Source organism: Pezoporus wallicus, unplaced genomic scaffold, assembly GCF_028554395.1.
Source record: "Pezoporus wallicus isolate ANWC-B61680 ecotype Strahan unplaced genomic scaffold, APGP_CSIRO_Pwel_v1 contig_3952, whole genome shotgun sequence".
In the NCBI taxonomy this organism is placed as follows: domain Eukaryota; kingdom Metazoa; phylum Chordata; class Aves; order Psittaciformes; family Psittacidae; genus Pezoporus; species Pezoporus wallicus.
In genome coordinates this window covers 5,372,972-5,517,150 of record NW_026635034.1, presented here as the reverse complement: position 1 = coordinate 5,517,150, position 144,179 = coordinate 5,372,972, and the positions used below count along the sequence as shown (strand labels likewise).

Below are 144,179 nucleotides of genomic sequence, written 5' to 3'. Positions count from 1 at the left end.
TGCCGCAGGAGACGTGAAAAGTCCTCTCAGTTCACTTTTCATGTGCTAGATGGTTTTTTCTTGTTCTTGTTGCATTTTTTTTAATCCTACCTGTTAAGATAGCAAAGAATGACATAAGTTATCTGGCTCAGCAGCCAAGTGTGTGGTCCAAATTATTTTCACAGAATGCCTGACAAAGTCTGCTTGCCTGCCTGCCTCAATCATTTTTCTGAACTAATTAGAAAAGTCTGCCAAGCATTGTTGGGCTAAGGCAATAATTATTCTCAAACAAATGCTTCAATTTTGCACAAGTTAGGAAGTGTCTCTGTTTTAAATGACTATATGCCAAGATGCCAGAGTAGTCAGACCAGTTTCGTTTATCAATATGTCTAGAAGCCCCAGAGGACTTAAAGAGAGAAAACCTGTGAAAGCAAATGACATGCTTTTACATGGTGCTCTTTTAGGAAATAATGCTGTAGTACATCTTTTAGTATATGCTAGTTTTTAATGAGAAGTAGCAGGTCTATTTTCCTTTTGGAAATGTTTGGTTTTTTTTTTCCTTATGATATTCCTGAGTGTGTTGATCCTCAGATTCTCTTGGTTTTGGCACCGAATTAAAGGAAGGTTTGTTATTAGTCATGCAAGACTGGCCTATCTAATCCTTTCTCACGTTTTATAGTCTGCTCATCATCACCCTGTTTCAGCATTGAAGAAGGCAATCTCTGATTGCAACTATGTTGGAAACTCTTTCCTTGTAAAATTTACTTAAACTTGGCAATTGGAAGAAACTTGAACAGTTTAAAGGAAGTTTACAGCTTGTTTTCCAAGCAATGGTGCTGTACCTGGACCTAAACACCATGTTTCCCTGCTCGGAGTCAGCTTCCAGAATAGTCTCATCTCACCTCTGATCCTGAAATGTCTAAGTCACACTGATTTACTTGAGACAGAGTTCACAGTCTGATTGCTTTGGCGTGTCACTAGTGAGATTTGTGCCTCTGATCAGCTATGTCTTTGCTGGTGTGTTACACTTTTGCCCTGTGTCTCTGCCACTGTTTGCCTTCATTCCAAAAGTTTCTCTGTAAGAAGCAGACAGATTGCCATGTTCAGGACTCTCTTTGGCTTCTGTTGGGTCTGCCCATGCATAACCAACAAAAACCAGTTTCCTAGAACAGCTTTCCTCTCTTTCTTTGAAGTAGGGAGCTGTGTGTTCTTAGAGAAAAATGTTCTTATTATATTTCAAAGGTGAAAAGAGAAATTCAACAACTTATTTTACAGGGATAATTGGAGTGATTTTTTTATGAACCAGCAGAGATTGTTCTGTAGATGTGTTTTAGCTCAAAATTGTTGAATTATTATTATTTTTTTTCTATCAAAAATGAAGGAAAAATTAAAGAATTAAACCACCAGAATGACAGCAGAGCTTGGAACATTTCAATACTTGATTAGTTTTCAGCAGCCACCTGTGCCATGGAAGAAAACGTGCTTAAATATTACTGTATTTGTATCTCCTTGAGCAGTTACTCATACTAGGATAAATGTGCAGGCATAATGTGTGTTTGAGTAATGGTTTGTGTGTGTTTTCTTTTAAACCTCTCCCCTTCCTTCTTTCATGGGAAAATATGGAACCTGGTGCCTGGATACTTTATATCATTAATTGTTTATTGCCCTTATCTGCACCCGCTGGCGTAATTACAATCTGTCTGCATACAGTGCACTGTGCGCTTTTTCCCCCATAAATGTTGATAGATTATTTGAAAGGAGGGGATAGACTACATGGAAAAAATCAGCTTAATCTGAAAAGAGCTGACTGTGGACAGTGCTGGCAGCTTCTGGATAGAGCTGCGTTGCAGGGGTATGCACAGACAGATGATCTCAAGCAACGACATTGCAAATGGAAAAATTCCTGGTTCTCAAGTATGATGTAAGGCAAAAAAGATGAATGAGCTGTGAATCCCAGGGTGTTCCTCAAAGTTAAATCCACAGACATCTCCCATGCAGCAAAAAAGATTTTAAGATAATGATGCTACATGTTTTGAAAGACTTTTCCTATTTTGTCCTTCTCCTTTAGTCCCTGTACTTATCATAAGTCTTTTTCTTTTCATTGAAAATGCCCTAAACGACTGAATTCTTTTTGGTGTGTAAATTCGAAATGTGTGCATGGTCTTCAGAGAATTTTAAGTTCAGCTTCATGTTTTTGTGCTGCATAAACCTTTTACATTGAGGCTCTTTAGTTTTAGGACCAATAAGTTTCTTTAACAGAAAAACTATACTTTCTATCCAAGAATATTTCCTAGTTTGTATATCTATACATGTGAGTTTGCAGAAGTGCGATGGAAATCCAGTGGGAGTAGCATTCCATTGTAAGTACATGAGTGTTACATTGGTTTAAATCAAGCAAATTTTAGGATATAAACCCTCTTGCTCTTCTTTCCCTTGATTTATTGCTGCAGTTATACTTGGAATCAATAAATACTTAATTGTACTTTATTTTTTTAATTTTCTTTTATTGGAAGAATTTCTTTGGAATGATTTGTCTGATTTTTTTTTTTTTTTCCATGTAGAATGTTAAAATGTGTACAGTTGGAATAATTTGGAGGAGGTTTCCAAGTCTGTAATTTTTTCTTCAAATGAAGGTTGTTGAATTGCTCTCTCAGCAGCTTGCTAGTTTCCCCCATTTGCACTGTTTATGTAACCATAAACAAATTTCAACTGTGAACTGATTTAATATGGTTCATAATTTATACATGACCTTTCTTTTTTTTTTTTCTTCCTTAATGCAAACTAAAAGATGTCCTGATTGGAAGTAAGAGGCTGGGCCCTTGGTTTGTGTTATTCTAAACAGGAAAGGTATCAGCAGTGTCTAAGAAACCAGTAAATTGTTCTTTCCATGGTGCTTGGGAGGGTGATGAAGTGTCCTCTCAAGAGTCCCACTCTTCAGTTGCTTTTCAGCACATCAGTAAGGTCTGTGTATCGCATAATTTCTGCATGAGAGAAGAGCATTCTCTTACATAGATTAGCCATAAACTCAGCCTGAGGGGCATGGAGTACCATGAATGTGAGATTTAAGTTGTCAGGTACAAGATTACACATAATGCTAATCACACTGCTCGTGATTGGAAAAAAGGGGAGACACAGAGGAGACTGATTGTTCCAGAGGGAGACACTAGCATGGCACAAGTAGCAGGGATAATTCTGCCTGTTCTCTGATATATTGGTGTTCAACCAATATAAGCATTCAGCCTAAAAGGTGGTAAAGTTTATAGCTCGTCACACTGTGTCATAATGCTGTGTAACCCAGTAGGGCACAGCTCTGAAAAGTGTTTTCCTGAAAATATTGTCAGTATATTTTGTCATTTTGTGATTGATTGAAATGCAAACATAAGCTGTGTGTTTTAAGACAGCAGTTTTGTCTTACAAAATTATAGTGTGGAATCTAAATTTGCTGCTTGCTTTAGGTGCTTCATTCCACTCCATCAACAGGCCTTGCTTTTTCTTTAGTGGAAATGTCTCAGTGCCCAGCCTACAAATATGAGTCAGTATCATGCACAGGGTTTTAACTGAAAATGGATTTAGTTGCAATATATAATTGAGCGGCGGAGTAAGAGAGTTTTTAAATTATGGAGTTGATTTTTAAAAGTTGACACAGGCATTAAATGTTCTATATTTGGAGCTCCTGCTTTAGTGGCTAAAATGGGCATTTATAGATAGAAATAGTGATCTGAATTCCCCTTGTGGGTTTGGCAGATAGGTTTGAAAGTTGTTTCATTTTTGTGTGCAATTTTCTTTTGGCAAGGATGTGTGCAGGGGGTGGTGGAGAGGTCAATTTGTCTATGTTTATAGGTGCTGACAAGTTTTCTGAGATTTATTTTTAATTCAGCTTGTTTAAAAATTACATGGCAGTGTTTTTTAAAATACTCTGCTGCCAGAGGCTTTTCGTGTTAACTTGTATGTGTATGCCATCACTTTTGAAACTGTCTTTATCGATGAGTAGTGTGCTAAAGTTAGACAATAGGTAGTTAAATCTGAGCTTTCAAAAGTTCAGTCACCACACCACTGTTTTATAAAGTTATGCATTCTGTGGTTTTATGTGTTGTAAGAGTGAGCTTACACTTTCAAAAATTTATGGGCTTCAGGTATTACAAAAAGAGCTGTTTCAGGTTAGGCAAAATCAGTGTAAAAGCTCTGGTTGTTTCCAAATAAGATTAAATTTACATGTTTTTTAAAAATTACAAAATAAATTAATTTAAATCTGAGCTGCAGAAGTAACCTATTGAGGCTGTGATTGGTTCCCATGCCTTCAAGCCATGTGAACTATACCAAGTGTGGCATTATGTGCTGTGCAGGTCCTTGGGGAGCAGAAGGAGTGAAGCGACAGAATTGAAGCCTCCCTGCACTCTGGCTGCTCATTTCTCAGCCGCTGTTTGGGGGTCTCAGTGTCTTCTGTCTCATGGAGTGGTAAGTTTTTCTCAAGCATAATGTTGATAAAGCAAATAGCTGCAGTAATGTTTTACCAGCCAGATCTTCTCTTAGCTATAGTCCATTGATACCTAACTGATACAGAAATCAGTAAGTATCAGGGAGAGACAGTGCCTGTGCAGAGCAGCCTTGCTGCTTCCACAAAGGCACTCCCTTATTCAGCATAGCAGTTTCCAATAGTCTGTGGGCCAAGCATGGTAACTTCAGTGTCTCTGCCGTGCAAATACCCTTTTATAATGAAATTAATTAAGTTAGATAATTTTGATGTAAAATAACTTGGGATGTGAAGCAATTAATATTTCTGTAGATATAATTATTTTTAACAGTCTGTAGATATAATTATTTTTAACAGTCTGTACTTCAGTAGCTTTAGCCTCAAATCTTTGCTTGTACCTTTTCTTTCTGAAGCAGCACCTCTTCATCCAGAATTAAAATTATCACTTGACCATGAACTGATCTAAACCAAAACCTTAGTTAAGAATAGTGCCAACAGTAGTAAATGGTTACGCTGCAGGAATCATAGCCAGTTAAAAATTGGAATTTCTGAAAGTGGGGTTAGAGACTTAATCTTAAACAGCTCTGGAAAAATTGCAGCCCTGATCTCCACAGGGAAGGAGGGGAAACAATGATTCAGAAAACATGTGCTGCACTCCACTGTATAAATCTGGATTTCAAAAATAAACTTTTTTAGCATGCTTGAAAGTTGTTGCTGACTACTGCCAACTAGAAAATTTAATAAAGAGTTTAACTTTGTGCAGCCCAAGCCAGCTCTGCAAACACATGCTTTCCCGCTGAGATCAGAATGAATATCTAGTGCAGTGTGCAAGAGCCAGACTGTATGAGCAGGCCTGTCTACATGCATCCCTCATCTGACTTCAGTTATTGTTATGATGGGCACGGTTCCATGGCTGTAATCATTGCAAAGAGTGTGTGTCCAGAGCTCTGCTCCAAACTCTATCACGCTGCTTACATTTTCAGTTGTTTTAGTTATGCTCTTTCATCTGAAAGCTTAGTCTGTTTCGTAAATGGACACTTTTACCTTCCCAGTTATAAATCTTCTTATAGAAGATGTCTTGTGCTCTCCTTACATATATTCTAGTGTAGGATTTTATACTTCTTGTTATTTAGCCCTAGGCACTTTTGAAACGGCCTCATCATTAAAAGACAGCAAATTAATATATTGTGTATGATTTTCATTAGTTCTTTATGAGAAGCTTTTTCAAATCTAAATTTCGGTAGTTGAGTCAGTATAGATGAGGTGGATGTGGAAGGGAGTTGAAAATATATTTCTGTTTTCAGTCAAAAATCTAGTTTTTGTCTAGTGATGTGTGGTAATGAGAGATGACTGAATTTGTGAGAGCAGCACATCAGGCTGCATGTCAAAGTCTCTGTTTTCAGCCTACACTTTAGTTTTTCTCCCAGGAGGGGCTTGGTATATGGAGAAATTAGTTTGCTTGGCTTGTTTTGGGAAGAGTGAGACTTATGTAATGCTGAGCAGCACTAATGCAAAGACCTATCAAGCCATGTCCAAATGTGTTTAGCCAGTTATGCTGTGATTGCGGGAAGTCCATAAATAAAGGAAGGAACCATTTATACCACAGCCACATGAGCAGCCATTTTATAAAATACCATCTCTGGCACTATTCCTTCACAGAAACACCCTTTTCCAAAGTGGCAAACAGGAAGAATATGTTTTGTTTGTCAAAAGCTAAACAGACTAAAGTATTGCCAACCTGTCAAGAAAAGTTGAGGGAAAAGAAAGCATCTTCCCAAGATTTGGATATAATGGGACATGGGGACTCAGGAAATAGCAAGGAGGAAGAGAATTCTTTTGGCTTTGAAAAACTGAGTGAGAAAGAATATCTTAAAATAGAGAGGTTATCAGTGATGGTATAGGACAGGAAGAAAGACCCATGAAATAGCATACTTCGCAACTTAGAGTAGCTCTGGCAAGTCTTCAGATCATCCAGACAGGAATGAAAGGGATTATGATTTTGCTTCTATTATTACTTATTTACTTATCAGGGGAAGGGGTGAAGGGGAAAAAAACCCTCTTTATAAAAGGGCAACAAACCATTCCCTTTAGCTTCATGGTACCATTGCCCTCTTGTTCAGTGTGATGGCAAGAGTCCAAGAGGTGAGATAATATACAGATATTACTTAGGAAGAAGATGTGCTGAGAATTATAGTGTGAAGTATTCTTCTTCAGCCGTTAAAAGAAGAGTCACTTCAGGAAATACTTCTGTCTAGAGACAGTCTTGGCTTCTCTGCTCTTGCTAATGGGGACCATACATCTCCTCAATGCCCAGTGCAAGTTCTTCTCATTGCCTGCGTCTCTGAGTACAGGCACAGGGATACCTGTCCCAACGTATTGAGGCATTTCTGGCTTGATTGTAAAAAAAAATCACAGATTTGATTACCTCACACAAGCTTTACAACAAAGCACTGACCGATTTAGAGATGTCCTATAGTTGGCCTTTATTGTGAGCCTGTAGTGTTTTGTTTCTCTGCCATTTGGTCTCTATGTTCACCATTCTGACTAATGTAGAGAAAATCTGGAGTCACACTTTCATGTCTCTCTTCTGATCATATTTGTTATTCTAATATAAATGCCACTGTGGCAGTGGTTTAGTTAGCAAAGCAAATAATGGCTTTTCAAATGAGTGAAAAACTCTTTATGTCTGATGACACAGCAATGTTAATAAATGCATAATAGTCTTGGGTAGTGCTTTCCAGCAGTGTTGCCTTTCTTGCTCTTTAATATGCAACATGATGTTATGTGCTTGAACTAATTCTAGTAAACGCTTGCATCTGTCACAGGAACCACCGTTTTTGTTGCAGCAATCAGAGCAGTTCAAGAAGTGCTGAAAGAAATATCTTCATAGGATTGGTGTAGTGGGTAAGCTTGCATTGCAACTGCTTACTCCATGCATAAACTGAATAATTCAGCCTCTTTTCTATACACCTTTCAAGTAGAAATTTCCTTTGGCAAAAAGCAATAGTAGAATAAAAAATGAACTAAATGCGTTTGGGAAAGGAACATGGATAAACATTAAGAGATTTTTCTGAATTAAGGTTTAGGATGTATGGTAGTTATCTCTGAGTAAATCAAGTGTAGCGCATGGTAATGGCAAGATGATCTACAAATTAAATAAGTAGCAGATGGATAAGGGTAATCCTAGAGTAGCTAGGGAAAAAATTAATTGTCCGTCCTAATCCAAAATACAAGAAAAGTAAACATTCTCATATAGCATTTGCCTGGAAGCATTTTGGATGATCAATACAATTGATTTTAAGTTGTGTTGAATACTGTTTTTCTCCAAAATAGAGTGCTGCAGAGCTTAGCTTGATGACTCCTACTTTGGCCAGTTTAGGATTCTTTTTTTTTTTTTATTTTTAATCCTTTTCCTGTCATTCCCAGTTTACAGGGCAGGATATTTGTCTTATTTTCCTTTTTTCATTTTGTCTTAATTTTCCTATGGAGCCTCACCCTTATACAAGAACTAATACTGTAGATCCAAAAATAAAATTCTGCAGATAAACATACTCTCTGCCCTCCTGGATTATAGAGGTATGGGTGAAAGATCAGGCTCCCCAGAGAAAGTGAGTACTTTTGCTTCTTGGAGACATCAGCTGAAGTCTTATGTGTACATTAAAAGTTCATGGTTTAACCCCCTTTGGTTTATTTTGGTTTACAGTCATGATGAATAAATGAAATTGAAATGAAAATAAAAATGAAACAAGCACTAACCAGAGCGAATTGGTCTGTGCACGGTTGTATGTGAGAAAGTCTTGAGTTTTGGTTTTATTGTGTCAATTTGAAGCATGAGGCTGTTTCAAGGAGATGTTTGGCAATGTGTTCTGCTAACAACTAGGTAATTGGATTAAAGTAAAGCTAGAAGACTTAAGAAACCAAGAAAAGAAACTCAATTCAAATGTAAAGACTAAAAAACATTCAGAAAAAGAGAGCTTGTAGATGCTGTGCCTTTGCTGCTGCTTATTCCTGGAGCTCCAACTGTATGTTGCTAAAAACAAATACCTGCCATGAAGAAGCATTTTTTTATATGAACTAGACCATTTTTATAGAAGTTTATAGGGAAATAAGGAAACCTAATAGCTGAAGTTTCAATGATTTGGCAATTATTCACAAAAGAAACCTGGGAATTTTGCTTGGTAGAGACCACTGCAATTTTTGTCTGGTCTGTTTTCAGGTGTGCAAAACCTACCTAGCAAAAAGTGGGTTTAAAACTTTAGCTGTTGCTTGTAGGGTTTAGAGTATTGGCATGAAGGGAGTCTGGTTTGGATTCTTAACTGCTGTTCTGTTTTCATATAACCCTAGGTTATTTTGTCCTAGAAATGCAAAATCCCAGAGTCATCTCACTTAACTGAGATGTTTAATTTAGGATCATATGTGCCCTAGATTCTCAATATAGTCAATGAGATCTAAGCATCTCCAAAGGGTAGTTTGACCTCTGCATGAGCTGAAACTTTCCTGAGGGTAACTTTTCTTTGTCCATGTGGCTGTGAGAAGTGCTTATGGCTAGACTCACAATTTTCATGCCTAAATTATGCAGTTATGTTTAGGATTGTACCTGCACAAGCATGTTTTGCTTAGCTTTTCGTCTTTAAGCAAAATGCCCTGTGGTATTGTGATACACAAAACCTCACATTAGGCCAACTGAAAAGTGTGCAGAGAGTCTTTCTGAAGCTAAAATTCTAGCTTCAGCTGCTAAGCTAAGGCAGAGAGGAGGAGGATAAAGAAAAGCAGCAACGGATACTATGCAGCATGTAAGTCTGGGAAGTGCATGAAGGTTGGATGGAGGAGAGACACCATAAATCTTCCAGTTTTGCAGAGATATGAGTCTGGTAACTTGCTGTCTAGTGTTTGAGGTCAGAAGAAATTGGAGAAAATGAGAAAGATGTGGTGTTGGCAGAGCATAAGTGAAGGGATGATAGCATAGAGCTGTGCTGGACAAATGCATGAAGAACAGAGACACACTGTGACAGCTGAATTCTGGGGGGGTTGAGGCATGTTATAAAATGCATTAAAGATTTATGAATTATGTTCTCAATGTTTACCACATTTAGAATAAAATCAATGGTGCAACCTCATTTTGAATTCTTTGTGCAATTCCATCTTTCCCATCTCAAGAATATGATGGAAGTTGCAGAGGTACAAAAGAAATCAATGTGATGATGTGGTCAGAGGGATGCGGTAGCTTGTGTGCAAGGGAGGATTCAGTAACCTTAGGTCTCTCCAGGAGTGACATGAAGAAAGTGGAAAGATAGTATTTATTCATTATTTCTCACTTGACCAAAAATAAAACAACCTCCAAGTGAAATGATCAGGTAACACATAATAAAACCTATTGCTACAGGATGTTGGAGATGCCAAAATAAAATGGTTTATTAAAGTGATTAGATAGACTCGTGGAAAAATAGTTCCTGAAGAGCCATTAAAGATACTGATTTAGGGCCAGTCTCCAGCTCAGGAAGTTTCTAAACTGCAGGTTTGCTGAGAATTGGCAGAGCATACCCTATACTTGTCCTGTGTTCATACCCTTTCCTTAAGCATCTGTTTTGGTTGTTATCAAAGACAGGACACCAGGCTGAATGAATCTTTGGTATAACCTGCCGTGTAGCTTTCTTCTTGCCAAACCACACAATAAAGGTCTGCGCTAAGTATCTACACTGTAGACCAGATGCAATTTAATGCTGAGCATTCTAACTTCTTTCATTTACAGTATTATTGTATCATACGCATAAATACCAATCTATTGGGCTAAATATAATTATCCTTATTTATAGGTTTCACTGAAGGCTGTTCCACAAGCAACGAATAAGTGAAATACAATGGAACTGCTACTATTTTTTTAAAGTTATTAGTCACATCACTCAAAATAGTTTCTGTTCCAGTCTCCATTTGTCTGCTTTCCTTAGATTAGCAATATTTGCAGTCTCCCGCTGAAGAACTGCTGAGAGAGCCAGAAGTAAGTTGTAAGCACATTAGGGTGCTCTATGCATCTGTAGCTTTATCTGAGTTTACCCCAAGATTTTCATACCTGTGTGACAGTCACTAGCAGTCTAAGAAGTTTTTGTTTAAAGTCAACTTTTAGCATTCAGCATGCAAACTGATGTTTAGCTTAAAGTTTGCATGGTATTTCCTTTGCATGTTATTTGTTGGGGAGTATCGGCCCTTCTCATGTATGTTTAGTATACATGGGTTAGTAGTCCCACTGGTGTGAAGTAGTAAACTAGTCCTGTCAATAGCCTCTTCAATTTTTATTTCTAACGTGAATCCTTTTGGAGAATTGCTTATACAAATCTGGAGTAATACAAGTGTATTAAATGCATTAGTGACATTTAATGGGTTGTTTACAACCAATCAAATAAAATATGCAGAACTTTACATTCCTGTTAAGGGGGATGGGGATTCCAATGTCTTGAAAACACAAGAAATGAAATAAAAATATTTTATTTTCTTTAAAAGTGACAATTTTCTCTCCTGACTTCTTGGGCACTGTGTCACTCAGGAGTCTGTAAAGCATGAAAATCCTTGAGGAATCAAGGTAACATTCTATCATTGTTTTGCATAAGTGAATTCCATATTGAGCTGAAACACCCACAACGCCCAGCTTCCTGGTGTTAGGCCCAAAAGCTATAAGATCTATAAATATAGTACCATTTGCAGAATAGGGCAATCCTAGACTTTAACACCATGGAAACCCAAGGCTTTGCAGCATCCAGAGAGGTAGGCTGGCAGGAAATCAGGCATTCTTCCACTGTGTGTGCTTGTTGTTCAGTAGAGCTGTCTTGAAATAGAAGTTTCCATGGCATACTCTTATTTAAAAAAATTGGCACTTCCCAACAAAAACATGTTCTGTTAGAATTCCCCAACCAGCTCTAATTCAGACATCAAAGATGGATAATATGTTTCCTCATTCTGGGATTATTACCATTTCACTCTCTTCTCCTTTTCCTTCCATTTCCTTTTCTTTTTAACTTATTTCCTCTGAAAGTAGATGCTCTGAACTGATGCTACAGGAAGGTACTGGTTCTGATGTCTTTTGTGTGCTGCTTTGATCTGTTTTGTTACAGTCGAAATTGCAGTGATTGAAGAAATTCAGCTTTTTAAAGGTATCTCAGATGATGACCAAGAATAATTACTCTTGTTACATGTAGTTTCATAACTGACTGCAGAAGCTGCCTGTATTTGTGTTTCTCTCTTAGTCCTTTAATTCTGCTAACTTGGGGACAGCCACTTATACAAGCCCGCTTTGCAGGATCAAGAGTGTGCTTTAAGTGTGGACATTGGGATTTTTCTGCATTTTTTTGTTTTGCTTTAGGGTGTGCGTTGCCCTTCCCCCATCACCTCTGGAATTTTAGACGGGTCTTGCCTAGGTATTATTTAATACCCACATTTGGATTTGCTTTTGAAAAGCTTTGGAAGGCTGCCAAGCCACAGCACACACTTATTTTCTGAGCATGAAGGGAAACCTTACAGAGTTTTTAAAGCTGCCAAGTGTCAGAAAAATGGGGGGCATTTGGAACATCTGTGTAATACTACATATATGGTGATATGTGAAAGGCCGAGATATGAAAAAAAACAACCCAAACTCTCTTCATTTTTTGTATTCTAGAGATAGGTGCTGTGAAAAACATGGAGAGAGCAACTTCGGCCCAGAGAACGGAAGTGGGTTACAGCCCTGAGAAGGTAATTTTCAGGGGACAGGGAACATGAAGTTTGATCAAATGCCAAATTAATTTATTGCAAATTAGCTTGTGTAAATAGACATCATCAGAGACCTCCTAGTGTGTCACTAAAAAGGGAATATCAGTCATGTCTTACAGATGGAAGAACAGAAAGATTAAGTGACTTTCCTGTGGTGTAAGAAGAGAGTGCTGACAGAGCTAAGAGAAGAACTGAAGCTTCTGGAATCCCACTTTTTACTCTGTAGGACCATGTTGTCTCAATTACAGGAGTAAGAACACTAAGAAAACCAAGCCTGGGGTGCTCTTTGACTCCAACCTCATTGCATGCTATTCCTTCAAGAGAACTACTTCAAGGATTAGAGCAAAAGAATGTGCTTCTAAAAGCCATTCTGATGAAATCCCAAAAGTAGCAGCAGCAAGCAACCCTTTCTCACTTTCTAGTTTGATAACAAGCCTCACCAGTTGACAGTTTATTTTCTTCCCAACAATCAAGTCTTGACTGAAAGAGCACTTGATTCTTGAGTAGGCAATAACAAGCGTAGGCATGGAGTTGTTGCCACTTGTACTTTCATTTCAACAGAAAAGTAGAATACCAGATTTGCTGAAAATAAATTTAAATGTTTTCCTTAGCCTTCTTCTCCACATACATCTAATTTCTGCTTAGTTTTCTTAACTGGCATTCACAGGAGTTGACTAAGATTCCCTGTTAGTTTTTATGTCTCTATCTTTTGGCTTTTCACTTTAGGCTTATATAACAAAATAAAAGACTTCTCTTTTTTTCCAGCTTTTATAATGAAGTGAAAGTCTTGACTTTCTCTCCAGCTATGGAGGTGGTGAACAGAGGAGGTGAATCTGAAACAAAAGTGTTAAATCTAACAGGGAAGCTCATAGAACCTCACTATATGCAGCAGACTCAAATGAAAAGGGAGGTCAGTGAGCACCACATAAAACCATGCCCTCAGAAAATCTGGTTAAATGAGGGAATTCATTGCCTTGCTTGTGTCTGTAGTATCTAGAGGGTAGAAAATATATCAGTTATAGACTTGGCCTAAGTATCTGCTTGAAAGATAAAATAGGACTTCTGTGGGATATTTGTCTATTCCTATTTCATGTGGTCTTTACCCATTCCGAGAGCTAAACTGGAAACAAGACAAATACGTAGGTATGCTTGCAAGTTTGGAGTTCTGGGGACAGGAATTGTTGCTGTTTTGTACAGAGCCTGGGGCAGTGGAGTATTGGCTTTGGATCCTGAGTGGTTACTGTACAAAAGTATTTTGTGTATAAAAGAATAGGATTATGGAATTACTACTAAATGTTTCCAGGTAGTGTCATGCCCAGAATGATGTCTGGTGTATTCCCATTCATTGCAGTAAGATGCAGTTGTTGGCAGCTACCCCACAAAGCTTCCTTATTTAGAACTACCTTCATAGGTTGATTATTTTCCAAGTATTTTGAGGAACCTTCATTATGGATTAGTTTAAATCGCTTTAGCTCCATTAATTTCTTAATAAATTAATTTGCATCAGAGGTTGCTACTATCCCAGACGCCATAATTTCCATACTGCTCAAATACAGAACCGTTAAACACCATCCTGCATCAGAATAAAGCTTTTTTTTTTTCCCTTTCTGTTATCCTATATAACAGGTGGTAATATAACAAAATGATCTGCCATTCCCACAACTTCCTTGAATTCTACTTCTAAAAGTCTTCTTTGTATCATATTTTCTAGCATCTTTTGGGGTTTTGCCCTAAAAATCATTCTCTTCAGGCTTACACAGACATTGACTGGGAAATCTCTTTATCAGTGCTTTGAATTAAAAGTAGGGTGTTTTTTTTCCTAGAATCCATTTTAGTCTCCTGTACTGCTAGTTCTCAGTGTGAAAGAATCTATTTAACTGCCTGCTTTTTGGATGGCTTTTAATGTTGTTTTTAGATTTATACAAGCAGTATTTTGCCAATGAGCCTCTTCATCTTCACCACTAGAATGATTTTTAATGGACATCCAGTAGTTTCATACTAAGTAGTTTCTTTCAGCTTTATTCTCCCTAGGGAGGAATGCACTGAATGGCTGGAAATGTCAGCAGCTGCATTAGCCGAAGGGTTTAGCTGCTGCCACCTCCTAGATAAATCTTGCCCTTTTTCATTTCTGTGTTTCTTACTGTTTCCCTCAAAGTAAGAGCCAAAGAAACTTCCTGTCTGGCATAATACAGATTAGGAACTAAATTAGCAGCTATTATAGATAGGCATTTTGCTGTTGATTTCAGGATGAAATCCATTAAAACTGGCAGAAAAATTGGCTCCATTTCCATAGAGTCAACAAAATCAAATAGAAATATTAAGCTAAGTAAAAGGAAGGAATGTGTGCAGCTGCGTGAAGCGCAGTCCAACTCATCCATTGGAAAGCATAATGAGGATACAGGCTGCCCAACAGTGAAGGTACATATGGCGTGGGCACTGACACTCATCTTGTCTATTACTTGACATGCAGATGAGGTTTAACATGAAAGTAAGTTAGCCAGGATACTCATCCTTTCCTCCAGAGTGACTGATCATGGGCCTTGTAGGAGACTGGAAATAAATTAGGTAAACCTTTAGTATTATTCAGCCAGGCAGTTCCTATCTTGCCCTCATAAACTGATAAAGTTTGGCATTGCTGCTGCTGCTTAGCCATGTGTGTTGTCCAAAATTGCATGGATCCAAGTCTTCTCCCAGGCATAAGCATTGCTGGTATTAATTCTTATACTTGTCTTCATTCATATGCATGTTGTGGTGATTATGTATGTGGTGATTAACCACTGTGTGGTTGGAGAAATTCTCTGTGAAGTAGAACAGACCTTCTAGCATATCTTGCTTGTTAGCTGACTTCTTAGGAAAAATCCATGACCTTAAATATGCTTTCTTTCATCATGTTGTGCGTTCAATAAATTCATAATTCTAGTTGAATCCTTTGTCATGTTACTCAAAAATATCACAGGTTGTTCCTTAGGATATAGATCTCGATCTGTTCTTCATCCAAGTTTCTCAAAGAAAGGAGAGATTGTACTTTAGAGTGCTTGAATGACGTTAAACATACATGGCTGCTTGATTAGAACTGAGATCTTGTGTTCAAAGTTGTTGATATTTAATACTGGAGTCAGCATATCCCACAGCTGTGCAGTTATTTCCAGTGCCAGAAATCAGTTTTTTAGGAAAGAGATTGTATGTCTTGAGTCATCAGCACGGATTAGCCCCCAGAAATGTAACTTAGTGTAATAGATTATCAAACTTTATGCGTACTTTCAGAATGGGTATTTTTAAAGCTTCCTGGTAAAACTGTAATTTGAAATTTTATTTGTTGAACTGCTAAAACACAGTGGTCACCTAATTGCCAGGGTACATATGTTGTTAAAGAGAATGCATTATATGCAGTTTTGAGTAAGGTATTCAGTCTCACAAGTTTCTTCTGGTTAGAAGGAGAATTTGATGTTGGAGACAAATGTCTTACATGTAATCCTGTTTATTTAAAGAGATGTGCCAAGTACCTTTTCCTTGAGCATAGGAGGATCAAACAACAGGAGATTGTTTTCAGCTGGTACTCAGACTCGAAATCTCTCTAGGATTTTCTCAGTGCCGCATCCCTCATTTGCCCAGCCTGCATCTGTATTTTCTTTCTAAAAGAAAACTGCCTGTCTGGGGTGTTTCTGTTGTCCTTTTTCTCATACCCACACACCAGTCAAGTAATTTTTGCACAATTTAAGTTCCTGACCATTCTTTTATGTTTGTGGTTTGGCCTGTGACAAGCTGTGTATTAGGATCAAGGCTCTTTTGTTGTTTGGTTGGTTGGTTTTTAATTTTAAAAATATATCTGATGGAGTTTGAGTTTTGTGTTTTAAAAGGACAATGGTTACAATAGTATCTCCAGTATAATCTGTACTGTTATTCCTTTTCTTTAATGGAGATAAAAGTTGTTTGATATATGTGGACAAGCCATAAGGAAACAGCTCTCTTGTACAACAAAGTTCTAGAAGTGGAACAATCCCCATGCCCCATAATTTTTGTGAGTGCAAGGAAGATTGCAATGGGAATTGTTTGTTTGGTGTTTGGTTTTGAGTTTAGCATCTGTCTTCATCATTGTCTAAGAGTGAGTGGGTGTTTCTTAGCTTTGAGAAAACACTGCACTATTCGTCCCATCAGGCTGTGAACTCCTAAGCACAAAGGGGGAGGCAATGACTTTATGTCAAGGTCCAGAAGTAATCAGAGCCACAGAAATGTCCCTTGCACTCCTTCAGCCTTGCGTATGGGAATAGTAATTGATTGCTGATCGGTACCAGTAGGTGTGTCTAGGCTTCAAGGAGAGATGGGGAGCTGGGGCTTCCCCTCTTTCTCCTGAATCAGGGAGTAACTGGGTTACGTGTTACTCCGAGGAAGGGATGCCTTGGTCTCAGATTTGGTGTAAATCCAAGTAATTTGCTGTATTCATCCAGGTACAGCTTCTACAAATCATCTAGGTTAATTTTCCTTTTGTTAGTAACATTGTTGTTAAATAGTATTCCTCTGGTTTATACTGCCTGTGAATATGTATGGTCAATCTACTTCTGCTGCAGATTGAAATCCACAAACTGCACATAAAGCAGTTCTGCGGATGAGAGAAAGATGTATGCAGCACAAAGAAAAGCTATGGCTAGGGTTTTCTGCCAAAGCATTATAGAAAAACAGAAATTAAGTCTCGAATGCTCATTTCAGAGATTAATTTCTTAAACTTCCTCCTTTCAGCACTCAGGTTACAAAATAAACGAGACTGAATTTTAAAAAGGGAGATTATAATGATAGTAATAATAGTAACACTTTGTGTCTAGGTACTAATTCTGGTTGTACTTCATTATTTACAAATCCCAAGCGTATTTTAACATACTTTGTCCAAGCAGCACAGTGCTCTTCTGTCATGTTCCTTCCACAGACTATCTTTCCTTATCTAAATGTCGTCAGATTCTTTTATTTCTCTATGGGAAACCGTCAAATCGTTATGTAAATCCAGCAGGCAGGACAATTCTTTTCAGTGGCGCTCATGACTCTGAAGACAGGATCCCATCTTGCTTAGAGCAACCCTTGGGCAAACTAAAAGGCCACCCATTTGCAGCACCAGAATTGAAGTTTCAAATTGCTTTTCCTCGGCACTCTTCAGCAGAAATAGACAAAAGTGACACAGGGCTGAGTTTGGTGCTTCCATACATACTTATCCATAACTTACTTTTGGGATATCAGATTTGCAATAACCTGAAGCCATTAGGAATGGTTCATGAACTTTCAGGCATGCATACATAATTCATGTTAACTGAATGCATTTGTGTCACGCTTGTAAAATGGAAGCAGGTTGCAACTTATTAGTGGAATGAATGGAATTGCAGCTTTATAACGTGTTTTATATTTCTAAGTTAAAGCTAGATCATTAAAATATAAAATGGCTGATAATTACAATAAATATTCCTACAATGTTTCTACTATCCTGCTTGTACATAACCTTCCTTTCTTTCTCTTTAAAAACGTATATTCTATTTCAGATTGTTCAGTATATGCTGTGAAGATTTCAAATCTATGTGCTTGTGGGTAACTAATGTTTAAATGAAGGCTTGAAGTAAAATGTCAAGTTTTACCCAAGTTAAACTATTTTTAATGGAGATTAAACGAAAGGATTGAATCCACTTCCAAAAGGCTGTTGCTCTTAGCTAAATTTCTCCTACCTTATTAGACAGTTTTACCAGTGTTGTGTTACGGGAGTCCAGAGGCAGAAAAAAAAACCAAAATAAAACATCACTTTCTGATACTGTGTTGAGTAAGAAAAGAAAGGGAAACAGGTGGGGGGGGTTGCCTGAGAAATACCAATATTTCACAATCTAAATCCTAATAATTCCCAACCATGTTTTTTGATCTACATGAAATGATGGACCAGATCATGTGCAACATCATTAGATTCATAAAGCTGTTTGGTTTTGGGAAATACAGTAAGTGCCTTGGCACTACAAAGGATCACACAAAGGCTTTCTTAACGTTTTTTCCACAGTGTTTAAAAAATTCTTGCAGTTACATTTCTGACCTTCACTGCATCAAAATTAATTTTCCTGTATTCAAGAATTAATGTAGATCTCAGGGTTTTAATTTTTAGCAGACTAATAAGCAGGTGTGCAAGTTTAAATCTTATTACAGCCAGTGCAGGAAAAGGTGCACTGTAAAACTGACCATTCATAAAGGCCTTAGAGTCTGAGTGTCCTGTATGCCCACAATTTGAAATCTATTAAGTTTTAACTTTGTTTAATTTAAAAAAAATAAATCTACAGTAACCATTTCAGTTTTAATTTGGATTAGGTGGATTCAGAACATAATAATTCCCTAATCTGTAATTTTAAAAGTTCATTATCATCAGCAGCAGTTTGGCACTACTTTATTTTTGTGATTAAAGACCACATGGAGGAATGCAGTTTCAAAGCCACAGTTTTTGCACAGAAAGAGTTAACTGAAGTTAGAGTGATTGAAATAACTTCTATTGATTCTATGGTGTATTCTTTTATTGCTTTGCCTCAAAGTGAAACAATTCTAAATCTTAAGTCTCTAAGCATTGATATGGGATGCAATAATTTCTGCTCTTCTAATGTTCAAGTAATCATATTTACAGGACTTGATTCATGAAGTTTCTTTTATCTGTCCTCGCTATTTTAATGAGTTGAAATACCAATTGGCAACCAGCAGAAAAACCTGTGGATTTTTTAAGACCCACAAAGTCAGAAGGAGTCTTCCCTTTTCCTTATGTCAAATTACATCTTCCCTGTTTCTCTATAGAATGAAAATTTTAGCTAACAGTTTCTCCCTTACTCAGTCCAACTTCATCAAAGTTGACACCCAAAACTCCATAGTATATAGCTTGCCAACTGAGAATTGTTCTAAAACATCCTGTTGTAGTGGGTTTTCTTTTGTGTTTTGTTTTGTTTCTTTTTTATTTTTTTTGTTTGTTTGGTGTGTTTTGGGTTTGGTTTTTGGTTGGGGTTTTTTGTTTGTTTGGGTTTTTTTCTGACAGAAATCTATAAACTTACAAGTGGTTTTTAGTGTTTGCCTATCCCACATTCCCTTAGTCATCGCGCTTGTAGTAAGCGTGGGTAAAGCCCTTCCCAAAACTTCATTTGCGAAGCCAAGCCATCAGTCAATCAATGAAAGCAGCTGCCTGGATGCTACCTGGACATGGTGGACAGAAGACAGGAACATTTACAGAAGCGTTGAACTTTGAAAGTTGGCTCTGGCATACAGTGTAACTACTAATCATTGTAATAATCGACCCCAGTTTTTCTCAGATTGGTTAGTTACAATCCAGGATTGCAGGGCCATGAGTGTAATGTCTAGGTCACACTACCCAGAATGGTTAGAACTTTAATTTTCTTGCCTTAATCCTTTTGATGTATGTCATAAAAGTGTAGCCTGTAGTTGTCTAATTACATATGCACTGCGAGTGTAGTCTGTTTAAGTTCAGGTCTTAGCACCATGGATTCCAATTTAATTTATTCTTATATCTCATCTTTCACATAGAGGGTCTAAAAATGCTCAACAGTGAGAGACAGAATAATGAGATAATGCTTTACAGAACTGTGTAAAGTGACTTGCATATAGATAGCAAGCAAGGCAGAGGCTGGACTTGAGTGAGAGAAGACAGCTGTAAATTAAAAGCAGTAGTAGTATAAATACACAGCAATTCTGGTGGAAGTAATTTGAAGAGTGTATAGAAAAGTTTTCTGTTAATGTTAACTTCCAGTAAGAAGTAACAGTAGAAGAATAAAACTTTATGCTAAATAATATTTTGCTTTGCAGGAATTTGTATTATTGGATTGAACAGCACGTTTCTAAATTTGTTGCATATGGGAGAAATAATTTAAGGATAGAAAGGTAAGAACCTTATGCTAGCATCTGCCTGATGATAGTTCCTACTGAGGGGCTTTGAAGGGATAGAACAATCAAAATGTATAAAGGAAATGAAACAAGAAAGAGAACTTTAAGGATCATTTTAGATAAAATTAATCCTGGTCTGAGTAAGAGTCAGAATGACAAAGTGACTGTGTGGAAATAGTGGTAAACTTTCTGTCAGGGAATCGGGGGGGAAAAGTGGAATAAAAATATGGGAGTCTGGTGAGATGACAAGGTATCTTGAATTGGGTGTTAACTCCCAGATTGATTTACATGTCTTTCGTCCAGGACATGGGACTTTTCCCATTTATCCCAACCTGCAGTATCCAACACTGCAAAAGTAGAGTTCCCCATCATGGGGTTTTATCCTCGTTTTGTTCTGTTAAAATGCAGTCTTTCCTGGTAAGGTCTGAGTCTTGTAATCTTTAGTGAAGTACTAAAACTGAGTTCTTATTTGAAGAGAGTAGTAGCAGAATCAGGGATAAGATGCTATCTTTGAAATGCTCTATAGTAAAAGACAATATAGTATAGCTTCTCTTCCCCCACATTCCTGAACTACCTTAGTTGCATGCACACAGCTTATAATGTAGACCCAATCTGAGTTAAGGACTAAAAATCAATTTGCAATTATTGCATAAAATTGATGGACCATCTGAAACAAGCATAAAAGTTCAGGAAAAAAATGTAGTTGACGGTACAGAGTCTTAAGCAGTGAAGAATGGACAAGGTACAAAGCCTGAAAGAAGCTTCAAAAGCTTTAAATACAGTTTGTCCTTAGAACAGCATCAAAGGCTTATTGTTTGACAGGTTTAAGAAGGACAGATTAAATAATCAGTGCTGATGCAAAGATGACTTAGGAGAAGTCCAGTATCATACAGTAGTGATGATGATAATAGTAGTAATAATAATGCAAGTGGCTCAAAGCTGGGTTGGGGGAAAGATTTGGGCAGCGAATATCACCTCCACTGAATGTTCAGAGAAATGAAATGGTGATTATCTAGCCCAGAAGGGCATGTTGTGAGGAGAAAAAACAAGTAAAGTAAATGGGGAAAGAAATTAGGGATGGAGAAAGTGGGATGAGGAGAATGGTGTAATGGAGAGGAGATCTGCAATAGCAGATGGATGGAAAAGGAGTATGATCAAAATTGATGTAATTTTATCTCCACTTCATGTTTTTCAGTCAAAGCTACGTTCATTCTAGAAGGAAAAACTTAAGTCTTCCCTATCCAAATGCTTTTAGAGGTAGACCAAGACTTTTGACAAGATATAGTCCATCTATTATGAGCAATTTTAACAGTTCAGTACTTAAAAAACAGAGAGAATAATGTGCTATTTCTTCAAAAATTGATGATAGATTTGAGAATTCTGCCTATGTATAGCTATGTTAAGGGAGTGAACATTTTTGCTTTTATGGAAAAGCAAGTTGTCTCATTTCTGTTTTCTCTGTCTCTATCAGTGGAAAAGATGAGGAACCATCATAGGATTGTTTATGGATCTGCACAAAGCTGCATGCCAAAATTTGACAAGTCTTACAGTAATGCTGTCAAACTGTTGTGTGACATCAGGCATGCTCTGTTGGTGGCTCTTGTGATTGCTGACTTCTATTCACTATAGGTAGGTTGCAGCCTGAGGTGCTTCTGTTGCTTGTGCTTCATGAGATAGGGTCAATAACTGATTTTAGATAAAAAGAAGATGTTGACTAATATATTATCATGTGGTTCATGGTCAGAAGTACTTGGGGAAAAAAGGCATGGCAAAAAAAAGATGAATTTATCATAGTGGGAGAATACATAATATCTAAGGTATCAGGAAAAAGCAAATGGATCTCTGTTAACGAGGAGTTGAGTCCTGCTGCAGAAATTGTCAACTGGTTGGTTGGTCTTTGCTGGTCCTCACTCAGGTTGTGAAAGCATTTAGAAGGTAACCTCACTGATTTGCAGAGACATGAGCATCTGTGTAGAGCCTTCTGCAAATTTTTGCTATACATGTTAGTATGCAATAGTATAGAAATGAATTGCCACAGAAGTCATTTTATTCACAAATTACCTTTTATATAAATGAGCTGGCTGGAAATCTTAGACAATTGTGGGGTTTTTTTTTCCCAGTGATGAATTTTTCAGAGGACTATAAAATAACTATTTATTAAATATTGTAATATATTATTTACTAATAAAAATGTCAAACTGTTTAACATCATTACGCTAAAAAACCACAATGACCCTTAACATAAGTCCTGACATAAATGATTGTTGTTTACACAGACCTCCCAGCAGTCTACTAAATGCAGCTGCCAATCAGAGTATTATAGCTGTGTTGCTCGAGACATTCTTTTACTGGGCTGTAACACAGATTATCAGTGTAACAGTGCATAAATAAGTCCTGCTTCCTGCTTCTTTTTAGGATGCCAGTTATGTAAAAAAGCAGAAAATATTTGAAATAGTATCCTCTTGGATTGCCTCGGCAATCTTGCATCTTCCCTCTTCCTTCAATAACTTTGCCATAGTTGGTGTAAAATTGTAGGGTGCTGAGAATGGTTTGGGATTTAAAAGATTTCATCACCTTTAAATGACATTAAATGATTGAGCTTAGCTGAACACGTGCTTTCTGCTCTGTGGGGTAGTTAATAAAATATGAACTTAGCACACAGTCTAATATTGATTTCTCTGGGAAGACTGGATTGATATTAGATAATGAAGTTGCATATGGACAGCAAATGACTTAAAAGACCTCCTTAGCTTTTTGATATTCACGCTGCACTTTCAGCATGTTTTGAAAATATATATGAACATTTCCTGTCTAACCAAAAGGTCTGCACCTGATACTTTTTGGAAAGTTTGTCATGGTTTTCTTGGTGTCTCAGTGAAATGCTTTAGGTCAGTTTTTGCAGTTTAGGTGTTTGGTTAGAGAAAGTAGTCATATACTCCCTGATATTCAAGCAAGGAACCCCTCTATATATGCCTCAAAATAATGAAGTCCTTATCATCTTCCAGAGAGTTAAAGAATGCTCAGGCCGTCTTTTGAGGAAAGCAAAACCTTGATTTTTTGTTCAGTACATTGCCAGAATCTGAGCTGTACCTCTACCAAACCATGAACATAAACAGGGAATGCCAGAACTTTGGTTGATGTTAGGATTGGGAAAGGGAGGTCAAAAGAGCTATGCTAAATACCATAGTTAGCATAGTGGTGGGTCAGTCCTTCAGTATCCTGTGATACTGAAGTTATCTTAAGCTCTTCTGTATATTAAACCACAGATCTAGTGAAGTGACCAACTATAAAAAGTTTACCTTTATTAATAATACTATCTCCTTATCAAGATTTGTAAGTATGCTGTATGGATTAAAGGTCTGTACAGCTGAGAAGGGTGGATTTTCTTCTATTTCTGGAGACTTGTAGTTTTGCAGTAAGCCTCAGGCAGTATTAGGATAAAGTGGTTATAATAAAATAAATGGTTTACCAGTGGATAATGAAAGCCTAGAATAGTTACCAGTGGATAATGAAAGCCTAGCAATAGTAACAGGGTGGAAATGTAAGCAAGAGGTTGGAGATCTGTTCTGTGGCATGTGGAAAGTCTTAACAGTTAAGACTGAAATGAATGTTGGCATCAGAGGTAGCAATAGAATTTTGTAAATAGTGGGCTGAATATATTCCCTCGTTAGAGCCTGAGCATCCTTAGGAAGAAGCTACCATTGCTCAGTTTGAAACTATGGGCCTAATCCAGAAATAATTGAAAGAGGATACTTGGCTTGTGCTATATAGTAGTTAGACTAGACGATAGGAATAATCCCTCCTGGCTTCAAAAATATGATTATTAATTTCTCAAAGGATCTGCTTTGTCTTGTCGATAGCCATGATTGGAGTCTTCTGACATCAAATTCTACAAAAAAAAAAAATTAAAAACATTTGCAAATATGCAAATCACAACGCCTAAAAATGAAACAAACCAAAAATCCAGGCTGGTCTTCGTGGTTGGGAAGCCATTGTGAAAAAATAATTTCTCATCCAGAAAATCATTCCAGTGGAACCGCAGTTTTTCTTGTTAATATTCTGGTAGTAACCTCATCTGACTTTTTTTTTTAACTGTAATCGCATTGACTGTATGTTCATCACAGATCCTCAATGCACAAAATAACCTGGGTTTTCCTTGCCCAAACTCAGATGTAGTACACCCTCCAAGTTATAATTATATGTGTTGGAGCTTTGCTAAACTCACCTAGAAGAAGCAGGAGGCATTTGGTTATCTACAAGTTAGCTAGCACAAAGAAAACTTGATAATCTTTCCTCCAAATTGAATAAAATGCAGATATGTACGTAAATTTTTGATAACTTCATTAAAGACACAAGGCTTAAATGACAGTTTATCAAATTTGTTTCTTTATACATAAAGACTGAGGTTTTCAGAATATAACTCTACTGATTGAAAGCTGCCCTATTGAAATTGGTTTAAAGATCAGCAAAAGCCTATACATAGTGACTTGGACCATGGTGTATAACTTTCTGAATGCATAAAACCACCTTGTAGATCAAGATTAGAAAAGCATGCATTTCTAACTGCATGCTTCTATCTTATATGTTTTGCCAGAAGTTTGAACATTTTCCTATTTTTTCCTGAAAAATGAGTTATTTACTTACTACATCTTTAAAATAACCTAGTCTGTCTTTTCAGAGAGTGGGGTGGGGCTTATTTTTTTTGGAAAAAATATATTGATTTTCTTTTCTTTTGATAATTAAAAAATAATGTAAGTCATGCCATAAGTGATAAGTTAAAGAATCCACTCAGGATGTATTCATTTATAAGGAATAGTTGTGACAAAGCTTTCTTTTTGTTGAGGGTTTAATATAGGAAACTTTGAAGCTTTGGAAGTGGTTGCATATGCTATGAGGCATGCGCTAGTATTATCCTGGTTTGAACAACCTGAACTGCAGGTGTCTCCTGCTTAGGAAACTCAACCTTTTTATTATTTGCACTGCACAAACCACACAATTCCTTGCCTTACTGAAGTGTCAAGAGGAAATCTGGGCTGCGACTACCAGAAAGGAAGCTTGAACAGGAAGCTATGATTACCATTAATATTCTGGAAAAAATACTTTGGGATCTTTGACCTTGTGTGATTAAAGGTCTCTCTTTAGTAGATACTTCACCATATAACATCTCTGGCTCTTAATAAAGATGCTGGTGCTTTGGTTAGTACCAACTCCAAGGGAAGAGTGCCACCTACTGAACTACTGATTTTGTTTCCTGAGACATCTGTGTTTGCTAGTTTCTCTCCCAAAATAGTGGACAAATCCTGTCTTGCTTACTGTAAGAAATGTGTGAGAATTGAGGCCTTTACATGTCACGGCCATAAATAACGTGGAAAATATGGATGAGATTCCTGCAGCAATGCACTTGCTAAGAGATTTTTGGTTTTGTTTTTTGTTGTTTTAGTTCTTTGTGGGCATTGAAACTTGAATTTTAACATGCTAATTATAAGAGACTGCAATGAAAGTGAAGTGCCCATGTAGCATTACTTTTGTCTGACCCTGAGATGAACTATTCACTGCTATAAGTGCTAAAATATACTGCTAACAATTTCTTTGGAAATAAGCTAATAATTGATGTGATATTTCAGTCTTAGTCTCACAAAAATTAGAAATGTTTTTTAAAAGGAATTAAACCAATAAGACTCTTCATGCTTCCCACTAGATGCTCAAATGCATTTCATCAAAGTTTCTCATGCAAGAAAATTTCAATTATCCTTCCATAAATATGGATGAAATAGTTTATGGGATAAATGCATACTTTATTCTGATCATTTCAGCATGACTAAAATTGCAGATCTCTCTATGGTTTTTCTTTCTAAAATCTTTCTTTTGGCAAAGCAGAGGGAAAAATTCCGTCTTTCAACATGTGCATGTTCATTTCCAAAGGAAAACAGGACAATTTCAGTTTTGTACAAAACCTGATTCTGACAGAATGAGTATTTTGGATGCCTTTCAGATAGAACTCCAAACTTGTGTTCAGAGTTGGTAATTTGGCTTCTCGTGGATCACTTCCATTAGAGGATGATTATAGTAACTTCATGGAACCAACCCAAGTAACTCCAGAATATAAGGCTTTGTTTTATATGGCTCTGCTAGAAAAAGAGATACTGAGATTAAGAGTAAAATAGGAGCAATAAGGGTTCTTTCTGGTTGGAAAGAATACCTAAGAATTCTTTAAAGGTATTTGCTTAGATTTGAATCACAGTCCTTTTTGTGACCTTGTATAAACAAACTTGTGCATCTAACAACTTGAGGTCTTACCTTATGCAGCTGCTGGACCACTTAGGTTAATACATAGCTCCTGACACACTTCAGCAAAATCTTCTGCAGATAGTCCCTCAAAATTTGGCAGCAGACAAGGTAATAGGCATGAAAGGAGGTGGGGGAAGAACATACAGTAAAAAAAAGCCAATTGCAGAAGAAGCAAATCTATTTTACATTGGCAGAATTTAACTGTCACTGTGCAAAGTGGACAGTGCTGGTCTCTGTATGACAGAAAATTATCTCCAAGCAAAATCAGCAAGATCTTGAGTCACCATTTAGTTATCTCTATAGCGTAACAATACTGGGAACTCTTGACAGAAAATTCTCACTACTTCAGTAGTTATATGTCCCTTTTTATTGCGCAGCGTATTTAAGAGCCATCACAGTTTGCAATTGGTGTGCTTGAAGTAGAAATAAATGTTATTCTAGGTGGCAGTGGGTCTAGATACTCCACACATTGGGCAAAGCAGGCTATGACTCAGCCATAGCAGAACCTACCCATTTCTCTTCACTTTATTATTGCACTCATTCGAAGGAATTGTCTCATAGATCCACTCTTTTTTCCCAGGCAATCAGAGCCACTGCTGTAGGTTGTAGTATGAGCAGGGTGCAGAGGAGACCATGATGCAAATTAGCCCAAATGCTCACCCTGATCTTGGGAGTCCTGTGTAAACAGGGGTTTAGGTTCTAATCTAGCCCTGGTTTTAGCTTAACTACATCAGCACTGCTTCAGGCATCCTGAACTGGTCATTTTACTTTGGGAAAAGAGCAGCTGACATAACCATTTTAATTTTGTGATGAAGCAGAAAATTCAGTAGAATCAAGCTGTTATAATTTGCTTTTTATGCCTTTTTCTTTGCCCTCCCCCATAATTTCCATTCTTGGGTTCTCTTCAGGTGAGTTCTCCCACTCATGAAAGCTGACAGGTTTCAAAGGATGCTCAAATAGCTGGTTCTGATAACGAGAACGCGGTTACCTTGTCTGGCAGTGTTTGGCTCAAATTACACCAAATCTTATCCCTATCTTCCATAGGGATCAAGGGCTCAATTCTAGGAAACGTCAAGGCATCCGAACACTTGTTATTGAAGTGAGATTACTCATGGGCATAATGTGTTTAGTACCTGTCTGATTCATGCTTCAATAGGAGGCTTTTTGTGATATATAGGAAATTAACAAGAGGCTTGACTCTGCCACTTGTTAGGTGAAGTTTGCTAGTAATGCTCTTATCCATAGACAGTCTGTAGTTAGGATGTGATTCTATTTATAGAAGAAATTCTATAAATTCTGGAAAATTATAAATTTCTGAGGGAAAAACCTTATGCACGTTTTCTTTGCTTTATTTCCTGGTATTGTTTATTTGGAGATTTCTCTTTTCTGATTATCATAAATATGTAGGTTGCTAGAAGTGCTTTTAGATGTCATGCTTCTTGCTCTGTGCAAGAACAAACTGCTGCATTATTCTTTTTGCAGCAAATTGTTGCTGAGTATAGATAGTGCAGAGCATAGAATTTCATGTGTTTTCTTTGTTTCTTTGCAGAAAAATGAAGTGACAGGTGCTTAGCCTCATTTTTCATGCTAGCTTTGCCATGCCATTTTCACCAATAATGAAGGCAGCTGCCAGAGCTTGAGGAAATCAGGCGAAAAATTCAGCTGGCAGGTAGACCCAGTCACTTTAAGAAACGTAATCTTATGTTAGCAGATGGTAATTAAAAGGCAGAAGAAATAAAATTTTGTCTCAGTTTTCTGCACTGTTACATCAATTAAATCTGCAACAGAAATGCAGGCAGAAAAGATAATTTATTTTCATGTGGCTACACAGTGTGATTGTATGCAAATCTAATGATTTACTCTGCAAAGCCAATTGCAATTTTTTAAACCTAAGTAGAATAACTGATCATTTCCAGAGAGAGTGTGTATGCAGTAAATCTTTAGTCTTCAATATGCCTAATGCAATGAAAAGCATCTCCTCATTTTCTATTCACCGCTAAACCTCAAATGGGGTTCTGCTGTCTATGCGCTTCCAGCTTTAAGTAATACCAATTTTAATCCTAACAGTTCAGTAAATCTTAGTGTGGAGAACTAATCTAGCTCAGGCCTCAGCAGGGGTGCATGCTGTTAAAAAGGAATATCCAGAACACGCAAGATAGATTTGACCTGATAAGAGTTGTTGTAATCTTGCAGGAAAATGATGTTTCAAATCTGACAAGATTCCTAAGGATCGTCTGTTGTTCTTCCTACTTGTAGATGTCTAGCTCTGAGAAGAGAGCCTTATCATTCCTCATATGTTACGTCTTACAGATGCTAGGATCATGATCAACATGTGTAAATCAACTGAAGTGTGAAATAATTACATAACTAAGTCTCACATGGCAGTGGTGAAGCTGAAATGCTCATGTAGCTACGTCACTTTCTCTAGCTAGCTTGGATTTGCAGGGGGTTTATGAGTTATGCATAAATATTCACCTAATTTAAAAAAAATTTCACCCAATTTTGAATGCTACCATATACTCAAGCTTCAACTACATTTTAATAAATGCAGTTAATAATCTTTAAAATAGGTGGGGGTGGTTTATTTTAAAATTGATTGAATGACTAGTTGCTTATTTTTGTATTTCTGTAACTCCAAGCCAGATTGGTCTGTAATGCTGAAACCACGTCTGTCTTCTCTTGCATGAAGTCTATGTTAAATGCAATGAGAAATTCCTAAGATATGTTGCTTTAAAATGCAGTCCCCAGTTCTTCTGTCCCGTTGACTGATTGCTGATGATTCTGAGCATAATGGAAATTTTATCGCTGTAGCTCCCATTCTAGTGAGACTGGTACAGCAAGCAATGTTTTTTAAAATAGGCTTTCTTAAGTGTTCAGTTGAGCAGAAATGCAAACACAGTCCTTAAAGCTACAGTGATGAAAAGCACCACTTGAGATCAACTAGTTAACTCCAGTTGAGTCTGGTGACATTCCTGCTTATGTAAATATATAAAAATAGATTATCTTACAAAGATGTGGGATTTTTTAAGTTCTTATGAGTAACAATGAATATTAGTTTTGAATCTGAGTTCACATTTATTTCATATTTGCCCATGGAATATCTCCAAACTTGTGCACTTAAGAAAATCTGTAATATTTCAGTGAGGGATTTCACTTAAGCAGCTTTACTTGAGAGAGAAAAATGGGGTGGGGGTTTGGGGTGGCATCTAATTTGAGAGACAACCATACCTCTCTTTTGCCAGGCAGATTTTCATGAGTGGGATCACCAGACATAAGAAGTAGATGGGTGCCAGACTCTTCATTAATGCAGCGTAGTGCTGAGAAACCTGCAGGAGCAGGATAGCACAGAAAGCAAGTGTGAGGTCAGCTTTGGATCCAGATGAGACTGGTGGAGACTCGAAGTGCTTTTATCTCCATGCGTGGTCTCTGGGGTTGGATTTGGCTCTAGTTTTTATTTCAGGTGACAAAATTTGCTGCCTGGTCACTGGTGATGAGCACTGACACCCACACGCACAGCCTGTAAGGCAGTGGTGGAAGGGGAGCAGAGAGTGCCGTTCCTGTTACCCCCTTGGGGAACTAAACCCGCAGGGTGAGCAAGGAGTGAACTTCAGCTTCTCTGGGGCCCAGTGCTGGCATTTGTAGCCACATCAGGTAACAAATCACTTAGTACGTCACTGAGGGAGTTGCACTTGTAGGCAAGCAGAAAGCAGAGCAATGGAGTTTGACTAGTAGAAAAGCTCATGGTGTCTGGGCAGCAGCACCTTGCTGAGCTTGTGGCTGGGGATGTCCTCTACAATTCTCAACATGTTTCCTTTGCTCTTGCCACCATTCTGACACAGTGCTCTTGGTACCCAACTCGCCGAGCTCTTGTCCCTCAAGATTACTGCTATAGCCATGCGGTACTCTGAAACGTGTGTGTGTATCCATACAACTGCAAGTATGTTCCTCCCTAGGACCTCGCCCAGGACTGATTCTGGGACTTAGCTGAAAGCTGAGGGCATTTACCAAATCCTCCCAAATATCAGCTTTTAATTCCTAGTTTTTCTCATGTTTGCCTCACCACATTATTGAGTCTTAAACATTTTTGTGTAACAAAGATTACAAAGGAGCAAACAAATGGAGGCATTAGTAAGGTACAAGTATGAAAAAAATTCTCTGCCTGTTCTTTGTTAAATTGGGGTGCACTCAATAATGTTGTTTAGTATTTCTCCTTTTTTTCAGCAGCCTTACCATTGTACTCTGGCATCGAGCAAGGCAGTCCACCACTGTTAAGACTTTTCCTTTCTCTAGAGACTGACATTTAATCTCCAAGTTGCTCATCCACAGGTTTTAGATCTGGAAGTTGTGTTTGTACTTGGCTTTGCCATACACAGCAAGTCTGTAGCAGGCTATGAATTCCTGGGGTAGCTGGAGATGTTCATTATTTTCTGAGAAGCCAATGCTGCTGCTTTTGAAATTTATCTGTGTTCCCTGAGAAAGGATCTTTTTATATACCGAAAAGGATAAAAACCTTTCAGCTAAGGCCTTCCAGAAAATGAATGCTGTATTCCTCCTGCTGGGACTTTGTGTTGGAGGAGGAAACAGATGCTTCATTTGGTTTCTCCCCTCACATAGAAATCAATGAAGGTAATACAAGTCAAAATATAGAAAATGTGTGAAGCAAACTCAATGCGCTTTCTACTGGGCAGTCTTTAAAATACTTAAATGCCATTAGGAATTTTGTGGCCTCTAGTCTTGAAGTGGCCCATCTGGGAGACTTTGAGAGGCCCAATAGTCCTAAAATGCTTTCTTAACAAACTGGGCTTTCAGGGTGTGTCACGTCCTTCACAGAAATCACTGATAATAATAAATAAATATTGGCTTCAGTATTTAAGCCCTGTCCCTTTTGAATCTCCTGCACGGTTTCCTTCTCTGTTTTCAGAGTTAACAGAGATGTTGGGAGTGGTTTGAAAAATGACGGGGTGCTGGGACTAGGAAATACTCTGGTCTGAAAATACAATCAGAGGGGTTAAGTATGCTCTTAAAGAGGGAGGTGAAGGGGGAGAGTAAGAAAACAGCTTGGATTCAGTTTGACATGTTCTTTTATAATACTTGCCCTCGGTCAGCTCATGCAGCGATAGTAATTTCTCATCGCAATGTCAAGTACGTAAAGAAATGTGACAGCCTTCCCTGCTAACCCAGGCTGCCTGCTAGAAATTATCATTCATTATCATTCTTATTATAACTAACCAACTCCAAGTCTGATCCCACTCCAGAGGCACTGAAATGGCAAAAATCCCATTCACATCAACAGTATAGGCTCAGGCCCGAAGCTCACTTAGTTAAGGAAATCCAGTGGTGACTAGTGACTGTAGTTCTGTTGTTGTACCTGGGTTTTATGTTCTAGTTTTTAATGGAGTGTGTTAAATGAAGAACTGTAAAACAGAAGCTACTATGAGGAAAACAGTTTAATCTGATTTTAGAGTTTTGATATAATACGTTAACAGACGTAGCCGCTCAATCAGTAGAACAGATTTTCTTGGACAGAATTCTGCTCCAGTGGATCGACTTCCATAATTACCCTACTACCACAATTAAAAATTATCTAAATTCCATCCTTCTTTTTTGTTCAAGCTGATGAGAAACTGATAAGATGGAGTTTCAGTGCCTGTGACATGTTGTTACCACTTGGTAACCTCCAAATGCAGAATATTTCAAAATCAAATCTGTAAGTCTGCACATTACTTTGAGGAAATGTGTCAACAAAATGCTGTCAGCTCCTTGCCTCTTGACAAGCTGTACAGATTTCAGACTCCTATGAACTGTAGCTTGTCCATCAAATCAGCAGATGTCCTTTTTGGCGCTACTGGTAATGCAGTTAGGTTGGTTGGTGGCTTTTTTAAAAGGGAGGAAAGAGGTTCTGATTGTAACTAAGGCCTAAGATCTCATCTTAATGCAGTAGAGACGAACAAGTGAAGCTTCTTTCTGATGTATCTGGCAAGGAGAAGGAAGCCCTGAAACTCTGATGCTTTGCTCATTTGATTTCAGATAGGGATATGGAGTGCCCTGAATGACAAGAATGGCTAATTGGAAGCTGCTTCCCTCAGCCCTAGAAAAGGAAACAAATGCTTAGAGTACTTGTTCAGACTGAAAGATGTCACATGTCTTGGTGATTCTTACTGCTGTCACTGTACTATGTAATTTTCTACCATTTCAAGAGGGACAGCACTGAAATAGCACCTATTTTCCAGCCGGAGAAAATCCTCTGCTGGTGAGGTGCTTCTGGTTGCTATTATCTCCACTTGTGAATTGGCTTAGCTGCAGAGGTTCAGCTGTTTCTAGTTTTCATGGAAAGAGACACAAATTCAGCAGGTTTAATGTTTTACGTGCCAGCTTAATAGATTGTTAGATTGAAGCATCTTCTTGTGACTTGAGAGAAAGTAGAGTGCTTCTCTCAGTTAACTCTGCAGATTTACATGCCTTGCATGTGTCCTGGTGCTGTACCTACCCTAGTGCCTTCCTGCATCTATAAGCTGCTTTTATTCCATAAGGTTACTGTGCGTGTGCTTCTCGAAACCTGCAGAACTAAAGGCTATCTGTAGCCTATCAACTAAAGATTTGTAGAAAAGATAGCTTATTTTTTCCATCATATGGAATCTTAACTTTTGTAGTTTGAACTGGTTGAAGCACCTTTGAGCAGTCCCACTTTCAAGTGTGCTTGTTTAAAATGTATACGCTTTGACTCTATCTTTTGTTTGTAAATTAAATCCGATTTCTTTACATTCTGTCATAGCTGATGGTTTTATTTTTCCTGGCATAAAAGCTTTTTCCGTCTGCCCTTCAGTTAGTCAAAGGTAGAATTCTGTCCCTGAGAGAGAGATTAGTTTTTCTCACTGGAATTTCATACTGCAGGATGACAATCTTGTCTGGCACACAGTAAGCTCACCACTACCCACAGTATACATGAAATCATAATCAAAGACAGATGCCTTTGCCTGTTATAAATAATCAGTGCTGCTTGCATAGACCAGGAAAAATCCTTGTTTAGACTGGTCTTACTTTCTTTCTTGGACCTTTGTATTTCCCTTGGCCTTCCCTTTTTTCATCTTTTCTCTGTCTCTAATTCTAGGTATTTGCCTAAGGAAATAAAAGGAATGGGGAAAGTAGATTTTGGCACACTCTGAATTCTCAGTGGATTACCCTATGGAGTGAAATTAAATACACATGACATGTAAAAGGGAACAGCCTTTTAATTTATAGCAAAAATCCCAGTTCACAATAAATCCGTTCTTTCCTGTTTGTTCATGTGCATGATGAGAACATGTCATATGCTTCTGTGAAGCTGATATAAAAGCTCTTTGTTCTGTGTAGGGTTAATTATTTTGCATTGGTGAAAGGTTCTGTGTAAATATCAAATAGCAATTGTGGATACACATTTAAATTGGTGATTAAATTTACTTGCTTTTCAGTGAAACCCAGTACAGTACTGTCTGTTTTAATAGTTTCTTGTAAAGGCACAGTCCTTCCAATTACAAGTTGTCCTCAAGTAGTGGTGAGACTTCTGAGATTTCAAGAGCCTCTGAAAGCAAAGATGCTTTCAGATCTTTGCAGAAAAATTCTGTGCTGAAGGTTAGATGCCATTATTTTTAAGCCTGGGCAGTACACAAAACACATCTTTGCTGAGTTTTAGAAAAGGTTGTCAGCTGTAGTAACCACCCAGCAAAATGCTTCTTGCTTAAATTCTCTTCACTGTTCTTGACTAAACAGTGTGTGTTTAGTTTAGAATGTTTTACTGTAGTGTTTTGTATTCCTAGGCTTCCAAATTCTTGTGCTGTTTTCTGTTTTTCAGGAATGTGTAGAGCGACAAGGCAGAGATTATGAAAAGATCATGACCAAGAGGTTGCTGCTCCACAACCAACATAAAGAGTTCTAACGCTTTAAAAAATCGAAGCACTGATAGGTTCAAGTTTTTGCCATGTCCTTTGTTCTTAAAAGAGTATGGCAAAGGCCTGCCATTAAGAAATGAGGACATCATTTTGCTTTGCAAGGTAGGTCAAACAGTGTGCTTGGGTTTTATTCCATTAGATTATTTTTCCTCAAAAATATGCTTGCGAAGTGCACTGTGGTCTGATCCCAATAGGACTGAGTTTTGTAGCACAGCAAATCGTGGTCATTCATTGCCATTCTTCACTATTTATCAGTAAGGTCTTCTAATGTGGAAAGTAAGTTTAAAAATGTCTGGCTAAGAGAGGCCATTGTGTTGGAACAGGAGGATTTTGTTTCTAAAGTCCTGATGTTTTACCATAAAACCCACCACTGCCAATGGTTTGATAACATTCCAGGCTGGTCCTCTTCTAGAGAACCAGATTTTGTCCCCAAAGGTCAGCTTTGCTCATGGTAAAGTGGGGCCCTCCTTTTTTTTTTATTTCTTTTAAAGCATGTGGGCCAATTCCAGTATTACCATGGTAAAAAAAAGAGATTGCTATGGTTGCTTACCCATTAGTATTTATAGATTTCTCTTTTACCAAATGTTTTCCTCCTCCGCACAAGACCATAAATATATTATGGGATAAAGGAAGGTATAATCAGTTTGCCTTTGACACACAGACTTTCAAGCTTGTTGACATTAGTCACATTGATCATTTTACACACTAGAGGTTTTCTTAAGAGAAGCATCATCCAATTCAAGGAATTAATCCTCTCATCTGAACAAACACCCACCCCTGGCATTAAGGTGAATTATGGATACCTGTTGCCACAAAAAAACAACATAGCTCAGATGTGGTTAAACGGGTTCATAGTTTTTTGTGCCTGGCAGTGAGGCTTTGCCTGTCATTTTTGCCTGGTTTTCCACTTCCCTTGGAATCATTTAAGACTATAATAATACAAATATAATGAACTGAAATCCCTCAGCTTTAGCTGCCTTGGTAATTTTTGTTTTTTTTTTCTTCTGCTGTGAGAAGGATGTGACTTCATTCAGCTGCTTATATTTTCCTATCATTGAGTACGCAGATGGTTAACTGTGCAGGGCATGTGCAAGGAAAAGCACAAATCAGCCTATGTTTGCAGACTAGCTCTGTGTTTCACAGCATGTTCAACACTGACACCATTCTCTGATGATATGGTTCTAGGGCATGAAAAGCCTATGGAGCAAGCTACATGCTCAAACTATCACTGAAATTCCTGCTCTATCTGGAATGCCACAGAGTATTTTTGAAGCCTTTGTGTTATAAAGCAGCATGTTTCTTGATAGCTGATACTCTGTGTTTTAGATAAAGTCATGGTAGAACTGTCACACTGAAAAAATGCCCAGTGGATATGTACACCCATTTAATTATCCATTGAAGAAGTGAAGCACATATCGCTGGTGGTGTGAACGCTGCATATTGACTTTCCAGTTCTAATGGACAAAGCTTAATCATATGTCTAAGTTAGTAAGACCAAAACATAAACTGTTCTTCATTTTCCGGAAGAAGTTTCCTTGTTTTCCCTCTTTCCCTTTTGCTTTTTTTTGCACCCTGTTTTTGATTTCTCTGCCTCTGATAAAATTACAAGTTAGAAAGGAAGCCAGTTAAATCACTTTATTAGGGATTGCTGAATCATACTGTCTTTGGGTCACAGCTGCAAACAGAAGCATCCTGTCCAGAAGCGTGAATGTCACTAAAATGTTGCATAAAATCCATTCAGTTAAACTAATACAACTTGTTTTAATGTGTATTCTTGTAGAAGCAGTAAATCCATCTGATAAACACTTTAGGCCAAATCATGACATTACTAGATTGACCTAAATTGCTAAAGGAAGTTTTACTACAGTCTGCGCTTTTGTGATCAACCAGCACAAGCTACATTGCTGTGAGCTAGCTGTAAACACAGTCTGAACCTCCAGCCTTTTTTGAGGCTCTCTTCCATCAAAACCAGGCAGTCTAATGGCATTCTTTGTGGTTTGCTCTGTGCATAAATAAGACTGTTGCCACTGAAGCAATCCATTAGACTGATTTTGTGAGCACACAAAAGCTATAAGCACTTATTTTCTAGTTAGTAATTGTACATTTGACCTAATGCACTGTTTGCAATCCTTTCAATTAATGTCACTTGAAACTAAGTATAATTCCTCCTTCCCCTCACCCAATGCAGTATAACTGTAAACCAAAACCCATGGAACTTTGATTTCATCTTAAGACATTACACCATTGAGAAGCCTGGGTTAATGCTGCTAATCAGTAGCCAGCTTGTCTGCATAGAAACTGTAAGTGAAGAATAATAATTGGCTGTTTGTGCACAGGAGTGCAACACTGAGGACTTCAGTAGGGATACTGTAAATTAAAAGACATTACAAAAATATTGAGGTACCTATGGACGTTTCATTCTCAAGCATGAGTTAAGTTAGCCTCTAGGCTCATCAAAACTAGGATGTCTAGGACTACCTAAGCCCAGTTTAGTTTCTATGATGTGTACAAGTCCACATCACAAGGTCAATTTGAAGAAAGTGGTTTTGGGGGCAATAACAAGGTTAATAGACTGGAGCAAGGTCTTGGGTTGGCAATGCAGAAGAGACCTTCAGCTCTATTTTCTGAGAGGTGTTTGTGTGTATACTTGTATGTGTACATCTATGCTATGAAGCAGGTGTGGCTAAGTGGGAATGGCCAGAACCAGGGACAGAGACAGCATTACTTTGGTGAGGAACAAAGATGGAAGGCAACAGGGGATGAATCAGAAGCAAAGAGACTCAGAGCTGGATTTGGACCAGCCTTCTTTTGTAGTTTACTGGGGGAATTAAGTCTGTCCAGCACATTTAATTTTACATCATCTGTATCTTATTTTTTTGAAGTCTGCCTCTGTCATCCACTTTAGGTATTAAAATGGCCTTTCTTAGTTGTTCCTCGTCTTGGCAGTTTTCAGTGATGCTGCCAGGAAAGCTAAACCCTTCTTATTTAGTCTTCGAAAGCATAATCGGGGAGCTAAGAGGCCAGGATTAGTCTTGCTAATAAATGTGTACAAGAGAACTCCTTTGGGGATTTCTGGTTTTCTAACTATTTGCTTTAAAGGATTACGAGTTTTTACTGGACCCCAGTGAGACAGTTGGAGTTTGCCTCATCTTCCAGTATGTTGTGAAGGGGGAAAAGAATTACCCAAACAGTTTGCTTTCTGGCTTTCTGAATGGCTTTTGTTTTTTTCACTATTCTGGCAGTTGCCATTTTTTACTCTCCAAGGCCGGTACTGAGACACCCACCATCCCTTGAGGAACTGTGGTCAGTACTATCTGTTTCCTCCAGGGAACAACTGTGGGGATTAACTCTAAAATTAATGCAGGTTAAGGTCACCATCCCTTGGGCTAGCTGGCTGGCTGGCTTGCCTTGGAGAAAGAGGCAAGGTTCTCTAGGTAAACAAAAATCCCCATGTGTTAGTGAGCTTACATTTGCACATATTCAAAATCCTGATTTCAAGCTGCTTGAGGCTGTGTGAGAACAACATATCTCTATCTCAACGTATCTTTATCCAGTTTCAGCTAGTACACTGGAGAATGAGCAGACACGTGAGCAAGTCTGGAATTTCCACCCCCAGGAGGGAGAAACAAGCCCATCATTCAGCACATTACCCTTTAGACAAAACCAGGTGAATGGGTTCAGGCTGATCAGTCAATGACTTTGTGCTGGCTGCAGCCACTTATTACTCTAAGACTATTCATAAACTATGGTTTAAGCAGTAATGTTTTTCAAGTCATTGAAATAGTTAGGTGCTTAGATTAAAGTAACGGATTGCTATGGTAGTTCTGCATTGCATGTCTTGTGTACGTGGTATTTAGTCTTTGCTGGTGGAAGCCTCCATCTGTGCAAACATTATAACTGATACCCTTCTGAAAGACATTTGATGAAAGGCAGAAGAAAAATTAATGATTTGGTTGCACATATGGACATGTAATCCCTGGCCAGATGCATTCAGATATTTTTTTTTCATATAAGCAGCATGGTAGGTCTTTACATATCGGGTTACAGACCTCCACAATAAACATTGACAAGACCCCATTTTGAAGGTTGGTTGGTTTGGTTTTGTTTTTTTTGGTTTGGTTTGTTGGTCTTTTTTTGTATGTGCAGCATCCCTCTCCTCCTCTTGTGTCTCCTTTTTTGCCTTTTCAGTTCAGTAACAATCACTCCAGCAGAGGCCTTTTGGATTGCTTTAATAAAAGCAATCAAAAAGATCAAAGAACAAGACTCAGGGTGGTCTTTCCCTTTAAAGCAGTAGCTTTTAGGCCACGTCTATGCTACAGATGTTTGCTGGCAGGGCTGTGTCAAGCCAGGTTTGATAAGGATTTTGATCCCTGTCAGGCAGATTTGTGTGAGGAGAAGCCCTCAGAGCAGATGCAATTTTTCCAGCTATGCTTTGTGTATTTGCCTGGCAGGAGCGAGGAATAAACAGACCTGAATATGCTCAATGGTGCAAGTACAGTTTTATCAGTTTAAAAGGCATTTACATGTGGAGGACCTTGACCCTCCCACTGCAGTGGCACTGACCTGCCTGCAGCACATTGCTAGCGTGACCTCAGCCCACGTTTAGAAATTCTCACCCATGTAATTGTGATGCACAGGAAGCAAACAACAGTTCTAAAACTGATGCAGCTCTACTGGCAACGACCCTGAAAGAAATGTGGTAAAATAACTCCCTAGTGTTGAACCATCTTCTCTTTTAGCAACTGGTGTAGTCTAAACTCACAAACTCCGGCTGAGGCAGGAATATGTTTTATTTTTTTTTTCCAGTTGGAATGGGTTTATCCTCTATAGTTTAATTCAATCTCATTTGCTGTAAAACCTTTATATAAAAGCAAGACATTAGTTTCTCCTGCATAGCTGGGGTTTTAGTCATTAGAAATCCTACTGTGAAGATCAAGAGAGGAGATGAACCTCTAAAATATGACTGGCCTTGGAGGCCTTTCCATTTTTGGTGGAAATGCAGTGCTCCAATATTTGCTAGAATGGATCATAATTCCACTGTTCTAAGGAGTGTTTTGTCTTGGTAAAGACGAGAATGTCAGCAATTTAGGCAATTACAAAAAGGAGAATTCCTTTCAGTTTTAGAATGTTGTGTTTGCAGTGCTGAGGAGATGCATTTTGGGGAAAGCAGCCTTCAACTTAAGCCCTAAAACATTGAAGTGGAATGACAGACTGCAGAGACTCTATTTGACAGTGAAACTCGTCAGGATGTGCACCTATGGCTAGAACCAATATGTGAAACTGCACCTTCTGGAACAGATAAAGAAACATCTCTGATTTTTGCAATGAAACCTGCTCTAGGATTGCTTATTTTAAATGAAATTTAGGGCATGACATTGTTATCTCCTGCCAAAATCTAGGCTAAATTAGTTTTCCTTTGAATTCGTTTCTAGCTGTGTTTGTTTTTTCTTGTATAGTCACAAAAGATGGTTCAGAATGTTGATTACATGCTAACTTTAATGCTTATTACTGAGCTCCGCTATTGTGAAATCAGGTAAGTGCTCTTCAAATACAGGGCTTGTTTGTTTGGATTTTCAATAAGAGAACTTACCTTCACAGAAAAATGAGCACTTTTAAATGCTATTGCCTAATGCGTGCATCTTTTGAATTAATCTAGAATTTAGCTCTTTCTTGGTCTTTTTTTGCTTTTATTCTAAGTCAGGTTTTAAGGTTTACAATGTTGCTGTGTTTACTGGGCTTCCATTTTATTAGGGTTTTTCTTTAAAGAATGATTTGAAGGTGTGGGGTTTTTTCCTTATTTTATAGTTTAGGGTTTTTTTTTAAAGAGTATGATCTTCAAGCCTGCTTTTGCAACAACCTACTCGCATGGGAGACTGATCAAAAGCTCTCTGAAATCAATGGAAAATCTCCAGCAGGTTTCATGAGCTTTGGTTAAGGCCTTTTTTGAGAGCATGAGAATGAAGGCTTCTTTTGGTTTTTACTGTTGCATTCTTAAATCTGAATAAGTAGGAATTGGATTTATTATTCAAAGAAGTGGATCTACAATAACAAAGGACTTGTAGTTCTCTACTGTAAAGGATATAGTTTGGCAAGATCTACAGCAGGTAACTCTTAAAACGTGAAAAATGTTGACAACCGGAATTAACTGCAACCAAATGTACCCTTGGAACCAAAGCTGTAATTTATAATACAGTCAAGAATGAATTGCAGACTCCACAATTGATAAGCTAATGAGAAAAAGGTCTGCAATTAGTTATGAATCAAGTGGGTTAATACCCTCTAAATGAAATGTATGAAATTGCTAACATTTGGATGAAACTTCTTTGCCAAGTGTATTTATAAACCTCATACAAAATATGATATTTATAAAAAGAATAAAAGCTCCTTTCACTGTTCAAAGGCAGCACTGTGAGTGCTTGATTTCCTTTTGCTCTAGAAATCCAACTGAACTATTTCAACAAGTGTTATCCTGTGTATAAAAGAACTGAAGTAATCTTTTACCTTTAATTTGAGACCTTACAATGAAGCATAAGAGCTATAAATAGGTCTCCAAGGGTGATGGTACACCCATGACTTAATGGTCAAAACATCTAAACTGATGAGAGCTTGTGGCCAGGTGATTTCTCCTACTAGATGACAGGACCTTGAAGCGTTTTAATAGGCCATCTTGGCAATCTAACATCTTGTCACATTTACAGAAATAGTCTCAAAAAGGGTAGCCAGGGACTGAGGAGACGGGCTAATGCTGGCTCTTGAAAGCAGCTTATCATCTGCGTGGGTCTCCAACTTCAAACAACTCTGTGCCTTTATAACTTGCAAAATCAGGAGTGCTACTTACCTGGAATCCTTTTCATCTGGCAGTGATGATTTTTTTTCATATATATTTTATAACATTTCTGGTTTTTTATTAAAAAGGCAGAAGACAGTCATTTCCAAAGAGGAAATAATAGTACTAAACATGTGAATCTCTAATTTTTGTAAGATAAGTCTGTCTTATTACCTTCCTGCATACTTTTTACTGTCCTTTTTGGGGGGGGGAATGGAAATCAGAGGATTGTATTGTAATTATACGCAACATTAATGAGATTTTAACTGAACAATAACTGTTCTTGAATTGTAATACATTTGTTAATATTGGAGAATTTTGTTCAAGCAGGTGGACAAAATGCTCTAAAAGACATTGACAATAAAGGGAAATGTTAGGGCTTTATTACTTGGTTCCCCCTTTGTAACTTCACTGTAGAGACTGCTGTATTTAATTTTTATCATCACAGGATTTCAGAGATGTTTCTTGGCTTTCCAGGTAGTCTGAAGTTCCTAGGGTTGCTTGTTCACATTAAAAATAGGCCAGTCCTGCTTGTTTGTTGCAGAGAGAAGCAGGTTTTTTTTAGTACACAAACAAGGAAATCCAACTCTGCTCACCATGTTTCACCGTGGAAGGCCAAACCACAGTAGCCATGGGAGAGGTTGAGACATGATGTGTGAACAAGGTCCCTTTGTTTTCTTCATCTTTCAGGGTAGATTGAGGCTGCACTTTTCAAATTAGCTGAAAGAAAATATAAAAATATATAGAGAAAGAATCTGGAAGAGTGTGTGGAGGTCGGTGAGCACTGACCTGCTGAAAAAGGGTCTTTACTCTGAAAGGGGCAAATGTCTGGAGCAACCATTAGAGCAAGTACAGGAATAATGGCATTTATTAACGTTTTCTAGACTTTACGAATTTAGAAGTATGTTAATGCTTAATTTTTAATTTGCCACTACTTTATTAAGTTTTATTTTTTAAGAAAGCCCCTGAGGTCCTTTTTCTTTAATGATAAAATCCTAATAAATCAAGGTCTTTCTATTTGTGTTAAAATGCTAGTGTTCATGACGTAAACTACTGACTGCAAGTTTAAAACGCCAGAATATTTGATACAAAAATACACTAAGGCTTCAGTTTTCTATCTTGGGAAAGATACATAGTAAAAAATATAGCTAAGGCATATAGTATTGCATGACTCTAGAGCAAAGTGTCTGACAACTTATTTGATAGGAAATGATGGGGTGATATTTTACTACCTTCATAGCTTTGATAGCAGCTTCAGCTTACTGCTTTTTCTGCCTGACTTCAATGCAACTAGCCTCACATCTGAAATCAAGAGTTTTGTGCTAATATTTGAGTTGGTGCTTTTCCACCTCATGAATCTTGATGGCTAGGATATCTTTCTTTTGTCCCCTCCTTTTCATATTGTAATGGTTAAGATGCAGTGTCCCCATCTACCCAAGGCTTCAAACTCATATGAGTAGTCCCATGAGTAGTTGAAGGAAGCCTTTGAGTCTTGTCTGCTGTGTGGGTTTCATGAGGCTTACATGAAACATCTTCAATATGTGCTGTGGTTTTCTTTTCAGATAGCACATTGCTAAGCTCAGCTAGTTCTGTTGAGGCTAGAAGTATTAAATCACCACCAACATTGCAAGTTTTTAGGTGAGAGAAGCATGATCTGTCTCCACATGAATTATATCCCTGGCTTACAAAACACTTGTTACTTGGAACAAGAGTGGGATCTGTTTCCATTTCTTTGTTCTTTCTTGTGCCACATCTTTTCTCAGACTCTTCCAATAAAATCTTTGGGGTTTATAATGTATAATAAAATGTAGATATATTAATGTATTATAATATGTCCATTAATCTAAAGGTAGGAAAAAAGGGTAGGTATGGTAAAGAAAACTGTAGCTGTTCATGATTCTATCAAAGAAAACCCTTTTTGGAGTGGAAAATGTGTGTCATGGTGCTTGTGTGTTATTACAGTAACTAGAATTTCCTGTGTCATTTAACTCTTTCAGTTCATTTTATATACATCCAAGAAGTTGTCCTGCCATGTACTTTTTACCTCCAGACTTTCAGTGCTTCTGTCTTGGTCATTTTATATTTCTAGAGACTTCATTTTAATTTGAGTTGCTATTTCTTACTTGCAGTGACAGTGAGAAGCATTAGTCAGCCTTACCTGGAAGAGGAATTTATTATATAAATGTCCAAGTATACGCTGTTAAAAAAAAAAAAGAAAACAACACAGAAAAATAAGACATTCCCACATTTCACATTTATAGAATTAGCACTGCAGAGTTAAGACCGCTTCTATTTCAAACACATTCCACCTGCTCAGGAAGTTGCAGATAGATTAGAAATGTCTATGAAATCTGTCCACCAAGAAATTCTGTTACAGTAACATTAGCTGATTTCCATTCGACCTGAAGAGGCACAATCATTTTCTGTCTGCATTTTCCTCATTAGGTATTCAAATGAAATCTAAACACATGAAATCTGCATTGCTATGAATATATTTTTTCATTAAGCTACAGAAACTAATTGGCACTGAAATTAGATTTCACATACAATTCATATAGTTAAGTCTTTTGAAGAATCAAAAACATAAACCCCAACAAATAACCCCAATCAAACAAAACCTGCTAGCAGTTTTACACAGAGATATCTGCTGTTTTAGTAAAGAATGCTGCCTCTGCGACTCCCTTCTAGGCCACGCTTCATTTCTGTTGTCTTTCTATACAGTTAATAATTTGATTTCCAAAGTACAAATGCATTATGACAATAATCAGGTTTTAATTTAAATGCATTCCTTAGCGTATCAAGTCAAGCAGTTTTCCATCCATCCTTCAGTCCTTCCTTCCTGTGGCTTTTTTGGGGAAAGTGAGGGCAACATGACTGATTTTTTTTTTCTGTCTTTGTCATCGTTTATTCAACTAGGGACAGATTGCATATCTTTTACAGTCATTAGCATGATAAGTCTATTGGCATTGATTGGTCTTATGGTGTAAATGGGAGGAGAAAAGGGTCTCAGTATGCCTTTTACAATGAATTTGTAAGTGATGCAGCACAGATGAGTTCAGTGGGCTGGGAAAGGGAGACATCTTGAAAAATAATAAGCTAGAGGTAATTTCTATGTTACATACTGCTATTTCAAGAGTTAGCAGTGGTCAGGTGTTTAAAGTGAAAAAAAGGAATGAAAATACTTACCTTGGTATCACAAGTTTCTTGTTCGTTTTGATGACTAAAATTCTGAGGCATACTAAAGATTGGCCATTTTATAGCTGAACAGATGAGAAACTAGAGAAACAATCCAAGTAGCTTCTTGCTGGGTTATCTCTTTCCATACAGGCATGTTCTTCTATCTAAATTTCAAAGGTAATATTTTTCTTCTTCAAAAAGTTTGGGGAAGGGGCAGGGGAGAAGTCTAGAATATATACAGCACCTCTTCTGTCCCATCTCCTTCATTTCCAGCAAGGGAGGTGACTTCTGTGTTGTCAGTTGACATTAAGCAACAAGTAGTTCTCTGGACAGCAGTGAGATTTTCTTTCTAAGAAACATCTGCTGCATGAGCAAGGCACACAGTGGAGAGCATGTCATATGTGCTGCTTATATCCGGTGGGCTTAGTTAAAATAAATAGTGAGATAAGATTTCTTGCTTTGATTTCCAAGTCTGCTGTTACTTTGTTCCGTCACCTTGTTCAATTCAGTTCAGTTTACCCAGTTGTAAAATGTGTTCCATAATATTTACTTGATTTACTGTGATTAAATCTTCTGTTATTAGTTTGGGTCCCCTTTGTTCTAGTTATTGTGTACATTTATAAGAAATCAAAGTCTCTGCTTCAAGGAAGGTATTACCTTCATAAATAATGTAGGTGGTGGTAGTAAGAAATTCTAGAATGAATTAGGGGAAGTTGGGCAGCTGAGAACACAGCTAAATATTGTCATTTTTGCAGAGAACATTGGGAGGTGTTAGGTATTGAACCGACATCTAATAACTCATGAATAAATATTATCTGCCATTTCTTCAGGAGGGGCTAACTTAAATTTTTTGACAATTTGTTAAAGGATTTTCTGAAATCCTTGAGGGTTTATAAAAATAATTATATAAACCATATATGTGTTTTATGTGAACTGTAAAAAGTAAGCCATATAAAAACAATATCTGGTAGGAGCTTTTTTAAATGTGTATTTTATCAAACTGACAAATGGAGAACTTTCTATTATTTTAAATGAAAACAACAGCCAATTTTTCACGAATTTTAACATTAACTTTAGTGCTTTCCTCCATGCATGTCCTCACATAATTTCTGGACTTGGTTTTAGAAGCTATGTAGATTTATTTACATACTGTATCTGGAGTCAAATACTTCTGATTTAGCTTTTAAGTTAAAAATACATATGTTCATGACTCGTACTTGAGTCAGCCTAACAAAGCTGAGCTTTATTGGTCAGTTCTTGTGAGACAGCAGTATACCAGTGTTGTACATTGGTAGCTTGAAGTTAACTACTAGAAGGTATGCTGCATAGAGCACTCTCCTGGATTTTTAAAAACTATTCCAGTGTCCTGACACAACGTCTCTTTGGTATAAACTGCTGCCAACAGTAAATACCAATCATGTGTGCCCCCTCTTTTGTGAAATTACAGCCATTTTGAAATTATGCCAATTTATGATACAAGCAAAAGTACTGCTGGCTCTGGCTTGCTACTGTAACTGTAAAACATTAAAATGATTAATGAGAAATATGGAATTTAATCCTGCCTGGGATTCAAAGACCTAAGAGGGAAAGGAGGCAGGAATATGTATCATAGGCTGTAGGCCTGTTTGTTTTCTTGAAACTTGATTCTCTTCTGCCTGAAAACAGCTAGAAGTTGGGGAAGATCAACAGCATTTGACTGTGTGCCCTAGGAAGGAAAGGATTGCTCTGGGTGGTGCTAACGAGTGATAATTTGGATTTGGCACTGGTTTTCCTCCCCTCTCTTTTATCATCTGCTAAATTCACTTTACTTTGGCACTGTTTGGTGTGTGACCTTTTTATCTAACTTGTTTCTGGGGTTTGTTATTTATTTTCTTTCATTACCATCATCATCTAACCTGAGTACTTGCCACTACTTACACAAACTTCTCCAAAGGTAGGGATCATTATCCAAATCTAGGAGAAAAAGCTTGGCCAGCATTAAGAGCTAAATATCAGCGAGAGCATTAAATGTAGACTGCAGAGTTGGTCCAACACCAGCTTTTTTCCAGTTTTTGAATATAGTTAAGTGGTGGCTTGGAGAGTCCTCATGTCACAGGGAGACATGAGAGAACAGAAGGAAGGGAAGCCTGTTGAGAGCTTCACTTTACTGTTCATGTTTTCAAATTCCATTCAACACATAAAGTAAGAGGTATTATTACTTATCTTTATTAGCTCTCTATTATTATCCTAGCAAGATTCCACTCTAGGCATTAATTATAATTGCTCAATATATTTATTCTTTAACAATCCTCTCTCCCCTGTAGTTTGGAAATGCAGATGAATCTGAATGACACACAAGCAAAATCTGACTGCATTTATATGACAGGTGAAGTCATAAGAAGAAAACAATTATGTTACTTGTGGAGAAGACCATTCAAAAAAAGCCTTCAACACTGCTAGAAATACTCATGGCTTCATTCTGATCACATCTACATAACTTAATGCTTCTGTAGCTGGTACTTTTTGTTTTCTGATTGTGTTACAGTTGCGCAACAAAACTGAAAAGAGGAAAGTAACATTTGGGACGAATTTCACATCATTAAGTTGAAGTGTATCATTTCCTTAAAAAAGTTAACATGGCAAGAGATTTAAAATGTGTGTTAATTAATAGATACAAATTACTGTAATCACATCGAGATATAAATTACTGTAATCATGTCCACTTAAATCTTTCAGTGATTATAATGCCATCATTTCAGTGTCATGTTTCTAAAGATATTAATTCTTTGTTGAGAGTAGTTTTTGAATTGGTGTAACTGTATATCTGAAAGCCCATTGCTCCTGAGAGACACAGATTTCACTTTCAGTGGTGGAAAACATTCATAAAGGCAAATTGCTGTAGGTAGACATGAAAATCAGATAACTCTGAGTCCGTATTGACTTAACTACTGTAGTGCCATGCCATTGCTACCCCTTTCTTGAAAACAGTTGTGGTGAGTGCACATGGAAATGAGAATCCAAGGAGGCATCCGGTGCTAACATTGACATCTCCCAGCTTAAAAGAAAAAGGGGTGGGGGTGAAGTGAAAAATTTCCAGCAAAGATCTGATGTGTATAATACATAGAGAGCCCTGAGGCAGTGGGATTACAAGGGGTTTAAAATCACTGTTTTTTCCACTGCTGTAGGAGAGTCCTGGAATTTACCAGGGTACTCACGCAACATGAGGACCTCTGTAGAGAAACATACGCTACCGTGGTAATTTAGAGTGACTTGAGAAAATTGGTCTGACAGTGAAAAGGGCTGCTATTTTCTGCAAATTTGAGGGTGAACTGCTATAGTATTTAGCTCCTGCTTTTATCAAAATTAACGTGGACTTTTAAAATCCAAAACAAAGGAGCGGAGTCTGTTTTGTAACATTTTTGTGTGTCACTTTTCCTGGTGTGGGTAAGGGAAAAGAAGAAGCTGTGTTTTGTACTGGAAGTTTCTGTTCTGTAGTCAAAGAAGGGTGTTCACAAGATACAGATGTTTGCTGTGTCTGGGATTTTTTTGCCCATCTCTTTTGGGCAAATTTAAAAAAAAAAAGGTGTTAAAAAAATTATTACTTTCTAAGTCTAAATGATTTACACACTTCTGATTTGCTGTTCGTCAACTCCTCGATTGGCAGAATCTGACCGTCTATAATTTTAATACTTGTACTTTTTTCTGGACAATACATTCCTCAAATCTTTTCCTTGCTTCCTCTTAATGACTGACCCTGTTCATTGAGAAAAGAGTTAATAGCCTTTAATGGCGTAAATTTTGTGAACAACCATGTCCATGAGGAACCCTGTACACAAATAGTCCTGGTAAATTCAGCAGGATTCTTCATGTGGTAAAACTGTTCATACAAGTAAGTGTTTGAGAGCAAACAATCAGTATTCTTCTGCCACATTCCGTATATTCCTCCATGAAAGAAAGCCAGCGTATGAACATCAGAAGGCGTTTTTAATCTACTGTGTCCCAAATAAGGATTTAATCTAGACTAAACAACTGGTTTGAATATTTGCTGTTACTATTAATTACTGAGAACGTTTTGAATTTTATTATGTGTTTCCTAGCTTTTAGTTCTTCATTTGAATCATCCGTAGTGTTCCTACTTAGTGTGTTCATTTGGTATTTAATGTTTATAGTATCTATTTATTACAATTTTAAAACCTCTAGTTAGCTGCATTTTACTTAAAGTGAATTTATGACTCTAAAAAGGTTCTGGAATGAGTGTTTTATCAAGGAAGCAATAGTTCAAACTTTTGTCCTTCTAACAAAGCACTGCATATTTGCTTAATTATAAATGCATATTCAGAACACATACAATAGGCTTTAGCATGTTTATCGAAGACAAACTGCCTGTATAAAGCTGTCATTTTTGTCTGAAATGAGGTTACTTCAAAAGTCACAATTAGCACTGCAAGCACTGATGTTATCCAATTACACTTCTTATTTATTTTATTATAATTGGTGCGTTCTTGATACAGCTGTTTCATGGATACATGTTTTAATAAATTGATTCAACCACCTATTTTTCCGAACCAGTTAGTAAAACTGACCACAACAGACCTGTGAGTTTCTGGAAACAAGTCTGCAAATTTTCCCATAGTGTTTCTTGGGGGGTTGGGATTTGCTTTTTTCTCTACCTAGTGCATTGTCCTTGATCCTAATGGTAAAATGAAAACTAACTGCATTTAATTTAGGCTGCTTGTGAGTCAACTGTGCATCTGATCTACAGGTGCTGAGAAAGTTAACTGGTTCACCCTGTAATTAGGTCTTTGCAGCACCTTCTCCATACATTAATGGGCAGATGGATCCCTAGTTTTTTTCCTGTGGTCACCAATGCAACTGAGGGACCCATCCAAGTGACAGGTACTTACATTCATTTGGAATTTTTAATCATGGCTTAACACTTGTCAGCTTCAAAGCATACAGTGTTGGGAAATTAGTGTCACATCATGTGATACAGCGGTTGTGAGTCTGCAAAGAAAATGGATTGTTTAATTATTGTTTTTTTTTTTCCATAGCTAAGGTTAACTGTCTGGACAGCTGTGAGTCAAGCCTTCAAGACACGCTGCTTTATCTGATTGGTCTCAGTCTTGATCTGGCACATGAAAGGAAATGTGAGGAAGTTTCAAGCAGAGATCATTTTGCAAGTCCAAAGATGAGGGTAAGGTCAAGTTTACTTGCATTTTCACAGTATCTTGTTACACCCATAAAACAAAGTGCCATGCAGACAATATGAGGTTTAGTGTAGCAGTGGTTTTCAGCTTCAGAAGATTTACATTGCTGAAGTATTTTTCATGTTCTGTTTCCCAGCATCAAAGACAAACAGCACAGCAAAGAAAGAGCAGTTATAATTTTTTAAAGGTGACTTTTCCTTCCAGGGGACAAGCATATGGTGACTTCATCTGAGTTTTGATGTTTAACTTGCACATGTGCTGCCACTATCTCGTGGACCTGCAGGGTAACGTTAGCATTTAGTTAAGGAGTAAGTTGTCATGGTTCACGTTACATTAATTTAGCCCGTAATGTTACTGTAACTGCTTTCCTGCAGTAGGAAACTACCACTTCCTCCATGCATTCAGAACTCTGGAGATTACTGCAGGAATTTATCGGGTGGGAAAGTACAGCTTGCTTTCTTTCTGTCCTTTATGGCTATTGTGAGCTGTGTGTGAAACTTAAGAATTTTAGCCTGCAGGGTGGAAGGAGCATTCTTTTCCCCCATAAGGCTCACCAAAATAATTTCCTGAGCTATGGATGAGCATTCCCTTACAAAGCTGGCCCTACCAACTGCCTTCCCTCTGGAGAAACTGTTCTAGTCTTGAGGCTGGCTCCTCAGATTGTAAAAATTGTCCTAATTCCACCAAGGTCTTTGTGAGATTTCCTAACTACTCATTTTCCTGGAAGGTTTTAGATCTGAAATGTGTGCATTGTCATGCTGCAATGCTTTATGGCTTTACGTAATCACTTTTTCTTTCAGGAAGATTGTTGGTTAGCTGTACATTTCAGTAAAACCGCAATTTAAGATTTTGTTAGCTGTTGTAACATGCAGTAAATTCTGTGGTTAAAGGAAGAGGCATGTTGAGCAAGACTTCTCACTCTCCAGTTCAATTGTATAAAATGCTATTTTGTGTGTGCTGTGCACGAGGAACAGGCCTGTGCGCTAGTCACTGTTGCAGTGGACACATATTTCTCAACATCTACCACAGAGAAGCAGAAGCTGAGAGGTTTTTTTTCCTCCAAAAATACAAATGCAGAAGAGATAAGGAGCAGAGGTTGTCATTGGTACCTCTGAGCAACTCCCATAGGGTCACTGGGTATCAGCATTTTTGTTCTTTGCATGTTCAGCTATGTGGAGACCTTGCACATGCAGTCATGGCCAATGCTTAATATGACACAAACCATGGGAAAGCACTTTGTTTCCTTAAGTTTTTTTTCACACTTCAGCCTTATATTTACAGGTCCATCAAGTGCCACAAAATATATGATGCAGCTCTATGGTGAAGAATCTTTTCTTCAGGTCTTCAGGTCTCTTAACCTGATATTTTAAAAAGTAAAGCCATCGTCCCCCAAACTAAAAATCTGTGCATTTAAATAAATCAGCCTTCTTGCATGAAGATGTTCATTATAAATGCCATGAAAATATAAGATTATAAATTGACTGTAGAAAATAGTTGGCATGCAAATTGTTCTATCACAATAATCACATAAATAAGCACAACGCACACACTATGTAAAAGGCCACAATAATGAACACCTTTCTGAATCCTTTTGGGATCTCTGTTCAAAGTGGTGCAAACTATAATGTAATAGTGAAATTAAAGTGAATGATGCTTTGGTACACAAAACTTGAAAAGAGAGAGCACTGCTCTGTTAGAAATTAGCTATGGTTTTATTTTATTGTAAATTTGCAAATTCTCCAGGGTTTTAGTCTGTTTTGGATTTGGGATGGGTGGTGGTGGTTCTTTTGTCTTCAGAAAAACTCCTTTTAGAATCAAAAGGGCACAGTCGTAGGATGCTCTGGTCACTTGGATGGTTGTTAGGGAGAGCTGTGCGCAAGCTGGCACTAAGCACTCCGCAAATCCCCACGGTGCTCTGAGGAGAGAATAATATAAAAGACCATGACATGTCCTTATGTCTCCTTTGCTTGCTTTAATAAGAACTGGGAGGATTTCATAGGGAATTTTAATATGTGCATGTTCAGCTGCCCTACAGCAATCCATATAGAAATGCTCTCCCATTAGGTGACAGAGTACATTAAAAAGGCTCAGTGTTAGGTGTTAGGGTAATCCTGGCCTAATTTTTATCACTTCCTTTGAAAGTCCCTTCATTTACAAATGCTGAGTATCTCAAAGTATTTCTCTGCTTTTTTGCGTTGTTTTCATAATTTTTTCATAATACCATGAAACTATGTTTAACTTCATGTAGCGCTTTTTTCCAGGGAGAGCTGATCTCCAAATGAATTTATCCTGATCAATCTGTGTCCAATCTGTTACTGGCTTGATCAGATAGAAAAGAATGATATCAGCAAAGCTGGCATATTGCTCCTAACCCTTCCTGATGGTATATGCATATTGCTCCTAACCCTTCCTGATGGTATATTCAATACTTGAAAATACCAAAGGTCTAAATTTAAAGGAAGATCTGGAAAATCATTGTCCCCTTTCCAAGAGAAAGGGGCAATTTCTGTAACATGTAACTTCTCTCTCTAAAAATCTCAACAGCAAAAAGTGATTTCAAACTATGTGGTTTTTATTCCCATTTAACTTCTAGGGCATGCTATATTCCCCAAAAATACACCATTACTGTTCCCCCCAGAATACACCATCATTATTGTTCAGGTTTTTATACATACAAGTAAGAAGTGTTTGCCTTTAAGCAGACCTGTTTTTTCTTTTCAAACCAGTCTTTCATTATTAACTTTCAAAGAGCAAATCAATCCCTCTAAGCTGCCACACTTTTATCCTAATTATTTTTCCATTTGCTGTGAGAGTTTCTTATTCCACATCTGCATTAATATAACTTTGGTCTTCTCCCTTTTAAAAATAATATTAATACTCATTTATGTTTCTTGACTTTCCAGCTTTATTAAGGCATTATTGAATATTGACTCTCACCTTTCTGAATGTTTGCCCTTGAAGTTTTTAACGTTTCTGATAAACACGCACATTTGCTGCTATCACTAGCAGGCATTAGTCGTAAATTAACTGTTTCAGCTCATATTCAGCTCCCAGTTCTCCTAAGGTACCACCAAGAATTCTTCTCTCTGAGCCAGCCTTGCACCAGAGGAGCAGGGAGACCCATTTCAACATTCTAAGAGCTGCACCTCAGTATAATAATGTTTATAGCCAAGAATATCTCCTCCTTAAGTATTTTCTTACTTCTTTTTGGGTAATGGAAATCCTTTGGATATTTCTGATGGTGTATGCCCCCTGCACTGTGCAAAAATATCCAGACATTCCAAGACAATGGTGGCATGTCCTGAAGTGTAACTGTAGTAAATTTTTGTGGGTGTTACTGCCTTTTTAGTTCTTTGTGGCAGATCATATCTTTAATCATGTGGTCAGACCCTCCTCTGTGGTTATGTCTGTAACTTGCATGAAAAAAAATAGCTGTCCAGTAACATAATACATTTCTGTGATGCACTCTTGTGACTTTGCTAATTTTGAGGTGTGATTACTAACTACAAGAAGAATCTGGTAAGACACAGGTTCTTATATTAGTCCTCAGATAAAAATGACATGCCTTCTGTAAGCATGTGATGGACTATATGAAAGATAATACTTGTGTTTCATAACCTGCATTTTTAGCTTATTCAGTCAACTGTTAAAGGTTGAGAAGCAAAGACAAAACCAAAAGCAGATAGTTTTGGAGAGAAGTGATAGCCAATCTGTGATAGGAGTAAGGAAAACTTCAGTGGTGTCATTAGTCATTTGTGACAAGTTAAAAAACTTCTGATAAAGTGTTCCCTGATAACAAAGTTTAATTTTTAGGAATTCTACATATTCTGTTGGTTTTTAACTTATATTTTACATATGCACACGTTTTCACTGGCCAAACAACATAAAGTTGCTTAGCTCTCCTGGCAAAGCCCATTGTACAGCATGTACAGCAGCTTTACCTTATTACCTTTTCATTCCTTTTCTCACAAGTTCACATGGGTTCCTCATGTGCTGATATTGGTGCAATGATGTGTACATTGTTCTGAGATTTTAGGTTAGTATTGGCACCTTCTCACTGAAACAGAGGGGGATACCTGTCTGGGAGACAACAGGTTGCAAAGGTGATCTAAAAGCTGCAGAATAAGATTTCAAGGTCTCGGTCCAAGGGAGAGGCTAGAGCAGTCTTGAGTCATCTGACAGGATTTGACAAATTCTACAGAAACACATGTTAGACTCAAATACATTTGAAAACTGCACATCGATGGGCTTTCATAGGGTTACTCTGTGGGGAGGTGCTGTACTGTATAGGCTAGTACAACCTCTGAACACAGGCTGCCTCAGAAACACAAATGTTTTGTTCTCTGATTGTTAAATTATTTTTTTTTAGTTCTACCCAATGTAGTAATTCCTTTGCTAAAGCTACTCTCTAATTTACACATAAATGTGCCAGTCCCCTTCTGTCTTTGTCTATATTAGAACAGTATGAGAAAATTCAGTTTTGTTCACTTACTTTTCAGTAGAACACAATAACAATTATTTCTTAAAGTAGATAATAAATTCTTAAAGTAGAAATAAATGGTAGGAATATTACATTTTGACATGCAACATTAAAAAACCTGCAAAGACTGATGGCCTCTTGTACCAAAAACTCCTTGTTATAAAATTCAATTTGAATTACTTTGTTTGAAACATTCCTAGGCATAAAGCCCAATTTTTGCCCCCTCTAGCTTGCAGAGAAATATACACAAGATAATATAATACTTGATGGATAATTTTTCCTTACAGTGAGATGGCTTCTAAATATAAACGCTGTACACATGTACACATATTACAAGCTAACAGTAAGAAATCCTAATGCAATCTATACCAGAGAGTCCTGTAGATTATTCAGTTATTTTAGCGCATAGAATCAAATAGTTATTTTACAATTAAAAATTGATGGAAAGTTGCATCCTAAGAAATTTATCTTAGTTAATGCATTCTCCAGTATTCTGATATATGCTACAGTTAATGCAATTAGGAGAAGGGTACTGTGATTCTACACTGGCTGTGGGATAGCTGATGTCTGTGGAATGAAGGCTGCTGCATGTACATATGTATCCTGCTGGTTTTCCAGCTAGTGTTCCCCATTATTTGTGCTGTACCTGACTTTTCCATTTCAGTAAAATATAAATGTATCTTTAAACACTGGTTGCACTTGACGTGCTTCTTTAAAGAGTTTTCTCTTAAAGGGCTTTCTGGTATCTGATTTTGCCAAGTCATGAAAAAGCTAAATGCTTCCATTAGGCTGGTTTAGGTGAATGTGGACTTTCAGGAGGGACATTCACATGTTTCATATTCAGCTGGAAGGAAGAAACATGATGAGTAGAGCAGCACTATAGACAAAATGCTCAGCTTATTCCTCAAAGCCAGCTGTAGCCAGTAGGTGCTTCTTCAGCAGCCTTGTGCAGGACTGACTTATATGCAGGGCAAGGATGAATCTTGGGGTCAGTCTTCAGTGACAACATAAGTGAATGTCTGGAAAATTAATTCACTGTATTGCTCTCTAGGTCTTTGCTTCATCTCTAGAGGAAATCCATGCAGGAAAAATCCACCAAGGGATATTTAACAAAAAGATAACATCTGACTTGAAGTCCCTGAGCCAGAAATTGCTGGAAGCTGGGAAAGGACACCTGGGAAAGTATCACTTAGTCTCCTGTTACAATCCTTTACATTTATCTTCTATCACACAGGGTAATTTGGATTAACCTAGCAGAGCTGTTCTTTCTTGCACTCAGATTTATATAGATTTATTGATGTATAGTAGATATTTACATGTCCATTTTAGCTAGTATTTGTTGTAGTTCTTCCTAAATCTCCTGTAGAACCAATGGGAAGCAAATTATTCCTGCAGAAGGCATTTTGGAGAAACAGCTTGAGTTCTCTTTCTCCAGGTAATCCTCTATCTAGTGATAGCAGAGGGAGATACAACAGCTGAGCTGGATGAAACAGCTGCATAGCATTGAATGGTTCCTCCTGTCCCCAGCCTGTTCCTCACCATGGAATGTACTCCGTTTTTAACTCAGACATGCACAATCTGTAGCAAGTCTTGTGTAATGAAAATTTGTGTTGTGCTGTATCAGAATACCACAATCAGATTTAACAGAGAATAACAATCATAACACAATTACTCTATTTCATAGCTGCAACAATAACGAGACATGATGTGACTTTTTTGTGTGTTTGTGGGGGGGTTTATCACTATTTAGCTGCAGTGTGAAATTCACTGTATCTCTCAAGCCCCCAAGGGACACCTCTTGACCCTTCTGACTGGTTCTCAGCATGGTGGACTGGGCAGCTCAGTGTCCCTGTGAATAGCTGTCATTCTGGTGACATACCCATTTGCTGCCAGCAAAGTCACAAGCAGAGATTCCAACAGAGAAATAACATGCAAAGCTTTGCCCACGCAGGGTGGGACAGAGGGGAAGACTGTGGTAGCTGGGTGAGGCTACTGCAGTTCTGAAGCACTTGTGTAAATGCTGGTGGCTGAACATGCCCCTGGGGCTGCCATGGCCCCTGGTCCCATGGGCTTCCAGCCCTGCCTGTGTTTCCTCATTCATTTGAGACAGCCAGGAGAACAAAAGACTGTTTCTAACACATTTAACCGGGAGTTTTTCCCCTCTTTGTCTGGGATTATGCTGAACATAGCTTAAACCCTAGTGCCCTCTTCTGATCTTGAAATAGGTGTCAGTTCTCAGCACACCTGCCCCTACAGCTCCAGCTCAGCAGACAGTGGCAGGCAATTGTTTAAAGTTAGGCAAGCGTTTGGGGACACAGATATTTTAACTTGTAATCAGCTTTAAAGCCTTCAGCGTTCATTCTGATCAGAAACAGCGGCTTAGGCAGAAATCAGTTTTTCCTATTTATAAAAAACATTTTTTTCTTCCTCAGGAGCTGAAGGCTTGATCTGAAGTCCACAGAAGTAAAGGGATAAACCCTTATCAGCTCTGGCGCAGCCCTTAATGCAGCAAGTTCTTTGGCCAGTGGAGTCACTTAGGCTGAAAGAGGCATACTATTGTAAGATCTACCAGGGGCAAACACTAATTAAGGATAATCTTGTATAAAATGTTACAAATGTTACCTTTCTGGACATACTCGATATGGGAAACACTGGTCAGTGATAATTCTACAATGCCTTACTTTTGGGAGGCTTTTCAATGCTTACCAAATCAAATTTAGCTTCTGTGTACGTATCTCTAGACAGATGTATGTAATGCATATTAGGTATATCTCTTACACTCGGATAGCTGCTGACTGTATGAATAAGTTCATTCATCATTTCCAGGCTGCCGCCTCTGGGCTGGAAGGCAGCAGCTGTCAAGGAGCACACAGCAGTCATTTGGTGTATTCAGAAACTCTGCATCCAGTTTGCGTTTTAGGGTGATTCCACACAAGGGAAAGTAGAAACTGCATTATAAAATGTGTGTTTGTTTTCTAAAATCATCTTGAAATGTTTTGCACTCATCACCATTTAAAAAAAATCTAATAAAACGTTTGCCCTTAAGGCACTTGATATGTCCAAGATTTAGCAACATTTAGCCACACGTTGCTAAATCTTATAACCCTAAATTCATTGCAAAATAAGGTTATGCATTAATTTTCACAGTACTGGCTTTTCTAGACTGTGGCTGTTTGCTTATGTTTTAAGCAGCTAATATTCTGCAAACTGAGGGTTGTGCAACTGCAAATAAACATTCTCTACTGACAAAAGTATTTGTTGATAATTTTAGAAGGGAATTGTTGAGAGACTGATGGGCAGATTAACACTAGAGGCCTCTCTAGCAAGAGGTTTATCAACACATTAAGCAACAAAAGGGATATTTATAGTTCTTTCCTGCAATATGCTTTTTCCAGCTCTCTATTGCCATCTTGAGTCTCTTACTGCCTTTTACAGCAAATCCAAATTAGGGCGTAACGCATTTAGAGACAAAGGGAAAATAGATTTCCAGTCCCAATGACTAGAGCCCTCTCCAGTCCTGAAGTATAACACCATTACTTAGTTTAGTTGAGATTAGGCACATTGTGACAAACTATAGCAGGAGCTGAAGTGGAGTGCCGGGGTAGTGTCAGTGGAAATTTGTTATAAGGGATGGCAGAATAAGGTTCTTGGAAAGCAGCTGAGTTCAGGCCCAGTGGGGAATTCTTGGATATGTGCATCATGCAGACACCACTGGCAGTGGCTGTCAGAGAAGCTAATAAGAGTTTAGAGCGTATTTGCAGGGGAATAGAGAAATCCTGACAGCACTGTCCTATCTGTTATGCAGATGTCTTGATACCCTTCTCTTTGTCCTGTAATTGCCTTTCACAACATTGTCACCCCCTTCTAAAAATAAAAAAGGCAGGATAAATCATATACTGTGGTTTGTATGATCCTAACTGCATACTAAATGAAATCTGTGGATTTCAAAGTACCTTGGGATAGATAGATGACATAAAAAGTAGAAGCCTGAGGTCTTCCTATGTGGGCATTTCTACAGCACTTTGTGCTTCCTGCTTCAGACTTCTTTTTATAAACTTATAACTTGTAGAAGTATTTATTATTGTTATTTCTTATTCTCTCCCATTATTTCACACTTTGTGACAGTGTTTTCATTCAGTATTCAGAACTCAGTATTTTTGAGTAACCAGTGTCCTAGGCAGCAGGAATATGATTGTGAGATCATTGCTACTAATGGAATACTTGGTGGGGGATCTCTTCCCCTCCATTGAGTGCTTGACATAGACTAAAATAAGTTGCTAAAATTTGATTCTAAAAAAAAAAATCTACTGTCTATAGACCATTTTACAGTTGTGGGTGTATTTGGGCTTAATATTAGCAAGTACTTTCCTCTTCCAGAGGATACAGTTTTGAGGCATCACTTACACTCCTTCCTAATAAATCTCTTAGTAGTAGCTGACACTAATGCAGTTTTAACTGTGCTATCACAGGATTAAATTAAACCCTGATGGAAACAGCCTGAGCTGGATTTTCCACCTTGCTTTCTGCTGCTGCTCTACTGCAGCAAATATTGGTCCTCTCTCTTAGCTTGGGAAACCTGAGAGTTTCTGCAGTGTGTGCCAAGCCAGTACAACCAGCTTCTAGACCCTCCTGGCTGGTGCAGGGGATATGCTGTGGTGAGATACAGAAGTGCCACTCATTAATTTCCAAATGCAAGTAAAACTTTGAAGATGTGAGGCCACAGGATTATTATTATGCAGAATAACTGGCACAAAGTGAAAATATGTGTGCTTTGTACCTGCTAAGCTGAACACATGGGTGTCTCCCAGTCCTCTGGAAACCTAACTTCTCTACTATGTTATGGTTATATACTCATTTCAGTACTTGTGTTGCCTCTCTAGGATTTGTGTTGTTCCTCAGATACAGGTTATATATCAAACTTAGTGTTTCTTCAAAAGGTTGGCCTAATTTATCGGATCCTGCCTTCTGCAATCGGACTGCTGGCAATGGTCATGCAGAGAGGTACTTTGGCACATCCATTTTAGGCTCTCAGAATCTATATTGCTGATTAAGTTTAGCAACGTTCTTGGGAATAATCTTTGGATGCTGTGTATTTGTATTGGTGTTACCACACTGCTGTAGTGCTGCCTTCAACACTCCTTTTCATGTATTTCCTGCAAGTGACATATTAAATGATGATGGGATTCTTGGAAAAACAACAGGAAATGTTCTAGTGGTGCCCACAAGTTCTGTGCATTGATTTTTCCACAGACTTGCTAGTCTCTGAGCCTAAAAATTGTTAGTGAAACATACATGTTTGATCATATTCTCTGTTGTTGATTCTTGTTTGTGTGCTAGAAGCCCTGACCTTTTTTTGTTTTATTTTAAGGAGAAAAAGGATAAAAAGAATTATAGTGATTATTGTGTATTTCATTATAGGGATAGTTGTTTAATTTAGTTATGTTATATTCCTAAAAACTATTAGCAGTAATTCATACGGACACACTCTTTTACCTGCAAGTATTGAAATGCAGGAGAAATGTCTGTATAATAGAATCATAGCTCTGGTATAAAATTTGTAGGACATGGAATAAGTAATTGCCTTTTGAGTCCACCTCAGTACATTCAAAGCACAAAGGATGACATATAAAAATGAAGGAAAGCTACAGGGAAAACTGTCTGTGGTATTGTTCCTTGGTGGCCTTAGAAGGGTCATGAGTTGTGGAGGACAAGACAAAGATTATGGTGGAAAATTATAAAAGGTGACCTGCTACCAGCGTCACAAAACCAGGAGCAGCAGGAAGGTCTGTGCTTCTGACCATGTCTAAGGAGATCTCGAAGTGCTTCTTAAGATGATTTTGAGTATTTATAGCTGAGAATTCAAAATCCTGCTTTTGAAAATAGGATGATTCTTTCTGATTTATTGGGGTGCATTTACCAAATAACTTTACCCTCTTATGGCTTTAGTTTCCATTTGAGGGGATAATTTATCCCCTATATGCTAGCAATAAACAAGACCTATTACATTGTTTAGAGCCTTCCGGGCTCATATGGATAATTCCTTCAGGAAATTCCCTCTTCATCTGGAGGATTCCTCAATAAATTCCCATGACCAAGCTGGGTTTTCACTTCATTTCTTTAAAGTCTGATCACTGGATGAGTCCCAGTGGATGTCTTAGAACAGCAAAGCACTGGGATGGTGAAACTGTATTCTTGCCCGCCAGGCAAAGTGCTGACTCTTCGTTTGTGCCATGCTGTTGACAATGGCTTGTCAGGAGCCTTCTGTGATGCTCCAGCCTTGTGCACTCGTATATATGTGTTACTGTAGAATACATGAATACAGTTTTAAACTGATACTCACTAACCCAAGGAAATGAAAAGAGCAGTCTTCCTTCTCTGAATCCTGCAATAAAGTCTTTCACTGTGTTAAAATAACTCTGGTACCAGGAAAAGTCTAATCTTACTAGGATGAGGTCAAAAAGTGCTATTTTACCCTAAAGCAGGATATTTTACTCAAGCAATAGATGAAATTAATCTCTCCCAATCTCTCAGTTGTGACTTCTGGATGGCTTCCAAGGCTCAAGCAGGCTTGTGTAGCATTAGCTTGAGTTCTTCAGGATTCCTGTGATCTGAAAAAAAGACATAACCTATAAATGCTGCTTTAGTTCTTCATTCATGGCACTGGCAGCACTGTAATGAGGCAAAGGACAGAACACAGTGGTGTTGCATTTGCTGAGCCTTTCAAAAGGACTCAAACCAATTGCAGTTTCCCTGGTTATAGCTTATCAGTCCCAGACTTCACCCTCTCTAGAATAGAGACACTGACAGTTGTCCTAAGTCATTAAGTATTCTCATGATAATTTTTAAAAACCCCAAATGAAAAAAAAAAAAAAACATTAAAAAGCGACCAACCTCCACCCCCCCTAAAAACCTACCCAGGCTGTGACTGCTTTGTACATTTTAATTCCACAGGCACAAAATTCTCAGACCCACTGTGATTTCTGAGTTTCCTACTTCACAATTAATTGAAATGGAGCATGGATTTGTATTTTCTGAATGGGAACAGCACTTCTTCAGCACTTACTTTAAGATAGACAGCATGCAGCATGAATTCTGAATAAAACTGACATCAGCTCAATGTAGTAATATACTGCACAGAAAGTTCAATGAAAAGTCCTTTATTTTTCCTCCTCCAGCACAAACCCACTGTATTACTGTACTATGCAAGCTGTTTGCTTTCTACTGCTTGGGAGTTTAGGCTGTTTGGAGGGTTTGCGAGTGAATCTTATTCCACAGAAGTTTTTTGTAGCCATGTTATACTACTATCAAAAAGATTTGAATCAACTAAGGAGGTAAATGAGAATGAATGATTGAGAATGAATTAAAATGAAGCCTCTTTCCATTGTAAATACTTACATGCTGGGTAGTGCAAAAATTTGCTTTGGGATAAGTGTTTACAGTGGAAATATTGACCATTCTTTAAGTAGTCATAATGTTCTGAATGTTGCTGATAAACCTTAGTTATTTTTTCCTCTGTTTTCTGTCACACTGTATGAAATGTCAGGTAATACACACAGAGCACGAACCATCAACCCACTTTGTTTAACTCACTGTGAAATGAATGATTCATTCACTGTGTAATCACATTTCTGACTATGCTCATTTTAATAGGCTAAGTATTTTCCTAATTTCTCTGTTAATCATGAGAAACACTTTCAGCCTCAGTTCAGAGACTGTTGTTATATTTCAAGCTGGGATTAACACAGTGCTAAGAAGTCAAAACAAGTCTAAGTAATGGATTTAGAGTATTTTGCACACACTCAGGTGAGAACAAGTAGGGTTGATTATTTATATGCTTAGATTAATGTGTACTCATCTCCACTTGCACCTGTAAAGGCCAGGATTTTCACTGGTTAATGCAACTTTCTCAGCAGAAATAAGCACAATGACAGAAAAGTCAGTTTATTGCACAATTAAATTGGTCTTGCACTGGTTTAGAGAGATGTTTTTGAGCTGGGTGAATAACAGTATGTACTTCAATTGTAGTGCCTGTACTGTAAATGGACTTGTATCTTCACTGGAATGAAATTTGGTTTTCTGAAAGTTTCACACCTGGCAGGAGTCAGGAAAGGTAAGATTAACTTCTAGCACTATCGTAAATTTGTTCAGCACAAATGTGCAAATTTTATCTATAAATCAAGTATTAGGTTTTGTTAGGATAATTTCCCCACACTAAGCTAAATGCTGGGAAACATTGCTCATCTTTCTTGTCTAACAGAAAGTAATCCTTACTATTTATTTATGGAATTATGGATATTATTGGTTTTGACAGCATTATCTATATACCTAAATGCTTATTATAAACAAGCCTGACTAATGAAATTATGGGGAATTTTTTAGAAGTGGTTCTAAAATCTGGTCATGTTTTAATTTGGACCTCCCATTAAGATAGTACCAAGAAGAAGGTTTCTAATAAATCTCAGAGCATCCTGCTAAATAAGAATTTATCTCAAAAGTAATGTGTTTTCGAATATGAATAGGTAATTTCATAAAACCTTGAGTCTTTATTTCACTACAAATGGCAGTGATATGATATGATGTTCAGTTTCCTGTTGGGCTATTATTAGATGCAGAAAACCAAGCTTCCCAGACCTCCCCAGAAAGGGGCTTATTCTGAAAAAGAAAGAAAGAATTATTAATGTCCCTAAAAGCTAACTCCTACTCTGCAGGGTAAATAGAAATAGTTCAACCATCTGCAGTAGTGTCAGTAGAGTTAAATAACTTATATAATATCTGGAGTCAAGAAGAAAAGTTAATGAAATAAGTCATCCTATAGGCAATATAATACTTTGTGACAGCTACAATATTTAGGAAAGTACATATAAACTAAACATAGTTTTGATATCACTCAAGGACACCTATGAGAGAAATTATATAATTTTAACAGAGCTCCTTTAACTGTGACGAAATGCCTGGTTTGATCCCTTCTTGGAGAACCACATCTTCATATTCCAGGATGATGCACTTGTTGCTTTTAGCATTTTATGTTCCTAGTTATGCAGTGAGAGTTGACTGACAAACAGCAAATGTCATATTCCTCCTCCTCACCCTGTAACCATAAGGTTGGGGTTAAAAGTGGGAGGGAAAAACAGGATAGGAATAAAATAGAGCACAAGAAATTTGGCAGCATCAGAAATCTGTATGTACGATGAAGTGCTGAATGACGCATTAAGGCAAACCACCTTAATTATACATTACATGTGGTAAATTACAAGATAGAAGTATTCTAGAAACTAAATCCACCCTATATCCCTATGTTGCATTATCCTGAAGTGACCCTGGGCAGCCAAATGTTCTTGCAGTCTGTCCTTGGCTCATTTTGCATTATACAGGTTCCCAAGCCAAATTTGCTAAGTTAAACATCTGAGCTGCAAATAAAGATCCCCAAAGCCTACTGTGCTTTCCTTGTTCTAAGACTCCCTTCACAGTATGGCCTCAATTCAAATAAGTACTTAATATGTACTTAAATCCCACTTAAATCAATGGGATTTAAACATTTGCTTAAATGCTTTGCTAAATCATGGTCTATTAAACTGTCTACATTGGAGATCAAATTATAATTTATATTGCTGTGATTTTTATTTTTTTTTCTGGTGTTATATATGAAACCCCAAACTACATTTCACTTTAGTCTTGCTTGAACCAAAGCTGGAACTGTTTAGAGGGAATGTGTCTAAGACCTCAATTCATCATATTCAAGAAACAGGTTTTAATTATTTTGGGCATCAGATACTGTTAAATTTGTGTTCCTGATACAGTGAAACCAAATAAGTTCAGTTAAGAGACTCTGCTTTTCAATCACCATCATTCTGAAGATGAATAACATGAGCTTCTCAGTAACGATTGCAACCCCTGGTAAATGTAGGAACATAGTGTTTACAGAAGGCAGATGCATGAAAATATTTGAGGAGGAAGGGAGATTCTTTCTTCTTCTTTCACTGATTTGTTGGCAGTCTTGGCTACCTTTTTTTTTTCTCCACAAATGCAACCAGGATTGACAAGGAAAAGAGTCTTTGTAGCAGAGGAGGCAGCAAGAAAAGAAGTTGCCAAAAGGGCCATAAAGAATCCCCAAGAAATATGATGTGTAGGGAAAATATGTTAAAAATATTGCAACTGTATATACTTTAATTTTTTTAGGAGAGAGTCACATGCCCTGCTATGCCTGGGATGCCCAAAGTGATTCCTCTGGCCTTATCACTGTGTTTTTGGGAAAGAGTGAAGAGGGATGGTGGGAAAGTGAAGACTCTTCTTGACTTCTCCTGTAGTGCAAGTTCTCTGCTTGTAGTGGAAATCAGCCAAAAGACAGCTCATATGTCAAGAAAGCCCAAGTTAAAGGATGAGTGGAAAATACCAGATGCTTACATTTGTCTTTGATTTTCTCAAAGCTGCTAATACTGGTTTTCTGCTTAATTAGCTAAATAAGGGATGGGCTGTCCTTCTCTTTCATGTACAGATATTTCTCAGATCATGGTAAGATCTGAGGTAGCCACCACTAGGGCACTGCTGTCCATGAAAGAGGAAGACCTTAATGCTGCTTTCTTTAACAACATTAACAGGAGATAATTGCTGTAGAGCACATCCAATACTTCTCTCCCACAGTTCAGCTACCCTACGAGAATTGCCTCAAGACAAGGATTCCTGAGACAACTGTTTGTCTGACAGTTAGTTTACATTTCTGTCCTTGGAAGAAATTACACTCATAGGGTACATTTTCCCAGTTAGGCAAGATTTATTTCTAGTCAAAGTGTTGTCTTTTGTTCACTGCTTAGTTTTCTGTTAAGCAGCTAGGCTTTTCCTAAGAGATTTCAGTATGTTGTCCATAACCTCAGGGGTACGGATGGACAAATAAATCTAACTCTCTTGGACATGAAGTGACTTTTCTGTAAGGGAACATTTTATGGGCATCTGTAAGTGTTCTTCATCATTTTTATGCTTCCTGAGAATAAGTCAAACATGCGTTAAGGTACTTCAAATGTGCAGAACCATAAGACCACATAGAAGAGCATTTAAAGTAAAGAAAAGGTGAGCCTCTTAACTGAGGAAAAACTGATGGTGTTGATCAGCTGTAGGATCAGCAAAGCAAAAATCAAACAGGCTCTGGAGAGGAGTAAGTGGGATCAACAAAGCCATCATTATTAGATATCATAAACCAATTTAAAGTATGCTTGTTCTTTGTGTCACTTGTCTAATTACAAAGCCTACAACACAGTCTACTGAGTATATCTGATATGGCCTTTTCAGGCAGCAATTGTAAGTGGTCTGAACATATATAATTTCATAGTCATTTTAATATTCCATTTGTTTCCATATTTTTATAAGATATACATGTATAGTCAGCTGTACTTATCACTTACAGAAAAATGAAACATGCAGAATAGGTTGTAATTTTAAACAACTGGCAAAGTTATATTTAGAATATAGTTTAATTATAAATGAATACTGACATTTAAAATCCATGCATCACTATTTGGGAAAATGCTACTTCAGAACGTAAAACATGAAAAAAAATAATAGAGTGCGTCTCTGATTGACAATTCTTTTTATGCATTAATTGATACATATTTTTAAAGTATTTCTTACTAGGGGTTTTGATAATCTCCAGTAAGCCATTACAGGACTTCTGTGAAGGGGAAAATAGTAATTGCTGAGCAGGGAAAGTAACTCTCTTCTTGTACTTCATCTGGTGATACAACTTCTTTATCTTTTGTGTTCACTGAGGAATCTTTCTTTTGCAACTTCCTTTGTTCCCAAGCTTGGATAAAAATTATCACTTCCTTCAAAACTCTTAGCATATTGCAGTGTACTTTGTTTCTCCTCAAAAACTGATGTGTGACTTGTACATGAAAAGTGTTCCATGCTTTTGTGTTATTTTTTTAAGATTTAAAGTTTCCACAAATATTTACTACTTCCCACTCTTTTATCACAATTGTGAAGTGTATATATATGATAACAATTAGATTTAATTTAAAATAAATATTGATAAAGTATTAATTTTTTTGTGGGAAATGCCATTAATGGAACAGTTTCCCAGGGAAACAGAAACAAAGTGATTAACTGTCCTTTCTACTTGAGTAATGAGATATTTCTAAAATGAATAGTTTTGCCTGGTTTAGCCTTTGTCTCTTAGGTATTTATGCACAGGTCTAGGACCTCAATCTATACATGGTATGTTCTGGACCTTGTTTTGGAGTGTCTTAACTCTCTTAATTCTCACACATTTTAGAAGGGGTAAATTGCAGCAGGCTAGAAGAGAATTTATTTCAGATTCCATAATTAGAAATAAGGGAAAAGTTATACATGTGTCTAATTTCAGCGACACAATGACTGAAACTATTTTTAAATGGGAAATATGTCCAAATGCAAATTCTCATGAAAAGGTTCAGAGTTTGAAAATTAGATAATTTTAATGTAGCCTTATGGTTGTTTTTCAGTTAGAAAATTAAACTCCAGAAATGTCCCCTCAGCTAAATGAGGTTTCTGCAATGTTGAAATTAATCAATCAGTTCTTCAATAAAAGCCAAGCCTCAAATCCACAAGCACGAAACAACAGCTAGTAATGGCTATATAAATTGATTTCAGAAGGCTAAATATGCACATTCAGGGCTTAAAGAACAAAGTCTTTACGGCCTTATCCAAACTGGTATCTGTGTGACTCACATTACTTTGCATACACTGTAATCATGAAAATTAGGGACTGGATTTAGATGAGGCCATGAAGTTTGATTCATGTTGGAATGCTGGATCAGGGCAAGTTTTTTTCTGATGAACAAGATCTGTGGAAGTCTTGACACTGAATCATTTTGTTCACTGCTGGGGCAGGAAGAGGGATATAAAAAACCCAAAGGTACTAAGTATGTGTGTGAAGGTAGAATATTTTTGGCTGATGGCTGGGCACATTTAAAGGATAACAATAGGGTTTCTCATTAGACCTAGATGAAAGTCAAAGTCAGCAACTGTAGCTGGCTTCCATGCTAAAGTTGTGTCTGAAGTTGGCATCAATACTTTTGACTGAACTTTGAAGCTGGTTTGACAAATGGGTACATGTAAATGTAAATTGATAATGGGTGCATGTAAATCTGTAAACAATCATGCCTAAAGCCTGACTGGGTAGAAATAGGTAGGCTTTGGATTTAGCCAAAAGGCTGCTCCATTATAGGCATTTCAAATGGGTCTGAATAAATCTAAAAATTCCGAATGGCAGAGAAACCTGGTAAGAGCAAGATTTCAACCAAGAGAGGTCTTCTGTAGTTTTTTTTTCTGTGGGGCTTTCTAAACTAATGCTGTAACTAGATACAGGGTAAAAAAGGGATCCTGGGCTGTGCTGACATTTAATATCTGTTACAGAAGAGGTTCTCAGGCTAAAATCAATGTTATGTCCTTCAGATCTCAGAACATTACAGTTAGGGTAAAGGCACATAGACCTGGACCAAAGTTTTTGTGTTACCTATGCTAAAAATGTTTCAGGTGGAATGAGGTAAAATTTGGATTGCAGTGTTTGCATTAAGACAGAGTGAGTAGGAGTCCTTGGCTTTCATTTGTTTTGGTGGTGGTGACCTTCCTTGTCAGGACAAGGCTTCCAGGCCTAGGTGACTGGCCAAGCTTTTCACACTCAAGCTAGTGTTTGGATTTATGCATATGTTCCTTGGCTGAATTAGAACTTAAGACCCACAGTCAGTGTCGAGCTAGGATGTGAAATGACCAGTGGTCAAAAAACACAAAATTAAGACTGGTAGGTGTATAGTGATCAGGCACCATGAATGATAATAAAAACGGCTGAAAAGCAGCCAAGGACAGGAAAGATGAAAGGTGTAATCAAGTGTAATCAGCACAAAAAGCCTAACTGCAGAAGATAGAAATGTACTGAATTCAAATGATCTTCCAAAAAAAACTTTTATTTCAAAAAAGCAGAAAGAAAAAACAATCTGATGGTGATGATTTGAATCATGTGCAGCATATGATCACAAACTGAATGAGAAGATAAAAATTAAAAACAGGAAAGAAAAAAGTCAACTCAAAAAGGGGAAATATTTAAGTATTTTTTCCATCATTTTTACTGAGGTTTTGATCAATCTCACAAGGATTTGTGGTTTTGAAAGAAGCAGCATCTTGGTACATCCATGTGCATTGGAAATACCTTGAGCCCTTAGGTTAAGACTCTGCACCTCCAGCTATAATGCTCTGCACTTGCAGTCTCTGCAGCCCTCTCACGAGGAGCCTGTTCATGTTCACTGATGCAGAGCTGGTGAGGGATAATCATGTAGTAAGTAGCACATAGTCTTGTTGGTAAGGTCCAAACTCTAACCTTAACTTCCCTGTCACAATTAGTTTTACTGGGCCAGGGTAAGCAGAGTGCTATGGCATATGTCAATGAGTAGTAACTGTAGATAGTGGTAAACAATTTCTCCTTCACATTTAAATCTTGCTTCCCCTCCTCCTAATCACCATAAACTTACTATAAGAGTAAGTATGCAGAGTTTGGGGTACTGGCTGCAGAGCAGCTGAAGGTCCTTTTCATGCTGAAGCAGAATGTATCGTGTTATGGCACAGCAACCGTCAGAGCTGCTGTTGACTTTCCCAAGGAGCCTTAACAGCAGTACGGATAGGCTGAAAGGCTGAACAGTCCATTTCTGTTTCCTCTTTACATCAACTCAGATGCTTCTGTTTTCATGTTCTCTCTGATTATAGCCTTACTGTTCCCATCCTGCCAACTCAAGCAGCCAAATTTGACTTGGGGATGGTATTTCCTTTCTTTTCATAACTGCTTTACTGTCCTCCACTCGATGTTTTCTTGGCAGTTCATTGCTCTGTGAATCAGTGAAACAAAGGATGCTCACTTCACTAGAAATAGCAATCATTTTCCTGAGGGTTTTGTGGATTCAGCTTATAGGAAAGCAGAGACTACCCAGGCTTCCTTCAGAAACCGATTTGTCCTGACAGGCTCAAGTGATGGAGGTATAAGCCATTCAGTTCATGATTTCTTCTCTAAAGAGTCTTAATGCCATTTGAGGATGCTTATCCCTGTGTCCTGCTGCTGTACTGCTGCCAGCAGTCAGTCTTTTGCCACAGCATATGCTGTTGTGTTCCTGTCAAAGCTTCCCTTTCTGCTTCTAGTGCTTCAGCAGCAGCAGTTCAGATCAGAAGGGCAGTCACACGCTGTTAACCCACCCAGGTAGAAATATGTTCATAACACTGAACACCATTTTTCTTTTAATTACTTAGAACATCCTGAAGATCTCTAACAAGCTGGCCTACCACTACCATCCCCTCCGCATGTGAGCTGGCCTTGTTTAACCATCCACTTGGCCAACAGGAGGATTCCTGTCATCAGATTTATCTTCAAGTGACCTTGCTTCCTTGTTATCACAGGCAGTGAAGAAATGGTTTCTAGGTGACGGCTCATGCCTTTGTTCTAAATAGATACCTGCTTTATCATGGGTAAACATCTGAACTGGAAACCAAGAGTATCTGTGCACCATTTTGGGAGGGCATGGCGGAGAGCTGCCATAAGAAGCTTATGTCCAAAGCTTTGCAAAGAGATGAGTAGTTTGAGAAGCTGTGACCTCTGCTTCCTCCTCTGGCTTTGGTCCACCACTGAAAGGAGTTCTGTCAACTGTGCTTCAGAAATACATACACAGAAAAGGGTTTTTTTATAAAAATACATTTTCTTGCTGTTTGATCAGAGAATTGCATTTTTTGTAGCACTCATTTAAATGCTCAGAGACTGTTATGCCCAACAGATGATCCTGCAAGTTTTAACAGCCGAACCACCTACATTCAGCTAAAAAAGCAACATAAATTGATTAGGCAGTTGTCAACCGGATCTGAGACGTGGGATGAGATGTGAGAGCTAAATCAAAGCATAATTACCAAGAGTACAATAATTATTGACATGGCTTTCTGGGTTTTGAAAGATATTCGTTGCTAAAAGAAAATCTTCAGACATCTCAATATTTCTTCTGTAACTTCTGTTCCCAGGAATCTCTCAAGAATTTGCCCTAAACTGATAATTCATCTGCATATGTCACACATTATTTGTTGAAACATGGATGGTTCATGAAGTATCAGTGAAATTCATTGATAATCGATCTTTTAGATATTCTGAGATATGGACTTTGTGGCACATCTGGAGATGACAACATGCTATTTATCAAACCAGTCTTGCAGAATAGTTCCTTTCAGATTGGTTTGGTATGAGTCATAGTGTCCTTAATAACTGAGCTCCAGCAACAGGTCTGATGTAACCTATTCCCCTCCAGTTCTTCCTGTTGTTGTCTGGTAGCTGATGCATTACTATATTGCCCATTTCTATAAAACTGTATCTTGTAGACACTTTCCCTGCTCAGGAGACATGCTCTAGACATTGCTTTTCTGCCTTTTCTTTCCATTACAGAATTTCTTGCTGGGTGCTGCACTGGCCAGACTAAGATTACCATCACAAATGGGTACCTGAGGATTTTCACCTTCTAAATGGAGATTTGTGATCCAGTGACTCAAACCTTTCCCTTTCAGGTATTCTTGGTTCCTAATCGATCTATAGTAAATCACATTATTGTTAAATGTTCCAGGAAGTTAGTGCATGTCGTTGCAAATGACAGAATCTTGTTTAGTTACATACATCTCGGATTGCAGTTGTTTTGTCTCTGTCTATGTCTGTGGATGTACTCTGTTGGCGTTTCTTCCTCAGAGAAGCGCAGGTTCCTAATCACATTGTTCTGGTTTGTTCGTATTAGGTCATGTTACAAATTCCAAATCCGGTTAAAGCAAAATCCGATTACTTTCTAGTTTTTAAACAGGAAAGCATGAATGTCTGGACCTGGTACTTCAAAATTTCTATTTTACAGAATTTGTCTACTTTGGGTGTTCGAGAGGACCAGAGCGCTCAGCATTGGGTGTATCACCCCCTTAATGTTCTTTCAAAGAGGCTTTCCATAGTAAGTAAAGAGTGGATTAAACTAATAGCCTGATAAAATAGTATTCAGAAGAATGCTTTGGCAGTTGAAATGCTGCTGTTCCCACTGTGTCATTTACCTTCTTCAAAAACTCCTATGAACAAGACTGCACTCCAAGCTTGTTTCATCATCTGGCACTTACAATGTATTGATTTTATTATTCATCATTATGAGAAGAAATTTGTTCTATGACAGAAAAAGGAGTCACATTTCTAGGAAATGTATTACTCATCTGAATCAGACTTCTCTTTTGTATCAAGCCCATATAATTACTTATGAGAGCTTCACTTCTGCTTTCAGCAGATGTTGTTTCTGTAAATGTATGAATCTGCTCCAGGTCAGAAGATGTGGGACTAGGCTTCAAAAAAACCTGTAATGCATTCCCACATTTTCAGCTGCTCTATGATGGGCAATTAATTGCAGGTGGAGTTCTCATCCTATCGATATTATATTTTCAAGTTTTTATGGTTGGAATCATAGAATAGTTAGGGTTGGAAAGTTCCAACCCCCCTGCCATGGGCAGGAACACCTCACACTAAACCAGGTCACGCAAGGCTCTCTCCAGCCTGGCCTTGAACACTGACATGGATGGAGCATTCACAACCTCCCTGGGCAACCCATTCCAGTGCCTCACCACCCTAACAGGAAAGAATTTCCTCCTTTTATCCAACCTAAACTTCCCCTGTTTAAGTTTTAACCCATTACCCCTTGTCCTGTCACTACAGTCCCTAATGAAGAGTCCCTCTCCAGCATCCCTATAGCCCCCCTCAGATACTGGAAGGCTGCTATGAGGTCTCCACGCAGCCTTCTCTTCTCCAGGCTGAACAGCCCCAACTTCCTCAGCCTGTCTTCATACAGGAGGTGCTCCAGTCCCCTGATCATCCTCCTGGCCCTCCTCTGGACTTGTTCCAACAGTTCCATGTCCTTTTTATGTTGAGGACACCAGAACTGCACACAATACTCCAGGTGAGGTCTCAGGAGAGCAGAGTAGAGGGGCAGGATCATCTCCTTCTACCTGCTGGTCACGCTCCTTTTGATGCAGTCCAGGATGCAGTTGGCTTTCTGGGCTGCGAGCGCACACTGAAGCCGGCTCATGTTCATTTTCTCATCAACCAACACCCCAAGTCCTTCTCCGCAGGGCTGCTCTGAATCTCTTCTCTGCCCAACCTGTAGCTGTGCCTGGGATTGCTCCCACCCAGGTGTAGGACCTTGCACTTGGCATGGTTAAACTTCATGAGGTTGGCATCAGCCCACCTCACAAGTGTGTCAAGGTCCCTCTGGATGGCATTCCTTCCCTCCAGGGTATCAACCGAACCACACAGCTTGGTGTCATCGGCAAACTTGCTGAGGGCGCACTCAATCCCACTGTCCATGTCAGCGACAAAGATGTTGAACAAGACCGGTCCCAACCCCGATCCCTGAGGGACACCACTCGTTACTGGTCTCCAGCCGGACATTGAGCCATTGACCACAACTCTTTGTGTGCGGCCATCCAGCCAGTTCTTTATCCACCGAGTGGTCCATCCATCAAATTGATGTCTCTCCAATTTAGAGACAAGGATGTCGTGTGGGACAGTGTCGAACGCTTTGCACAGGTCCAGGTAGATGACATCAACTGCTCTACTCCTGTCCATCAGTTCTGTAGCCCCATCATAGAAGGCCACCAAATTGGTCAGGCAGCATACTTGGTCCCACTATAACATTTTCAAAGTCCTTAGAAAGCACAGGAAAAACTGCACAAAATCTTTAGTAGGCTTTGAGTCAGAGCCTAAATATCCCTTCAAGTTTTCTGATGATAAGTGTTAATAACAATAATACTCATTTCTCTAGTAATCTGCAGATACTCAGCATTTAATGTGGCATGGAATATTTATGTTATACTGAAAAAGTAGTGCTTGAAAAGTTCACTGAAGACTTAATCAAAAAGGATAAATTTAAAAACATTCTATCCCTTAATTTCTGATTTTAAAATTTCTGATGTTAAAGTAAAGAAAAAGAAGAACCCTTGGTGAAAAAGTGATGCAGTCCATATATCTCAGAGAGGAAGGAAGATAATAAAAGTATTTTGCATGTTAGATAGGTTCTCTTTTTTGTCCCTAATGAATTGCTCATTATTTCCTATTAACAAATCCAAAACACTGTCTTTGAGTTTTAAATGCTGATCTGGACTTCAAATGGGGATTTAGTTGTTTCTGTACTTTCAAATCAATTTTCTATGACTTGGACTTGTTCTTGGGCTTATCTCAGGTTCCCTATGCCATCTCTTATGCTACAGAATTAAACTAGATATACACAACTGTATCTGGAGTTGTTTTTCAGCCGAAAGTGTCTTGTCACGATTGTATGGCAAGTTAGTTAGTGGAAAGAAAAAGGGGGAATAACAAAAGATTAACAGTACGAATCCATGCTATTTGAATGGGCCATGTATCTGAAGTCCCAAGTTGCACCAATTACTAGTTCAAGAACTGTAATAGTGGCAGAGCTGCTAGTCCAGTGGCCAAGGAAAACATTTCAAACCTTCCAAATGAAGTTGTGATGGCTGTAAAAAGATACTCAGGTCAGGATATGTCCTAGTAAACGATCTGCCTTTCCTCTTGTTCAGCTGACAACAACGTTTGTTTTTCCAATGTTTTGTTTTCTTTCCCAAGGGCTAATCGACATTTAATTAGAGATAAAACACATTTACCAAAGCTAACTCGACAGCAGCAATGTACAAGGAAGCAACTTGGCCACATGGTGGAGCTTTCTGCTCTCTCTGCAGGAAAATTGGTCAAATTAGCTGCCTGACTGCCAGAATCCTCCAGCAAAGAGGGAGATACCAAGTCCTGTGAGTTGTCCTAGAAATATTGTTCTCTATGGTGATTTATGCTTTTATGTGTAATGACGGGTGCGGATGGGGTTTCTTTTATTATTTTCTCCAGATCTGGAAATCATTTCTAATGGTGAAACTAATTAGATTTAATTCAGACTATCAAATTCCTGTTCGCTTCCAGCGCTCTTAGCCTACTGTCACATGCAGATGAAGGGGTCCTCAGCCTATTCATCCCTGAATGCATCAAATTCGTAATACATATACATTTATTTTACAAATAAAAGCAGTATACTCTCCTCACCATGTTTCCTCACTGGACTCATTGTATTCTTTGCCTTCCTCAGCCTCATCTTGTATAGTACATGACTTGGATCACATTGAACAAAAAGGCTAAGGACCAGCAGCAGATGCAGGAACATTACTTAATAAATTGCTAATCCATCTTCGTTAACAAAGAAGTCCAACCAGAATGGATATTAAGACAAAGAGCTGTTGGCATTTGTGCAGACTTCAGGGAACATCTGTGTTTGTGATGGAAGAAGATTCACTGTGTGATAACAGAAACAAAACCTCAAAGGAAAATCCTTTCACTTCTAGAAAACTTTTTATAAGAACTCACTTTCACTGATTTTTTTTCCCCAAATTTCTTTGGTTTCATCATCTTTTCTTACCTATGGTTTGACACGTTATCCCTTTAGAAATGCGTACTCATTATGTAAGAACTAATTAGATGATGAACCATCATCTTTCAGAGATTCTGTTTTCTCACTCACTTTTGTGTGCTTTGAATTAGAATCCCAATTTAAAGGTCTGTCTATAGGTACACATTGCACAGTCTAGAACTCAGAGTTGGTTCAGTTTAATTCTTTAGGCATTTAAACCAGTTACCCAATCAAACAAATCAGTATTATTTACAGATAAGATGATTTATGAGTATTCAGGGAATACACTCATTTAATTAAACCTACAAAGATTTGATTTAATTTCATTTATAAAATTTCTGCATTTAGGTTTCACCTTGGAAACATTTTTAAATTGTGAAAAGAACTGCATGTCTTAAAACACTGAGACAAACACATAGCTTCATAAAAATGTGTGAAAACTAAATTTTGTGACTAGAAGAGTATTTCGTGATGATGTCATAAACAGGAAAAGACTAGAAAGGAGAGCAAAAAGGAGATGATCAGACTAATTCTGTTGTGCAATGTTAATGAAAAGCTAAATATTAATGATGGGTTGTGAGTCACAATCCTGTTATCAGACTTAAACTGCTTTGCATGAACTGAGCCTTAGAAGCTGTCTATATGCATCTTCATAGCCCATCTCAGATATCCGAGTTAATTTAGCTAAGCCTGTGCTGCCTATTACAGGGCTTTCTCAAAACATTTCACCCACGAGGCATATAAAAAATACCATGAGACCAGTGAACACAATATACAAACTTACAAAAACCAGCATGTGTTCAGTGTGTTCTGGCAGGAAGGAGAAGATCATTACCACAGTATCTGAGAGAGTCTTTACACTGCTTGGATTTTGAGGTTTTTCTTTTAACTTTTGGTCTCAAACACCCGACCTCCACAACCTTGATAATAACATTTAATTCAGCAGCAAAATAACACTTACGTATTTTTTATCATGAGGGCCTTGGAAGAAAGGACTATTTTAAATATATATTATGATTTTGTTAGTATTTACTTCATGATGATAAACTTTATTTTATATTGCTGCATTGTTTTTACAATACTCTTGCACTGAGAAGCATGCAGAGAAGCCCCGAAACCAAACAAGCAAAAATCCAAGATTCTTACTCTGCAAAAATAGGTTAAGACAGGATTTTCCCTTGAAGATGTGAACATTCTGTGCTCTTTTCTAAAAACCAGGCTATGAATGGTTAATGTAAGGGCTGTGGGTCTGATCATCCACTGAAGTCAGGGGCAGAAATGTGATTTTATTCATCACTTTAGTGTTCCTTCTGTTCAGCTGAATCACATCAATTCAGAATACTCAAAAGCTTGATAGCTGTGTCTTTTCCTTTTTGAGACTAAAAAGCTATTACGAGAAAATTTGTTCTGTTGAAAAATTGAGGGTGCTAATGGATTATTAAATGTCTGGGTTAACCTTACTAGAGATGTTTTCATTGGGATAACTCAATTTAATACAGTATAATGGAATTTTCTAGTATATGTTAAAGCCCAAACGGTTATGTGTAAAAGCAAAGATGAAAGTCCCTTTGAGAAATCTGCTTGAAAGCTGATTATTTGAAATTGCTGTAACCTTATAACTGCTTATTCCAGTGATGAGATAATGACATAATTTAGAAGTGGGTGGCTTAGTGATATATGTTTCATTTAGGTTCTTCCTAATAGGTGACATTTATTGAAAGCTGACTCTTGAACTGTGTTCCATGCCTTGTGCTATCTATCTGCCTTGGAGCTGTTGGGCACCGTAATTACATTTTGCTTCATTTCCTGTATAATTTATGAGAAAATCCTTCCATGGTAGGAAAGTACAAAGTCCAGATAATGAGAACATGACAACGTATAAGATTTAAGATGGTTGTTCAGATTGCAACTCAAACTGCCCATGACTCAGGCACTTTCAAGGTCATCCAGTATGTAGAAAGCTCAGGCAGCAGTGTTTTTAATAAAAACATTTTTCACCTTTTAATAAACTTCAGTCTTGACATCATTGCTCCTAGAAACAGAGGTGTGTCTCGTGTAGACTTAGAAGAAATGCCAGATTTTACCATGGCATTTAGCCACCAGCACACTGTCTTTCTGTGAAGAATAAGAATAGTTTAGTGCTGGGACATAATGTTTTGAATTCTTCAAAGGTTTGCTGTTTTCTGTTGCTACACTTTCAAAGTTTTCCCCTTGGCAGTTTCTTGACGGTAATAGATGTATTTTTTAACTCATGTTTCTTAATGCCAGTTGTTTGGGGTTTTTTACCCTTTAGAAAACTGTTATAGATAAATCATTACGCTGCCAGCTCCTCTCATCACCAACCTGGTCTACATTATGTCTGGAGATAAGCAGCTGTATTTATTTTCCAGGCTAAGGATATTGTACATCCTCTTTAGGTACTGTTGACTCTGAGGCTTTATGGACTTTGTCTAAGTAGAATTTCTGTTCTAATATTGCAAACTCTGTATATGCTTGGGTGTCTTTCATTGCACTGTTACCATGTATTTCATGTGCCTAGAAACAGAAAAGGGACACAAGACAACTGCCAATGAGCATGTTGGCCACTGAAAGCAACATTTGATTTTGTTTGCTTTGCCTCCTTGGTCTAAACAGAGAGAAAACTCATCCCAAATTCCTTGTGAGAAAACTGCAGGGAGCAATTTTCCCCAGAGAAATGGATTCTGGTGAAGCCTTTTAAGTCCAAGCTTGGGAAGACTAAAGGATTTTGGGGACTGAATAAGGAAATGAGACAAGTTTAACAGAGGAAGCAGGTACATTTTCAAGGAATGAAGGAGAGACCATCCAGAGCTGGAAGGATACCTCATGTAAAAGGTACAGGCTGTGAATGAACTACTGCAGGGGCCCTGTGGTCCTTTGCTCTCAGGCAGTTGCTACATGGTACCTTTGACCTAAGGCTATGCTGCTGTTGAAAGGGATCAGCCCACTCAAGTCTCTGCATCCTCCTGGTTCATTCCTGCCACCTCTCCTGTGCTCACAGCAAGAATTATGCTGCCGAATGGTAGCAGAATCAAAAAACTGATCTGAAAACAAATCTGGAAAGTGGAGAGAGGCAAGGGAGTGTCAAAAATATTATGCAGAGGTGTTTAACTCGAGTGATCATGTAACCATAGCCAGGCACACCTCCCTTTTCAAAGTACTGTGTTGATGCAACATCCTGGAGTGCAAGGGGAATGAGCATCTCTTTGCAGACAATAACTGAATCGTTGTGTTTGGGGTTTTTCCGTGGGCAAATGACGATTGTTGTTTGCTAATGGGTTAACTGTTGTGCATCTAAACAACCTCTTAGGTGATGCAGTAATAAATTATTAACATTCTTTATGTAATGAATTAAGCTGATCTGGATTTCCTCTCCCATTTATTGTGAACTTCTGGTTTATGAAGAAGTTAGAGAATAAATGCAGGTGAACTAATATTACTATTTCAATGGTAAAGGTCCTCTAAAACTGGAATACAGCCTAAGCATTCTTCTAGAAGGGGAAATGTACAATATTCTGTAACCCTTTAATGTGAGACATAGACAGAACTCATGTCTTGTAATTCTTCAATGCATGCTTTCTCAGCATTAAGATACAGGACAAAATTAGCATAATCTTTTTCATATTCCTTTATATCATAGAATGGTTATGGATAGAAGGGACCTTAAAGATCATCTAGGTCCAGCTGCCATGGATGGTTACTCTGTGTGTGGAGGTCAGTCATGTTGTTCTATGCCAGGCATATGGAATAAAACTCTGGGGATTTGGGTATAACATAAACGTGTAGCACCTCAACTGTCACTGATGGTAGAAAATCTGGTGAAGCACAAGGGCAGCCTGAAGAACTTGACCAGTGCAAAATCAAGCTTTCTGAGATAAGAAGGAAGCTTAGAGACTTGACATCTTGCTGCCCAGATGTCCTTGCCTTGGCTGAAAAAAAAATGCTGACTGTTGTGTTTAAGTTCTTCTCAGCTGAAGAACTTCATCAGATGCATTTCAACATGACCCTAAATTCTGACTGAAGGTACGTTTTTCATGAATATTAGAAATGGTGCAAAACAACATTCTAAGGTTTGGAGGACAATGAAAACCAGCTTGAATTGAACCAGGCCCAAACTTTCTGTACTTCAAATGTTGACAGTTCTTTACTTCCTCACCCTGGGACAAAATAAGACAATATAATAAATCATGTGTTCCCAAAAGACCCTTAAAAGCCATTGTGCAAACTCAAGGATTTTATCTCAGTCAAAAATGTAAAACCAGCCCCTAGCCCTGACTATCCAGTTACTTTCTGCCACTGTCAATTCCTTTAACTCTTCCTCTTTTCTTTGAAAATGTGAAATGTATTGTATTTTTTAAAAAAAAGTTCTTAATTTTCACTGACTCCTGCGTCTGGCTGTAAAGACTCATGCAAGCCTGGAAAATAATTTGGTTACGGTGCTTTCAGAAAGGTCTCTGGTGAAATGCATATGTCTGTAGGATCCACATGATACTTACTGCTGGATAGACAAAGCTGCACAAAATACAGATTCCCTTGTAGTAAAAGACACTACAGCCTATGACACTTGAAAAATAAGTTTTCTTATGGTGCCTAATTACTTTCTTGCCACCTGAAAGTAGAAAGCTGCAAGTCACAGGGGCAGTGTGTCATGCAAAGCAGGGCAGTGCTGCAAGCCATGTGCATCAGCTAAACTGGCTGTAACGCACCTGTTGGGGCCTGCTCTGCCCCACCGTGGGTGCTTGGCTTGACATGTGGCTGCTTCTGTTTTGTCTTTACCCCCCTCTGCTCCCCTTCTATTTGTCCTTAGCCTCTCTCTTGGCATTAGGCTTTAAAATACTCTTGATAATTCAATATATTCTGTTGTGGATTGTACTGTCACAGAAATGTATATTTTAATAGCCATGATACTCATCCAAGAATAAAAATAGTCATCTTATGATGATGTAAGATCACTTAATTGCACAGGAGGAGCTTTTTAAATGGAATTTTTTTTATGTGGGATGTGAATCCACAAAGAAAACTGAACTATGATGGGAGTATTCCCCTTGATCCAAATCTGATAAATGTCAGCAAGAGTTATGAACATGCTAAAATTGAAAAGCAAAACCTACTGTATAGAATTAAACTGTCCAAACACTCTTATGAGGAGACAATGACTTAAGAGGAGTTCAGTAGATCAATTTTACTCTCAGTAAGTGAAGACAATGGCTTTGGCATTGTTAACCTGGAAATCCCATAATTGCTCTTACATCCAGCTGTGCATCTATAATATCTCTCGGGACTCTGACTATCTCTCTTAGTCTATGACTGAGCAGGTGAACTGAGATTGTAATTTGAGAATGAAACATCTTTCTCTGAAGTCCAACTGGGTTGTCTCTTGATCTTGGTTCTTTCAGCTCTAAAAGTAAAGATCCTCAATCTAAGAGGAGTTTCAGGGTTTTCACACAAATTTGGATGCTGTACAGCATTACCTAGTGCTGGTTTCTATGGGATTGAATGTTTTTAGCACTACTAATAATTAGTTCACTTAAAGATGTACAGGTCAACTTTTTGAATGTTTCCAAATACTTTTTTTCCCCCATCTGTTTTATGCATTTAAGGATCAGGAAGTACAATATTCTTTTTATGCAGAGATGATTGAAAAACTCAGTCCTTCCAGGATTTTTTACCATGGAATTGGGATCAGCAGTGTTGTGAATCTCCCAAGCAGGGAGATTTTGAAAAGGTCCTAGAATTTAACTTCAGTGCTGGAAAATTTAATGGGTAAAATTTAAATTGAAACTCCATGGTAATGGACACGCATGGAAAATACAGCCTGCTGTTTGCCTGAATTTTCAGCAAGCAGAGTACGCCAACCCAGCTTTTTCCTGCATAAGTGTTTGAAAATGCAAAATGATCCTATGGATCAAATGTGAGGGTTCCTATTATGCATAGAGAGCTGCCACTATAAATTCTGCAGTAAAAGGTTAATGTCCTGTTTTACATCCAGTTAATGGTAATTGAAATCAAATCTATAACCTCTGTAGTATTCATTCAGAGTAAAACAAACCCCAGTGGGTTTCTGGATTCAATAGAGCATATTGAAATGGGCAGCTGGGTGTTCTGGTTGCTAAACTGCTTGCTGAGTTGAAAAGCAAAATGAAAACCCTCTTTGTGGTCTGAGTTAATACTTGAGTTCTTTAAAGGGGCCATTGCAGGGATCATGGGTGACAGAGGATGCCACCAACTTCAGGGATAAGCTCTCGAAGCCTGCTTTCTATTTTCTCTTATAAAGCACTCCACATCCTTCTGTCAGATGGACTCTGAATTCATAAGTCTCTTGCTGCTCATTGTCCTTCTAGTGTTTGGTAGTAACTTCATACTACATATGCAACTCCAGCACTGGCAAGATTAGAGCTATATAAATGTCAGGCTTGCATTGTCTGTCTTTCAGACTTCAGGCTTTCTTCTAACAAAGGAAAACAAAAAAAAAAATCTTCCCTGTTAACATGTTAAGATATACTAGCTAATTATATCTATGTATATCATAATGTTGATATTTCAATGGATTTGGTATTGCTATACCACCATCACATTAAAGGATACTGCTTTGTCTGTGAAAGTTAGTAATCCCTGGAAACTACAAGTGATATTAAGTCTTAATCTCTCCCAGATTTCTGGGGAAGCTTCACATAAGACATAGCATATGTGCTCTGGGCTTTACTGTTGGCTACATTTTGGAAATGCAGTCATCTCTATGTGGTCCTTCCTTATAATCTAAAAAGTGTAGAGTGGGTTACACCCAATGGACTTACCCTTTCAAAATTGTAAAACCATGCAAGTAACTCTAGAGTATGAATAATCAGGCTTGTGATTAGTCAGCCCTTTAGTTCTTTAAATAAGTACAGTACAATGGACAGAACCATGTTAATGGAAAAGTAACGTTTCTCAGCAAGTGGCAATATTTTAGATTAACTCAGGGCAGAAGGAAAAAGCAGCCTGTGCTATTCTCTACAGGAATATTAGCAGAGAACTTGATGTTCTTTCTTGTCAGAGGCTGCAAATAAAAGTTAACTACAACAGACCATTGATTTATGTAACTGAAACCCTTGCTGCATTGTGCATAGAGCTATTAAGGAGAGAAAATACCAAGTTAGGAACAAGTGAAAACTCTCTGTAAACTCTTCCTTTTTCTCCAACATTCTGAGCATCATACTATGGCCATAGAAACCATTCATGTCAATTTTTCTTTGTCAGTTTTGCTCTTTTTTTGAGAATGTAACCCAGAATACCCGCAACTCCTACGGTGGAGAAGGGCATTGCAAATTCACTTGACAATATGTCAAGCTTTTCAGCTGCCCTGGTCCCAGCAAAGCTTGGAGCAGTCTCTTCTCTCCTGACAATGCAACACCAGTATCACACAGATGCTGATGGGAGAGGGTGGTGGTGATGCTGACTACAGGAACAGTGTCAGGGGACACTACCCCATGAATACACAACTGCTGGCAAGTGCAGCATGTCAGCTGCCCAGTGCTTAATCTTGGGTTAAACGGATGGGTTACCTCTTGAGTTGATGTAACTGAGCAAAAGCAATTGCTACTGTATTTTGGTTGAGACAGTCAAAACTGAAAACTAGTGTTTTGCTATCAGTTTTATCATGGACATGAATACTTTGACTGAATTGGGAAGTTCATGCCCATATGATGCTAGTTAATGATATAATAATATGTAAGCATTATAGGCACTGAGTGCATCATTCCTGTGAAATGCAGGAATGCCATCCTTATTCCTCAAGCTCACAGCACCAGTCCATAAATTATCTTTAAAGAGATTGTGTTAAAGATCATTTTCATATCTATTAAATTAATTTTGTAACAAATAGTTCAGTAGAGCAGAAGAAATGGGAAATGAGCATCAGATGGTCATTTTTTGCAGTGTTTTATCTCTAGGAGTAACCATTATTGTTATCACTGATCTAGTCAGTACTTACAGTAAATGCTAAAGATGATACAGCAATGACTGATACAGTTGATTAATGGAGTTGAACATAATTGAGATATTACAACTGCCAAGAAACAGTGAATTGCTTGGTAATCTGTTCTTGCCTGAGTAGCAAGTGGTTTGATACCTCCAAGAGAAAAGCCATAAATTTAGGTATAATGAATAGCGAGGGGTTGGGTACAGGGCCCGGGAAAGAAGCATCATGATGCTCTGTCAGGGCTGCCCTCTAGGAGAGCATCTGGAAATCCTGTGGGAGAACGGCATTGTGTTTTTCTCTGTTACTAAAGGCCAAAATGCAAACTATCTTACTTTACCCAAGAAGAGCATTGTCTCAAGCACATGAAGCACAGATGTCAACAGAACATTGATGCTGGAAACATCACTCAGATCAGACCAGTGTGGTGGGATGGCATTTTGAGGGAATACCTCATTGAATTAAGCCCTGCAGCTGGCCCACTCTTGGACTCTGCTTCCTACCTTACTTCTGGGCATCCCACTTAAAAGCACCCTGGCCAGGACTGCTGTGCACTGCCTCTTTAAGGTCCTCTCCACGGCTGGAGCACCAGGCACAGGCAGCAATCCTCTGCTCGGCAGGGCTCGCAGTCGCTCACTGCTCTTTACTTAATAACATTTGGCTGCATATGAGACATCTGACGGCGAACTGAAGGCTTCCTTCTCGTGTAGCAGAGTTTCACCTGCCCCCATGGCAGCAGCGACGGGCTCTGCTGCAGTGAAAACTGCCAAGTCCTGCAAGAAGTATCGCACGGTGAAGCGGCACGCCAGCATCTACACCTACCAGGAGCCACCCCACAGGTAAGAGACTCTCCTCTCCTGAAGAGCAAATCTGCCTTATCTAGCACAGAAATGGGATCTTGTGTTTTTACTTTGATTTAGACAGAGTGACTTTTGTTTTAACATGGAAAGGAGCATGAGAAAATTCATTCTTTTCTTTGTCTTTAGATGTATGTCAAACGTCTTTTATTTTCACAAGAGTTACGTTCTATACTGCAACATAAACACTGTGCATAAAACAGTATGACTCCAATGAGTTCGGGGTATAGCAGGGTAAGAAATCTCTCAATACTTTTCCTGTGTAATTGCACATTTCCCTCAAATGTCCCCTGTGACTGAGGGGACAAGACTGTGGACTGGTGGTCAGTGGTCTGAGGAAGCATGTCTTTGAATGCTCTTACGAGGCATGCTTTAGTTTGTGATTTATTTCTAAGCGATTAAAAGGTGTTGCTTCTTTAGCAGAATTGCAGGGAACTTTCCCAACAAGTATATAGCAATACAGTTAGAAAACTTCCTAGCTGGTGGTTGTCAAAGTACTTCAGATCCCTTCATTTCATTCAGGGGCAGTCACCATAGGTTTATAGACCTAAGCCTGTGCAAGAATGAATACTGCTGCTGTTTCACATACAACACCCTGTTTCAGATACAGAATTGCAAGAGCTGTAGCTTACCAAAGGTGGTGACAGCATTAGAAAAGATGATTTTAATAATCATCCACAGAAATCTGCATCAAAGCAAATGAATCTTTTTAACAGGGACAAGTAATTTGTGGTGTGTGGAGTCCCACACTCCCATCCCTTTCAGCAGGGAGCAGCAACAAAGGGTGAGCATGACCTAAGCATTTGTCCCCCCATTTTAACAGGAAAATATTTTATCATTATTACAATAAACAAAAAAAGTCCACCACCACATAGTAAATAAATGATCGCCAGCGCTTGTGCTGGAAATGTTTAGACAGCACTTTGTTCTAGAAAAATATACAGAATGTCTTGCTAGCATGGTGTACAAGCTCTATGGCTGGAAAAGCTTGGAGAGAAAGACTGGGATTTGTACTGGGGAGTAGAGATAATTTACGACTGAGCGGCAAGTGGTGAGGAGGGAAAGAGGCACGTCCTGGAGATGGGGAAATCATCCAAATTTTTCATCAACCTTAAAACAGTAAAGTTGTGTGAGTTCCCAAGCTCACTGCTTTTATATTGCTCTAAGAGGTTAGATCCTGTGCAAATCCACAGTCTGCTGGAGATCTGAATGGGAAAAATTTGTCTTGTTTTTCCTCTCATGGGGTGTGTGTTGGGCTGGCAGCAACTCAGATGAAGATATCGGTGAAGAAAAGGCTGAGAGCCATGATCCAGAGCAGGTCTTCCAGAATATCCAGTACCAGAAGGAGATTATGTCCAATATCCGCTGCCGGCCGTGGCCAATGAGGCAGAAGCTGAGAGCACTCAGGTAAAGGTGTTTGCACCAAAGCTTTCAATCTCCCTGACTATGACAGTGCTTCCAGCCTTAGGAGATTCTATTTCAGTGTAACCTGGAAGGGATTGCGCACAGAAATGATTAAGAGCTGCTAGGAAAGCATGCTCTGAGGGAGCTCTGACAAGATCCAAGAGCTGGCCGAAGGCAGAAGCCTCGGGTTGGAAAGTCTCCAGGTGAAGTTGTCTCTTTTGCATGCCCGTGGCTCCCCTTAGCCAGTGACTGTGCAGAAAAGAGAGACTGAAACCACGCTTTGGCTATTAGCTATTAAAACAGTGTGTCAGCTATTCAGTGGTCTAAGGAAAGGCTGTTGGTAATGCTCAGTAATATGTTTTAAAGCTAAACTATTTCACTCTGTCCCAAAAAAGGAAAAGCAGTCTACTGTTTTAAAGGTAATTGCATGGTATGAAAGCAGAAGCTGATCAAAATCTCCAGTTAATACGTAGTGAATGGCAGTAATTATATTAATAATCCCAAATTTACAATGAAAGAGTGGGTACCAAACTCTATGGGCCACCTGTCTGAATTGTGTCAGGTCTTTCAAAGCAAGATCTATTTGGGCTTGCTTTATTTTTCTTTATCATCTGACATCTTTCTCATAAGCCTCTGTATGATTCTAGGATGCCATTTTAGTCATAAGGAATCCCTAGCAGCAGTGAAGACCCTTTGCAACCTTCAAAGCAAAGAGGGACTTTTCCTCAGGCAGAGTCTGGGACTTGCTGCCTTTTTGCTCTTGTTGATGCTGTTCACCATCCCCCTTCTGCTGAGGTCAAAGACTGCATATGACCAGATGAATACTGCACCTCTTTGCTTCTTGCAAGAGCGCTACACCATGTTTGCAGAAGAGGTGTTAGTATTCACATGAGATTCACCAGACCATAATGGGGATCTTTTAATTTTACTCATTTGGGTTGCACCAGAGTTTGAATCAAAAGGACAGATTAAAAAACTAGAGGAATAGAAAACTCTTCCTGCAGTCAAACTTTTGAATGCTGAGTTTTCTCATTAAAAATTCCCAGTGGTTATACAGTGTCCGTAAATCCTCAACAGCAAAAGAAAAAAGCTTTGTTTGGATAAGGGTTTATTGGTGAGAAAATCCACGATTGTATTTTGGAGCATTTGATAACTTTGATAGTTGCCACTTGCATGGAATAAGGGGCTCCATGGAATGGGATCAATATTGACTGAATTCCACCTTTTTGTGCAGACAGGCGAAGGAGATTGTGCTGAAGTATGAAGGGAGGCTCACTAGAACAAGAGGTTACCAAGCTGCTGGGGCAGAGGTATGCCTGCTTTTTATTAAATTACAGCTCTTTTCTATACCAACAGTCACCTGCAGATTCCATTCTTAGAAGCACATTTGCTCTACAGTCCTGATCTCCGACTCGGGAACTGTGTCAAGGGAGGGAAAAGCAGTTTAAAGCTGCTGCTTTCTTTTTCTTTTTTTCCATATTGTGAATTTATTAATTACATTCTTGCAGACTCATTTGATGTGTTGAGGGATGGTCCTTCTATGAACACAGTATACACTTCCTTCTCAAATAATTTACAAACACTGATGCCTGCTACAGGGAGCAATGGGGATGGGATATCAACACCACAATGCCAGTATTCTCTGAAGAGCTATTTCACCAGACTCCGGGGCCACAGATCAATAGTTTAGTATGAAATATGTGTCTAGCTTTTAGTTTGGAAGGCAATAGCTTATAGTACATACATTGTTAAAGAAGATTTTTGCTTGCATAATACTCAAAGAATTTGAATCTAATCTTAGCAAATCTATTTACACCACTGAAAATAGACCCTGGCCGTAATTTCTGGAAATTAATAACATCTAGGAAATTGTCCCTAATATACAACCAGCAGAGGAAAGGTCTTTAGTCATGTAAGTAGTCAGGAATATTTTTGTCATCATAATGAGCAGACTTTTAATGACTTATTGTCATTCAAAAAGGCAGGGTTGTAACAGCAAAATAGAACATCATGTGGTTTATTCATGTGAAGCAGTGAAAGGCTGCATGTGTATTTGTTTTTCTGTTATGTTGGCCTGCAGCAAAGGTTTACAGTACCACTTTCCAAGCTAGGAAAGAATCATTTATCCTTGTTCTGCCTTTGCGTGTGTGGCAAATGCAGTAGAAGTAACAAATGCTGTCAAAACAAATACTGGGTTTTGACTTTGACCTGAGTAGGATTAGTGTTACCTAGAAAGAGGAGTGCTAAGGGTCTGCAATTTATGTCAGTAAATCAGAGATTGGGCTCATTACTTCCTCATATTCCCCTCCCTATAAAACACAGAGGTTTTCATCTTAAGAGTTCACAGTGAATAAAAGTTTGTATCTAAACTAATTACCTCTGTTGTGTGTATTTGAAGATACTTAGCACAGGGATATAATTCAGCACCGCTCATTATATGTAGGGGAACTGTTCTCTTTTTTTTCCAGCACAAATTAGGGAATATAGCCTTTGCATCAGTACATCAAGGCTAAATTTGGCAAACGCAACAGAATGAGTTGTGTTTTGGTTTTTAATTGGAAGGGCTTCATTTTCATGTATTTTCTTAGAAAATAGCATGGTGACCAAGGAGACAAGAATTGTGGCACAGCAAAACAAGCACTATATTATCAGATTTAAGAATTCAGTGGTTGAACATGTACTAAGAACAAAAGGCAACTGTAAGTGTGCACATTTTTAAATGAGTTTTTAAACTTTGCAAAATGCACACTGTTCAGAATTGGACAATCCATTCATGCTATTACTTACGAAAATCAACGTGGAAGGGTTTGGAGGTTTGTGGGTTTTTTTTCCTTCTCAGTTCAATTATTTTATATTTGCTTTGTAGTATTTTTCTTTTTCAATTAATTTTACATTTTCCATTAATGCTAGATGCCCATACTCTGGATTCTAAGAGCATAAATTACCTGTTCAGGTATGCAGTGGGTAAGAAAAGAGGTGACAGCTATCTAATTATAATTTTAGCAAATACTATTCCCACATGGACATTTTTGTATACTTTATAAATCTCCAGTACAACTGGCACAAGCTGCTTGATTCCTTTCTCAGCCTGGTGCCCACTGTTTTCAAATGAAAGTAACCATCCCAGCAATTTCCATGCAACTCACAGCATTTAGAATTTCTTTGTCTAATTAAAATACTTCCCTTTCATGCAATAAAATACCCACAGCACCATAAAAATTAATTAACTTTGGCCAAAGAGATTGGTAATATATTCAGCAACTAAAATGTTATTTACTCCTCTTTGATTTTAGGAGATTAGATTACATCATACGATATTGACACTGCTGCTGCCTAAAATACAGGGTTGGGGGTTTTTAACATCTAGCTGTACTAAAAAAACTTTATAGCGCACAATATATAAATATTATTTTTGTTGATACTGTAATGTTATGGCTCTAATTCAACACATCCAAAACTGCGCTCAATTTTGCACATGCAGATTTTGTTTCTTCTCCCACATGTGTATGTACAACCCAGTGTCTGCAGGAAGATGCTTTCCTGTGACTGTGCAAAGAGTTGAGTTTGAATAAATACTCTAGAAAATATAACTGCAGGTCTTCTACTGGTGTCAGCTGAGAATATAATAGTTGAATTTGCTGCTCTTGAATACAAAACCAAAAAAGTCTTCCTTCTAGAAAATTTCCTCTTAGGCATTATGCTTCTCTAAATTTTGTAGTTATTTGTTCATTTGTTTGTCCTAGAAATCAAACTTATTAGAGGTATTGCAGTGGGATTCCCTCATAAACTATAGAGAGGTGACGTGTCTTGGCAGGACTCAACATGGATGACTTCAGCTGCCTGGAGCTGCTGCCTGGCCCTTCTCTGCAGTTCTTCCCCTCCACAGCCACCAAGGGTGACAGGGAATGGCACCTGTTGGCTTCCTTCTGTTGGTTCCTCATGGCCTTTATGTGTAAAAGATGTAGATTACTGGCTCCTGACTGTGCTCTCAGACATGCTCCAAGATCTTAGTTATTAATGCTTGTAATACTTTTCGTGATACAAAATGAGACATATGAGCAAAATACTCAGAATTTGTTTGGGATTTTTTGTTGTTTGGTTGGGTTTTTTACATGCATAACTGTCATATTTCTCATTTCTCTGCTTTTTTGCTCAGCTTTGGAGAAAGTTTATTCGACTTGCATATAATTTTGTGGTCATTTTTATTCCTTGGGAAATGAGAATAAAGAAAATAGAAAGTAAGTGTAAAGTCTTAATGGTATTGTACAGCAAAGCGCTTTTTAAAATGCTGAGTGTTAATTTTTTAATACACTGAATTAAATAATATTATGGGAGTGTTAAATGCACACTTTCAGCAGTTTTGTTTTCATTTAAAACTATTTTTTCTTCTTGGTGCTTTAGACACTGCACCGTTCTCATTTATGGTCTCAGTGGGGGCTAGCTTTTAAAAAGTATAAGTTGTCCTATTGTGGTTCTGAAAATGCAGTGAGATTTGGTTATAGTTTATCAGAGTCCTTGGGGCAGCATCCTTGGGCCAGCATCCCCAGATCTGCCAGGGTCAAGTGTGGTTGTAACCTGCATCACCAGCCCTTGAGTCTTTCAGTTGAATTAAAGCAGGCCTTAACATTACATAGCAATTAGGTTACGCCTCCTTGCTCCTTGCTTAAATGCTGCTGGTAACTGTGGGGCTTCCCGAACAGAGTTTGTGTTGGCATTATTTTCTTCAATGACAACCTTACATTTTCTCTACTTTGCTGTATGCCCTGCATGAATAAGAAAGGGGTTTCCATTGTTTTAGTATTCAAATAATACTAAGGAATAAATGATAAGAGCTTTTATAGACTGCGCAGCTCAGATAACTTTTCTGTGGTTTAAGGTCATTTTGGGTCTGGAGTAGCCTCTTACTTCATCTTCCTGAGATGGCTGTTTGGAATCAATATTGTACTTACTATAATGACAGGAGCATTTGTAGTCTTACCAGAGGTAAGAACATGCTGTTAATATTTACATAAAAATGCCTACTGCTGCACTTTACTTTCCAAATTAAGCAAACGCCACACTTACATGCATACATCAGTTTGCAAAGTACAATTTAAAATGAATTATTTAAAAATTAATTCACCTGCTAAGAGGGATTTATCTGCCAAAGGAGAAGAGATTGTTGGTATCAGTGTTAAGAGATGATATTTTGTCAACATGGTACTAATGCTTTTACAGAATATATTTTTATCTGATTACTAAAATGGAGAACCAAATCCTAAAAGCTGTAGCTGGTATTGAGCATACTCAAGTCCTGTCAGTGTCATTTACAGGCAGAAAATATAACATCCCTCTACAGGCTCTGGATTACTGTCCATCAGAACTTATTTTCTAGAAGTTCTGAACAGCCACAACTTTGTTTGTTTCTGCATGCAAGTAAGGCTAGTTGTTAACTTTGTTAAATTATTCATACATATTATTTTGCTTCACCTAATCTGTGCTTTAATAATGTTATCAGACAACATTTTAGCTAAGATAAAAAAGAAATAGTACCCCCAGGAAAAAAAAAAAACAAAAAATAAACTGAAATAAAAAGGGTATCTATTTAATTTTTTTAATTTTTTCAATTTTTTTAAAGTCGATTTAATTTTGAAATACCATTCTGAGATCAAACACCGCCATGTTTAATTTTAAAATGCTTAAAATTAACATAGGTTCTAAAGCTATTTTGTTAATGGCTTTAGTTATCTCTTTCCATTTCTCAGCCATTTCGAAGATGTCTACAGAGCACTAGATTTCCTCATTGGTAAACCACAGATAGCAAAAAAAACCACAAATAACCCACCTGGTTTAGTGGGAGATGAATTCAGGATTTCTCATGGAGTTTCTAGTTTATAACAAGGAGAGTCCTAATACTCGCTCTCCTGGTGGTATCATCTGTGTGGATGGCTCTTGGTGGGTTCTGCTGGGCACCAGTGGGTCAGATGGGCTCACACAGTGTCTGAGACCTCCTCTCTCTTTCCCAGCTACTGGCCGGGGCAGCGTTTGGCACCACAGACAGAAAGACCATTCCTGAGGAACATGTTAAATCTGCTCAAGACCTGGACACCATCTGGTCACTAGGGGCAAGACTAAAACCACTTTTCATTGTTTCACTATCGCTATTCTGTTGTTATCATGAGTTACTGCTCTTATTTATGGGCTATGATCTTTGCAGGGCTACCTCCAGTACTCTGTTTTGTTTTATGGCTACTATGGTCATGACAGGAAGATTGGGAAAGCTGGGTATCGGCTGCCTCTTGCCTACTTCCTTGTTGGAATGGCAGTGTTTGCTTACAGCTTCATCATTCTCTTAAAAAAGTAAGACTTCCCATTTATTACTGTTAATAAGCTTGTGTGTTCAGGCAATCATAATGGCGTATTTATCCTGCTTCCTCTGTATTTATTCTGCATAGTTCTATTAATCTGCTCGAGTCTGCCAGTATCAGGGAGGCAGGCTGTGTTTAATTCTAGTTTGCTCTTCATCTCTCTTCAATATCCCAGTCTATAACAGGAGGGTCCCAAAGGAAATGATCTGTGTGCTTTGTGTTTGTATAAAGTCTGACACTCATTGAGGTCCTTTCTATTTTCCTCTTTTCTGGTATAAATATTGCTATGACAAAAATTTACATTTTAACTATAATACTTTCAGCATTATTATTCCCATCTATTGAAATACAAGCACAAAACCCCCATGCTAGTTGTAATATAATTTGCATTATTTCAGCTGGTATGTGGCACCCCTTCAAATGTAAGCTTCATTTCTTTGTTGTTGAAGGGCCAGGAGTAGGAGTTAGCAAAGAGAGCAAGGCTGCTAGTGCTGACCATAAATCCAGGAATGTGCATTGCTTGGAGAGGAGCAAGGTCACTCTATCCTCTCCTGATCTGCTTTCATTTCCCTTCTGGATACCTATTACCTGTCACAATGCAGTCCAGGGACATTTTGAGCGCTGCCTGTAACAACTCTCAGTTTTGATGCCAAACTTTCCTTTTTCATTTATTTTTATTCTACCTGCTGGTTTGTGCCAAGGGTCACCGGTATGTTTGGCACTGATCTACACACTTGCAGTTCCTGGGTATGATTAGCCCTTCCCCTTCTGCCTTAGCTCACTGACTCTTTGCTTAGCTGCTTACAGTTCCCTTTTTGATGCTGTCCTTTTGGATGCCCTTTCATAAGCTATTAATTTTCATTTCATTTTTCACGCTTTGCAATATTCTGCTATCTTGCTTATCTGAGATGAGTACATAGGGTTTTCTTTCTTTTTCCCAAGGTCTGTAAAAGGGCACTGGTTTCTATTTGACAATAACACGTATTTTGAGGGTAAAAACAATACAGGAAACAAACAGATCTTGTGCATGATTGCTGGTTTTGCCAAACTACCTTGTAATCACGGTAACAGTGCTCTTAGTGGTGGTATCTTCCAGCTGGATCCTACCTGTAGATCGTAAAATTGAAATATGTTTAAGTCCATGCTCTGGTGAGATTTATTTGCTTACTTGTCAGCCATAAAGAATGTCAATATCAAACTGCCCTTCCACAGTGAGTCACTTCTGCATTAGAACAGAAGGGAAAGTCATGCTCCGAACCCCACCCTGTTTTATTCTCTTCAGAACACTGCCAACAATGACACGAGTTGCTGCGAACTTCTGATAGCTCTAAAGGCATAGACTCTGAGCCAAACCAGTGATTTCTTTCATACTCATATTCATGCCTTAACAGTTGAATATTTCTTATTTTATTTTTTTTTTTTTTTACAGAATGGCAAAAAACTCAAGAATGAGTTTAGCAAGTGCCTCTGATGAAAATTACACTTTTTGTTGGAGACTCTTCTGTGCTTGGGACTATTTAATAGGAAACCCCGAGGCTGCAGAGAGCAAAGCTGCTGCCATAGTTAATAGCATTAGGGTGAGCAACTGACCCTCAAATTTTTTACAGTTGTTTTGTTTGTTAATTGGTAAGATATATAAGTTTTTCCTCTTGTTCCCTTGCATTTCCTATTTATTTACAGATCTGTTTGTCTACGGGAGTGTGGGTATCATATTTCTGTGTAGTACTGCAGTCACATCAAACCTGCTGACACTGTCGTTCTGTCCCAGCAAGGCCACTGCGTTCCTCTTTGGAAGAGCTTTATTTAATATCGCTGTATGTGAGACAAGAAGTTAGACAGACAGAAGTTAGATGCAATTTAATTGAGTAATCGAATCAAATTCATGTTAACAAAGGATTTGTCAGGAAAATATACAACTTCATAATTTTTTTTTATTTTTTTATGCAAAGCAAGTGTTTTATGCCTTAGGGATTCATTCATAACAGGCGGAGCAGGAGTACCCCACCTCACATTTTGCAAGATGCTTTTTAAAATAGCAGTAAGCTTTATCTCTCTCTTTTACTGAGAATCATAGAATGGTTTGGGTTGGAAGGGACCTTAAACAATATCTGGTTCTAACCCTCTACCACAGGCAGGGACACCTTCCATCAGATCAGGTTGCTCCAAGCCCCATCCAACCTGGCCTTGAACACTGCAAGGGATGGGGCAGCCACAGCTTCTCTGGGCGACCTGTGCCAGGGCCTCACCACCCTCACAATGAGGAGCTATTTCCTAATATCTAATCTAAATCTACCTTTAGTTTGAAGCCATTACCCCTTGTCCTATCACTACATGTCTTTGTAAAAAGACCTTCTCCAGATTGTCCAAGATTAAAGCTTGTTTATAATTTCCTGTGCATCATTTCTTGTTATTTCTTCATTATTTTACCAGCTATTATTCAGACTCCTCAGGGAAGTGGTCACAGCACCAAGCATGTTCAGAGTTCAAGGAGCATATGGACAATGCTCTTAGTCATGTGGTTAAGTTTTAGTTAGTCCTGCAAGGAGCAAGGAATTGGACTAGATTTTCCTTGTAAATCCCTTCCAACTGGAGATATTCTATGAATTCTGAGATTTATTTCATCTCTCTGTAACAAATGGTCTAGGGACATGTTGCAGCTCTCTCAACATTAGCAAATTGCTTTAAACACAGATGTTTTCCATTTAGAATTTAAGAACAGCTGGGGTTATCATCAAGAGTAATTTATTTCCCAAATTTGGTGTATTCTCATTAACTCATTGAACAAAATTACTTCAAACTGTGTCAAGGGTAAATTAAGAAGCTATGATATTTAGTTATTTCTATGACTGAGGATAACTTTTGACAGCTCTGTATTACATTGCTGACACACGGATCCTGCAAGAAGATGTAGCAGTGTCAGTCTCTGGTTGTACCCCATTGACCATGCATGACTGAAAGTGCACAAGTTATTTGATTACTGTGTATTAGCTTCTCAGAAATCTCCTTTGCTATTTGAGCTCACTTAATCATTCCTAAAAAGCTGTGCAGGGCAGAGAGGTATTTATCTACTTGCACTTCCAGAATGTCAAGTTTTTTATTAGTATATGTGATTATCTTCTGTGAAATACATGTGCATTATTTTTGTTGAACTCTATAATGCTGTTTTTCTTTCAAGGAAGCTATATTGGAAGAGCAGGAAAAGAAGAAAAGCAAAAACTTGTATGTATATAAGATCAGAGATACTTTTCAAACCCCTGTTTCAACGTAGATAGCAGTGCTAATCTGCTTGTCTCATACTTCTAAAACCATGTTAGAAAAGACCCCTGGTGTCACGAGACCTACTGTATTGACTGGGTCTTTTCTTTATTTTTCCAGGGCAGTGACTATAAGCTTAAGAATTATTGCAAACATCCTTGTGCTTCTCTCACTTGCTGGAAGTATTTACATTATATACTTTGTCGTGGATCGATCCCAAAAGTTAGAGCGCACCAAAAAGGAACTGACTCTTTGGGAAAAAAATGAGGTACACAGTGTCTTTATGCCGCTTCTGTGTGAGAATTAGGATTAGTAATTTTAAAGCTGAGATGTCTGGAATAAAGATTCCTGAGTAATATTCCAGATTGATAATTTTGGATCATAAGTACTGTTACTAAAAATGTCAATAATAACTTTTTTAAGCATCTATTCCAAGAAAAGCAGTCACCAAAGCATGTGCATCAGCATTATTTCACTCATGGCACCACAGATGATCCACATGAAGAGCTACAAAAATGCTGCATCTTTCTGTTCTGTAGGTAAGCGTAGTTGTGTCACTGATTACAATGATTGCACCCTCTGCTTTTGAGCTTGTGGCAGCTCTGGAGATGTACCACCCAAGGACCACTCTTCGCTTCCAGCTTGCCAGGTAGGGGCATCAAGAAGTGTAGAAATGATGTGAGGAGAAAGGGAGGGAGAGATGTGTTCTGGTAGAATGTTTTAGTCCAACCAAACCAGACAATGTATGAGAATTCAATGGTATAACAATGCTGATAACTTATTCTTGTTTTCAGGGTTCTTGTTCTATACCTGGGAAACCTTTACAGTTTAATCATTGCTCTCCTGGATAAAGTGGACAGTATGAGTGTCACTGTAAGTTTAACTTGATGTTTTCTGATGTGTAAAGCTAGTAGACTTTATAGATAAATAGGCATCATAATGTAGATAGTGATATAAATCCTGATAAAATTTGTTTGAAATTGATTAAAACATTACAACTTAGGGTTGTTAAGTTCAGTTTGCAGTGTTCATTTACAACTACTTGCAGGGTTTTTTTTGATAACTGGATCCATCTGATTGCTGATATAACATGATAAATAGGTTCCTGTGCATTGCTTAACTATTAATAATTAATTAAAAAGAAAAGCCAGTCACTTAACTGCTGCTTAAAAATACACAAGGAGATGCCTCTGTGTGTACACTGTAGAGGGTGCAGACATCTGCATGTACATACAGTTGAAAAAGTAGCTTTTGGAACACTTATTTCAGGACTCTGATGTTAACCACAATGCAAGCAATTTTGCCACCTTCTCAACAACTAAAACTCCTTCTAAAGAAGACAATTTATCTACAACTATTCCCAATGTACACTTTAAGAGAAATGGCATTGTCACACTGGAAGAGAGTCGCACTCAAGGCATGACAGTCTCTGACTTACTGGTTAACAGAACAGTTTCCTTAAACTCTAACACCCAGAATCCACAGGATCAGTGCTGGGAGACATATGTTGGCCAAGTAAGTAATTGTTTTATTATGTCATCAACATATTCCTAACCCACATTTGACAAAAATATTAAAATCACTTTGTGCTGTGTTCAATTTTAGAGCTTTTCTTTATATAAATTCCAGGTTTTAGCTAAGGATTGTGTAGAAAGAGTAAAGTCAGTGTGAAGTTACATGTCCGCAGAGCCAAGCTTTGCTTTTTGTTCATTATCTACAATGTGTTTAGTGTTGAACAGATGTTCTTTTGGCAGTCTTTGGTCTGTGTCATCAGCTCTGTAGAGACAGATCTCTAGAGATCCATGCAGAGCCATGCATACATGTTCCCACAGTTAGACTGCAGAAAATCTGCAGACTTAATACGACAATTTTGTGAAGCATACGACACCTTTACTTGGAGTGACTAGCAGTGGAACCAACACATTTTAACCACACAAAATTCAAAAGATGTCCTTTGATCCCAGTCTGCTTTGGTCACTGTCAGTGTCTCATGTCTGCTTAAGCTACTAGACTGACTGATGATAGCATGCTTCTGACTTGCAAGGCTCCTTGTTCCGGAGTGCACAATATTAAAGGTCCTGTTTAATTGTTTGGAACAGCAGACCTCCCCTAGGTTTATTAGCCTGATTTCTATTCCCGTATGCCACTTTCCCTGTTGCAAATCATCAGGAAATTTTTAGAATCAGTGTGCATGGTGTTTGTGGGGTTTTCTTGGTTGGTAGTTTTTTGGGTTTGGTTTGGGGTGGTTTTTTTTGTTTGTTTGTTTGGGGGGGTTTGTTTGTTTTGGTTTGGTTTGTTTGGGTGTTTTTTTGTGTTTTTTTTTTTTCCACCAGAATGGGCTAGAAATGTCTGGAAATGAACCTTTTTATTTAATTGTACGTTTTTAAGATTCAGTTAAACATAGGAAAACCCCATTCATTTATAAGCAGTAAACAGGTCTCTTATGGCTTGATGATCCTACTGCCACTAGGGTTTGGTTTTCTATGAAAAATAAGCATTTGTCATTGTGAAACACTTAGCAAGTACATATCATAACAGTCAGTGTAATAAAAAGGACTGGGTACAGTAGAAAAACCAGCCCATTTCAGTTTATGGAGGTAAATTTTCAGAGCAGTTATTGAAAAGAAAGCCTGAAGCCATCATCACCAGAATTTTATTGCTGTAAGCAATAGCAGGAACACTTGAAGTTTCATTATATTTGTTCTCTTTGCTAGATCAAAGACAAGTAAGAGAAATGTCAAACTGGAAAAATTTAAAAGGAAATTATTTATATTTAAATCGTATTTTATCAGGATACTAAGCTTGAGCCAAAATACAAGTAAAAATGCAAGAAGAGCCACATGCATTTGCTTCCAGCATGACTCATTACCTGTGAATAATGTATTTCAGGAGATGCTAAAGCTTTCAATTATCGACATGATTTTCACAGTTGCAAGCATCCTGCTAATTGATTTTTTCCGTGGACTCTGTGTCCGATATTTAAGTGATTGCTGGTGCTGGGATCTAGAAAGCAAGTTTGTAAGTACAGTCTTTATTTTATCAAACTAAGATACTGAAGATGAGCAGGCTCCTTCCCTGTAAATGGGAAGTAGTGGGTAAATGGCACAGGGTAAATGAAGAGATTGGATGTTTTTCTCAAGCATGGCTGTGGTGCTAAAATCTTTGTCTTTCTCAAAGCAAGATCACGGAGCCATCCCAGAGTCAAAGCACAGACACAGCACAGAGTTGCCCCCCACATCATCTTTTCTGTATCTGTAACATCTATCCGTAATGCAGACAGTGGTCCAAGGGACCATAGCCAAAAGCATATAGCCCTTTAAGAAAACTACAGCTAGTAATATTTGCTTAGTAAGAAGCTGTTGGTATGAAAGGCTGAGGACTGTTCTTTGTCCTTAACTAAAGATGTAAAGTGAACTAGAGAGGAATTAATCCACTTACTAGCTTTTACTGTGTTCCCACTGCCAGCCAAAAGTTGGTATTTGAGCTAGACATCTCAGTCTATGAGCTGTCTGCTTTTGTCAAATGCTTCTAATAAATGATCTGAAATAAAGATTAAGAGAAGGTATTAATCCTACACTGTGCTTCTTGCAGCCAGAATATGGAGAATTCAAAATTGCAGAGAACGTACTGCATTTAGTCTACAACCAAGGAATGATCTGGTATGTAATCCAGAAGAGATTTTTCTTTGTTGGCTGATTACCAAATTAATCTGATGATTTCCAGTGAAACCTATTCCAGTAGGATATTGTTAATGCCATCATTTATACCTTATTATAATAAGAGATCATCTGTTCATGGTGAGCTGTTGGTTTGTTGTTTTTTTTCTATGTTCTTTCACTATTAAAATTGCTTCTGGCAACACTGAGCACTGATATATTACTTTTCCAGGATGGGAGCTTTCTTTTCACCTTGCTTACCAGCATTCAATGTTCTCAAGTTGATTGGACTCATGTACCTGAGGAGCTGGGCCGTGTTAACGTGTAATGTACCACATCAGCAGGTTTTCAGAGCATCTCGGTTAGTCAAAATGAGAACAAAAGATAAAAAATAAATCAAATGCAGGCAACAGAAATGTCTTCTGTGCATAGGAGCAAAATAACAGAAGGTTTTAGCTCAGAAAGTTGGCAGTCAAATTTGACAATACTGATAGTAAAGGTCTGTGGAAAAAAACAGTGAGAAACTTCAGGGTTTGTAAAGTTGCACAATATGCTTCTCCATTTTTTTTCTATCATGGTGAATATCTTAATTATTTACTCAAAATTGAAGTAACTTACTGCATCTTTAATTCTTAAGAATAACTTATTTCTAACATGTTTTTAAGATTAATCAACTTCTGCTACTGTTCTTTTTCTTCCCCAACAAAACTGGGCACTAAGGTCAGGTTTTACTGAAGAGTACCATAAAGCATTCTCTGTCTGCAGCAGTGGTATCTGGAAAACAGTGCAAATAGGATTTTGCTCATTAACAGCCTGTTTAAACTGGCTCTGTTCAGACTTTCTAATCATAGCAGAATGATTTTGATCTTTCAGAAATGTAGATCTTGAACTGATTAGGAAGATAGAGACTTGCACCTTTCCTGTTCGCTCTGTTTTTTTCTCTGATTAGTATAATCTGAAACATGTTTTCTTGCAGATCAAATAATTTCTACTTGGCCATGTTGCTGTTCATGTTGTTCTTATGCATGTTACCAACAATTTTTGCTATTGCCAGATATAAGCCATCTTTAAGCTGTGGTCCCTTTAGGTAAGTTATAATGGATAAATGAAAAGTGCAAAGACTTTATTTCATCCTCTCACAATAAATTCATTGGGTTCAATACCCAAATTGCCAATTAAAAAAAGCTGATAGGACAGTGTTCTGCTGCTGCCGATGTTTTGCCAGTTTTAGATTTAATTGGGTGAATAAGTAAATGTTCTGAGTGAAGCTCAATGTTTTGCTTTATATCATGGTTCAGTTATTTTATGTTTACACAGTGTAATGTGCCATTGAGCAATCTGGCACATATCACTGTCTTGTGTCTCAAGTCAAGCACCCTCCAAGCCTGGCTGATGCCTTTGTGCTTTGGAAAAATTGTTAAAAAGCAAATAATTATTAAATTGCCTTTTTTTTTTTTTTCCCATTAGGGCTTTCTTACAATTTAATTTTACATTTATTTCTTTCCCTCTTGTAGTGGACAAGAAAAAATATATGATATTGTTTCTGAAACAATTAAAAGTGATTTTCCCACATGGTTTAACACGGTGATTACTTACATCAGCAGTCCTGTGGTTGTTCTCCCTGCACTATTACTATTATTGTAAGTACTTCGGTTTTCACAGGCAGGTTAAATTGGTTGTATTAATACTAGCTTTGTCTCTGGAGAGTCAAACATTGATACTGAGAAGCAAACACTGCATTATTGTCATTTTATTAAGCATGTCTGGGGAAAAAAAAAAAACCACAACAAAACAACACCTTATTGACTATATGGCATATGGATCAGACAGGAATTATAGTATGTTAAAAAGACTGTTACCACATTTTGAAGAGGCATTTCTTGTTCTGGGATGCTGTGTTAGAGCAAGTTCCCTACATTGTGTCAAGGTTTGCAGTGCTGCTGGTTCTAGGGAGTTTTACGATCCTTCTTCCCCCTCAAATGCTCCTCAGAAATTAATTTTCCATTTTCTCATGTCCAGTTTATGACTGTGAACAGGGCTCAGTCTATAATTTAAAGAGGCTACTCAGTCACCCTGATTTTTGACAAGATAAATCAATTATGAAGGTCTGCACTTAAGTGTTAATGTAATATAACCTGCTGCAGACTTTCCAGACGTAGTTCTTTCTTACTCCAGTTCCTAAATAATTGTTCACATCTGGGAATTCATATTTATTTTGAGCTGTTTGAACATCACTTTGCTTCTGCAAAGTATCGTTTGTCTTGCATGTACCTTTGTATGATTTTTTGCCTGTAAACTACAGATGAATGCAGGGTTTGTCCCACCAGTGATAAATCCAAAAGACTGAACTCTACTTCCTACTTGTAATTTGTCCCAGCCATGTAAATATGAACATATTTACAAATTTAAGTAGATCTATTGACTGCTTCAAACTGATGGCTAAGCACACGTGTTCGCGGTACGAAGTCTAGCTGTAAGACTTTACCTCATCTGAAAGCCAGTGTAATCCATTATGTCAGGCCAGCATTGATCTTGGCTGTGCCAGTGTAAACAAGGTGCTATTCCAGTCAGTCAACAAAATTGGACTGGTATGAGTGTGCAAACTCAGCTGTAATTCTACTGTCTCTGTTCCATAACCTTGGACTGGGAAAAAAAGACAAGAAAGTATTTATCAAAATTTTCATTTTGAGCATGTCCAGAATTGAAACAAAAAAAAAGCTAGAAATGCACCCAGGGTTATAGCACAGTGAAAAGACCTGCAAAAAACAGCAAAAAACATAGGCACAATTAGAACTGCTGTTAAATCCTTTTTTCAATATCATTTCTTTTTCATGAGTGTTTGCTTGAAAGAAGGCCACATCCATTATCCCATTATAAAAGAAATACTACAAAGCAGCAACTATAAACCTGTGTATCATTTTGCTGGCCTACAAACCCTCAAAGAGAAAACTGTCAGGAATGTTTGAAGTGACTCATTATCACCTCTTTCACTTCTAGCATGCTGATCTATTATCTACAAAGCATTGCAAGATCATTAAAATACACCAACAATCAATTGAGAATGAAGATCCAAACAGTAAGTACAGGGAAAAGTACTTTTACATGCAGTTTGGTGGGTACTCAGTTAAGGAACTAGCCTGATTAAATATGTAATTTTCAGTGTTTTACAATGTAACACCAATCCTGTGGTTTTTTTGTCCTTACACAGCAGTGAATTTACTCTCTAATCCGTAATAATTTAGTGCTGCTTATTCTTCTGAATATATTTTAGGAAAGAACTGAAGATAAGAAAAAGGTGGTTCAGATGGCAGTAGGTAAGTCAGTGAGCTTTAGAAATGCTACTATTAATGAAGCACTTGTATTTAAAAAACATTTTGACTTCTCATACACACAGGGAAGTTCAACTACATTTTAAAAACTGTTTCCTGTAGAGTCCTCCTTTTAGATGGTTTCTGAGCTCAGCTTGACGTAATCTTGAAAGCACTGAGACAAGGTGTGTAGTTTACACCTAAATTCTGCTGGGATCTTTGGACTGCTTTTACCACCAACAGGGCAGAACCTGGGAGGCATCTCTGATGATTCAAATCACGTCAGACCTTGCATAAAATTCAGACAGAAGAGGAGATAGGGAATGGCCCCTATTCTTTCACCTGTGATGGTGAAATATTTCATTAGCTATGAAAAGATTTCAGACTTAATTGTCTATTGTGCCTGAGGGAATCTGAACCTGTACCTTCCACTTCTCAGATTTCAGCAATGAGAAACCACACAAAGGATGCCATCCCTCTAATAACTCCCAGTGAAAGGAACCATGTAAAAATTTGCCAAGCCAAAGACATGATTCAGTAGCCTTATGGCTGGATTTTAATGTTACCGTAACACCCTTATAGCTCTTCAGCAGACACATAGATGGTGAAATACCCAGTGTATAGTTATATAGTGACCAGGAGTGACTATTAAGGGCAAAAAGGTATGTGTCCTAGTTAGATTTACTTTGTAACAGAAGCCAAATTCAGCTTTTGGCTGCAGCCACCACAGACACTAGAACCAGCTTGCTGAATTTGGCCACCTTCATACTGGAAGTGGTGTGCGTTGGGTACTAAAATGGGGCTCTGGAAAAGAGACACTGGCTTGTTGCCCATTTCAAATTCCTGCAGTGCAATACCCAGTGTCTTTTCTATGCTCCCCAGTGCTACACCTGCCATGTACCATAGCATGCCAATGCACCCCTTTATCACCATGTCTCCCAGCGTGGCACCACTTTCACTTTTCTGAACACAGTGGGTTCTGTCAGCACTGGATCCCATGACTACAGGATGAATTTAAGCCACTGCAGCTTCTAAATTTAGAAATCTCAATGGTTCCTGTAATAATTTGTTTTCTAGCCAGAATCCAAAATCTGGATGGGAATGACAAGAGACCAGAGAAAGAAACTGATATTAGCCAGGAGTCTTCTGCTCGGTCCTCAACTCCCCGAAAGAATGGCAGTGTCCTGAACTTTGAATCTCCTGTGACCAAAGGCACCAGAATACAAACCATTTCCCAGTCTGTGCCCCAAACTGTGCCCTTGGCTGATGTTGCAAGACCCATCAACACAACTCCCACAACTTCAACCTCTTTAACACCAGCTTGCTCAGCATCAAGTATACAGAAGCCAAGAAACGATCTTATCACAAACAGGCAAGTCTGCTTTGGTTTTGAAATGGCTTTTATTTCCGCAGCTCCATGACATACCTGTGCTTACAGAATAGCTGTGTATTCCAGCTGTCTGGAATAGTAAAATTGCTGAAGAATTTTTTAAAAGGAGATTCAGTCATGGATACTATTCAGATTGCTGGTTACATCACCTCTTTAACTCTCCCTTAATTGAGATGGGATTATAAAACTTTTGAAACCTCAAGCAAAGATAAATACCAGGCTTCCCCTCAGGCACATAACTAAAAATGTGCAGGATCCTCTTTCCATGAACAAGACAAACACAGTAAACGTAAAGGAACTTGGTGCAGAATGCCTGTGCAGGTCTAGCTGAATTTCCACACTTAAATCTAGAGTTTGACTTCCAGAGCAATGAACTTTTTATACTTTATTTATTAATTATGTTAATAGATGTGTGTATCTCAGTATCTCCCTTCTTTTTTCCCCCCTCTTCCCAAAGGTACCCAAGCACTGTGCATAGGAGTGCAAGTGATCTCTCTAAAACAAAGCCCTACACACCAGTGAATTTCAAAAAGCACACTGAAGATGTTCATTCTGAGCCTCTCTTCAGAAAAGGGATCCGGCAGGTAAGTCCGGATGCCCTTGGGGCAGGAGCTCCTGTTTTTGTGGAATGTAGACCATATGCTACCAGGTATTTTATTGTTAATGAAAATGAGACCCGCAAAAAATCGCTGCGTTCTACCTCCCGACTGCAAAGGCACTTCAGGAAGGGGGAACCAGAAGGTATTATTGAGTTGTACCCACAAAACATCAGGAGATATGTGGTTCGAACACCACACCAGATGTATTCCCCTCATCCCAGTGAAGATGAGGAGGATGAAGAGGAACTTGGTAGAGAATTCATGAACAGATCCCATCGCCCACGCTCACTGTCTGATCTTCGCCCAGCACCACGGTTTTACATTGGGGATCATGGTGATGGCCACATTCTTATGAGCAAAGATCTAGCCAGAGTGCATTACAAATCCTGGGATGATGGTTTTGAGCTAGACCTGGATAGGCCACCATATACTTACAAGAAAGTGCACCTGAACTACCCTGAGCCTCGTGTGAAACCAAAATCAAAGCAAAAGCTGGAGCAGTCTCTAACAGAGTCTGATTCCATTTCCATTGAATCCAGCAGTGATCCGCAGAACAGCGGCAATGACCAGTACATTCAAGTCATTCATAGCAAGGAAAAGTATCTGAAACCTGGAACAAAACTCAACAAAAAGAAATCAAAAAACAGTGTTGACCTAAATAAGTCTGAGCCTAATGAACTGGTATGCTCAAATGTCTGAGACAGCACCCCAGCCTTTCTGTGTCTTTAATGTACGTGAGCTTGTTGTAGTTGATGTTTGAGGTCTACCAGAGTAACTATGGCATAATCTTTGCAACAACAGTGTATATAGCTACCCAAGGTGGGACGAGCATAGTCAGCCTTGTGTTTTACTGTTGATGGTATCTTGCTTTAATACCACAACTGTAAGTTCTGAAATTTGGAAAATTACTCCAATTTATTATTCATTGCTATGCTGTTAAAAACCAAACCCCCACCTACTGGAAAATTGAAAACTATGTACTTGGGGCATTTCAAATAAAGCTGTACAGAAACATGTCGCATCAGGTTCTCTTTGTCTCTTTGACACAGTCACAGCTAAAGATGCCTCCACTGAATAAATTCAGCAGGTAAGTAGCTTCCTATTTACAGTACACCCTGATCGACCCTGCTTGAATATGGTGTGTCTCCAAACAGCAACAGGTTGACTACAGAGAATGGTGAGTTTAAAGTCTGTTCAGTACTGCACGGTTATCAGAGTTATTTGATCGTAGCAATACATGCCAGACTTCTGGATGAAATCCTTCATCTATTAATTTCCTGGCAAGATTCCTCAGTCCAGCCTCATAAGCTTCCATGGGGAAAACTTTCTGTCCATGGCTTCTAAAAAACTTGCTTCATGACTCCTAATTTACTTCTATTTTTAACACATCATTCCAATTTTTAACCTTCTTTAGATTCTGAAGATTGTTCCGATATTTTGGTGGGGGTTTTGTTGTTTTTTTGTTTTTTTTTTTCTTTTTCCTCCATGTCATGTGGGTTACACAGGGATAAAAGGATCACTGGCCTTCAGCCAGAGCTGCAGTCTCCTTCCAGCTGGTTCCACCACACTGTGCCATGCCACCCAGGGCTGCATGGAAGACGGGCCTCCTGCGGTGTCTCGCTGGCCTCGCACGGAGGTGTGACCAGCATGGCCGCACCACAGCCCGTCCTAAGTGGGCGAGTCCCATCTTTAGGTAAGAGAACAGCAGATCCCTTGCCCTGGCTCCCTGCCGGTTGTGAAGGCCGGAGGCGGCTGCCTGCGGCCTAGTGGCTGTGGCTGTGGCTGCGGCTGCTGCCTGAGACGAGGCCCTGTGTTACCAGCTGCCCGGGGGAGCCACGCTTCAGTCACCGCGGCCCTGGCCTACCCTGCACGGATAACCCGAGCCCTGCCTCCCTCTCCGCTCCGTTAAGCGAGCCGAGTTTACCCGGCCGGCCGGGGTGAGGCCGCGGCCCCTCAGGTGAGGAGGCGGTGCTACCGGCATCGGCCCACGGGGGCGGTGCGTACGGAGGCCTCATAGGAGGCATCCGAGCGGTGGCTCCTCCTTCCCGGGCATGGACTACGCGGCGCTCGCCGAGGCGGCTGCCGAGAAGATGGGGTTCTACCGGCAGGACCCCAGTGGCTGGCGGGGCTGCCGGCGCACGGTGAGCGGGCGGTGCGGTTGCGGAGGGGCGGGGGGCTGACCCGGCCCGGCGGCTGAAAGCTTCCCGTTTCCGCAGAGCGAGGTTTCGGTGTCATGGAGACCCTCCGCGGAGTTTGATGGCAATGTGTGAGTACGCCCGGCGCCCCGCGTTTGGGTCCCGAAGTGCCGTGGTGCGGGATCGCGCCATGCGCTGCTGCCGCGGGTGTTTGAGGCCGGGGAGGGTAGAGCAGCGAGGTTGGGATTCATTTCATCCCACCGCAGGTACAGGGGAGAGGGGATCCTGCCTGCCAGCCCCGTGGATGTCTGGGAATGTATAAAGCCGGTGGCCGGAGGGCTCAGGACCAAGTGGGACCAAAACGTGAAGGACTTTGAGGTCATCGAAGTCATCAGTGATGTAAGTTCCTTAAAAAACGTGCTGGTGTGATAGTGCAGCATGGGGTTCAGGAGCGCTGGGCCCTGCACAGACCTTCCTGGCGTGCAGCCTGTGTTAAATTCAGGGCAGTCGAAATGCTTCCAGAAGTTGTGCAGCCTCTGTCTGGATCAGTCTGGTGATACTGGGGTTAGAGATCTTTTTTTCTTTTACTTCTATGTAAATTGTATATATTCGCTTAACAATTGTCTTGTCTTTCTGAAAAGAGCAGCTAATATATTCTTGGCTAAATACTGCAGGCATAAAATATGTGTTTAACATTAAATATTCCTGCACTACACTGTTGTTACTTATCTTAGCTTTTCAACATCCCTTGTGGTAGCTGACCTTAATCAACCTGGAAGCAATGTGTTAGCGCTCTGGTTTTCTCCATTAACCTGTCCTTCATCAGCACACCATAGTGCCTTTTAGCTGTGTCAATTTGAGTTTGTTCAACAAAGGGTGTAACAGAACCCTTTGGTACAGTTTAGAAAGCATATGTGAGAGAGTACCAGAAAATACTGGTTTTTTTTTCTGCTGTGCTTTTGAAAGCATCAACTGACATACCTCTGTTTTGTGATTTTCAGGCTGTCTCTGTATGCAGAACCACGACACCTTCAGCTTTCATGAGGGTTATTTCACCAAGAGAATTTGTGGATGTGGTACTGATGAAGCAATTTGAAGATGGGACGATGCTATCTGCTGGTAAGACGCTTGTGTTTGCAACGTGTTCACAATATGTTAGGAGATAACCGGCAGGTACCAGAGATCAATATAAAATAAAAAATAAGTAACATATTGTTCTGTAGATGTTGATCTGATCAACGTATTTTATCAGAAGATAAAGTATTAGTGGTCTATCTACACTGTTGTTCTTGGAGTCTATAAGTCATCTTAATGTTCAGATAATGATATTGTTGGTCTGTGTTTTCTTCTCTTGCTATGATTTTGAGATTGAATAAGTATTTAATTTACTATAAAACAGGTGTGTGTGTTTGTGTGTGTATGGTTTTGTTGTTGTTGTTTTAAGAATTTGCAAGCTTTCTAAAAGGAGTCCCATTTTAGCCTAAATCCTGTTTTTTAAATTTTTCTGCACTGCCTCTAGTTGGTGAAGTCATTGAATAAATGTACCACTCCTGTATGTTGAAATAATTGTTCTTATGCAACTAAATAGTTTTGATATTTAAAGGTCTGCCACTTCATGGAAGGGTGTTTATTTGTTTCACTTTCATCCTGTTTAACTGTTACAAGTGAGTGCTTTTATTGCCCCATTGTTCAGCTGTCCCATTTTCCCATCCTGTTCAGGAATGCCTTGCCAGGAATTTATATACTTGGTAGAGTGCAGCTTCTCAGTAGTCAAGTGGCATGGCATACTTCTGTGTCATGGATTTGTTGGAAGTACTTGAATGACCTCTCAAGAAAAGCAGTGCCCTGAAACCACATGGATTCAATGAAACTCCCTCAAAGTGTCTTAATGCTTACTTCAGAGCTCAGTAATAATTGCTTCTAAATTAAACACTTCTTTGATTTCCCCATTCCATAGCCTCTTCTGACCGCTTTTATGACACAGCCCCATGCTGAAAAGGTTCTACTTCCATTCTTAAAAATATTCTCATATAGCGAGTTTGCTTCTCAGCTGGGGCTTTGAGTACCAAGGACTCTTTTCATCATCTTCTGGGAAAATGACACTTCTCTTGAATGCTTTTTCTTATAGCAACCAATGTGGAACACCCGCTGTGTCCTCCTAGACCAAATTTTGTGAGAGGTTTGAATTATCCCTGTGGCTGTTTCTGTATACCTCTTCCAGGGTAAGCAGCAATCTATTTGAATGTTACATATTCTAAAGCCCTTCTTATCCGTTGTGTGATGTGTGTATATGGCCACATGTGATCTGTAGCCTCTTGGCAATGGCATGTTTCTGTTTTCCTTTGACTGGTAATCGTTATGACTGAGTGCCCTTTTTGTTCTCTTTTTTTTGTCCAATGAATATTAGTCTGTCCTCATTTCCTAGAGGGAAGTCTTTGATGTTACAGGATCCATCATCACAGTAGGATTCCCCCTGACCTCTTAAGCAGAGATTCAGCAGAACATAGAAATACGGCCTTAATTTTTGGCAAATGAGTATCTGGTTGTTTATTACATTGCCATAATTCATAAACAGTCATGAACCTAATTTAGGGCCTAGTTTAACTGTAATTCGACTTGTGGGGATAGTCACATTCATTGAAATTTGGAATAAATGTCTGTTGTTTGCTTAAAAAAAGTACTTAGAAATATGTATAATCAGACAATAGATAAAAAGCCATTGTAAATTTCTTAATGATCTTAAACCCCTGGCTATAAAAATCACTTTTATTGTCTTTGCAGGGAACCAGACAGGACTCAACTCCTCAGTTTCTTTCAGACTGATCTTGGTGGCTATCTTCCCCAAACGGTGGTGGATTCCTTCTTTCCAGCTAGCATAGCTGGATTTTACAGTAACCTGACCAAAGCTGTTAAGCAGTTAAAAGCATGATGAGACCAATTGCTGACCTCACCAGCTGAGGGTACGGAAAAACCTGGCAGCTTGAGGGTAGAAATAGGAAGTTGGCCTACAGGACTTTCTACCAGCAAAGATATTAGGAAAAGTGAAAGGGGAGCAATGAACTTTAAAACCAGTGTTTTCTATCTGTCTATGCAAAGCAATGTATTCTTTTCTAATACTATATCCTTCATTTTCGTAGAGAAATACCACACCAGAGGCTGGAAGAATCCTGGAGGCAGCACTGGTGGCTGTCTGCAGGGAGCTAATGCATGTATTGGATCTGTTCTTGGCCACACTTTGTCAGTGTCTGTGAGGAGGAGCATTGCTAAAATCCACTTAGCGCTACAGCATTAGCTTGGTGTAGGTCAGCCTGTTTTGTCTCTGAAGCTCCTGTGGAACAGTGGTCCTTCCCCAAAAGAAGAGGTAGCTCTTTTGCTGCCAGCCCATTTAGACCTGCTAAGATGCTTCAATGGGTCCAAGCCAGCAAATGGTAAAAGCCAGAACAAATTGGATTGTTGGAGGATCCTACTTGTTTGTTCCAGTAGACTTCAGTACTATTAGTAAATATGCCTTAAGTGTTTTTTTTTTTTTAATAAATCAAAGTCTAGCCGTGCAAATGAATTTGTAGGTCAGTGGGTTGGTAAATAGACCCTGTTCCTTTCTCCCCTCTGTACCAAAACCAGTGATTTCTGCAATGTTATGAAACAAACTGCACTGACATGGTGTCAGTAAATAGAGGATTAAGCACTTTACTTGCCATTTTTTAAACTGCACTTGACCATTTTTAACTGCACTTGAACATTTTTTGTTCACTTGTGGTGAGAGGTTGTAACGGGTAAATAATCTTTTCTATAGCTTTGTCTTGACAGGCCATGAGGATGTTGCTTTTTTTCTAAGACTGGTTTGCCTGACAGCAGTCTTGGGAAATCAGCTCCTGATCTTGTGTCCAGCGATGGGTCTAGCTTTTGAAAATACTTATGGTGCTGGTTATGGCAGGAATGTCAGATGTTATTGTGTATTATGTATGATTACAAAAGGAAAACTAATTGCCAAATTAGGAATTTAAGTACAGGTTGTGATTTTAATGCTGTAACTCAATAATCAACAAGGTTAATGTGCTCTGCTTTCTGTCCTAGTATTTACTTTATATTTAGTATAGGACATGGACTTGCACACAGTCTTCCACTGTGAATCTCACTCTATGGAATCGATTTTAAAGTGAAACAATTTTTAGTCTCCTTTGTATACAAAGATGTAAAAACTTGTATGCATGTGATGAAATAAATATTTTTTTGCTACATCCTACTGTTTTTCCTGGGTCATCCTTTAAAATGGTTCCCCACCATTGCCCATCAAGGAAACCTAAGAGCCACCTAGACCTCCAGTATCTCTCTGAACTGAAAGGAATGAAAGGGAAAAGCCTTCACTTCCATTTACACTCCCGAAGAGCTGTAGGTAAAGGTGTTTTGGCGATAATCCTTTCTCCTCCCAGCTTCTTTGTGCTTTTGTAGTCCTAATTTCCAATTGCTGCTTTCTGTACTTAAGATGACTAACAAATTCACTGATGAGATTTGGGCCCTGATATTACAGAGGCTGATACACATTTATCTAAATGTGCTAAAGTCATTAGGCATGAAGTGCAATATCTCAGCAAAAAGTTCAAGAAGCAGAGCTCAGGCCTCCACTCATTATTTCTGCAAGTAAACCTTTTGCAAACAGGTTTTTTTATTAGCTATGTATCATACAGTTAATGTTTTTTTATTGCTCTGAGCAGTAAAGGTGATAGATGAGGCTCTTTCTTGGAATAAGTTAAGAATCCCTTTTCTACATGCTCAAAATTTTCTACCCAGAAGGAAGTAAAAGTCCTTAACATTCAGCCCTCTGGCCTGCCAAACTGGAGATGAAAATGTGTTGGCAAAGCTCATCTCGTAAGATCTTGGAGGATTCACCAGTGAGACACACTGCCTGTCAAACAGCATGTTTTCACTTCTTTTGATCTTGGCAGATGCCAGGAAATGCAGAGGCATACAAAAACTGAAGAACTTTGGACATGAAGTGAGAACATCACCTCTGGAAAAAAACGAGTTCAAACCTGTCATGGTGGGTGTATGTAATTTCTTAAATTGATGGTATTAAATGGCTGATTCAGGTGAGGACACCTTCAGCAGATGGCATTGAAGTAATTAAGGCACTCTGTGCCATGGGTGTAACTAGTCTAGTCTCTCTCGTTACAGTCATGCAGCTGACAAAAAGTGCATTTTATGAGAAATAGCATTACCAGTGCTGAAGAGTTCACACTTTTCTGTACAGATTCTATAATCCTATCGGATATACAGAAATCCTTTCTGTACAGTTTTTCTATATTGGTGGTATGGGCAAGTGGTTAAAAAAATCTTAGAATCTTTTATATGCACCTTAGGCCTTAGACTTAGTTAAGCCTAAACCAATAATGCAGATAAAGTCAAATACAAGAAATTCTACCCAAAAAAAAAAAAATATTCAGAGAGTTTTATGTATGTACCAGTTAAAAAAAAAATGCATAAAAAGATTCCCTTTCACATTTCTCCTCTTTTGGTTGCTAACCAATTCATAGAAATCTTGCTTTGAGAATTGTTTGGATTGTTTTTGGAAAAGAACTCAATTGGGAAAGGGTGTGGAAGTGTGGTGCAGATGGCTTGTCAAGAATGTTCTTTCAAGGATTAACATAGAGCTGACTTGTGAGGAAAGGCCAGAGCAAGTCATATGCGTAGATGCAACTAATACCTTCTGCTGTCTACCCTACTTCCCTTTCAGTTGTTGTTTCTATGACATTGTGTTAAGTGCACGGAAAATAGTTTCTGAACTCCTACAGCTTATGGTTTGGTGAAATTAAGTAACTGAAGAAGGGTGCGACAAATTCCCAGCTACAGGAAGGTAAAAGGCCAGGAACAACAGTGCAGCGATCTGGCTTTCAACCATCTAGGCACTACTTCTATCCTGATGGAGCATCTCTCCCTTTGGTGAATTAGGTCAGAGAAGAGCAAATGCGTGCACAGGACCATCTTGCCATAGACAAACATGCTGCTTCTGGCAGAATTCCATTTGCCGCTTAGGCAGCAACTGCCAAAATGCTCATAGCAGCGTTTGAAGCATAGGCTTGTCTCCAAGTTATTTAGTATCTCCAGAACAAACATTTGGATTCAGAACTTCTAATTCCCTAATATTCTCACTGGTACTTTTCCTTACAAAATTAACACAAAGACATTTTAAAAAAATGTCTGGTTAGAAGGTAAGACTTGCTTCTAAATGGCTTTGTTACTTTCTTGCTGTAGTCCTTGGAGACCTCTGGCCAGAGGATGGTTAGGAAAAGCTTCCCTGTATTGCTCTCAGCTTCCTGCTGCACCCTTGCAATACCCTGAGACACTCCTTTCCTGCCTACCCCATGTTTGCCTGCTGATATCTTTCTCAACTGCTAGTAAAAAATTACCTTGAAGGTTTTGGCTGTCCTGGATGTTCTATCGTTTAAATAGAAAAGCTGGAGTTTTCTACGACACACTGTCATTTTGACACACAGAATTGCATCCCCCTTTCTCTGCCCTCTGCAGTCTGTAAGGTAGCGTTGAGATGTAGGCTTGTAGACGTATTTCTTCCTCCTTGGAAGGTAAGGCAGGGTGCAAGACTTGTAAAGTAGGACTGAAAACTTAGCACAGAATGAGCTTCCAATATTTAAGTTAATGGCTTTAAACAGGAGAGTAGTATAGATGACACGTATTTTATTACAACCAGTATATTATTAATAAAGTAATTTTGTAATTCTGTACTTAAACATCTCTTTCTTAATGTTGAAATAAGAATCATGCACATCTTGTGCACATCTTAGTTTATCTCAGGCAGTTTGCTCTGTAACTGGCAGCAAGATCATGTGTACTTTTCATGTGCAGTTTTGGAGTATCTTACTGTGCTAGCCAAATGGCTGCAAGTAATAAAATCCTTTTTTCTGTTTGTAATATTGGCAGTAGTCTAGTTTCCTCCTCTTACAAAGTTTTGGATGAGTTGGTGGTAACAGAGCTTGGATTCTTCCTCTTGATGATAGCTGTGATGGGCCCATCAGGTAATGCCTTGATTATATTCCATGCTTCAAAACGAGTGAGTCCTTGAATGGCAGTTGTGTGCACTTGTAACAGCTCATCCCCAGGCTGGACAGGGCTGCTTTGTTCTAATGCAGTCCCTGGAGAAAGAAAATTACTTTCCTTTAATTCTTTGTGTGGGAGAGACTTTGATGTATCTTTCACTTATTAAGGACAACCAGCATGTTTGGTGTACACCACCTGGTCTCAGCAGGCAATGAATTACTGGCACTGCACAGGATAATGCTGCATTTCCAAAAAAATGTCATTTCCGTGGGTATAAATCAGCAGTCAGTTATGAACTGTGCAGGTTTGCATCAGCTAAGGACTTGCCATGTACACATTTAAGTGTATTTACCTTTAAATATCCTGTTGATGATGATGGGTTTATCTCCATGAATAGATCCTTTCCCTCCTTCCAGGCTAAATCCTAAACCGGCAGGTGTTTTTTCTAGAGTTACAGTGCAGATTGTATGTTCAGTTGCTAGAAACAAATGGAATGTTAGCAGATGGGCACTACACAGTCTGAAAAGCTAAAACATCTGTTACAAAAAATGAACTTCAGTTTTGTTTACAAAGGCACCATAAACTGCCAAATGAAAGAGAAAACTATAACTTTTAATTCCTCTTTTTACTATTATAAGGCCCCCTGGGAAGCTGGGGAGATAAATTTGTGTTTGAATTTGTGGCAGCGGAAATACAAAGATGAAAGCTGGTGGCATTTGCTAAAATGAAAAAAAAACATGTTCAATGAACAAAATTTAAGGTAAACATACTGGATGTTAGTTATGAAATTGTAATATACACTACAAAGATGTTAATGTTTGTAAAAGATGCAGTATGTAAATAAAGGCACAGACCTCTAGAGAAAATCCACAAAAAAATATCAGAAGAACGTGAAAGGTTTTGCAAATATCTGACCTTGTGTGCTTCAGGTACACAAACAATAGCACATTGCTTGTTCAAACCAAAATTCTCTTTCATAAAATCTTGTAAACTAGAATCTAATAATATTAAATAATCTCTGTTCACACAGTTGTCATTATACCTTCACTTAGATGTATTACTACAATGATAATCTTTTTACGTCTACAGAAAGGCATAGAGAGGATCACACTCGTTTATTTTACTCTAGAAATCCATTAATTCTTTTGCTTTCCAACAAAGTTACTCCAAATGTCTGTTCAGGAATGTTTTATTAACCATGCTGTCTTCAATCATGGCTCTCAAATTAACTCAGCTGAGCTATGAACACCCGAATTTCAGGTAATGAGGAAACATTTAGCAGGTGGGGGGCTGCAAGGCAATGCCACTGGACTTACCAGACTCTGGTGATGCATCACTTGCTACTGAAGTTGCACTAGAGTTGATTGAAGCATTGAGATTTTCTCCATCTTTAGCTTTTCTAGTGACAACAACAGCTTGTCTGGGTTGTCGAGCCTGTCGCATGATTGCTGAAGCATCATTGTGAGTCACACCTTTAAGAGACTTTCCATTAATGGATAGTACTTCATCTCCTTTCTGAATAGTTCCTTCCTGAGATGCTAGTCCATTGGGAAACACTTTGTGAACCTGTTGAAGAGTCCAGTCACCACACATGCACCCAAGGAAAGAGGGAGAAAAAAAGGACAAACCACTAAAACAGGTAATAGTTTTCACAATGTGCATTTTGCATTCTTTGCCAGGAGCAAGTTGCTTCTAGCATGTTTCAGGACTGAGGACTGAAATAATTTGTACAGAGTTCTCCTGCACACAGCCCTCCTCAAGCAGCTAGGCAATCTGTTTAGCCCATTTTATCAAGTGGCCAAAGCCTTGCTGTCCATGATATGTACCTTGCTTATGCTACTTCCTGTCCTTGCTGCTCTGCCAGTGGGAGGTAGAAGGCGTGAAGGTAGTCTCTAGCCTCCAGACCCCTTAAATGACTACATGCTTATCTCATTCCTCCTGACCACTCAGTCTTCTATAAACATGTGAATAAGATGTTGGTTACTTCCTGCTGAGGGCTGTGTATTGTCCTGCCTTGAATTTCAGACCTCTTGGGGAGTATGGTGCCTGAAAAACAGGACACCACTGACAGTCAGCTGGAAAGGGAAGCTCTGCGCAGCAGTCTTATTTTCACCCATCTGAGACTATGATTCTGACTCTTATCAGTACAGCAGCCTACTTTGATTGTGCCAAAAGCCAGCCTCTGTAGTAGAAAACCAGTAAGTTGTGTATTTTTAGAGGGAGTTGTTGGTTTTAGAGTATTTGTAAAGAAAGATGCTACTTACTGTTATCACTTTGTTTTCTAGATCAATGCCTCCTGCCAGGCTGAATCCAAGCCCGGTATCATCTTCTTTGTGCAAAATTGTAACGTGGATATCATCAAATTCCTAGGTAAAGAAAGAAATAAAGTCAAAAACTTTCCAATATGTCAATATGAGTGGGAAATCTGCATATTTCCTTTTTGTCTGTTGTGCATTTTATAATGAGACTTAGCGGCACAAGCTTAATACTGAGATGAATAGTATTCAATTTGGATCAAATTTACCTATCAATTACCTAGTTTACAAAACTCTATTCTGTGTCTAAAATTGTTCTGATTTGTTAAACAGGCTATCAGTTGGATCTGGGCCATTAGTTGAATTATAATAAAGAATATAGATATGTACTGTAGAAATAGAAAATAATACTGAATCGTGTTAGAGAACCTTTTCATTGAAAAAATGGGAAAAGAATTTAGCACATAACTCACATTGATACAAGTGTCAGAGCTTAAAAATTGCTTCTTGTTCTTATTTTTATTTTTTAACAATATTCTGCTGATAGGTAGATTAAGCTGTCCCAAAAATGAGTTTGTATAGGGTGACCACTCCCATTTAACCTAGTTGCTGAAGGAAACGTGGCTTTTTTGACCACAATTTCACAATCATGTTCAGTATATGAGCAACTGTAATTGCATTTTTGATATTGTGTCTTGTTTACTTCCATGATTAAATCCACTGGCCAGCTGCAACCAGGCAGAAGGTACGTGCTGCTCAGTGTTTATCCTGACAATTCCATGAAAACAAGCAACTTGATATGGAAAGCTAATTTCCCATTGAGGGCAACATTGCAACATAGCTTTACTGCTAATAGGATCAAAAACGCTAACATGGGAAGTTGATAAACAACACAAATTGATACAAAACTTGGCTTTCAGAAATTCTGCTTGTCAAACTGCTTTTTGATTGCAGCATACTAGCAAACCTTGATGCAGTCAGTAAGAATTTTGTCTCCAACATGAGAATATGTCTGCCTCATCTTCTGACAGGCAGACATGAATTCTCTACCCATGCTCCATGCAGTACGGACACAAACCAGGACTGACCTGGGAGGCATGCCACTGCAGTTAACCCAAGAGGCAAACAGTGTTATCTTAGGCTCATTGGTGCATTAATGCAGATATGCTGCTTTTGCACAGCTTGGAGTGTCTTATCACAGCAAACACATAGCTGCCAGCAGAAGATGAACTATTTTCCATGTAGAGTTCTGGGTGTTGTCTGCTTTTTCTTTCAGTGTAAGCAGTCTTCAAAAGTCTTTACAGTTCTGGAATGCATATTTTTTAATTTGATTTTGACTTATTCTGAGCTTTATTGCAGTTTTAGATTAATCCACTAAGACTAAAGGTTGCTCAGTATCCTATAAATTGATGCATTGGGTGTCTCAGACTAGCAACCCAAATAAAAAGAAAAATCTCAAAAATATCAATGTCTACTTCTGCATACGCTGACCTTATCCACTGAATAAGTGTTATTTTGTTAATTAAATGGGTATTACTCTTGCTTAGTTATCTTTGAAGAGTTCAAGTTTTTGATTGAGTTAAATGTTTCTGCTGATACATATTGAGATGACTGTTTTATTTGTTATAATATCAAGTTGTGAAGATTAACCTGGAGAATTCACTGCACAGCTTTCTGAAAATCATGCACAAAACCAAAAAGTAGATTTACCTTTAAGGTGGCTTCGTCTAGTGATTTGACTTCCTCTATCAGCTTTGCTAATTCTTCAGGGGAAAGCAGAGAGATGACAGACTGCCCTGACACACCGGATGCTTGAGGTGAGCCATGTTCCTGTTTCTCTTCCTTGTTCTCATTGTCTGCTAGGCTCACAGTATATTCTCTCAACTCAGAGAGGCTGTTGCATTGTGACAAGAATAAAAAAGAAACATCGAGTTATGAAAGAATATATACAAAAGCATAGCACAGATAATTTTGAAGCAGTCATCTTTTGATCTTATTACCACTTAACTGGGGTGGTAGCTCCCATAATACATACTTTAAATGCAATACGAATATAAATTAATCACATTAGCATGTTAACAAAAGTAGGATACATCACATAAAAGAGTAGGAATAATCTATTAGCTGCAGGCAAAACCAGAGTTAAATCTCCTTTATTATGGAGATGCTAGAAATATTCCAGTTTACATAGGAGGAGGTTTAACCTATACACGTGTTTATATAGTACAAATTAAAACCAGTGTAACAGTCATGTGAGTTATTTGACCTTTGTGCCCTAAAGTTCTTAACTTAGGCTGTGCTGTACTATTGTATGCTACTGCCTTAGAATGTTAATCTGTCAGTGGATCAGCGCAGATGCTCACCAATGCTGATCTGTAAATCTGATTTTTAAATATGGTATCTTACTTCAGTGAAAACCCAGTGTCCAGGTGATGGTTCTCACTTGCAGGTAAGAGGGAAGTCCCATCATCCTCCACAGAGGACTGAGACAATGTGTCCAGAGTTTCCCATGCACTGTTTCCAGAAGAGGCTGGAGACTGAGGAAGGCAAAGCAAAGATTTCATTAAAGCAGATGACACCTGGCTACTGATGGAATAGATTTTGCTACACTTTTCATCGTATGGTTTTATCATCTCAAGAGACTGGGTAGCTGTAAGTGGGAAGCTTCTTGATCTTAGGCTGTGTGCTTTTGCTACCCGTACAAGGTGGGAATTTGCAATGGCTTCTGTAGTTAAGAGACCTGAGGACTTTTCAGTGTTGGCATTATTGCATTTTTCTGAGCTAGCCACAAGGGCCTCCCTGGGAGAGGAAGATCTATCAAGGCTCTTTGTACCCATGACCACAGGTGACTGTTGGCTAGTTTCACAATGTTGGAGAAAGGCTTGGTTTAAACGGGCTGGGGCCACTTCTGACCCTGTTGCAGTGGGAGAGTGTTCTTTCTGGACTGATGGTTTCAGGCTAAACCTTCGGTGTGTTCTTTCAGGTGACTGTGGAGCACTCAAGGATTCAAATGAGCTTATTCTTTGTTTTATTGATGATCCCCTAGGAGAGACATGGCATAAACTGGATTGCAGTTCTGTGCTGGAAATACTCTTGAGGTCAGGAGGACTTTGATCTGCCCGTGTTTTTACATCTGGATTTGCTTTCCTCAATCCTTTCAGACTTTGGCGAAACCATGCTGGCTTAGGCGCAACAGGAGGAGGGCCCTTTTTCATACTGTCATTTTCATCTGATTTTAGTACTTTTGAACCAACTATATCTGATTCTGATTTCTTCAGAACTGTTTCTGAGCTGCTTCGATTTTGATTCTCTTTCTTTGTGTCCATGCCAGGTTGCAAATCTAAGTGTACGTTGTCTTCACTCATGGTAGGATTGAATAAGCTTTTTATGCAGTCAGAAATTTTAACCCAAGGATCTTCTGTTGTTGTATCAAGACTATAATCTACCCGTGCTTGTCTTTTAAGTGTAGGTCTTTGTATTGATGAAAGCGGATTCCCTGTATTAGAAAAACATAGTTTATAAATGAGCAGCCTTCTACTTCTCCATTCCTTATCTGTGCATTGTTATTAATTCATTACATTTGAATTTTTCTCAAGCCTCCAATAGGTATCTTTTAATTTTCTAAAAGAAGCTTTTTTAAAATTCACAACTCTTCAGCTGAAAGTTCTAACTCTTGACACTGAGATTAACAGAAAAACAAGGCTCTTCCCTGCTTATATACAAGATCCCTTTTCTAAAAGGCCTGCAACTTCTGAAGTTCTGGGGTGCTAACATAGGCTACAATAGTTAAAACAGAAGGATAAAGTCACAGTGATATTTGGAGCTAAGTGAAAAAGCTGATGTTACAGTAAATTATTTAAAAAAATAATTTTCTTTCCTACCTTTATAAGTATATCCTGCTTTAAAATGACTCTCTCAGTAAGGTCTTTGATTAATATTTATGCTTCCTTAAATTTGTGCAGTCATGTCCAGTGGTATTTTTCCATGAAGTAAAAACTTAATTCTAAATTAGGAATATCTTTTACTTCATAGGTTGATTAAGCATTTTGATGTTAGACATGATAGAGCTGAATAGCAGCAAATATTTTTGTGCAGTTGCACAGTTACTGTTACCTGCTTCAGTATAAATAAAGAAAATTTTTTAGGACATCATGTTTTTTAATGATCTGAGCCACAAGTTACAGAATTTCATAATGGTTTAGATTGTAAGAGACCTCTTAAGATTGTCTAGTTACCTTATCATTAAGTTTCCTTAATTCTAATTAGCTCTACAAAATACTAATTTATTATCACTTATTTGTACCGTCGCAATACTTGAGCCTTGAAACTGCAGAAAAAGCCTTTTAGAATGCTGAAAAACCCTTTAATATAAAATCTTCAATATAAATAGTATCATCTGAAGAAATACAGTAATAGTGTACCTGTCCATTATCACCTTTTTACAATAAATCACTTACTATGCTGCTTTTGAGCTAACTTTCCTTTTTTCTATTTCCAAACATTAATCAATAACTTTAATTTTCATCTGTTCAACCCAAAAATTACAGATATGAGTTGAAGTCTACATTTAAGGAGAAGGGTGAAGTCAGCTCGATACCCATTTTGCAATCCAACCTAAATGCTAGGTTTAGCTGCAAAGGAAAGTTCATGGAATTAAACATACCAATATTTGCTTTTCTTTCTTGATCTCTGCCCGCTGGAACAGTTGTGCGTTCAGTATCATATGATGTAGGAGAAGTGGTAAAGACACAGTGGGTTACATCAGTTTTATGCCCCTCTAGCACTGGCTCTCCAACTTCCTTCTGTACAAACAGGAAACAGAAGTGTGTCAGAATGTAATTATACAAACCACACCTCATGAATCTGAAAAAAGCTTGGCCATATTTTCATTTGGTTTTAATCTGAAAAGAAATATTGAACAGAAATCAAGCTTTCACTTCTGTTTGGGATTTAATCCTCATAGGACTTAATATATTATAGATTACTATAATGTTGGCATGATATTTTATGGTTGCACTTGTAAATAGACTGTAAAAAATGCAATTAATATATCAAATTTAGTAATAATAATAAACTAAAAGACTATAATTTTCACTATAATTTTCAATTTTTGCAAAACCAGCCATTCAGTAGACTTTTGCAAATCAGTCAAGCAAATTTCCCCTAACTTCTTATGAAACTCTCTTTCCTGGTGAAGCCTTTTGCCCTTAAGCCTAAACCAGACAAGCTAAATTGTTACTGCTGTTTCAGAGCTCTCCCTTTCTTGGTTTCAGCTGGACACATGGGGTGAGAGGATTAGTTTGAGGCTGCAGTAAGTGCAACTCTCAACATCATTAGCACATGCTGTAGAATTACTTCATTCCTTTGTAACTGACGATACCAAATTACCATCTGCACTGCTGTGACACTGGAAGTGCTTTCTGCTATGTAGTTAAGATTTAAGATTAATTTACTAATAGGAATCAAAACCAAACAGGACAGAAAGTGAAGGTCTAGAAACAAATGAGATTGTACTGAAAAAAATCAGTAATTGAATAATTTCTTAGCTTTTCTGTAATGTAGTTGTGTTTTTTATGTAACTTTCTTATTCTAGGAAAGCTTTCTCTGTCTCCTGTTTAGTAGGATCCTTCTTAAAAGTTGTGCATTGGCTCTGTTGCTATTAGATATGTACGTCAGATATTCAATAGCCAATTTCGAAACACTGTGAACATATAGTTTGATCTTACTCTTTATTGATAGCAGTTATCTTTATACTGATGCAGTTCAGAGCACAGTCAAAAATATCAAACATTATTGGCCATGAAAAAGCAACCTTACATTCTACAGAGCCCCTATAAGAAACTGAGATGATATGCAGGCCTCAAACTGACTAATTCAAAATGTCTGGGAAATAAAGATTAAAAAAATAAGGTTTTCTCCTTATCATTTAGAATAACTGAGTACTGAAGGAGTAGCAAGTTGCATGCAGTGATAAGTTCAACAAGTACTTGTTTCCCTGTATTTTACTTCTGGAAGAGGATTTTCTAGTAGCTTCTGACAAGTGTGTTTCTACTGCTGTCTTCTTAGCATATGGTAAAAAAGTGACCTTACATGAGATGGTGAACTGAAACTTTCTTGGACATTAACATTATAAATGGATTTCAGTCTGAGATAGTTTTGTTTTGATCTCTGCAGCTTAGGAACTGGCTTGGCTGTTTGGTGGGGTTGTTATTCTTCATTGCATTGAGATCTGTACATTCTACTGGCATATTACTAAACCCTGGGGGAAGAGGTTTCATTTTTAAACAAACCACAGCTTTGTTTCAACATGCAGATCTCTTAGTCCCTCACGCTCATGCAAATGTGAAACACTGTCTTTCTGTTCTATCTTAGATGAAAGTGAGCTGAAATTTAGTAACAAATATACACTCAGTTTTTCAAATACCGTAGCTCATCAACAAATTTGTATGTGCCTAGCAATTTAAGTGGGTTTGTTTAGTATCCGGTCTCATGAAATGTGCATGAGCCCCACATTACCTGCTTTACATAACGTTAGCACTTTCTTCCAATAAGAATCCACTACTGAAACAAAGAAATTGTTTCATGACTTCTCTACTTCATAAATGATTTGACCAAGCCGACCTCAGAGGCTATACAAGCTCCTCCAGTCCCAGCACAGACCACATCGCTGCTACAGTCACACCAGAACCATGACAGTGCTCGATACCACCAGTGGCACATGTTCACAAGGACTGACAGTGAGGGAGGAACTCAGACTTGCTGCTGCTGTCATTGAGATTTTAATTCAGAGTCCTTGATATAGAAGAAAATTTCCTCCAGACTCTTCTCTGCCTTCTGACCTTAGTTTGAACATCATGTTTTGAACTAAACTGGCTTCACCAAGATGCATGAGCCTCATCCTCTTCCCCCAGTTCTCACATACGTGCACCCTCTCTTTCATCCGTGCTCTTCTTCCTGCCATCCTTTCCTTGCCTCGCAAATGTGCAAGCACAAGAAACATTTTGCAAATTTTACTTTACCTGAACACTTGCAATAGGTGATACAGCCACATCTGACACAAGCTTTTCTTTTCTGTCCACATTACCCTGGTCATTACATGTACAGTCCTGCTTAAAATATTTCCTTGGTGGAGGTTTGGGTTTTGATGATTTAGGTTTTCGAACAAGGATCTCTGATGATTTCTTAGTGTTTTGCAAGGGTTGACCTCCTTCACAAGTAGGAGGGGAACTTCTCTCTGAATTATTACCAGACAATGAGTATAGAAGGCCAGGTTGTCTGGTAATTGGTACATCAATGCTATGTACTCTTGCTTTCAAGTCAGTCAGTTGGTATGCAGCATCGTTACTACATGAGGATCTGGGGTTGTAGCTGCTGTCACTGCTGGAGCGGGTCATTAGCTTCTGTGTCCTGCGGTTACAATAAGCAGCATTCCTTTCAATATGTTTTTCGCATGGATGTCTTCCATGCCAGCTCATTTCCAGCTTTTTAACACCTGTATCAGGAACACGTTCAAAATGTCCATTCAGATACATTGCTTCTAAGATTCAGCTGATAAAATTTGCAGCTAAATGGCATCATTAGTTGATGCAAATGTATGATGTATACGTTAAACATTTGTAGAAAAGGATTCAACAGTTATGTTCTTGAACAGCAAATAACACTACATTTTCATATATATGTGTGTGTATATATAAATCAGCAATATAGTTTTACTGATGATGATTGTTACCTATGGTCCTTCAGAAGGAATGGGGACACTAAAAAGAGTATTGTTGCAATATGTTACTGTGAGAGGCTATTATACCTGAACCGGGCAAATAGCTCTAATCACAATTACATATGCCTTTCCTGATGAGGGGATTAACAAGCCATTTTTCCCCAGGACGTCACCTGCATCATGCAGTTCTTTGTTATAGTCCTGTCACCTGTTGACAGTTGTTTGAAAAGCTTTAAGCTGAGGCCATGAATTGGAAAAGATGGGTAACAGCCAGAGGAAACTTCCACAGAAATTTTTGCTGGCTATCAGACACATGTGGCCTTTCCTCCTCCCTCTGGTAATGTATCTTAGGAGGCATGTTAGGAGCATTGTCCTGTGAGTCCCTTTGTTTCATTGTTCCTTTCTGCTTAAGTCAGAATTACCACATCTCAGTGAATGCACTTACCTTCAGTACTCCATTGGTGTCTCTCCTTTCCAAATCTGTTGCTTTCCACAGCTTGTGCAACAGCTTCTTTTAGTTGTTGCTCAGACACCTAGGAAATATCATGCCATTATACTCTCATGAGATTGCTGCTGGGTGATGAGTAGCATTTAAGAATTTATTCCTTTCACAAAAATTTCTAAGACCTGGAAGTACTCTAATAGAAATGAACAGATCTAGTTATATCACATATCAATTAATTTTGAAGCTAAGTAAGTGCACACAATTATATTTATATATATTCCAGTACTGGTGAAGTATATCTATGGATATGCTATCAGTTCTTTAGATAAAGTGGGATCTTTCAAAGATGTTCGTTTGCATATTTCATTAAAAGTGGATTTCCTGATTTACCAATAAAATAAAATTTAATACCATGTTTTTACGATAATATATGTGAAAATTTATGGTTGATAATTGATATGTTTTTTGGTGTTAGGAAACACTTTGTAGAAAAATCTTGCAAGAATATTTTACTTCATTATTGAATTAATTATAAAAGTTGGCTGGGCAAGACATAAATTTTAACTATTGAAAGATGGGTGCATAAGCATTTCTTTCATTTTTGGGGTTGTGTTCCCTCTTTGAAATTATTATTATTGCAAGTTCTTTCTTGCATAAGAAATATACTTCAGTTTTCTTCCTTACATGTTCTTTCTGTGTTCTCCTTATTCACAGCACAGAAACTCATGCAGGGCTGTCGCCAGTGAGCTTCAAATCTGACAGGATTATAATCAAGATACATCTCAGGTTTGTTTGTGTGCAGTGATGTTTGCAGAGAGATTATCATCTTTGTTACCAATGTTTTTTCACCTGATTTAGATTAGCACCTACTATTCTTAACTTAGTCTTAGTTAAACTTAGTCTTAGTTCTCAGTATGTGCTTTACTGTAAGTCAGAAAGAATACAGTGTGCTACCTGTGGTTCAGGATGTCTGCTAATAATAATCTGCACTGCACCAGGATCACAATGGCTTAGCACAGCGTAAACTTCATTAAGAGTTGTATTTTGTACTGAAGCTTCATTAATTTCAATAATTTCATCTCCACACCTAAGGAGAGATTGAAAAAAGAAAAAAGACTGAGGATGCAAACAAAACAGACCTTGTCTCACCCATGTGAAAATACACAAAAAGCAGATTCATGTGGTTGAACTTTAATTTGATCACAGATTAAATAGTTATGTCTCTTTGTTCCTGTTACAGAAAATGAGATGGGAAAGAGTTGGACAGCAAGTTTTTTTTGATCTAAGTGCCTTGTTGCATGCAACCTTTGAGCTTTCTTCATGCTCAGCTATGTACACTGTGTCTTTGATCTTTCTGCTCTACACAGCTCAGCTCCTGCTTCCACCTACGTCTTCCTTCCTTCCTTCCTTTCAAGTTAATACTTCACTTTTCATGTCTTTATGGTCTGCTAGTGTTACTTAAGATCAGAAAGGATGTAATGTTTCTGCTATGTATTAATAACTTGATAATAGAAAAAATCACAGTTCTTTCAGCTAAAATCTTAGGTATATAGAGAGGAAAGTTACAGGGCATCTGAAGTTAAATCAAAAAAGCCTTCACTAGAAATTCTGTGTTCTGTTCAATTCTAAATATTTTCGACATTACAATACTAATTGGTCATAAATCTTACAAAAATTAATTTCTACACTCCCAGTATATCTCATTTCAGCAAATCTGTATTTCTGTTGGGTAAGAAGGGATAGAATTTGAGAAGCTTGCAACAGGAAAAACTAGGGCTCAAACAAGGCAGATTATGCCATATGTCTGGGTTTTTCTGGATACTTTCTCACATTTGGAAATCTCCTCCAGGAAGATTTTGGTATGCTTGTCTAAGACCTTCAAAGTTAGCCCAGCCTGGACAACAGACAATCATTTCATGGGGTTGCTATATACAGAAATCCCACATACCCTAAATAAGGATGCTAAAACCCTCAGAATAGCACACAGATGCTTTAAACTCCAAACTCCCAGAATGCAGTATTACTTCTTGGCCAAACAGATCAAATGCAAAACCATAAAACAGAGCAATGAAAAACCTGTGGCATAAGACAGACCCTCTTTCTCATCCTACCTGAGTCTTCCATCCATATGTGCCACTGAGCCTGGTGAGAGGGTATGAATAAAAATCCCTGAAATACACTGGAAGTAAGGGATGCTACATAACCCGATTCCAAGGCCAACACCTGGCTCTGAAAGAATTGATAATAATAATAAAAAAAAAGACATAAGAAACAGTCAAATCAAGGCATTGGAAATACCTTTTTTAAAACTCTCTTCAATTTAGTTACTTTTTTCTATACAAACCAGAGTCTTGCGTTCATGAATGTTTCCCATTCAATATCAGCTGTTGTTCCTATTGATATTTTTCTTTTCCTTTTTTTCTTTTTTCCTCTCTCCCCACTCCCTGATTAAAGTGAGTGCGCACCAGTATTGCTTGGGGGTTCCAAGATCTGGTTTGCAATTCATTACTGGTGTGTCAGAGACACAGTGCAATGCATTCTGTCATTACAGAAGAATTCAAATGACTTTAGAAGGAGACAGAGTAGGAAAAAAAAAGAGGAAAGAAATTATCAAAAGAATTAAGGATATGTGGCTATTGTTGATATTTGCTATATCATCTTGGTCTCCTTTCTGTTTTATATAATGCAGGTTAAGATTTTTGTGAGTTTACCATCTTTGTTCTGGACAGTGACTTTAATGTCAAATCCCATGCTGAGTGTTTGGTAAGTCATACTGTTCCTGCATAGAGAGTTTTGTTCGTTGCTTTGTTGCCATGTTTAAAAGTTTATTTCATTCTGTGTTTGTTTATAAATAGAAAATGATGACAGTTGGAGAGGAGGTGAAAGAACTACAATGGTTAAGTATTTTATTTGCTTTTAAGCCTTTTCAAAAATGGAATTAACTGCATGCATAATTATGGGTAAGAGTTGCATAATCTGCTTGATAATTGGTAGTTGTTGCCAAGAGGTTTACTTTTTCAAATGCAGGATATGAATATGACTTTAGTGCTTTAGTGGAAAAAATGAATTATTGGCTCTTGAGGACAGATGGTGTTTAAATTCCTGCTGTTGCTAGATAGTAGTTAGCACTAACAAGCACCAAGATCTCATTTAGCCTAGTAAAAAAAACTTAGTTCAGAAAACGAATCAGGTTAGTGAGGAAAGACATTCAGAGAGCAAATAAACAGTGTTTTGTCAATCAGTGCCTTGTTTGTCAGTGCTCAATTAATTTTAGCCCTTACCTTTGTTTAGGGTAACTTCCATTATGACCCTGTCATTGGGCTTTGTAGCATTTAATGAAAATGCTGCACTTTCTGAACTGAAAGAGCTGTTTTCTTTTGTTATGCATGTACTAGAGCTCAGTGATTGGCACAAGTGGGGTGACAGACAGCTGGAAGCAGAATGAGGTGTGCTGAAGCTTGTCCTGACTGTAAGTGTCAGAAGACCCTTTTTGGCCTGCTAGAAAGAAAAGATAATGGATGAATGAGTTGAGTTCATGTGTGCAAAGACAGAAACTGCTGAAAGGAGAGTACATGACCTTGAATTTTTGTAAAGCATCATAATGTGTTAATCCATGCATAGATTCTCCATTCAGTTCCAGGATTTCATCACCTGTTTTTGAAGAGAAAATTGTACTATATTATTATTACTGTATTGTGCAATAGGCTACATGATACATACATGTACTCAAAAGGAGTCTTGAAAATACAGTAACGGATGCAGGTGTAAAAGTGACTTATGGTTCTTTTCAGCTTCACTTTAATTTGCCTTTAGGTATCATTCTTTGGGAACCTGGACTGGGAAAAGGGAGAGAAGTGGTATTTCCCACCTTCTTGTAGCCTTCCATCAGCAGCAGCAGCTCCACCAGGAAAGATGGTTTTGACATAGATGCCTATTGGTCCATAAATACTGTCTTTCCCTCCAACAATGCTGAAGCCCAAACCCTAGTTTTTTGAAGAAAAAGTGTGTGAGAGCCATTTTCAGTTCCTACAATATTTCATTTGCAGTTTCTTCTGTGTTACCTACATGGGCAGTATGGTCAGTGGAATAGTATAATACATGAAGAAACAGTCAAACACAGGAAGGTGTTTAATTTTTTTGTCTTTGAACCAGTAGGTAGCCTTGAGATATTAAATTTTCTGTTCTCCTTGATTTCCTCTTCCATAAATGAGATTGATAAAAAACAGCATATCAGATTTTGATATTACTACTAATTTCAGACACACAGATGGAGATCTCATGGAGGTATCTCTGTTTCACCCTCTACTAAACTGTTAATGTGTTGTAAGTTTAAGCAACACCAATAGACCTTCCTAGGTATATACTTTTCATCTACTTATTCTTTGCCTAGATAGTGTTGCTAGCTAGATGTGGACGTGTTATTAGAACCTGAAGACTGTGCTTCAGCAAAGAGATACTTTAGAAGGTTAAGAACCAACTGAATGGTAACTTATCACTCCTGGCAACTTTAATACCTGAAGTCACTTCCCTGCACTTTGCAGATTACATTTGTGAAATGAAGTAAAATTCTATGATAAACCAACAGTGCCAGTCTTACCTTCCCTTGTCCTTTCATCAGTACGATGTTTGAGATAACTGAAGCCTGGGAGCCACAGGATGCATGCACTAGCTGTGCTGTACTTAGTGACCTAGATGGCCTTGAAATTGCCTGTGAACATAAAAAAAAAAGACAAATCATTTTAATGCAGAGCCACAGATTCTTGGGCATATATTAGGACAACTTGTTTTTTTCAAATTTTCCTCCTCATAACCACATGGCATAAATAGTACCAGATATTAAAGCTTAAAAAATCCTAAACAATTCTCTCTGATTTTCAGAAGCCACTTGTTATTCAGAGCATCACTGCTCGTTGAAATTGTCCCATAGTAACTAAGCCAGAGTGAAACTAAGAATGTTATCCCTTGAGTTGATGCAATGGTGTAGAAAGATCTATTTATGCCCTCGATTCTCCATGCCGCAATTCCATTTGTGGACATTAGGGGCCCTAAACAAGTATTATTTTATCTGCTTGTAAGAACTGAACTAAGAAACAAGAAATTCTAACTCCTTCCCTCATCTTTCAACTAAGTAACTTTCTCTTGGGAGAAAGAGAACCTGTTTTCAAGTATTTCTCCCAGAAAATAACATAGAGCTCACAAAAGTTCTTCAGACTGTGAACTACCCTGTACTGCCTCTGCTGAGCCACCACATAGGCTTCTTTCTACTGCTGAAACAGGTAAAGCACATCCTTTTTGCTTGATAACCAAGGTAAGAAATTTCTCAAGGCTTTTACTCCCTTTATTCCATAAATAGTGGATTTCCTAACTTCAGCCCTGAGATTTGACCTGTTTTAATGAAACTTTAAGGAAATATTCAATAAAAACCTCCTATCTGAACATGAAATTTGGTATTGCAAACTGATTTAAGCACTGGCAAAAGTCATTTGAAAGCTAACTATGCATGAAGTTCAGCAGGGCCAGTGTTAATTGTACTTGTTACAAGTCCAAGAGAGTTCAATGCTTTTTTTAGTAATGCAGCAAAGTGAAACTAACAGGTGTTGAAGCATGTGGAACATCAGCCAGAATTTCAGCTTCTGCATATGTGAGAAAATAAGTCTCGATTTTGAAATGAAAACAAGATTAATTGTTCAGCATGGGATTGGGAACATGATTAAGAGGGAAATGTCTGTGCAATACTAAAAACATACTTTCCAAAAAGCATAACTCTGCTAGATGAGGTTGATTACTTATTCCATGGTTGGGCTTCTGAATGGGCAATCGGAGGTTTTTGATTTTCTTTTGCTTCTGTGTGGGACACTGTGTTTAGTATTTCTGTGTGTGGTGGGTAACAATGCTCAAAACCAGGATGCTGCCAAAGAGCTTCAGCCAATGGGTGCATGTATCACATAGGACCCTCAAGCAGCAGGAAGCCCAGCATATCCCTGAAGGTCAGTGTGTCTGCATGAGTGGTGTTAGCTTGGGGTGTGTGCTTCAGCTTGTCACCTCCTCACCCTGTGGAAGCCCAAGGTGCCCCCAGGGTGAGGGACTGGCCAGGAAAAGGCAGGGAGCAGCAGTTAGGCACCACCAAGCCTTAGGCAGGGTGGGAGGTGGCAGCTGAGCATGAGGAGCTTCACCTTCATCTCCCCACTCCAGGCTTGAGCTTGGGGACCTTCATCCATAAAGGCCAACACCCTCTCTACCCTGCCCATCTTCTGCTCTCTCAATCATCTGTGAATCACTTGGCATCCATCTGGAGAGCAAGAGACTGTCAGTCTCTAGCTCACCTTAATGGCGTTGTTTAAGTATGTCTGATTCACTGTGGGGCAGAAAGCAGGATGCCTTTTGCAGCCTGCACAGCTGAAGACAGTCACTATGAGCCATGAGGTGACTGCGGGGCTCGTGGTGGCAGGGCCCAAAGCTCAGGCTGGGGTTTTATGACCACCTGCATGGAGCATCTCCACAGCCAGTGGCGGGAAATCGCTCAGGAAGGGCTCTTCAGGGATGAGTTCTGAGGCGGCTCCGGGTGGCTACCACGGAGGTGTGAACCACGCAGCAGGACTGACACACACTGTAAAACCTGCTGCGGCAATGGGAGGGAGAAGATGATGAAAAAATGGCGTTTTGCTGGCACAGAGCCTATGCCACTCTTAGTCCTCACAGAGGACGGATGGGGTTAAAAAGTGGAGGAGGCCACGTGTGCCATCTTCCCTGACTGAGTCTGCAAGGTAGGTTTTGGCGGGAATGTGACTGCTGAGGTTGTTGAGGCATTCTAGTTGGAGGCAGTTTTGTCTGTGTTTCAGGTGATTTCCTGTGTCACTTACCGGGGGTCTGCCTCCAGAGAAGTCCAGCTGTTGGGAAAGAGATTTGCGGCTGGTGTGGAGAGCGTGGGGCTGCCGGTCTCTGAAGGGCACGGCTTTCTGGGGCACCGTGCAGTCCATCTCTCCTATCCAGTACGAGTTTATGCCTGACAGACATGGGGGGAGAAGCATGGTTATTTCTCAGGCGCTGGACATTTCTGCACGTTCATATCAGGTAAATGTTACTTGGAAATGTTTTTTCTCTTGTAAATCTCTCTGTGAAGAGAGTGATCTTCTTAATCCTCACTGTGGGGGTAGCCATTGATATTAAATATAATAAAAAGCAAACATTCCCTACCAAAAAAGCACTGGCCTATTTAGAATACAGCTACATAATACATATATATAACACAATATAATACAGAAAATTGGATGCTTATGCACAAAACATCTGACTGTAGGAGACTGTGAATATAAAAGCTGGTGCTTTTATGCATCAGCAATTTTTAGCTAAAGATCCCAGACTAAATTTGGACAACAGCTGCAGTTTCTTTCATCACTGCAGTACCATCACACGATGAAGTGCTGTGCACTCCCAGACTATCACAAGAGAAAAGAATACTTCTTTGCAACTTACTGGTTGAGTTACTGCGAGTCCGTAGACATGCAGCTTTATTGTGCAGAAAACCATTTTGTATTTCGAAAGGCTTTTCCTTACAGGTTGGTGTTTCCTTAAAAAAATAAAAAAATAAGTTGCTGAAAATGATCTAAACTTGAAAATAAAATTTCTCCTAATTTGTCTTGCATAAATTTTAGTTTGAATCAAAAAGCATGGAGAAAAATAAATTATTGAAAATCAACAAGATAATAAAGGAGAAAATGATTATAATTTGCCCAAGTAATAAGATAGAAATAGATTCAGGGTTTTATGCAAAATGGACAGGAAATTGATTTGAAATCTCCAGTTGGCTCAGACAGGCAAGTATTTTGATGTATGGGTAAACTGTAGCCATACTTGCTTAATATCTTGAAATAACTTATGCTTTTGTGTCATTGGTCTCTACCACCTCAGAAAGGCCTCAGCTTTGCCGTGGGGGATAGGCATCTAACTTTTCATTTCAAAGGGATACTTTTTAGTCAAAATATGATCCGATTGCTTAAAAACCTTTGTGGACTAGGCTTTAGTGTTTTGCGAAGATTCAGCCCCTTCTACTTGGAAACTCTTTGTTGCTTTGGAAAATATGGCCACTAATTCTAGCATTTTAGAATCTGCAGATGAAACATTCAGCTCTCTAAATGCAGGTTTTTAGAACAGTTTGAAAACAAATAAATTATCACATCTGATAAGAGTTGATGTTGGGAATAATTTCTGGATGGGTATGGTTCCTGAAAGTCCTGCTTCTTTTGCAACATGGGGAATGCCATTGAGCCCGAGGGAATCACAGTTTAAGGAAAAACATTACTAAATACAGACAGCATATGAAAACTGACATCCAAATGTAAAAGAGGTTTGCTCAGCAATATTCTGTAGGGGGTAAGAAGGCCACAAGAGCAGCATCAGAGCAGGATCTATGTGTTCTACTCTGTCTGGATCCAAACAAGACAAACACTTTCTTCCAGAAGCCTGACTTGGAGATACCTCAAGAACTAATGAATGATAATTTTCCTCTTCGACAGCAGGTGGAGGCATTGTCAAGTAGCAAAATCCTACTAGGGCTTTCCAGTCCCATTCCCTTAGGATATTCTTCAAAATAGAAATGCGGAGAAGAGGCATTTTGAAAACAATTTTGCAGTGTTTCTCTTGCCAAGCCAGCTAGCTTGAAAACTATTTGCTATTAACCCTTAATTAATTTGGTGCAGGCTTTAAATGCACAAGTCACCTGGCTGCCACTCGGGTGGCACTATGCTACAGGAGTTTAATGTAGTTCATCTCTGGACACTTAGGCTTTTAAAGGAGAGAAAACAAACAGAAATCTTGACAGAATACAGCAGACATCTGGGTGAGACAGTTCACTGGTGTATTAGGACGAGGCGCACTCAGACCTGATAGCAGCTCCAGTCAGGATTTCTTTCTCAGCCTAGGATTATAACATAGCTTTCTGTGTGACCCATTTGCAGATAACAGAAAGTGCCTTTTTCTCCTTGAATATCAAGATCTGGACTCTGCAACAAATCTCTTTCTGAGTTCTATCATCTCCGAAGTGGTAAATGTGTGGTAGGGGTCTAACTCTGTGCAGTAATCATCCTCCAGAATTCCTCCAGAATTTGCAAGCAAAAAGCCTTTGGTGCCATCTGGTTGGGATGCGGATGAGAGGCCTGAAATGCAAGCCTGAAATGAAGTGTGTCTAATCCAGTGAAACGGACTCCGTGAAAGAAAGATCAAAAGGGTTTTCCATGGAAAGACTTGGTGATAATCCAGGGTTACTGACCTGCTAACACTGCCTCCTGTTCCCCTCTCTCTGTAACAGTAACATTCACTGTGGGAGGTTTTTAGATCCTAGACCCGCAGAACTACTTCAGTACAGTGCCTGTTGTCTGTCTTCTGGATTCATGGATCTTCCCTTAAATCCACCTCTGTCTTTGCTCAACTTCCAAATGGAAAATTAACATTGGCAAGCTAAGTGTTTCTAAAAGGAGGGGTCATACATCTCTTGCTAGAATTTCCCAGGGGCTTGGCCTCCATAGCAGCTGTTTATCTGGGGAAACAAAGCTATGCTGAAAGTCGCCAGAGTCTGACCACAAGAGGTTTGGGATTTTGTCAGGAAGAGCAAAACCATGTTCTTCAAACGCCTGATGCACAAATTCCCCCTCTCTCTCAAGTTAATTTCAAATCACCCCACAGCTTGTGGGAGGGGACCACAAATTTCATACTTACTTTGCTAGCCATCATGATGTTCACCAGCCGTGTTGGGTGAATGAGAGATTCAGCCTCTTTGCTGGACAGATCTTTAAGTGATTGTCCATTTAGTGTTAACAGTTCATCCCTTGGGCTCAGACATCCATCCCTTTAAAAAAAAATAGAAAAAGGAACACATTTGCATATTGCTTTACAAAGAACGGTATGGCACTATTGTGCTATGTGTCTCACTAAATGAGGAATCAGCTGCAATCCTTCCTTTGCTTGAAGAGAGGTGCTGTGAGATGTCTTGATGTGTGGTACACCCCACCTCCTGCTAGGAGCTGCTGCTCTCTTCTGCTCAGTCCTTGTGATCAGTGACTGCCTTTCCACATACAGCTTACATTTCAGCAAAATATTCGTCCTCTCTTAGCATCCTGCATTTACAAGTTGCTTTATTCCCTGTCAGGAACTTTGTCTTACATTGCTAGGCTGGTGACATCCTACATTGCCCTTTAATAGGGCAACTATTTGAAAACTTGATGTTATGTATAGTCTTTCATTCTTCCAGGTTTTGTTTCTTAGTGTAATTGGGAAGCATTAGACCCCTGAATGTTCACAGTTTTATTTTTCTAGAATCTTGATCTGTCTGTCCAACTGGAAGTGGTGTAACGAATGATTCCAAACATCTCAGCCTTTCCCTGAAACTAAGCTTCAAGGCATAGCTTGTCACAGAAAGCTGGTCATGCAAAATCTGTGCAGACAAATGGCTCCCTAATAAGCCTGCTGACTCCACATGTACTGTACCTGTTTGCTGCTGTTCCAGCAGGCACGTGGCAGCCAGTGAGCCCCTTCCAGAGAGATGCATATTTTGGGCTCCTGGAGAGCTTTATTCCTGAGCTGCTGTTCCCTGTGGTTGCACATAGCCTGCAGATGCAGCTGTCCTATTCAGAAGATGAAAGGTTGCATGAAAGAAAATGTACCAAGGATGTTAAAAGTTACTTAGTTATCTTGAACCTTTTTAAGAAATACAGAAAGTGCTCTTGTTCTTAGAACCAGATTGCCTCCAAGTAGAACAGGAACAGGCCTTTAGCACTATGCAGTTGTGAAAGAATAATTGTGTTATTGAGTCAGTGTTTAAAAAAAGTTGTTTTCCTAAAGGCTTCAGTGGCTTCTGGCTACAAGAGGAAAGTATCAGAATAGAGTGTTCCTTTACATAGAGGGGAAGAGAACAGATGATAGACTTTTCATAGTAACTGGATAAATTTTGTCTACGTTAACTATTGTAAGGGAGGAAAATAAACGTGTCAGAAAAGGAAATACTCTGGAAAACAGAAGAGGTCTGAATGGAAAATAAGTGTATACAAAACACGAAAAGCTCCACCCCTGCTGCTGCCTTGTTAAGAGGAGGCAGGGGAGCAGAGAGGTCTGCAAAAGTGCAGATTCTTTGTCCACTTCAGACTGGTTGAGGTTGCTGTAGTCTGTGTGTTGCATATGGAGGACTAATTACAAGCACATTTTTAACAGAGTTATGAATCATTAACAAATGGCCATACAGAAAGAGAAATAGTGTCTTAAGTCATATGAGTAAATAAACAAGGAATGGATTGACTCAGCACGTGGAGGACAGCACATTCATCTAGAAAATACACTCCTGCAGCACATATGCACGTATGCTTAAAAATATAAAAGAGACAAGAAAAGCTGGAAAGTTAGCACACAATTTCTTTTCCATTTGCTTAGTAAATCTCCTAATTCAAGTATTAACTCATTCTGCTCCTAACTGAACCCACCTCCTCTGCCCTCGCCAGCCTCTCCATACTCCACAAAGTGAAGAGGGCTCTCAGTGTATCCTGGATCCAGGCTTGTTCCCAAGAGATTTGTATGACTGAGGTATAGATTTCTGAAGGGGAGGCAAATTTCATATGTTAGGACAGGCCACAAGACATAGTGGTGGTCAACTGTCTGTATTGCTCCCAGGTCCCCTGGTCAGAGTGGCACGAACTATTTCCAGTAATTTGTAGTCCTTTAATAGCACAAGGAAAGCTGTGTAACCATCTTCTTCACCATCAGTAGGGGTTAGAGTTCATCCAGCTCTGAGGGCTAAAATCATTATGTCCTTTGACCACAAATCAATAGGCATCACATCATACCTGACTGACAGCAAACACAAACTTCGAATTTACAGCAATGTCAATAAAGTTCATTATCTTGTGAGCTGACTGTTGAAGCCTATTTCCCATTCTGAAGCTTGCCAGAGTAAATCTAAGTCTGTGAATGAATGAAGTATTTAACTTGGAGCCCTAGGCTCAATGCAGGCTGAATTCAGCAGGTAATGGATAAGGGCTATACTTGTATTGACTGACCTGCTCACTCGGTGGGTTTGTTTGCATTCCAGATTGTCTGCCATTAATGAGGAGTGTCTGAATTTTACGAAGACTTTTCTGTTCATGAAGAGTGCTTCTAGTGGGTAATGGGTAAGTGTATAAGCATGGACAGAATTCTATCTTAAACCAGATTGTTTGAATTCTATATTTACTTTTCACCCAAGGTAAATATCTTGGGAAATACATAACTGAAGTCAGGACTACATTGTGCTCTTTTTTATCTTGTGTCACTGTTTTGAAATTTTTGGTGTGATAACAAAATAAAGATTAGAATTCAGATGTCTTAAAGTTTCAGACCTTGAGTAGCAAAATATGTGAGCTACCTTTTCCGTTTATTTACATTGGTCCTTTGTTTTAGGTATCAGTAAGAAATTACAGGCCATATTCTGCTTACATGAAGCATCCATTAAACTCACAGTTTTCAGTAGGGTTGTTGAAAAACATGAGAACTGTAAGATATATAGTAAAGGTAGGAAATTATTCTGTTGGTATTTTGGGATGTCAGCTGATCATGGATTGGGGTTGAAGTGAAAGAATAATTGTATTATAGAGTCAGTCTTTTAAAAAGTTTATTGTTTGTTTTTTTTTTTCTGCAGTCAGAGCTCAAATTTGGATTTGCCATCTTCTCTTGTTAGGAGTCTTTACTATTGCGTACTGCTCCCTTAAAATAGCTATGTGTCCTCTCATATATACTGGTCAGGCATGCGCACAGAAATCTGCATAGCTGTTAGCTCTTCATTTTGTTCTTGATTTTAGCTTAATGTTGGGCCTTTTCAGACTGTCCCCAACTCCTCTCTGTTAAGAGCACAGGCATGCTTATACATTCCTAAATCTTGTTCATGGTGTTTATAAAAATCCTCATAATTAATTGTCCAGAAGTTATTTGGCTTCAGTCAGTTTCACAGGACATCACAAAGTGCAGTGGGTTTGGCTCTGAAGTTTTTCATTGCAGTACCACATAAATCCTTTGGGAAAGGAGTTTTATTTTGTACAATGGGGCACAGGCCAGGTGGGAAATTAGGGATTGTATTGGGTCATACATGTGAAATGACACCAAGTAAAATCTGATATGAATATTCTTTCCCAAAGCAATAAGTTGTATGCACTTAGTCAGAAGGAAATTAGAGGTTAAATCTGTTGTACACTGCAGAAAAATCTTGGGAACAATGTTTGTTTAAATCTGTAGTCATTTTACCAAGTTGCACTACATTTGAAATTAGCTCCGTGTGTCAACCCTTTCTGCAATTAATTTGTGTGAATCATTTTAAAAAAGAATAAGTTTTTATGGGGCTGGAGGGACATGTGGCAAATATCTGTATGTTGTCAGCATCTATGCTTTTTTTGCACTTTTTTGGGTCCTGGATATAGATCACTACATTCACATCCAAGTTATTGCAACATGACAGAAAATTAATAAAAGCTGTTCTTTAGAAAAATAAACATTTGACCAGTTCATGTGCCAGCAGTCAATTTGCTTTGGGTTTTGTTCTTTAATATTTTTTATTTCCTGTCTCATTATTTTATGCATAGAAATACTGCTGATGGTTCCAAGAGTAAAGACAGCATTTATTTTGCATCCTACTCCTTTTTAAAGTGTTCTGTTTGTTCTGAAAAGTGATTTGTAGCTCTGAACGTAATGAATGCTGAAAATTTGCTAAAATAAAGTTGGCAAGTGGATTCTAGGTCAGCCTTGCCTTGTCTTTATTAGGACATATGTTTAAACACATACTTGCTGTAAGTGAATAATATCTCTCTGCTTATTAAGGGGCTTTTGCCACCTTCAAGACTCTGAGGAAACTTGTATCAGCATTATAATATCCACTCATGGCTTTGAAAACAAAATGAAGAAAGTCTGTGGGAGTGCATTATAAGCAAAATATGTCTTTAAACTGAATCTGCTTGGCTGCACAATGAAGAGTAAAGCTCGAGCTCAAGAGACTTCTTGAATGCAATTTTGTCACAGGTGAGAGTAGATTAATTTTTCATGTGTTTACTTCTGGAAAAGTAATTTGTGTTTCCAGGCCAGCTCTCCTGCTCCCCGACTCTTTTTTTTTTTTGTGATGCTAAGTGCAAAGCTTTTGAGGATGTTTTTCTATCTGCCATTTAAGAGATTTCTTTTCCCTTCATGCTTTCATTAGGTATTTCTAGCCTACAGTCCCATCTCAAAACATCTAATTCCAGATGTTGTTTAGAAATAAGGGTAACCATGGCATCTGTGGAAAACTGAAAAACTTTTGTGTGCTCTTAACATAAAACACAGTGGTTAGATTGTCTGAAATGAAGTAAAGTATTATACAAGGCTAGTTCAAGTAAGGTCTTTGACTCAGCTAACCAAGTGTATGACAATGAGGTGATTGACTGCTGGTTTAAAAAAAAAAAAAAAAGGACCAAAAAATAATCTAACAACAGTACAATAATGAATTTAAACATTTAGCTTTCTGACCTCCTGACTGTGAAATGGCTGGGATTTCCAGGGGAAACAGTAAGAGAATACAGTCTTTGGGGATTTTCTTCAATAACCATTTTACTTCTGCATCTATTTTAGCAGAGGAAAGTCCAGATTCTGTCTGGCATAAACCGACGTGACTCCACTGACTCTGACGATGCCTTGGTCTTTCCAAAATATTTATAGTAGATGTAATTCATTTTCCCAGCAACATATTCCCTTTGCAATTAATTAAATGGCAGAAGCTAGAAAGCCTTTGGATGATGCAAGAAGCATGGCATGGGATTAAGATTCTGCCCAAGGCAGATGATTCAGTATATCAGATGTTACAGATGAACCTTTTCACCAATCATTTGGCCTTTGGTATGTTTTTCTGGGAGTCTTTGCCCTGGCACACATTTTGCATCACACACTGTCTTAGCATAGCAGCCTCTTTCCCAACTTACTTTGGAGATAACATGGCCCCAGTGTCCCAAAAGCAAGAAGGCCAGGAAGACAGAGGGAGAGAACAAGTAGGAAAAAGGAGGAGGACACATGAATGCCTAAATAAACGCAGTCTCCTCTCCTGGCTTTGTTTTTTCCATCCTGCCCTTAGGCTCATGTTAGAGACCTTACGGTCTGTTGCTGTAACACTTGTCCTGGTACCAAAGGGCCAGCTAACTGGTACTTGCATAAAAGTGAGTTAATGAAATTATATTCTGTGGTGACCAAGGGAGAAAAATTATCTTTGTCCTTCAAGCAGAGGGTCAGGGACCAAAGGAAGCAAGAATAACGAAGTCTCTAGAACTGAGTGAAACCATGCAGTCGGATCAGCTTGGTCCAAAGTTCCTGTAGTCAGCCCTTCCCTGTTACAGTGTATTCTAGATGTTACTTCAGGACTGCTACTACTCCCTCTGGCTGGTAACTCTTGGTGCTTCCCAGGGCATTGGTGGTGCAAGGAAGAGGTAATGGAATGTTGCTTGAAGCAGCTCTCGAGCCCAGCAGAGACTGCTCTTCTCTGAAGGAGTTGATATTATCTAATCCTGTGTGTTCTCCCTACAACTGGCATAGTTTCAGGCTTTGTAGGGACATGAGCAGGCACAGACATCTTCCAGGGTTTGCTGTGTTCGTACACAAGGTATCAGACACTGCTCACAGTGTTTTTATGTTTTCCTTTCAGGCCACTTGAATATAGCTGATTCTGTGAGAAGTAAACTATAAAAGAGATCTGCTTGTTTATACACTGACACACTGACTTTCCAGCTCTGTCTGTACCAGACTAAGCACACCAAATCTTGGAAGCTAAGTAGTCCAGGAGCTGGCTGAACAGATGACACCCAGGTAATTTTGGGTGCTCTAGATGCAATGAACAATAGGCAATATGAGTGAACACTGGAACACAGAAACCGAATGAATTAAAGGGCTGTTCATCTGCTGTCATAGTTGCTGCCAGTACATTAGAGATGGGGGAGGGAGGGGAATCTTTGATCTTTAGAATATATAATGAAATACTTTGAAGAGGATGTATAGATTAATGGATTGGACTGAGATTTTTCTCAGGTGCTGTCTCACAAGGCAAAGTTGTTATGTGCTCTAAGATTTTGGTACAGCTTCTCTTTTCCTGGGTGTGCACATTATGTACTTCTACAGCTTTCTTGTACAATCAGCCAAGCAGAAGGAGAGAGATGGCTGGGAAGTTTATTAAATGATAGTCCTTAGTGGGAACATCTCTAGCTGCTTTCCTGCTGAGAACAGGTAGATGAATGAAGCTGCTGATGCAATGCACAGAAGATGCTGAGGACACAGAGACAGCAAGAAGGAAGAATGTGGCATTTGATAGGAAGTGGGTAGTAGTTAGGTGATGTACTTTGCTGCTCCTGACTTTTTCTTTCCTCACTTGCTTTAAAGTATCCCATAACCAACTGTTTTCTCTTTTCCTGTCTTTGCAATTCCACACTCTCTCTACCATCTCCATTTCCTTTTCCCCAGATTGTCTCCTGTTTAATTCCATTCTCTGTACATCACAGTGGCAGCTTTTCTGTGAAAAAAAAATTACTGGGAATAGGACTGCAGCAGGAAAGTGAAGTAGATATCTGTGGCAGTAGGATAGGCTGAGGTTAAAGTAGGACATAACAGCTAAGGACTGTTACACAAGGCCCTGTGTGAACTAAACTGGCCATGTCTTGGCAGGGTGGGAATTGCCATCTGGTCATCCAAATGTCTGAAGTAACTGCATAGTTCACATGGATGGAGCACTGAGGTTTTTGCCGTGAATATATTGAACTGCTAAATAATGGTGAATGAGCTTCTATTTAAGTTTTGTCTCAACCTTATTTCCTTCCAGCTGTTATATCATCAGAATTTCAGCCTTCTGAAATTCTCTTTTATGAGATAAGATCTGAGTTCCAGCTCAAAGTCTTTTCTACAGGTAGTACAGTAAGAACAAAGTGTTTGTGGTGATTTTCTGTAGTTTAATATAGGTTGTGCTCATGCTGCAGTGCTTCCCTCAGTGGCTACAGCAACATTTTCCGTTGCAGACTGAAATGAAAGGAATTGATGTCATGATGCATAGGTGCTCTCTCTTCAAAAATCCTCCTCTTAGCTCTCATTTCCGTATTGTAAATAGAACCTAGTTTCTCAGACTGTTAGTAAGGGACACAGAAATATTCTTTGGGATACTAAAGATTTTGAAATCAGGAAAAAACACCTCTAATACATATACATAAGTCCTGAAACACTGATTTGCTCATGGTTATGGTGAATTCCATACATGAGAGTATGTCTCAGATGCTTAAGCTTTGATACTTAAGCTTTTTGAACAGAAGAGAGGAATTAGTATTTGGAATACTGATGTACCAGGTTCCCCCTTAGCTCTTGAGAAGAAATGCACAAGGCACATTAAATCATGCAGCACTTTCAAACATTCTTCTCTCCTTACAGTGTGACAGCAAAAATAAAATGGTTCAGTTCTGTGAGAGTTATTAGCACCTTCAGAGTCATGCTTTTAGGACTGCAGGCAGTAGAAAGCAGAAGAATAGTGGAATATCCTCAGCAACACCACAGAAAGAATGGAATCAATTTTCCTGAACAAAGACAAGGATCCTTCAGCTCTGAGTCACACATCATGAATTTCTGAAGTGTCACATGGGGAGAGCGAGTGTTATGCTGGGACTTGAAATATACTTGTTGACTCCTTTCTTAAAGAGAAAGGGTTTAAACTTAAACACTTTAAGACACATGGTACATGAAGATTTTCCTGATAGGCTCATGCCACATGAAAAATAGAGATCATTGGTTTCATACCACAGGGCAAAGCCTCAGCAACAGTAGTACAGAGTAAGGTCAGTATAGCTGTTACCAAAGTTCATCTTATTTAGCATTCTGAGATAAGACTTTTTAGAATCACACACTGATCCGTGACTCTGGAAGGTATGGAAGATTAGCAAATTGCATTTCAGAAGGTTTATATTGCTATGAGAGCTCTGGAGAGGGAATTTAATGTACCCATTTTTGACAGTGGCACGAAGCAACCCACATGCTGCTGCAACAGACTGAGTTGCTGACTAATTTATGTCAACACTCATCCATGATCCTGAACCATCCTGTTCAGTGACACTAACAGCCTAAGAGTGGATTTATACACTTAGCAGTTGTATTTCATCTGCAATGGCATTACTTATGAGACTTGCTTTTTTCCCAAGATCCTTATTTGAGCTGCTTGCCAGCTATAAAGCAAATGGTCTAAACTTACAGTCTGCAGTAAGATACTGAGTAGTTTCATATGGGTATCAATCACAACAGATATTGGAGCCCTGCGTATTTGGAGGTACGGAAGCAAATAGATTGTGGCAGCTGACATAGGCCTGAGAAGGTGCTTCAGGTTTGTTAAAAGAGGGGACATCACAGCAGCAGCTCCTTCTTCAGTCACTGAAGGAAACCAGCAGAGTTCATATGGACTATTTCCAAAAGGGAGGAGGTGGTATGGTTTTGCACGTGACTGAGTGTGTTCTAGGACTTGGGTGAGTGTCACCTATTTATGTTTTCTGTCAGAATGTAATAGAAAGTTGGCTTGGTTTTGTCCTTATGCTGGGACTTTGCCAGAGGCTGAAACATCTCATATCCGGAACTCTTTACTGCTGCAGCCTTTGGATTATTGAGCTGCGTGCTGTGACCATTAGCAAGAAATTCAAGGAGTAAGGGAAGATTCTGATTTTCGGTGGCACTCTGCTCTCCATATTTAGATGCAGAAGTCTAGTTTTAGCCAATTTCTATTAAAGGTTTGTAAAAATAATATAAATAATATAAGAAATATTTTAGCAAAAGAATCAGTTCTTTCACGTTAACCACTATTCACACAGGTAAAAGCCATATAATAAGGGAGGTGTCATGAGGACCCAAACTGCTAAAAGACGTGTCGTACCTACAGTGAGGTCCCTGTCATGCATCACACCAACGGACAGAGAGGAAGTAGAAAAAAATATGATATTTTCCTAAATCAGGATTGTCAGAAAACCAAGATAATTCCTGAAAAGGAACTTTCTAAAGGCATCTAAAATACATTGTTCAGACTGAAAAATTATTCAGATTCCGGTTAACATAGTTACTTCTTGATTAAAGAATAGTGTTGTAATATGAGGCTGTTAAGACTTTTTACATCTCTAGGAAAAAGTGTTATTGCTGGTGATTTTAGAACCATCACTACCTCCTTCCTTAATCAGAGAGAAAGAACATCTGTCTGCTGAATCTCCTGTGTCTTTCTTAATATTAATTATGAATTCATTCTTAAACAGTTTGTGAGACCTCCTGGCATCACTTTACAAATGTACTTTACTATAGTGGCAGTTTTATATTTTGAAGTGAATACTATATTGCAGGTAGAAAGCACCAGCTGTGCTAGTCTGAATACACTGAGAGTGGCCTAGCAGGCACTGATTCCAGCAAAACAGCAGGGAAGCTAATACATTTTCATGCTGTTTATACAGAGCAGGAACACTGCAGGCTCACAGGGGCTGAAAGAGAGAAGTACAATCTTGTACTCCTGCAAAGTATGAATTAATACATTTAGGAGCTGCTGCAGTGGGAAACATTACAATATACTGCACCAAATTGCCTACCTTAGTGAGTAACTTTCTTCTCATGTTGTTGCAGTTCTCGTTTGCTGCAGCTTTGGACTGGACTGTGCTGGTGATCACGTGTGGAGGATCAGGTGGGCTGTCTTCTGTCTCTGATGTGCATGGCACTTGTGTTCTAGGACAGCAATCAAAGTCCTCCTGACCCCAGCTGGTAGAGCTCTCAAAGGGATCAGGGTATTTCTCATCAGGACTTGACCCATCGTCACTGGTTTTGGCATTACAAAGTATAAGTGATCTTGAAATGGAGCGAAACTTTCTTGACTTCCTGTTCCCAGCATTGCTCTTTCTATCCATCTTCAGAGAGCTGGTGGTGCCGCTCTTTTTCCTATCGTTCTCCCATTTATGAGGCATGATAGTTTCAGAAACTTTCTCCGCTTCTCTGGTGCTAAATATCCTCCAGGAAAGGAAATATAAAAAGTAAGTTGTAATATACCCCACTTTCTCCCACTTAATAACCTACACTACTGAAAAGCCCTAATGAATAAATCGAATCAACAGAGCCTTTCAGTCTGCTAACAGCCACGTGATATCTTATGACTTGCTAATTCTGTTTCTGTGCAGTGCTCTACTAAATTCTCCTTCACCTTTTCATTCTCTTTCCATGCTCCCCAAGCACAATGGAGTGCTTCTAATAAATGTTTTTCATGTTTCCATTGTGCTGCTCACTTTGGGCTTCTGCTGAATTTGCATGTTGAAATCCCAAATTGAAAAGGAAGGCACTTTAAAGCATTACTCTATCCTCCTAATATTATTTGGAAAGAGGAAGCTCCTTCTGAAGTTTGATTCATGAAACAACTGCAATTCAAAGATTAATCAAATTGTTGAGGTTAAGTTCCTTGCCTGGCACATCTGATTTATAAGTGGTTTAGCAAAAGTAGATCTTAGGCATGAGAGAGTAAGGAATGTTAGGTTGCTATAAAACTCCTACCTTTGCAGACCAGACCTCACTTAAGACCGTGCATTTAACAGTAACAAAGAGATCCAGTGAAGCACTTAAGATGTGAATATCTGATTAGGGATTGAAGTCTATAAAGGAATATAGATCCAGTATATCAATTGGAAAGAGTCCCATTACAAATGGTCTGTTTCGATGTATGATTCAGCATACAAAATTAAAAGAAAACTGAAGAAATACTATTCAGTCAAAATATGGCAAAAGTTGGAGCTTTTGTAAGTCATGAGCATGTGAAGATAACAAAGGGGAGCTTTGTTAAACTGTTTGCTTTTTCTTTCAGAAAAAGTCTTCTGGAAATATTTTGGTAGGTATGTCAGTGCTGAAAATTCAGCAAGAGGAAGCCTAGTTGCGTTGACTTTCTAACTTAGTTTTTATTATCATGTTTATTACACACACTTTTTGATTGGTTTTGCAGTACGTAATTGATACTGTATGCTGGCATTCCAGAAAAAATGCCCTTGAAACGTAAGGATTTGCATAAATCAAAGATGCTGTAGTTGTTATATACAAAATTGAAGATCCATGTAATTTGAAAAACACTTCTCAGGTATACTATTGACAGAAAAGGTGTGTACATTGTGCTCCAAACTGGGTTGTTGTGTTTGTTTTGGGCTTTTCTTCTGCTTCTATGCAGAATTAAGTAGGTATGTAAGCACTATGTACTTGAAATGCCACTGGTGATACAGAAATTAATGTAAGCAGATTTTCTAAATGATTCTTACAACTACAACAGAGGCCTGCAAGTTCTGACCAAGCCAGATTCATATCATAAAGCCAAGCCAACCTTATAATAAATCTGC

The 144,179-nt window shown here is 38.6% G+C and overlaps 3 protein-coding genes across 6 annotated transcripts; 2 read left to right on the top strand and 1 right to left on the bottom strand.

Moving 5' to 3' along the window:
• Positions 1-82,639: 82,639 nt before the first annotated feature.
• On the top strand, positions 82,640-104,082 carry TMC3 (transmembrane channel like 3). Its single transcript, XM_057429045.1, has 22 exons — positions 82,640-83,229; positions 84,511-84,654; positions 85,886-85,961; positions 88,808-88,889; positions 89,528-89,634; positions 90,657-90,755; positions 90,848-90,990; positions 92,428-92,575; positions 94,174-94,217; positions 94,374-94,521; positions 94,793-94,902; positions 95,048-95,126; positions 95,523-95,768; positions 97,143-97,271; positions 97,845-97,912; positions 98,142-98,270; positions 98,886-98,996; positions 99,424-99,549; positions 100,907-100,985; positions 101,181-101,223; positions 102,295-102,589; positions 103,065-104,082. Exons 1-22 carry the CDS (start codon positions 83,120-83,122, stop codon positions 103,903-103,905), a joined length of 3,357 nt encoding a protein of 1,118 aa, XP_057285028.1. The 5' UTR covers positions 82,640-83,119; the 3' UTR covers positions 103,906-104,082.
• Positions 104,083-105,221: 1,139 nt separating this feature from the next.
• STARD5 (StAR related lipid transfer domain containing 5) lies at positions 105,222-109,579 on the top strand. The gene is made up of 6 exons (XM_057428842.1): positions 105,222-105,347; positions 105,423-105,472; positions 105,608-105,740; positions 106,343-106,460; positions 107,470-107,563; positions 108,123-109,579. The coding sequence occupies exons 1-6, from the start codon at positions 105,258-105,260 to the stop codon at positions 108,268-108,270; spliced, it is 633 nt and encodes a 210-aa protein (XP_057284825.1). The 5' UTR covers positions 105,222-105,257; the 3' UTR covers positions 108,271-109,579.
• Positions 109,580-112,011: 2,432 nt separating this feature from the next.
• IL16 (interleukin 16) lies at positions 112,012-143,638 on the bottom strand. Of its 4 annotated transcripts, XM_057428630.1 has the most exons (21): positions 142,407-142,537; positions 134,274-134,383; positions 133,288-133,424; positions 132,520-132,649; positions 130,282-130,375; positions 129,669-129,811; positions 127,406-127,516; positions 126,677-126,791; positions 126,386-126,459; positions 126,090-126,303; positions 124,920-125,037; positions 123,763-123,895; positions 122,809-122,896; positions 121,666-122,138; positions 119,310-119,448; positions 117,053-118,142; positions 116,357-116,540; positions 114,656-114,757; positions 113,708-113,957; positions 112,744-112,869; positions 112,012-112,486 (listed from the first exon to the last, which is right to left on the bottom strand). In XM_057428630.1, the coding sequence occupies exons 2-21, from the start codon at positions 134,298-134,300 to the stop codon at positions 112,293-112,295; spliced, it is 3,942 nt and encodes a 1,313-aa protein (XP_057284613.1). In that variant the 5' UTR covers positions 134,301-134,383; positions 142,407-142,537; the 3' UTR covers positions 112,012-112,292. The 4 variants fall into 4 exon arrangements, with proteins under 4 accessions (XP_057284613.1, XP_057284451.1, XP_057284536.1 ...); XM_057428468.1 differs by lacking the exon at positions 134,274-134,383 and having other exon boundaries at positions 142,407-143,636; XM_057428553.1 differs by lacking the exon at positions 134,274-134,383 and having other exon boundaries at positions 119,310-119,445; positions 142,407-143,636.
• Between the last annotated feature and the right edge of the window lie 541 nt (positions 143,639-144,179).

Excerpts from the sequence above, each read along its gene's own strand:
- IL16 (XM_057428468.1), bottom strand. The coding sequence starts at position 142,775 with ATGCCTCATAAATGGGAGAACGATAGGAAAAAGAGCGGCACCACCAGC. Across the intron at positions 127,517-129,668 it reads TCTCTGGAGGCAGACCCCCG|GCAATTTCAAGGCCATCTAG; the intron begins GTAAGTGACACA and ends TTATGTTCACAG. Across the intron at positions 125,038-126,089 it reads GGAAGTTACCCTAAACAAAG|AGCCAGGTGTTGGCCTTGGA; the intron begins GTAAGGGCTAAA and ends CAATTCTTTCAG.
- TMC3 (XM_057429045.1), top strand. The coding sequence starts at position 83,120 with ATGGCAGCAGCGACGGGCTCTGCTGCAGTGAAAACTGCCAAGTCCTGC. Across the intron at positions 94,903-95,047 it reads CTTCGCTTCCAGCTTGCCAG|GGTTCTTGTTCTATACCTGG; the intron begins GTAGGGGCATCA and ends TCTTGTTTTCAG. Across the intron at positions 98,271-98,885 it reads CAGGTTTTCAGAGCATCTCG|ATCAAATAATTTCTACTTGG; the intron begins GTTAGTCAAAAT and ends GTTTTCTTGCAG.
- STARD5 (XM_057428842.1), top strand. The coding sequence starts at position 105,258 with ATGGACTACGCGGCGCTCGCCGAGGCGGCTGCCGAGAAGATGGGGTTC. Across the intron at positions 105,348-105,422 it reads GGCGGGGCTGCCGGCGCACG|AGCGAGGTTTCGGTGTCATG; the intron begins GTGAGCGGGCGG and ends CCGTTTCCGCAG. Across the intron at positions 105,473-105,607 it reads GCGGAGTTTGATGGCAATGT|GTACAGGGGAGAGGGGATCC; the intron begins GTGAGTACGCCC and ends ATCCCACCGCAG.